Below are 144,179 nucleotides of genomic sequence, written 5' to 3'. Positions count from 1 at the left end.
GCTCGATTTGCAGAAGCCCCATTAGGAGCTGCACCAGGCACCCGCAAACAAGCCATGCCGTGACCCTAATCCCCAGTCTTAACTCTGGATGTGTTAGGTATGTACCGCATCCCAGACACTTCTCTGCAATCCTTGTTTTGGTGGGATCCCTGAGAATGGGAACAGCACTCTTCCCTTTCCCCAGAATGACATCAGTTCTTGGATTCCAGGCAATACCCCAGCATGAAAGAGAATCCCACGTTCCCACGAAGACAACGGTCCGTTCCTTGTGATCCAAGAAACACAATGCAGAGAGAACAGCCTGTGTGACTGCCTCCCAGCTGCCCTAATATCAAATCCCGAGGCACTGACCTCAGCATCTCCAGATCTCATATGCCATGACTTCTCCTCTAACCATAATCCGAACTTGTATTTTTGCAGACTTCTGTCTCAAAAGCCCTGGACACCTGGTCCCAGGATGGGGCCTCTAGCCAAACAATGCAAGGCTGGGCCTACCCTCTCGAAGAAAACTCTGCCCTAAACAGTGGATGAAATATCCACCTGGAGAAAAATACAGGGCCCGTCAGTCCTAACCAATTCCGTGGGCCGCACAGGAGTAAAATACACAGTCTGACTGGCCCTGAGCACCTACCTACAGGCATCACACCAAGGCAGTGGCCCGAGTCTGCAGAATGAACTGGGCATGCGCCTAAAACCCCATCAGAACCCTTGTTTAGTTCTCAGACATCGGTCCCCAGAGATCTGTTCTGGAGTACGAACATGTGGTCCAACATGTGTTCCCTGAGCTGCACAACAGAAACCATCTTGTCCCCGAAGGAAACGTTGCTTTTGGAAGCAAGGTCAGACCATCAGGGTAGGGGAATCCTGCCTGGCTCCTGAACCAACACCACATTGGATGGTCTCCCTAGACATAGGGCAACACTTACCCCTCAATAAGACACGCTGTTATCTCGAAACCCTTGGCCTTTTGCCCCAGATCCTGCAAATCAACCCTGCCGTGTTATTCGGCCTCAATGATAACCCGAGGTGGGCTTTGCAGGCATCCACTCATAGGGCGCTGCTCTGATCGTCCCATTCGAAATCCTCTAGAGCCAAATAATAGAAGGACTTCCCCTTGTTCGGCAGAAGGACAACTTGCTGTTTGGAGGAGCTCACAAGCCCGAGAGTGGGAAACCTCCATGGTCTCCTGAGGCCACCCCTGCATTCTTCGGGCATCCTGGACAACATTCCAGTGTGATCAAGCATCGGACCCTGACCCTTCCTCAGGGCCTGTAGATCTCATCTCTGCCTCTACACATAGGGACTGCCATGCACTTGAACTGCAGCTCTAGTTTTCGGGCTCCCGGGCTCTCATTCCTGGTCCGCAAGTATTCCAGTTTGTGAATCTGGAGCCACAAGGCAGAGTTCTGTCTGCCCACCAGAGAGGAGAAGGGAAGTATGGACCTGAGCAAATCCCCACATAAGGATCATCGTATAGCGCCTGCTCGACCGCACCCAATATCCCCTGAAGCCCTATGCTCTAATGCTCTGTCTGACACATCCAGAACCCAGATCTCCTGACAGCCACACAGTGAGAAGGCCTCATACCCGCAGGTGGGATCTGCTGTGGCCTGAGGACGTCATCTGTATCCAGCCTGTGTATTCAGGCATTTGTCCCCAGACTGTACCTCAAACCCTGCCTAGAGGTGAACCTGAAGCACAACAGTCTTCTCCTTTTACCAGATGGCCAGAAAGCTTGACGTAGGGATGGGTGACCAACACTCAGAGCAGGACCCAATTGTATGGCCCATGAGAAAACGAAGGCCGGGGAGGGCCATGCTGGAAACCAGCAGACAATGGGACCCTCACCCTGAGCATCTTTCATACAAATCCCCACGGGAACGGGACCCGACACCAGAGAAACAGGCATGCCATGTTCCTAATCCTCAATCTTAACCCTCCTTGTGATTTTCCATGACCCGACCCAGAACCCGTCTCTGCAACCCCTGTTTGGAATGGGTGCCTAGACGGAAAACATTACCCTTCGCTTTCCCCATAAAGACACAAAACTCGTGTGCACCTAGAGAACGCCATTGAGGAAGAATCTCCAACAGCCCCGTGAGGACACACCTCCATTCCCAAACATTCAACACACACAATGCAGACTGAAATGCCTGCGCTACCACCTCCCACCCGCTCTAATTTCAAATCCCGAGGCACTGTCCTCGGCCTCTTCTAATCGCATCTGCCATCACCTAGCACCTTAGCTTACTCTGAGTTTATGTTTGTGGACTTCAATCTCCAAAGCCCTGGTTCACATTGCCCTGCATCATTGCGTCTCCGGGCCTACACTCCAGGACTGGGACTGCCTTTCCGAGGAAAACTCCACCCGAACCGTGGCTTAAAACTTCCAGGTCTGGAGAAACCGATAAGGCCCCTGAGCCCTGACCAATTCCGTAGTCCGCACTGGAGAAAAATGCACAGTCTGACACAAACGGAGCACCTACCTCCACTCAGACACCAAGGCCAGTGGCCCCGAGTCAGGAGATTGAGCTGGACCTGTGCGCAGGACTTCATTAGCACCCTAGTTTAGGTTGTCAGGCATCTGTCCCCAGAGACATGTACTGTAATCTCAACATTTGGATCAACATGTGTTTCCTGAGCCACACAACAAAACCCATCCTGTCCCCAGATGGAAAGGCTGCCCTTGGGTGTAGAGGAATCCTACCTATCTCCTGAACTACCACCACACCTGAAGATCTCCGTGGATACAGACAAGCACTGTGACTCGCCAGCATAAGATACCCTGTCTTAAGATACCCATGGTCCCCTTGGCAGGTGGCCCCAGAGCCAGCAGATCGAACGTGCCATGTTCCTCGGCTGCAATGGTAACACGAGGTGGGTTTTCAGGCATCCATTTGGGGAGCTCTGCTATCTTATCGTTCCATAAGGGGGACCATGGGGTCATCTAACCGTACTCCCGCTTCACCCGCCAAGGGACACCTTGCTGTTGGGAACAGCTCACATGACCGAGAGTTGGAAAACAACCATGGACTCATGAGGCCACCCCTGAATCCTTCGGCCATATCATGGATACACATTCCAGCGTGAGAACACATAGGACCCTCCCATACTCAGGGCCTAGATTTTTCGAATCCGCCGCGGTATATTTAAACTAGCATGCACTCGGCACTGAACTGAACCGTGCTCGTCCTTAGGGTTTCCGGACTCTCACTCCTGGCCGACAAAACACCAGATTGCGATTCTGGAGTCACAAGACAATCTTCTGCCTATGGAGCAGGAAACAGACGAGGTGTACGGGCCTGCAAAAGATCCACACATGAGGATCAACTTACAAGGCGCTTGACAACGACCCCCCACTGCCCCGATATCATAGGCAACTTGGTGCTCTATTGTTCTGTCAACACATCCGGAACCTGATCACCTATCAGGCACTCAGACATGGGCCGCATACCAGGCAGGTGTCCCCTGTTGTGGCCCGAGGCCAGAATCTCCCTCCAAACTTTGTATTCAGCATTAACCCCAGACCGCAGCTCAAATCCCTGCCTGTGGGTCAAACTGAAGCACCACATTCTACTCCTGCTTCCATATGTCTGGAAAACTTGCTTTGGGGATGGGTGTCCAACCGACATGTGGGAGGCAGTGGCATGCCCCAAGAAAATGCGCCCACTCATTAGAGCCATCAGGCATTGTGATCCTCAGTCTGAGCTCGCTTTGCAGATGCCCCATTAGGAGCTGCACCAGGCACCCGCAAACAAGCCATGCCGTGACCCTAATACCCAGTCTTAACCCTGGATGTGTTAGGTATGTACCGCATCCCAGACACTTCTCTGATATCCTTGTTTTGGTGGGATCCCTGAGAATGGGAATAGCACTCTTCCCTTTCCCCAGAATGACAGCAGTTCTTGGATTCCAGGCAAGACCCCAGCATGATAGAGAATCCCACGTCCCCACGAAGACAACGGTCCGTTTCTTGTGATCCAAGAAACACAATGCAGAGAGAACAGCCTGTGTGACTGCCTCCCAGCTGCCCTAATATCAAATCCCGAGGCACTGACCTCAGCATCTCCAGATCTCATATGCCATGACTTCTCCCCTAACCATAATCCGAACTTGTATTTTTGCAGACTTCTGTCTCAAAAGCCCTGGACACCTGGTCGCAGGATGGGGCCTCTAGCCAAACACTGCAAGGCTGGGCCTACCCTCTCGAAGAAAACTCTGCCCTAAACAGTGGATGAAATATCCACCTGGAGAAAAATACAGGGCCCGTCAGTCCTAACCAATTCCGTGGGCCGCACAGGAGAAAAATACACAGTCTGACTGGCTGAGCACCTACCTACAGGCATCACACCAAGGCAGTGGCCCGAGTTTGCAGAATGAACTGGGCATGCGCCTAAAACCCCATCAGAACCCTTGTTTAGGTTCTCAGACATAGGTCCCCAGAGACCTGTTCTGGAGTACGAACATGTGGTCCAACATGTGTTCCCTGAGCTGCACAACAGAAATCATCTTGTCCCCGAAGGAAACGTTGCTCTTGGAAGCAAGGTCAGACCGTCAGGTTAGGGGAACCTGCCTGGCTCCTGAACCAACACCACATTGGATGGTCTCCCTAGACATAGGGCAACACTTACCCCTCAATAAGACACGCTGTCATCTCGAAACCCTTGGCCTTTTGCCCCAGAGCCTGCAAATCAACCCTGCCGCGTTATTCGGCCTCAATGATAACCCGAGGTGGGCTTTGCAGGCATCCACTCATAGGGCGCTGCTCTGATCGTTCCATTCGAAATCCTCTAGAGCCAAATAATAGAAGGACTCCCCCTTGTTCTGCAGAAGGACAACTTGCTGTTTGGAGCAGCTCACAAGCCCGAGAGTGGGAAACCTCCATGGTCTCATGAGGCCACCCCTGCATTCTTCGGGCATCCTGGACAACGTTCCAGTGTGATCAAGCATCGGACCCTGACCCTTCCTCAGGGCCTGGAGATCTCGACTCTGCCTCTGCACATAGGAACTGCCATGCACTTGAACTGCTGCTCTAGTTTTCGGGCTCCCGGGCTCTCATTCCTGGTCCGCAAGTATTCCAGTTTGTGAATCTGGAGCCACAAGGCAGAGTTCTGTCTGCCCACCAGAGAGGAGAAGGGAAGTATGGACCTGAGCAAATCCCCACATAAGGATCATCGTATAGCGCCTGCTCGACGGCACCCAATATCCCCTGAAGCCCTATGCTCTAATGCTCTGTCTGACACATCCAGAACCCCGAACTCCTGTCAGACACACAGTGAGAAGGCCTCATACCCGCAGGTGGGATCTGCCGTGGCCTGAGGACGTCATCTGTATCCAGCCTGTGTATTCAGGCATTTGTCCCCAGACTGTACCTCAAACCCTGCCTAGAGGTGAACCTGAAGCACAACAGTCTTCTCCTTTTACCAGATGGCCAGAAAGCTTGACGTAGGGATGGGTGACCAACACTCAGAGCAGGACCCAATTGTATGGCCCAAGAGAACACGAAGACCGGGGAGGGCCATGCTGGACACAAGCAGACAATGGGACCCTCACCCTGAGCACCTTTCATACAAATCCCCACGGGAACGGGACCCGACAACAGAGAAACAGGCATGCCATGTTCCAAATTCTCAATCTTAACCCTCCATGTGATTTTTCAGGACCCGACCCAAAACCCGTCTCTGCAACCCCTGTTTGGAATGGGTGCCTAGACGGAAAACATTACCCTTCGCTTTCCCCATAAAGACACAAAACTCATGTGCACCTAGAGAACGCCTTGAGGAGGAATCTCCAACGGCCCCGTGAGGACACACCTCCATTCCCAAACATTCAACACACACAATGCAGACAGAAATGCCTGGGCTACCACCTCCCACCCGCCCTAATTTCAAATCCCGAGGCACAGTCCTCGGCCTCTCCTAATCGCATCTGCCATCACCTAGCACCTTAGCTTAATCTGAGTTTATGTTTGTGGACTTCGATCTCCGAAGCCCTGGTTCACATTGCCCTGCATCATTGGATCTCCGGGCCTACACTCCAGGACTGGGACTGCCTTTCCGAGGAAAACTCCACCCGAACCGTGGCTTAAAACTTCCAGGTCTGGAGAAACCGACAAGGCCCCTGAGCCCTGACCAATTCCGTAGTCCGCACTGGAGAAAAATGAACAGTCTGACACAAACGGAGCACCTATCTCCACTCAGACACCAAGGCCAGTGGCCCCGAGTCAGGAGATTGAGCTGGACCAGCACGCAGGACTTCATTAGCACCCTAGTTTAGGTTGTCAGGCATCTGTCCCCAGAGACATGTTCTGTAATTTCAACATTTGGTTCAACATGTGTTCCCTGAGACACACAAGATAACCGATCCTGTCCCCAGATGGAAAGGCTGCCCTTGGGTGTAGAGGAATCCTACCTATCTCCTGAACTACCACCACACCTGAAGATCTCCGTGGACACAGACAAGCACTGTTACAAGCCAGCATAAGATACCATGTCATAAGATACCCATGGTCCCCTTGGCAGGTGGCCCCAGAGCCAGCAGATCGAACGTGCCATGTTCCTCGGCTGCAATGGTAACAGGAGGTGGGTTTTCAGTCATCCATTTGGGGAGCTCTGCTATCTTATCGTTCCATAAGGGGGACCCTAGGGTCATCTAACGTACTCACGCTTCACCCGCCAAGGGACACCTTGCTGTTGGGACCAGCTCACATGACCGAGAGTTGGAAAACAACCATGGACTCATGAGCCCACCCCTGAATTCTTCGGCCATATCATAGACACACATTACAGCGCGAGAACACAGAGGACCCTCCCATACTCAGGGCCTAGATTTTTCGAATCCGCCGCGGCATATATAAACTAGCATGCACTCGGCACTGAACTGAACCGTGCTCGTCCTTAGGGTTTCCGGACTCTCACTCCTGGCCCACAAAACACCAGATTGCGATTTTGGAGTCACAAGACAATCTTCTGCCTATGGAGCAGAATACAGACGAGGTGTACGGGCCTGCAAAAGATCCACACATGAGGATCAACTTACAAGGCGCTTGACAACGACCCCCCACTGCCCCGATATCATAGGCAACCTGGTGCTCTATTGTTCTGTCAACACATCCGGAACCTGATCACCTATCAGGCACTCAGACATGGGCCGCATACCAGGCAGGTGTCACCTGTTGTGGCCCGAGGCCAGAATCTCCCTCCAAACTTTGTATTCAGGCATTACCCCCAGACCGCAGCTCAAATCCCTGCCTGTGGGTCAAACTGAAGCACCACATTCTACTCCTGCTTCCATATGTCTGGAAAGCTTGCTTTGGGGATGGGTGTCCAACATACATGTGGGAGGCAGTGGCATGCCCCAAGAGAATGCGCCCACTCATTAGAGCCATCAGGCATTGTGATCCTCAGTCTGAGCTCGATTTGCAGAAGCCCCATTAGGAGCTGCACCAGGCACCCGCAAACAAGCCATGCCGTGACCCTAATCCCCAGTCTTAACTCTGGATGTGTTAGGTATGTACCGCATCCCAGACACTTCTCTGCAATCCTTGTTTTGGTGGGATCCCTGAGAATGGGAACAGCACTCTTCCCTTTCCCCAGAATGACATCAGTTCTTGGATTCCAGGCAATACCCCAGCATGAAAGAGAATCCCACGTTCCCACGAAGACAACGGTCCGTTCCTTGTGATCCAAGAAACACAATGCAGAGAGAACAGCCTGTGTGACTGCCTCCCAGCTGCCCTAATATCAAATCCCGAGGCACTGACCTCAGCATCTCCAGATCTCATATGCCATGACTTCTCCTCTAACCATAATCCGAACTTGTATTTTTGCAGACTTCTGTCTCAAAAGCCCTGGACACCTGGTCCCAGGATGGGGCCTCTAGCCAAACAATGCAAGGCTGGGCCTACCCTCTCGAAGAAAACTCTGCCCTAAACAGTGGATGAAATATCCACCTGGAGAAAAATACAGGGCCCGTCAGTCCTAACCAATTCCGTGGGCCGCACAGGAGTAAAATACACAGTCTGACTGGCCCTGAGCACCTACCTACAGGCATCACACCAAGGCAGTGGCCCGAGTCTGCAGAATGAACTGGGCATGCGCCTAAAACCCCATCAGAACCCTTGTTTAGTTCTCAGACATCGGTCCCCAGAGATCTGTTCTGGAGTACGAACATGTGGTCCAACATGTGTTCCCTGAGCTGCACAACAGAAACCATCTTGTCCCCGAAGGAAACGTTGCTTTTGGAAGCAAGGTCAGACCATCAGGGTAGGGGAATCCTGCCTGGCTCCTGAACCAACACCACATTGGATGGTCTCCCTAGACATAGGGCAACACTTACCCCTCAATAAGACACGCTGTTATCTCGAAACCCTTGGCCTTTTGCCCCAGATCCTGCAAATCAACCCTGCCGTGTTATTCGGCCTCAATGATAACCCGAGGTGGGCTTTGCAGGCATCCACTCATAGGGCGCTGCTCTGATCGTCCCATTCGAAATCCTCTAGAGCCAAATAATAGAAGGACTTCCCCTTGTTCGGCAGAAGGACAACTTGCTGTTTGGAGGAGCTCACAAGCCCGAGAGTGGGAAACCTCCATGGTCTCCTGAGGCCACCCCTGCATTCTTCGGGCATCCTGGACAACATTCCATTGTGATCAAGCATCGGACCCTGACCCTTTCAGGGCCTGTAGATCTCATCTCTGCCTCTACACATAGGAACTGCCATGCACTTGAACTGCAGCTCTAGTTTTCGGGCTCCCGGGCTCTCATTCCTGGTCCGCAAGTATTCCAGTTTGTGAATCTGGAGCCACAAGGCAGAGTTCTGTCTGCCCACCAGAGAGGAGAAGGGAAGTATGGACCTGAGCAAATCCCCACATAAGGATCATCGTATAGCGCCTGCTCGACCGCACCCAATATCCCCTGAAGCCCTATGCTCTAATGCTCTGTCTGACACATCCAGAACCCAGATCTCCTGACAGCCACACAGTGAGAAGGCCTCATACCCGCAGTTGGGATCTGCTGTGGCCTGAGGACGTCATCTGTATCCAGCCTGTGTATTCAGGCATTTGTCCCCAGACTGTACCTCAAACCCTGCCTAGAGGTGAACCTGAAGCACAACAGTCTTCTCCTTTTACCAGATGGCCAGAAAGCTTGACGTAGGGATGGGTGACCAACACTCAGAGCAGGACCCAATTGTATGGCCCATGAGAAAACGAAGGCCGGGGAGGGCCATGCTGGAAACCAGCAGACAATGGGACCCTCACCCTGAGCATCTTTCATACAAATCCCCACGGGAACGGGACCCGACACCAGAGAAACAGGCATGCCATGTTCCTAATCCTCAATCTTAACCCTCCTTGTGATTTTCCATGACCCGACCCAGAACCCGTCTCTGCAACCCCTGTTTGGAATGGGTGCCTAGACGGAAAACATTACCCTTCGCTTTCCCCATAAAGACACAAAACTCGTGTGCACCTAGAGAACGCCATTGAGGAAGAATCTCCAACAGCCCCGTGAGGACACACCTCCATTCCCAAACATTCAACACACACAATGCAGACTGAAATGCCTGCGCTACCACCTCCCACCCGCTCTAATTTCAAATCCCGAGGCACAGTCCTCGGCCTCTTCTAATCGCATCTGCCATCACCTAGCACCTTAGCTTACTCTGAGTTTATGTTTGTGGACTTCAATCTCCAAAGCCCTGGTTCACATTGCCCTGCATCATTGCGTCTCCGGGCCTACACTCCAGGACTGGGACTGCCTTTCCGAGGAAAACTCCACCCGAACCGTGGCTTAAAACTTCCAGGTCTGGAGAAACCGATAAGGCCCCTGAGCCCTGACCAATTCCGTAGTCCGCACTGGAGAAAAATGCACAGTCTGACACAAACGGAGCACCTACCTCCACTCAGACACCAAGGTCAGTGGCCCCGAGTCAGGAGATTGAGCTGGACCTGCGCGCAGGACTTCATTAGCACCCTAGTTTAGGTTGTCAGGCATCTGTCCCCAGAGACATGTACTGTAATCTCAACATTTGGATCAACATGTGTTTCCTGAGCCACACAACAAAACCCATCCTGTCCCCAGATGGAAAGGCTGCCCTTGGGTGTAGAGGAATCCTACCTATCTCCTGAACTACCACCACACCTGAAGATCTCCGTGGATACAGACAAGCACTGTGACTCGCCAGCATAAGATACCCTGTCTTAAGATACCCATGGTCCCCTTGGCAGGTGGCCCCAGAGCCAGCAGATCGAACGTGCCATGTTCCTCGGCTGCAATGGTAACACGAGGTGGGTTTTCAGGCATCCATTTGGGGAGCTCTGCTATCTTATCGTTCCATAAGGGGGACCATGGGGTCATCTAACCGTACTCCCGCTTCACCCGCCAAGGGACACCTTGCTGTTGGGAACAGCTCACATGACCGAGAGTTGGAAAACAACCATGGACTCATGAGGCCACCCCTGAATCCTTCGGCCATATCATGGATACACATTCCAGCGTGAGAACACATAGGACCCTCCCATACTCAGGGCCTAGATTTTTCGAATCCGCCGCGGTATATTTAAACTAGCATGCACTCGGCACTGAACTGAACCGTGCTCGTCCTTAGGGTTTCCGGACTCTCACTCCTGGCCGACAAAACACCAGATTGCGATTCTGGAGTCACAAGACAATCTTCTGCCTATGGAGCAGGAAACAGACGAGGTGTACGGGCCTGCAAAAGATCCACACATGAGGATCAACTTACAAGGCGCTTGACAACGACCCCCCACTGCCCCGATATCATAGGCAACTTGGTGCTCTATTGTTCTGTCAACACATCCGGAACCTGATCACCTATCAGGCACTCAGACATGGGCCGCATACCAGGCAGGTGTCCCCTGTTGTGGCCCGAGGCCAGAATCTCCCTCCAAACTTTGTATTCAGCATTAACCCCAGACCGCAGCTCAAATCCCTGCCTGTGGGTCAAACTGAAGCACCACATTCTACTCCTGCTTCCATATGTCTGGAAAACTTGCTTTGGGGATGGGTGTCCAACCGACATGTGGGAGGCAGTGGCATGCCCCAAGAAAATGCGCCCACTCATTAGAGCCATCAGGCATTGTGATCCTCAGTCTGAGCTCGCTTTGCAGATGCCCCATTAGGAGCTGCACCAGGCACCCGCAAACAAGCCATGCCGTGACCCTAATACCCAGTCTTAACCCTGGATGTGTTAGGTATGTACCGCATCCCAGACACTTCTCTGATATCCTTGTTTTGGTGGGATCCCTGAGAATGGGAATAGCACTCTTCCCTTTCCCCAGAATGACAGCAGTTCTTGGATTCCAGGCAAGACCCCAGCATGATAGAGAATCCCACGTCCCCACGAAGACAACGGTCCGTTTCTTGTGATCCAAGAAACACAATGCAGAGAGAACAGCCTGTGTGACTGCCTCCCAGCTGCCCTAATATCAAATCCCGAGGCACTGACCTCAGCATCTCCAGATCTCATATGCCATGACTTCTCCCCTAACCATAATCCGAACTTGTATTTTTGCAGACTTCTGTCTCAAAAGACCTGGACACCTGGTCCCAGGATGGGGCCTCTAGCCAAACACTGCAAGGCTGGGCCTACCCTCTCGAAGAAAACTCTGCCCTAAACAGTGGATGAAATATCCACCTGGAGAAAAATACAGGGCCCGTCAGTCCTAACCAATTCCGTGGGCCGCACAGGAGAAAAATACACAGTTGACTGGCTGAGCACCTACCTACAGGCATCACACCAAGGCAGTGGCCCGAGTCTGCAGAATGAACTGGGCATGCGCCTAAAACCCCATCAGAACCCTTGTTTAGGTTCTCAGACATAGGTCCCCAGAGACCTGTTCTGGAGTACGAACATGTGGTCCAACATGTGTTCCCTGAGCTGCACAACAGAAATCATCTTGTCCCCAAAGGAAACGTTGCTCTTGGAAGCAAGGTCAGACCGTCAGGTTAGGGGAACCTGCCTGGCTCCTGAACCAACACCACATTGGATGGTCTCCCTAGACATAGGGCAACACTTACCCCTCAATAAGACACGCTGTCATCTCGAAACCCTTGGCCTTTTGACCCAGAGCCTGCAAATCAACCCTGCCGCGTTATTCGGCCTCAATGATAACCCGAGGTGGGCTTTGCAGGCATCCACTCATAGGGCGCTGCTCTGATCGTTCCATTCGAAATCTTCTAGAGCCAAATAATAGAAGGACTCCCCCTTGTTCTGCAGAAGGACAACTTGCTGTTTGGAGCAGCTCACAAGCCCGAGAGTGGGAAACCTCCATGGTCTCATGAGGCCACCCCTGCATTCTTCGGGCATCCTGGACAACGTTCCAGTGTGATCAAGCATCGGACCCTGACCCTTCCTCAGGGCCTGGAGATCTCGACTCTGCCTCTGCACATAGGAACTGCCATGCACTTGAACTGCTGCTCTAGTTTTCGGGCTCCCGGGCTCTCATTCCTGGTCCACAAGTATTCCAGTTTGTGAATCTGGAGCCACAAGGCAGAGTTCTGTCTGCCCACCAGAGAGGAGAAGGGAAGTATGGACCTGAGCAAATCCCCACATAAGGATCATCGTATAGCGCCTGCTCGACGGCACCCAATATCCCCTGAAGCCCTATGCTCTAATGCTCTGTCTGACACATCCAGAACCCCGAACTCCTGTCAGACACACAGTGAGAAGGCCTCATACCCGCAGGTGGGATCTGCCGTGGCCTGAGGACGTCATCTGTATCCAGCCTGTGTATTCAGGCATTTGTCCCCAGACTGTACCTCAAACCCTGCCTAGAGGTGAACCTGAAGCACAACAGTCTTCTCCTTTTACCAGATGGCCAGAAAGCTTGACGTAGGGATGGGTGACCAACACTCAGAGCAGGACCCAATTGTATGGCCCAAGAGAACACGAAGACCGGGGAGGGCCATGCTGGACACAAGCAGACAATGGGACCCTCACCCTGAGCACCTTTCATACAAATCCCCACGGGAACGGGACCCGACAACAGAGAAACAGGCATGCCATGTTCCAAATTCTCAATCTTAACCCTCCATGTGATTTTTCAGGACCCGACCCAAAACCCGTCTCTGCAACCCCTGTTTGGAATGGGTGCCTAGACGGAAAACATTACCCTTCGCTTTCCCCATAAAGACACAAAACTCGTGTGCACCTAGAGAACGCCTTGAGGAGGAATCTCCAACGGCCCCGTGAGGACACAACTCCATTCCCAAACATTCAACACACACAATGCAGACAGAAATGCCTGGGCTACCACCTCCCACCCGCCCTAATTTCAAATCCCGAGGCACAGTCCTCGGCCTCTCCTAATCGCATCTGCCATCACCTAGCACCTTAGCTTAATCTGAGTTTATGTTTGTGGACTTCGATCTCCGAAGCCCTGGTTCACATTGCCCTGCATCATTGGATCTCCGGGCCTACACTCCAGGACTGGGACTGCCTTTCCGAGGAAAACTCCACCCGAACCGTGGCTTAAAACTTCCAGGTCTGGAGAAACCGACAAGGCCCCTGAGCCCTGACCAATTCCGTAGTCCGCACTGGAGAAAAATGAACAGTCTGACACAAACGGAGCACCTACCTCCACTCAGACACCAAGGCCAGTGGCCCCGAGTCAGGAGATTGAGCTGGACCAGCACGCAGGACTTCATTAGCACCCTAGTTTAGGTTGTCAGGCATCTGTCCCCAGAGACATGTTCTGTAATTTCAACATTTGGTTCAACATGTGTTCCCTGAGACACACAAGATAACCGATCCTGTCCCCAGATGGAAAGGCTGCCCTTGGGTGTAGAGGAATCCTACCTATCTCCTGAACTACCACCACACCTGAAGATCTCCGTGGACACAGACAAGCACTGTGACAAGCCAGCATAAGATACCATGTCATAAGATACCCATGGTCCCCTTGGCATGTGGCCCCAGAGCCAGCAGATCGAACGTGCCATGTTCCTCGGCTGCAATGGTAACAGGAGGTGGGTTTTCAGTCATCCATTTGGGGAGCTCTGCTATCTTATTGTTCCATAAGGGGGACCCTGGGGTCATCTAACGTACTCACGCTTCACCCGCCAAGGGACACCTTGCTGTTGGGACCAGCTCACATGACCGAGAGTTGGAAAACAACCATGGACTCATGAGCCCACCCCTGAATTCTTCGGCCATATCATAGACACACATTACAGCGCGAGAACACAGAGGACCCTCCCATACTCAGGGCCTAGATTTTTCGAATCCGCCGCGGCATATATAAACTAGCATGCACTCGGCACTGAACTGAACCGTGCTCGTCCTTAGGGTTTCCGGACTCTCACTCCTGGCCGACAAAACACCAGATTGCGATTCTGGAGTCACAAGACAATCTTCTGCCTATGGAGCAGAAAACAGACGAGGTGTACGGGCCTGCAAAAGATCCACACATGAGGATCAACTTACAAGGCGCTTGACAACGACCCCCCACTGCCCCGATATCATAGGCAACCTGGTGCTCTATTGTTCTGTCAACACATCCGGAACCTGATCACCTATCAGGCACTCAGACATGGGCCGCATACCAGGCAGGTGTCACCTGTTGTGGCCCGAGGCCAGAATCTCCCTCCAAACTTTGTATTCAGGCATTACCCCCAGACCGCAGCTCAAATCCCTGCCTGTGGGTCAAACTGAAGCACCACATTCTACTCCTGCTTCCATATGTCTGGAAAGCTTGCTTTGGGGATGGGTGTCCAACATACATGTGGGAGGCAGTGGCATGCCCCAAGAGAATGCGCCCACTCATTAGAGCCATCAGGCATTGTGATCCTCAGTCTGAGCTCGATTTGCAGAAGCCCCATTAGGAGCTGCAGCAGGCACCCGCCAACAAGCCATGCCGTGACCCTAATCCCCTGTCTTAACTCTGGATGTGTTAGGTATGTACCGCATCCCAGACACTTCTCTGCAATCCTTGTTTTGGTGGGATCCCTGTTTATGGGAACAGCACTCTTCCCTTTCCCCAGAATGACATCAGTTCTTGGATTCCAGGCAATACCCCAGCATGAAAGAGAATCCCACGTTCCCACGAAGACAACGGTCCGTTCCTTGTGATCCAAGAAACACAATGCAGAGAGAACAGCCTGTGTGACTGCCTCCCAGCTGCCCTAATATCAAATCCCGAGGCACTGACCTCAGCATCTCCAGATCTCATATGCCATGACTTCTCCTCTAACCATAATCCGAACTTGTATTTTTGCAGACTTCTGTCTCAAAAGCCCTGGACACCTGGTCCCAGGATGGGGCCTCTAGCCAAACAATGCAAGGCTGGGACTACCCTCTCGAAGAAAACTCTGCCCTAAACAGTGGATGAAATATCCACCTGGAGAAAAATACAGGGCCCGTCAGTCCTAACCAATTCCGTGGGCTGCACAGGAGTAAAATACACAGTCTGACTGGCCCTGAGCACCTACCTACAGGCATCACACCAAGGCAGTGGCCCGAGTCTGCAGAATGAACTGGGCATGCGCCTAAAACCCCATCAGAACCCTTGTTTAGTTCTCAGACATCGGTCCCCAGAGATCTGTTCTGGAGTACGAACATGTGGTCCAACATGTGTTCCCTGAGCTGCACAACAGAAACCATCTTGTCCCCGAAGGAAACGTTGCTTTTGGAAGCAAGGTCAGACCATCAGGGTAGGGGAATCCTGCCTGGCTCCTGAACCAACACCACATTGGATGGTCTCCCTAGACATAGGGCAACACTTACCCCTCAATAAGACACGCTGTTATCTCGAAACCCTTGGCCTTTTGCCCCAGATCCTGCAAATCAACCCTGCCGTGTTATTCGGCCTCAATGATAACCCGAGGTGGGCTTTGCAGGCATCCACTCATAGGGCGCTGCTCTGATCGTCCCATTCGAAATCCTCTAGAGCCAAATAATAGAAGGACTTCCCCTTGTTCGGCAGAAGGACAACTTGCTGTTTGGAGGAGCTCACAAGCCCGAGAGTGGGAAACCTCCATGGTCTCCTGAGGCCACCCCTGCATTCTTCGGGCATCCTGGACAACATTCCAGTGTGATCAAGCATCGGACCCTGACCCTTCCTCAGGGCCTGTAGATCTCATCTCTGCCTCTACACATAGGAACTGCCATGCACTTGAACTGCAGCTCTAGTTTTCGGGCTCCCGGGCTCTCATTCCTGGTCCGCAAGTATTCCAGTTTGTGAATCTAAGCCACAAGGCAGAGTTCTGTCTGCCCACCAGAGAGGAGAAGGGAAGTATGGACCTGAGCAAATCCCCACATAAGGATCATCGTATAGCGCCTGCTCGACCGCACCCAATATCCCCTGAAGCCCTATGCTCTAATGCTCTGTCTGACACATCCAGAACCCAGATCTCCTGACAGCCACACAGTGAGAAGGCCTCATACCCGCAGTTGGGATCTGCTGTGGCCTGAGGACGTCATCTGTATCCAGCCTGTGTATTCAGGCATTTGTCCCCAGACTGTTCCTCAAACCCTGCCTAGAGGTGAACCTGAAGCACAACAGTCTTCTCCTTTTACCAGATGGCCAGAAAGCTTGACGTAGGGATGGGTGACCAACACTCAGAGCAGGACCCAATTGTATGGCCCATGAGAAAACGAAGGCCGGGGAGGGCCATGCTGGAAACCAGCAGACAATGGGACCCTCACCCTGAGCATCTTTCATACAAATCCCCACGGGAACGGGACCCGACACCAGAGAAACAGGCATGCCATGTTCCTAATCCTCAATCTTAACCCTCCTTGTGATTTTCCATGACCCGACCCAGAACCCGTCTCTGCAACCCCTGTTTGGAATGGGTGCCTAGACGGAAAACATTACCCTTCGCTTTCCCCATAAAGACACAAAACTCGTGTGCACCTAGAGAACGCCATTGAGGAAGAATCTCCAACAGCCCCGTGAGGACACACCTCCATTCCCAAACATTCAACACACACAATGCAGACTGAAATGCCTGCGCTACCACCTCCCACCCGCTCTAATTTCAAATCCCGAAGCACAGTCCTCGGCCTCTTCTAATCGCATCTGCCATCACCTAGCACCTTAGCTTACTCTGAGTTTATGTTTGTGGACTTCAATCTCCAAAGCTCTGGTTCACATTGCCCTGCATCATTGCGTCTCCGGGCCTACACTCCAGGACTGGGACTGCCTTTCCGAGGAAAACTCCACCCGAACCGTGGCTTAAAACTTCCAGGTCTGGAGAAACCGATAAGGCCCCTGAGCCCTGACCAATTCCGTAGTCCGCACTGGAGAAAAATGCACAGTCTGACACAAACGGAGCACCTACCTCCACTCAGACACCAAGGCCAGTGGCCCCGAGTCAGGAGATTGAGCTGGACCTGCGCGCAGGACTTCATTAGCACCCTAGTTTAGGTTGTCAGGCATCTGTCCCCAGAGACATGTACTGTAATCTCAACATTTGGATCAACATGTGTTTCCTGAGCCACACAACAAAACCCATCCTGTCCCCAGATGGAAAGGCTGCCCTTGGGTGTAGAGGAATCCTACCTATCTCCTGAACTACCACCACACCTGAAGATCTCCGTGGATACAGACAAGCACTGTGACTCGCCAGCATAAGATACCCTGTCTTAAGATACCCATGGTCCCCTTGGCAGGTGGCCCCAGAGCCAGCAGATCGAACGTGCCATGTTCCTCGGCTGCAATGGTAACACGAGTTGGGTTTTCAGGCATCCATTTGGGGAGCTCTGCTATCTTATCGTTCCATAAGGGGGACCATGGGGTCATCTAACCGTACTCCCGCTTCACCCGCCAAGGGACACCTTGCTGTTGGGAACAGCTCACATGACCGAGAGTTGGAAAACAACCATGGACTCATGAGGCCACCCCTGAATCCTTCGGCCATATCATGGATACACATTCCAGCGTGAGAACACATAGGACCCTCCCATACTCAGGGCCTAGATTTTTCGAATCCGCCGCGGTATATTTAAACTAGCATGCACTCGGCACTGAACTGAACCGTGCTCGTCCTTAGGGTTTCCGGACTCTCACTCCTGGCCGACAAAACACCAGATTGCGATTCTGGAGTCACAAGACAATCTTCTGCCTATGGAGCAGGAAACAGACGAGGTGTACGGGCCTGCAAAAGATCCACACATGAGGATCAACTTACAAGGCGCTTGACAACGACCCCCCACTGCCCCGATATCATAGGCAACTTGGTTCTCTATTGTTCTGTCAACACATCCGGAACCTGATCACCTATCAGGCACTCAGACATGGGCCGCATACCAGGCAGGTGTCCCCTGTTGTGGCCCGAGGCCAGAATCTCCCTCCAAACTTTGTATTCAGCATTAACCCCAGACCGCAGCTCAAATCCCTGCCTGTGGGTCAAACTGAAGCACCACATTCTACTCCTGCTTCCATATGTCTGGAAAACTTGCTTTGGGGATGGGTGTCCAACCGACATGTGGGAGGCAGTGGCATGCCCCAAGAAAATGCGCCCACTCATTAGAGCCATCAGGCATTGTGATCCTCAGTCTGAGCTCGCTTTGCAGATGCCCCATTAGGAGCTGCACCAGGCACCCGCAAACAAGCCATGCCGTGACCCTAATACCCAGTCTTAACCCTGGATGTGTTAGGTATGTACCGCATCCCAGACACTTCTCTGATATCCTTGTTTTGGTGGGATCCCTGAGAATGGGAATAGCACTCTTCCCTTTCCCCAGAATGACAGCAGTTCTTGGATTCCAGGCAAGACCCCAGCATGATAGAGAATCCCACGTCCCCACGAAGACAACGGTCCGTTTCTTGTGATCCAAGAAACACAATGCAGAGAGAACAGCCTGTGTGACTGCCTCCCAGCTGCCCTAATATCAAATCCCGAGGCACTGACCTCAGCATCTCCAGATCTCATATGCCATGACTTCTCCCCTAACCATAATCCGAACTTGTATTTTTGCAGACTTCTGTCTCAAAAGACCTGGACACCTGGTCCCAGGATGGGGCCTCTAGCCAAACACTGCAAGGCTGGGCCTACCCTCTCGAAGAAAACTCTGCCCTAAACAGTGGATGAAATATCCACCTGGAGAAAAATACAGGGCCCGTCAGTCCTAACCAATTCCGTGGGCCGCACAGGAGAAAAATACACAGTCTGACTGGCTGAGCACCTACCTACAGGCATCACACCAAGGCAGTGGCCCGAGTTTGCAGAATGAACTGGGCATGCGCCTAAAACCCCATCAGAACCCTTGTTTAGGTTCTCAGACATAGGTCCCCAGAGACCTGTTCTGGAGTATGAACATGTGGTCCAACATGTGTTCCCTGAGCTGCACAACAGAAATCATCTTGTCCCCGAAGGAAACGTTGCTCTTGGAAGCAAGGTCAGACCGTCAGGTTAGGGGAACCTGCCTGGCTCCTGAACCAACACCACATTGGATGGTCTCCCTAGACATAGGGCAACACTTACCCCTCAATAAGACACGCTGTCATCTCGAAACCCTTGGCCTTTTGCCCCAGAGCCTGCAAATCAACCCTGCCGCGTTATTCGGCCTCAATGATAACCCGAGGTGGGCTTTGCAGGCATCCACTCATAGGGCGCTGCTCTGATCGTTCCATTCGAAATCCTCTAGAGCCAAATAATAGAAGGACTTCCCCTTGTTCGGCAGAAGGACAACTTGCTGTTTGGAGGAGCTCACAAGCCCGAGAGTGGGAAACCTCCATGGTCTCCTGAGGCCACCCCTGCATTCTTCGGGCATCCTGGACAACATTCCAGTGTGATCAAGCATCGGACCCTGACCCTTCCTCAGGGCCTGTAGATCTCATCTCTGCCTCTACACATAGGAACTGCCATGCACTTGAACTGCAGCTCTAGTTTTCGGGCTCCCGGGCTCTCATTCCTGGTCCGCAAGTATTCCAGTTTGTGAATCTAAGCCACAAGGCAGAGTTCTGTCTGCCCACCAGAGAGGAGAAGGGAAGTATGGACCTGAGCAAATCCCCACATAAGGATCATCGTATAGCGCCTGCTCGACCGCACCCAATATCCCCTGAAGCCCTATGCTCTAATGCTCTGTCTGACACATCCAGAACCCAGATCTCCTGACAGCCACACAGTGAGAAGGCCTCATACCCGCAGTTGGGATCTGCTGTGGCCTGAGGACGTCATCTGTATCCAGCCTGTGTATTCAGGCATTTGTCCCCAGACTGTTCCTCAAACCCTGCCTAGAGGTGAACCTGAAGCACAACAGTCTTCTCCTTTTACCAGATGGCCAGAAAGCTTGACGTAGGGATGGGTGACCAACACTCAGAGCAGGACCCAATTGTATGGCCCATGAGAAAACGAAGGCCGGGGAGGGCCATGCTGGAAACCAGCAGACAATGGGACCCTCACCCTGAGCATCTTTCATACAAATCCCCACGGGAACGGGACCCGACACCAGAGAAACAGGCATGCCATGTTCCTAATCCTCAATCTTAACCCTCCTTGTGATTTTCCATGACCCGACCCAGAACCCGTCTCTGCAACCCCTGTTTGGAATGGGTGCCTAGACGGAAAACATTACCCTTCGCTTTCCCCATAAAGACACAAAACTCGTGTGCACCTAGAGAACGCCATTGAGGAAGAATCTCCAACAGCCCCGTGAGGACACACCTCCATTCCCAAACATTCAACACACACAATGCAGACTGAAATGCCTGCGCTACCACCTCCCACCCGCTCTAATTTCAAATCCCGAAGCACAGTCCTCGGCCTCTTCTAATCGCATCTGCCATCACCTAGCACCTTAGCTTACTCTGAGTTTATGTTTGTGGACTTCAATCTCCAAAGCTCTGGTTCACATTGCCCTGCATCATTGCGTCTCCGGGCCTACACTCCAGGACTGGGACTGCCTTTCCGAGGAAAACTCCACCCGAACCGTGGCTTAAAACTTCCAGGTCTGGAGAAACCGATAAGGCCCCTGAGCCCTGACCAATTCCGTAGTCCGCACTGGAGAAAAATGCACAGTCTGACACAAACGGAGCACCTACCTCCACTCAGACACCAAGGCCAGTGGCCCCGAGTCAGGAGATTGAGCTGGACCTGCGCGCAGGACTTCATTAGCACCCTAGTTTAGGTTGTCAGGCATCTGTCCCCAGAGACATGTACTGTAATCTCAACATTTGGATCAACATGTGTTTCCTGAGCCACACAACAAAACCCATCCTGTCCCCAGATGGAAAGGCTGCCCTTGGGTGTAGAGGAATCCTACCTATCTCCTGAACTACCACCACACCTGAAGATCTCCGTGGATACAGACAAGCACTGTGACTCGCCAGCATAAGATACCCTGTCTTAAGATACCCATGGTCCCCTTGGCAGGTGGCCCCAGAGCCAGCAGATCGAACGTGCCATGTTCCTCGGCTGCAATGGTAACACGAGTTGGGTTTTCAGGCATCCATTTGGGGAGCTCTGCTATCTTATCGTTCCATAAGGGGGACCATGGGGTCATCTAACCGTACTCCCGCTTCACCCGCCAAGGGACACCTTGCTGTTGGGAACAGCTCACATGACCGAGAGTTGGAAAACAACCATGGACTCATGAGGCCACCCCTGAATCCTTCGGCCATATCATGGATACACATTCCAGCGTGAGAACACATAGGACCCTCCCATACTCAGGGCCTAGATTTTTCGAATCCGCCGCGGTATATTTAAACTAGCATGCACTCGGCACTGAACTGAACCGTGCTCGTCCTTAGGGTTTCCGGACTCTCACTCCTGGCCGACAAAACACCAGATTGCGATTCTGGAGTCACAAGACAATCTTCTGCCTATGGAGCAGGAAACAGACGAGGTGTACGGGCCTGCAAAAGATCCACACATGAGGATCAACTTACAAGGCGCTTGACAACGACCCCCCACTGCCCCGATATCATAGGCAACTTGGTTCTCTATTGTTCTGTCAACACATCCGGAACCTGATCACCTATCAGGCACTCAGACATGGGCCGCATACCAGGCAGGTGTCCCCTGTTGTGGCCCGAGGCCAGAATCTCCCTCCAAACTTTGTATTCAGCATTAACCCCAGACCGCAGCTCAAATCCCTGCCTGTGGGTCAAACTGAAGCACCACATTCTACTCCTGCTTCCATATGTCTGGAAAACTTGCTTTGGGGATGGGTGTCCAACCGACATGTGGGAGGCAGTGGCATGCCCCAAGAAAATGCGCCCACTCATTAGAGCCATCAGGCATTGTGATCCTCAGTCTGAGCTCGCTTTGCAGATGCCCCATTAGGAGCTGCACCAGGCACCCGCAAACAAGCCATGCCGTGACCCTAATACCCAGTCTTAACCCTGGATGTGTTAGGTATGTACCGCATCCCAGACACTTCTCTGATATCCTTGTTTTGGTGGGATCCCTGAGAATGGGAATAGCACTCTTCCCTTTCCCCAGAATGACAGCAGTTCTTGGATTCCAGGCAAGACCCCAGCATGATAGAGAATCCCACGTCCCCACGAAGACAACGGTCCGTTTCTTGTGATCCAAGAAACACAATGCAGAGAGAACAGCCTGTGTGACTGCCTCCCAGCTGCCCTAATATCAAATCCCGAGGCACTGACCTCAGCATCTCCAGATCTCATATGCCATGACTTCTCCCCTAACCATAATCCGAACTTGTATTTTTGCAGACTTCTGTCTCAAAAGACCTGGACACCTGGTCCCAGGATGGGGCCTCTAGCCAAACACTGCAAGGCTGGGCCTACCCTCTCGAAGAAAACTCTGCCCTAAACAGTGGATGAAATATCCACCTGGAGAAAAATACAGGGCCCGTCAGTCCTAACCAATTCCGTGGGCCGCACAGGAGAAAAATACACAGTCTGACTGGCTGAGCACCTACCTACAGGCATCACACCAAGGCAGTGGCCCGAGTTTGCAGAATGAACTGGGCATGCGCCTAAAACCCCATCAGAACCCTTGTTTAGGTTCTCAGACATAGGTCCCCAGAGACCTGTTCTGGAGTATGAACATGTGGTCCAACATGTGTTCCCTGAGCTGCACAACAGAAATCATCTTGTCCCCAAAGGAAACGTTGCTCTTGGAAGCAAGGTCAGACCGTCAGGTTAGGGGAACCTGCCTGGCTCCTGAACCAACACCACATTGGATGGTCTCCCTAGACATAGGGCAACACTTACCCCTCAATAAGACACGCTGTCATCTCGAAACCCTTGGCCTTTTGCCCCAGAGCCTGCAAATCAACCCTGCCGCGTTATTCGGCCTCAATGATAACCCGAGGTGGGCTTTGCAGGCATCCACTCATAGGGCGCTGCTCTGATCGTTCCATTCGAAATCCTCTAGAGCCAAATAATAGAAGGACTCCCCCTTGTTCTGCAGAAGGACAACTTGCTGTTTGGAGCAGCTCACAAGCCCGAGAGTGGGAAACCTCCATGGTCTCATGAGGCCACCCCTGCATTCTTCGGGCATCCTGGACAACGTTCCAGTGTGATCAAGCATCGGACCCTGACCCTTCCTCAGGGCCTGGAGATCTCGACTCTGCCTCTGCACATAGGAACTGCCATGCACTTGAACTGCTGCTCTAGTTTTCGGGCTCCCGGGCTCTCATTCCTGGTCCGCAAGTATTCCAGTTTGTGAATCTGGAGCCACAAGGCAGAGTTCTGTCTGCCCACCAGAGAGGAGAAGGGAAGTATGGACCTGAGCAAATCCCCACATAAGGATCATCGTATAGCGCCTGCTCGACGGCACCCAATATCCCCTGAAGCCCTATGCTCTAATGCTCTGTCTGACACATCCAGAACCCCGAACTCCTGTCAGACACACAGTGAGAAGGCCTCATACCCGCAGGTGGGATCTGCCGTGGCCTGAGGACGTCATCTGTATCCAGCCTGTGTATTCAGGCATTTGTCCCCAGACTGTACCTCAAACCCTGCCTAGAGGTGAACCTGAAGCACAACAGTCTTCTCCTTTTACCAGATGGCCAGAAAGCTTGACGTAGGGATGGGTGACCAACACTCAGAGCAGGACCCAATTGTATGGCCCAAGAGAACACGAAGACCGGGGAGGGCCATGATGGACACAAGCAGACAATGGGACCCTCACCCTGAGCACCTTTCATACAAATCCCCACGGGAACGGGACCCGACAACAGAGAAACAGGCATGCCATGTTCCAAATTCTCAATCTTAACCCTCCATGTGATTTTTCAGGACCCGACCCAAAACCCGTCTCTGCAACCCCTGTTTGGAATGGGTGCCTAGACGGAAAACATTACCCTTCGCTTTTTCCATAAAGACACAAAACTCGTGTGCACCTAGAGAACGCCTTGAGGAGGAATCTCCAATGGCCCCGTGAGGACACAACTCCATTCCCAAACATTCAACACACACAATGCAGACAGAAATGCCTGGGCTACCACCTCCCACCCGCCCTAATTTCAAATCCCGAGGCACAGTCCTCGGCCTCTCCTAATCGCATCTGCCATCACCTAGCACCTTAGCTTAATCTGAGTTTATGTTTGTGGACTTCGATCTCCGAAGCCCTGGTTCACATTGCCCTGCATCATTGGATCTCCGGGCCTACACTCCAGGACTGGGACTGCCTTTCCGAGGAAAACTCCACCCGAACCGTGGCTTAAAACTTCCAGGTCTGGAGAAACCGACAAGGCCCCTGAGCCCTGACCAATTCCGTAGTCCGCACTGGAGAAAAATGAACAGTCTGACACAAACGGAGCACCTACCTCCACTCAGACACCAAGGCCAGTGGCCCCGAGTCAGGAGATTGAGCTGGACCAGCACGCAGGACTTCATTAGCACCCTAGTTTAGGTTGTCAGGCATCTGTCCCCAGAGACATGTTCTGTAATTTCAACATTTGGTTCAACATGTGTTCCCTGAGACACACAAGATAACCGATCCTGTCCCCAGATGGAAAGGCTGCCCTTGGGTGTAGAGGAATCCTACCTATCTCCTGAACTACCACCACACCTGAAGATCTCCGTGGACACAGACAAGCACTGTGACAAGCCAGCATAAGATACCATGTCATAAGATACCCATGGTCCCCTTGGCATGTGGCCCCAGAGCCAGCAGATCGAACGTGCCATGTTCCTCAGCTGCAATGTTAACAGGAGGTGGGTTTTCAGTCATCCATTTGGGGAGCTCTGCTATCTTATCGTTCCATAAGGGGGACCCTGGCGTCATCTAACGTACTCACGCTTCACCCGCCAAGGGACACCTTGCTGTTGGGAACAGCTCACATGACCGAGAGTTGGAAAACAACCATGGACTCATGAGCCCACCCCTGAATTCTTCGGCCATATCATAGACACACATTACAGCGCGAGAACACAGAGGACCCTCCCATACTCAGGGCCTAGATTTTTCGAATCCGCCGCGGCATATATAAACTAGCATGCACTCGGCACTGAACTGAACCGTGCTCGTCCTTAGGGTTTCCGGACTCTCACTCCTGGCCGACAAAACACCAGATTGCGATTTTGGAGTCACAAGACAATCTTCTGCCTATGGAGCAGAAAACAGACGAGGTGTACGGGCCTGCAAAGATCCACACATGAGGATCAACTTACAAGGCGCTTGACAACGACCCCCCACTGCCCCGATATCATAGGCAACCTGGTGCTCTATTGTTCTGTCAACACATCCGGAACCTGATCACCTATCAGGCACTCAGACATGGGCCGCATACCAGGCAGGTGTCCCCTGTTGTGGCCCGAGGCCAGAATCTCCCTCCAAACTTTGTATTCAGCATTAACCCCAGACCGCAGCTCAAATCCCTGCCTGTGGGTCAAACTGAAGCACCACATTCTACTCCTGCTTCCATATGTCTGGAAAACTTGCTTTGGGGATGGGTGTCCAACCGACATGTGGGAGGCAGTGGCATGCCCCAAGAAAATGCGCCCACTCATTAGAGCCATCAGGCATTGTGATCCTCAGTCTGAGCTCGCTTTGCAGATGCCCCATTAGGAGCTGCACCAGGCACCCGCAAACAAGCCATGCCGTGACCCTAATACCCAGTCTTAACCCTGGATGTGTTAGGTATGTACCGCATCCCAGACACTTCTCTGATATCCTTGTTTTGGTGGGATCCCTGAGAATGGGAATAGCACTCTTCCCTTTCCCCAGAATGACAGCAGTTCTTGGATTCCAGGCAAGACCCCAGCATGATAGAGAATCCCACGTCCCCACGAAGACAACGGTCCGTTTCTTGTGATCCAAGAAACACAATGCAGAGAGAACAGCCTGTGTGACTGCCTCCCAGCTGCCCTAATATCAAATCCCGAGGCACTGACCTCAGCATCTCCAGATCTCATATGCCATGACTTCTCCCCTAACCATAATCCGAACTTGTATTTTTGCAGACTTCTGTCTCAAAAGACCTGGACACCTGGTCCCAGGATGGGGCCTCTAGCCAAACACTGCAAGGCTGGGCCTACCCTCTCGAAGAAAACTCTGCCCTAAACAGTGGATGAAATATCCACCTGGAGAAAAATACAGGGCCCGTCAGTCCTAACCAATTCCGTGGGCCGCACAGGAGAAAAATACACAGTCTGACTGGCTGAGCACCTACCTACAGGCATCACACCAAGGCAGTGGCCCGAGTTTGCAGAATGAACTGGGCATGCGCCTAAAACCCCATCAGAACCCTTGTTTAGGTTCTCAGACATAGGTCCCCAGAGACCTGTTCTGGAGTATGAACATGTGGTCCAACATGTGTTCCCTGAGCTGCACAACAGAAATCATCTTGTCCCCAAAGGAAACGTTGCTCTTGGAAGCAAGGTCAGACCGTCAGGTTAGGGGAACCTGCCTGGCTCCTGAACCAACACCACATTGGATGGTCTCCCTAGACATAGGGCAACACTTACCCCTCAATAAGACACGCTGTCATCTCGAAACCCTTGGCCTTTTGCCCCAGAGCCTGCAAATCAACCCTGCCGCGTTATTCGGCCTCAATGATAACCCGAGGTGGGCTTTGCAGGCATCCACTCATAGGGCGCTGCTCTGATCGTTCCATTCGAAATCCTCTAGAGCCAAATAATAGAAGGACTCCCCCTTGTTCTGCAGAAGGACAACTTGCTGTTTGGAGCAGCTCACAAGCCCGAGAGTGGGAAACCTCCATGGTCTCATGAGGCCACCCCTGCATTCTTCGGGCATCCTGGACAACGTTCCAGTGTGATCAAGCATCGGACCCTGACCCTTCCTCAGGGCCTGGAGATCTCGACTCTGCCTCTGCACATAGGAACTGCCATGCACTTGAACTGCTGCTCTAGTTTTCGGGCTCCCGGGCTCTCATTCCTGGTCCGCAAGTATTCCAGTTTGTGAATCTGGAGCCACAAGGCAGAGTTCTGTCTGCCCACCAGAGAGGAGAAGGGAAGTATGGACCTGAGCAAATCCCCACATAAGGATCATCGTATAGCGCCTGCTCGACGGCACCCAATATCCCCTGAAGCCCTATGCTCTAATGCTCTGTCTGACACATCCAGAACCCCGAACTCCTGTCAGACACACAGTGAGAAGGCCTCATACCCGCAGGTGGGATCTGCCGTGGCCTGAGGACGTCATCTGTATCCAGCCTGTGTATTCAGGCATTTGTCCCCAGACTGTACCTCAAACCCTGCCTAGAGGTGAACCTGAAGCACAACAGTCTTCTCCTTTTACCAGATGGCCAGAAAGCTTGACGTAGGGATGGGTGACCAACACTCAGAGCAGGACCCAATTGTATGGCCCAAGAGAACACGAAGACCGGGGAGGGCCATGATGGACACAAGCAGACAATGGGACCCTCACCCTGAGCACCTTTCATACAAATCCCCACGGGAACGGGACCCGACAACAGAGAAACAGGCATGCCATGTTCCAAATTCTCAATCTTAACCCTCCATGTGATTTTTCAGGACCCGACCCAAAACCCGTCTCTGCAACCCCTGTTTGGAATGGGTGCCTAGACGGAAAACATTACCCTTCGCTTTTTCCATAAAGACACAAAACTCGTGTGCACCTAGAGAACGCCTTGAGGAGGAATCTCCAATGGCCCCGTGAGGACACAACTCCATTCCCAAACATTCAACACACACAATGCAGACAGAAATGCCTGGGCTACCACCTCCCACCCGCCCTAATTTCAAATCCCGAGGCACAGTCCTCGGCCTCTCCTAATCGCATCTGCCATCACCTAGCACCTTAGCTTAATCTGAGTTTATGTTTGTGGACTTCGATCTCCGAAGCCCTGGTTCACATTGCCCTGCATCATTGGATCTCCGGGCCTACACTCCAGGACTGGGACTGCCTTTCCGAGGAAAACTCCACCCGAACCGTGGCTTAAAACTTCCAGGTCTGGAGAAACCGACAAGGCCCCTGAGCCCTGACCAATTCCGTAGTCCGCACTGGAGAAAAATGAACAGTCTGACACAAACGGAGCACCTACCTCCACTCAGACACCAAGGCCAGTGGCCCCGAGTCAGGAGATTGAGCTGGACCAGCACGCAGGACTTCATTAGCACCCTAGTTTAGGTTGTCAGGCATCTGTCCCCAGAGACATGTTCTGTAATTTCAACATTTGGTTCAACATGTGTTCCCTGAGACACACAAGATAACCGATCCTGTCCCCAGATGGAAAGGCTGCCCTTGGGTGTAGAGGAATCCTACCTATCTCCTGAACTACCACCACACCTGAAGATCTCCGTGGACACAGACAAGCACTGTGACAAGCCAGCATAAGATACCATGTCATAAGATACCCATGGTCCCCTTGGCATGTGGCCCCAGAGCCAGCAGATCGAACGTGCCATGTTCCTCAGCTGCAATGTTAACAGGAGGTGGGTTTTCAGTCATCCATTTGGGGAGCTCTGCTATCTTATCGTTCCATAAGGGGGACCCTGGCGTCATCTAACGTACTCACGCTTCACCCGCCAAGGGACACCTTGCTGTTGGGAACAGCTCACATGACCGAGAGTTGGAAAACAACCATGGACTCATGAGCCCACCCCTGAATTCTTCGGCCATATCATAGACACACATTACAGCGCGAGAACACAGAGGACCCTCCCATACTCAGGGCCTAGATTTTTCGAATCCGCCGCGGCATATATAAACTAGCATGCACTCGGCACTGAACTGAACCGTGCTCGTCCTTAGGGTTTCCGGACTCTCACTCCTGGCCGACAAAACACCAGATTGCGATTCTGGAGTCACAAGACAATCTTCTGCCTATGGAGCAGAAAACAGACGAGGTGTACGGGCCTGCAAAGATCCACACATGAGGATCAACTTACAAGGCGCTTGACAACGACCCCCCACTGCCCCGATATCATAGGCAACCTGGTGCTCTATTGTTCTGTCAACACATCCGGAACCTGATCACCTATCAGGCACTCAGACATGGGCCGCATACCAGGCAGGTGTCACCTGTTGTGGCCCGAGGCCAGAATCTCACTCCAAACTTTGTATTCAGGCATTACCCCCAGACCGCAGCTCAAATCCCTGCCTGTGGGTCAAACTGAAGCACCACATTCTACTCCTGCTTCCATATGTCTGGAAAGCTTGCTTTGGGGATGGGTGTCCAACATACATGTGGGAGGCAGTGGCATGCCCCAAGAGAATGCGCCCACTCATTAGAGCCATCAGGCATTGTGATCCTCAGTCTGAGCTCGATTTGCAGAAGCCCCATTAGGAGCTGCAGCAGGCACCCGCCAACAAGCCATGCCGTGACCCTAATCCCCAGTCTTAACTCTGGATGTGTTAGGTATGTACCGCATCCCAGACACTTCTCTGCAATCCTTGTTTTGGTGGGATCCCTGAGAATGGGAACAGCACTCTTCCCTTTCCCCAGAATGACATCAGTTCTTGGATTCCAGGCAATACCCCAGCATGAAAGAGAATCCCACGTTCCCACGAAGACAACGGTCCGTTCCTTGTGATCCAAGAAACACAATGCAGAGAGAACAGCCTGTGTGACTGCCTCCCAGCTGCCCTAATATCAAATCCCGAGGCACTGACCTCAGCATCTCCAGATCTCATATGCCATGACTTCTCCTCTAACCATAATCCGAACTTGTATTTTTGCAGACTTCTGTCTCAAAAGCCCTGGACACCTGGTCCCAGGATGGGGCCTCTAGCCAAACAATGCAAGGCTGGGCCTACCCTCTCGAAGAAAACTCTGCCCTAAACAGTGGATGAAATATCCACCTGGAGAAAAATACAGGGCCCGTCAGTCCTAACCAATTCCGTGGGCCGCACAGGAGTAAAATACACAGTCTGACTGGCCCTGAGCACCTACCTACAGGCATCACACCAAGGCAGTGGCCCGAGTCTGCAGAATGAACTGGGCATGCGCCTAAAACCCCATCAGAACCCTTGTTTAGTTCTCAGACATCGGTCCCCAGAGATCTGTTCTGGAGTACGAACATGTGGTCCAACATGTGTTCCCTGAGCTGCACAACAGAAACCATCTTGTCCCCGAAGGAAACGTTGCTTTTGGAAGCAAGGTCAGACCATCAGGTTAGGGGAATCCTGCCTGGCTCCTGAACCAACACCACATTGGATGGTCTCCCTAGACATAGGGCAACACTTACCCCTCAATAAGACACGCTGTCATCTCGAAACCCTTGGCCTTTTGCCCCAGATCCTGCAAATCAACCCTGCCGTGTTATTCGGCCTCAATGATAACCCGAGGTGGGCTTTGCAGGCATCCACTCATAGGGCGCTGCTCTGATCGTCCCATTCGAAATCCTCTAGAGCCAAATAATAGAAGGACTTCCCCTTGTTCGGCAGAAGGACAACTTGCTGTTTGGAGGAGCTCACAAGCCCGAGAGTGGGAAACCACCATGGTCTCCTGAGGCCACCCCTGCATTCTTCGGGCATCCTGGACAACATTCCAGTGTGATCAAGCATCGGACCCTGACCCTTCCTCAGGGCCTGTAGATCTCATCTCTGCCTCTACACATAGGAACTGCCATGCACTTGAACTGCAGCTCTAGTTTTCGGGCTCCCGGGCTCTCATTCCTGGTCCGCAAGTATTCCAGTTTGTGAATCTGGAGCCACAAGGCAGAGTTCTGTCTGCCCACCAGAGAGGAGAAGGGAAGTATGGACCTGAGCAAATCCCCACATAAGGATCATCGTATAGCGCCTGCTCGACCGCACCCAATATCCCCTGAAGCCCTATGCTCTAATGCTCTGTCTGACACATCCAGAACCCAGATCTCCTGACAGCCACACAGTGAGAAGGCCTCATACCCGCAGTTGGGATCTGCTGTGGCCTGAGGACGTCATCTGTATCCAGCCTGTGTATTCAGGCATTTGTCCCCAGACTGTTCCTCAAACCCTGCCTAGAGGTGAACCTGAAGCACAACAGTCTTCTCCTTTTACCAGATGGCCAGAAAGCTTGACGTAGGGATGGGTGACCAACACTCAGAGCAGGACCCAATTGTATGGCCCATGAGAAAACGAAGGCCGGGGAGGGCCATGCTGGAAACCAGCAGACAATGGGACCCTCACCCTGAGCATCTTTCATACAAATCCCCACGGGAACGGGACCCGACACCAGAGAAACAGGCATGCCATGTTCCTAATCCTCAATCTTAACCCTCCTTGTGATTTTCCATGACCCGACCCAGAACCCGTCTCTGCAATCCCTGTTTGGAATGGGTGCCTAGACGGAAAACATTACCCTTCGCTTTCCCCATAAAGACACAAAACTCGTGTGCACCTAGAGAACGCCATTGAGGAAGAATCTCCAACAGCCCCGTGAGGACACACCTCCATTCCCAAACATTCAACACACACAATGCAGACTGAAATGCCTGCGCTACCACCTCCCACCCGCTCTAATTTCAAATCCCGAGGCACAGTCCTCGGCCTCTTCTAATCGCATCTGCCATCACCTAGCACCTTAGCTTACTCTGAGTTTATGTTTGTGGACTTCAATCTCCAAAGCCCTGGTTCACATTGCCCTGCATCATTGCGTCTCCGGGCCTACACTCCAGGACTGGGACTGCCTTTCCGAGGAAAACTCCACCCGAACCGTGGCTTAAAACTTCCAGGTCTGGAGAAACCGACAAGGCCCCTGAGCCCTGACCAATTCCGTAGTCCGCACTGGAGAAAAATGCACAATCTGACACAAACGGAGCACCTACCTCCACTCAGACACCAAGGCCAGTGGCCCCGAGTCAGGAGATTGAGCTGGACCTGCGCGCAGGACTTCATTAGCACCCTAGTTTAGGTTGTCAGGCATCTGTCCCCAGAGACATGTACTGTAATCTCAACATTTGGATCAACATGTGTTTCCTGAGCCACACAACAAAACCCATCCTGTCCCCAGATGGAAAGGCTGCCCTTGGGTGTAGAGGAATCCTACCTATCTCCTGAACTACCACCACACCTGAAGATCTCCGTGGATACAGACAAGCACTGTGACTCGCCAGCATAAGATACCCTGTCTTAAGATACCCATGGTCCCCTTGGCAGGTGGCCCCAGAGCCAGCAGATCGAACGTGCCATGTTCCTCGGCTGCAATGGTAACACGAGGTGGGTTTTCAGGCATCCATTTGGGGAGCTCTGCTATCTTATCGTTCCATAAGGGGGACCATGGGGTCATCTAACCGTACTCCCGCTTCACCCGCCAAGGGACACCTTGCTGTTGGGAACAGCTCACATGACCGAGAGTTGGAAAACATCCATGGACTCATGAGGCCACCCCTGAATCCTTCGGCCATATCATGGATACACATTCCAGCGTGAGAACACATAGGACCCTCCCATACTCAGGGCCTAGATTTTTCGAATCCGCCGCGGCATATTTAAACTAGCATGCACTCGGCACTGAACTGAACCGTGCTCGTCCTTAGGGTTTCCGGACTCTCACTCCTGGCCGACAAAACACCAGATTGCGATTCTGGAGTCACAAGACAATCTTCTGCCTATGGAGCAGGAAACAGACGAGGTGTACGGGCCTGCAAAAGATCCACATATGAGGATCAACTTACAAGGCGCTTGACAACGACCCCCCACTGCCCCGATATCATAGGCAACTTGGTGCTCTATTGTTCTGTCAACACATCCGGAACCTGATCACCTATCAGGCACTCAGACATGGGCCGCATACCAGGCAGGTGTCCCCTGTTGTGGCCCGAGGCCAGAATCTCCCTCCAAACTTTGTATCAGGCATTAACCCCAGACCGCAGCTCAAATCCCTGCCTGTGGGTCAAACTGAAGCACCACATTCTACTCCTGCTTCCATATGTCTGGAAAACTTGCTTTGGGGATGGGTGTCCAACCGACATGTGGGAGGCAGTGGCATGCCCCAAGAAAATGCGCCCACTCATTAGAGCCATCAGGCATTGTGATCCTCAGTCTGAGCTCGCTTTGCAGATGCCCCATTAGGAGCTGCACCAGGCACCCGCAAACAAGCCATGCCGTGACCCTAATCCCCAGTCTTAACCCTGGATGTGTTAGGTATGTACCGCATCCCAGACACTTCTCTGCAATCCTTGTTTTGGTGGGATCCCTGAGAATGGGAATAGCACCCTTCCCTTTCCCCAGAATGACAGCAGTTCTTGGATTCCAGGCAAGACCCCAGCATGATAGAGAATCCCACGTCCCCACGAAGACAACGGTCCGTTTCTTGTGATCCAAGAAACACAATGCAGAGAGAACAGCCTGTGTACTGCCTCCCAGCTGCCCTAATATCAAATCCCGAGGCACTGACCTCAGCATCTCCAGATCTCATATGCCATGACTTCTCCCCTAACCATAATCCGAACTTGTATTTTTGCAGACTTCTGTCTCAAAAGCCCTGGACACCTGGTCCCAGGATGGGGCCTCTAGCCAAACACTGCAAGGCTGGGCCTACCCTCTCGAAGAAAACTCTGCCCTAAACAGTGGATGAAATATCCACCTGGAGAAAAATACAGGGCCCGTCAGTCCTAACCAATTCCGTGGGCCGCACAGGAGAAAAATACACAGTCTGACTGGCTGAGCACCTACCTACAGGCATCACACCAAGGCAGTGGCCCGAGTTTGCAGAATGAACTGGGCATGCGCCTAAAACCCCATCAGAACCCTTGTTTAGGTTCTCAGACATAGGTCCCCAGAGACCTGTTCTGGAGTACGAACATGTGGTCCAACATGTGTTCCCTGAGCTGCACAACAGAAATCATCTTGTCCCCGAAGGAAACGTTGCTCTTGGAAGCAAGGTCAGACCGTCAGGTTAGGGGAACCTGCCTGGCTCCTGAACCAACACCACATTGGATGGTCTCCCTAGACATAGGGCAACACTTACCCCTCAATAAGACACGCTGTCATCTCGAAACCCTTGGCCTTTTGACCCAGAGCCTGCAAATCAACCCTGCCGCGTTATTCGGCCTCAATGATAACCCGAGGTGGGCTTTGCAGGCATCCACTCATAGGGCGCTGCTCTGATCGTTCCATTCGAAATCCTCTAGAGCCAAATAATAGAAGGACTCCCCCTTGTTCTGCAGAAGGACAACTTGCTGTTTGGAGCAGCTCACAAGCCCGAGAGTGGGAAACCTCCATGGTCTCATGAGGCCACCCCTGCATTCTTCGGGCATCCTGGACAACGTTCCAGTGTGATCAAGCATCGGACCCTGACCCTTCCTCAGGGCCTGGAGATCTCGACTCTGCCTCTGCACATAGGAACTGCCATGCACTTGAACTGCTGCTCTAGTTTTCGGGCTCCCGGGCTCTCATTCCTGGTCCGCAAGTATTCCAGTTTGTGAATCTGGAGCCACAAGGCAGAGTTCTGTCTGCCCACCAGAGAGGAGAAGGGAAGTATGGACCTGAGCAAATCCCCACATAAGGATCATCGTATAGCGCCTGCTCGACCGCACCCAATATCCCCTGAAGCCCTATGCTCTAATGCTCTGTCTGACACATCCAGAACCCAGATCTCCTGACAGCCACACAGTGAGAAGGCCTCATACCCGCAGTTGGGATCTGCTGTGGCCTGAGGACGTCATCTGTATCCAGCCTGTGTATTCAGGCATTTGTCCCCAGACTGTACCTCAAACCCTGCCTAGAGGTGAACCTGAAGCACAACAGTCTTCTCCTTTTACCAGATGGCCAGAAAGCTTGACGTAGGGATGGGTGACCAACACTCAGAGCAGGACCCAATTGTATGGCCCATGAGAAAACGAAGGCCGGGGAGGGCCATGCTGGAAACCAGCAGACAATGGGACCCTCACCCTGAGCATCTTTCATACAAATCCCCACGGGAACGGGACCCGACACCAGAGAAACAGGCATGCCATGTTCCTAATCCTCAATCTTAACCCTCCTTGTGATTTTCCATGACCCGACCCAGAACCCGTCTCTGCAATCCCTGTTTGGAATGGGTGCCTAGACGGAAAACATTACCCTTCGCTTTCCCCATAAAGACACAAAACTCGTGTGCACCTAGAGAACGCCATTGAGGAAGAATCTCCAACAGCCCCGTGAGGACACACCTCCATTCCCAAACATTCAACACACACAATGCAGACTGAAATGCCTGCGCTACCACCTCCCACCCGCTCTAATTTCAAATCCCGAGGCACAGTCCTCGGCCTCTTCTAATCGCATCTGCCATCACCTAGCACCTTAGCTTACTCTGAGTTTATGTTTGTGGACTTCAATCTCCAAAGCCCTGGTTCACATTGCCCTGCATCATTGCGTCTCCGGGCCTACACTCCAGGACTGGGACTGCCTTTCCGAGGAAAACTCCACCCGAACCGTGGCTTAAAACTTCCAGGTCTGGAGAAACCGACAAGGCCCCTGAGCCCTGACCAATTCCGTAGTCCGCACTGGAGAAAAATGCACAATCTGACACAAACGGAGCACCTACCTCCACTCAGACACCAAGGCCAGTGGCCCCGAGTCAGGAGATTGAGCTGGACCTGCGCGCAGGACTTCATTAGCACCCTAGTTTAGGTTGTCAGGCATCTGTCCCCAGAGACATGTACTGTAATCTCAACATTTGGATCAACATGTGTTTCCTGAGCCACACAACAAAACCCATCCTGTCCCCAGATGGAAAGGCTGCCCTTGGGTGTAGAGGAATCCTACCTATCTCCTGAACTACCACCACACCTGAAGATCTCCGTGGATACAGACAAGCACTGTGACTCGCCAGCATAAGATACCCTGTCTTAAGATACCCATGGTCCCCTTGGCAGGTGGCCCCAGAGCCAGCAGATCGAACGTGCCATGTTCCTCGGCTGCAATGGTAACACGAGGTGGGTTTTCAGGCATCCATTTGGGGAGCTCTGCTATCTTATCGTTCCATAAGGGGGACCATGGGGTCATCTAACCGTACTCCCGCTTCACCCGCCAAGGGACACCTTGCTGTTGGGAACAGCTCACATGACCGAGAGTTGGAAAACATCCATGGACTCATGAGGCCACCCCTGAATCCTTCGGCCATATCATGGATACACATTCCAGCGTGAGAACACATAGGACCCTCCCATACTCAGGGCCTAGATTTTTCGAATCCGCCGCGGCATATTTAAACTAGCATGCACTCGGCACTGAACTGAACCGTGCTCGTCCTTAGGGTTTCCGGACTCTCACTCCTGGCCGACAAAACACCAGATTGCGATTCTGGAGTCACAAGACAATCTTCTGCCTATGGAGCAGGAAACAGACGAGGTGTACGGGCCTGCAAAAGATCCACATATGAGGATCAACTTACAAGGCGCTTGACAACGACCCCCCACTGCCCCGATATCATAGGCAACTTGGTGCTCTATTGTTCTGTCAACACATCCGGAACCTGATCACCTATCAGGCACTCAGACATGGGCCGCATACCAGGCAGGTGTCCCCTGTTGTGGCCCGAGGCCAGAATCTCCCTCCAAACTTTGTATCAGGCATTAACCCCAGACCGCAGCTCAAATCCCTGCCTGTGGGTCAAACTGAAGCACCACATTCTACTCCTGCTTCCATATGTCTGGAAAACTTGCTTTGGGGATGGGTGTCCAACCGACATGTGGGAGGCAGTGGCATGCCCCAAGAAAATGCGCCCACTCATTAGAGCCATCAGGCATTGTGATCCTCAGTCTGAGCTCGCTTTGCAGATGCCCCATTAGGAGCTGCACCAGGCACCCGCAAACAAGCCATGCCGTGACCCTAATCCCCAGTCTTAACCCTGGATGTGTTAGGTATGTACCGCATCCCAGACACTTCTCTGCAATCCTTGTTTTGGTGGGATCCCTGAGAATGGGAATAGCACCCTTCCCTTTCCCCAGAATGACAGCAGTTCTTGGATTCCAGGCAAGACCCCAGCATGATAGAGAATCCCACGTCCCCACGAAGACAACGGTCCGTTTCTTGTGATCCAAGAAACACAATGCAGAGAGAACAGCCTGTGTACTGCCTCCCAGCTGCCCTAATATCAAATCCCGAGGCACTGACCTCAGCATCTCCAGATCTCATATGCCATGACTTCTCCCCTAACCATAATCCGAACTTGTATTTTTGCAGACTTCTGTCTCAAAAGCCCTGGACACCTGGTCCCAGGATGGGGCCTCTAGCCAAACACTGCAAGGCTGGGCCTACCCTCTCGAAGAAAACTCTGCCCTAAACAGTGGATGAAATATCCACCTGGAGAAAAATACAGGGCCCGTCAGTCCTAACCAATTCCGTGGGCCGCACAGGAGAAAAATACACAGTCTGACTGGCTGAGCACCTACCTACAGGCATCACACCAAGGCAGTGGCCCGAGTTTGCAGAATGAACTGGGCATGCGCCTAAAACCCCATCAGAACCCTTGTTTAGGTTCTCAGACATAGGTCCCCAGAGACCTGTTCTGGAGTACGAACATGTGGTCCAACATGTGTTCCCTGAGCTGCACAACAGAAATCATCTTGTCCCCGAAGGAAACGTTGCTCTTGGAAGCAAGGTCAGACCGTCAGGTTAGGGGAACCTGCCTGGCTCCTGAACCAACACCACATTGGATGGTCTCCCTAGACATAGGGCAACACTTACCCCTCAATAAGACACGCTGTCATCTCGAAACCCTTGGCCTTTTGCCCCAGAGCCTGCAAATCAACCCTGCCGCGTTATTCGGCCTCAATGATAACCCGAGGTGGGCTTTGCAGGCATCCACTCATAGGGCGCTGCTCTGATCGTTCCATTCGAAATCCTCTAGAGCCAAATAATAGAAGGACTCCCCCTTGTTCTGCAGAAGGACAACTTGCTGTTTGGAGCAGCTCACAAGCCCGAGAGTGGGAAACCTCCATGGTCTCATGAGGCCACCCCTGCATTCTTCGGGCATCCTGGACAACGTTCCAGTGTGATCAAGCATCGGACCCTGACCCTTCCTCAGGGCCTGGAGATCTCGACTCTGCCTCTGCACATAGGAACTGCCATGCACTTGAACTGCTGCTCTAGTTTTCGGGCTCCCGGGCTCTCATTCCTGGTCCGCAAGTATTCCAGTTTGTGAATCTGGAGCCACAAGGCAGAGTTCTGTCTGCCCACCAGAGAGGAGAAGGGAAGTATGGACCTGAGCAAATCCCCACATAAGGATCATCGTATAGCGCCTGCTCGACCGCACCCAATATCCCCTGAAGCCCTATGCTCTAATGCTCTGTCTGACACATCCAGAACCCAGATCTCCTGACAGCCACACAGTGAGAAGGCCTCATACCCGCAGTTGGGATCTGCTGTGGCCTGAGGACGTCATCTGTATCCAGCCTGTGTATTCAGGCATTTGTCCCCAGACTGTACCTCAAACCCTGCCTAGAGGTGAACCTGAAGCACAACAGTCTTCTCCTTTTACCAGATGGCCAGAAAGCTTGACGTAGGGATGGGTGACCAACACTCAGAGCAGGACCCAATTGTATGGCCCATGAGAAAACGAAGGCCGGGGAGGGCCATGCTGGAAACCAGCAGACAATGGGACCCTCACCCTGAGCATCTTTCATACAAATCCCCACGGGAACGGGACCCGACACCAGAGAAACAGGCATGCCATGTTCCTAATCCTCAATCTTAACCCTCCTTGTGATTTTCCATGACCCGACCCAGAACCCGTCTCTGCAATCCCTGTTTGGAATGGGTGCCTAGACGGAAAACATTACCCTTCGCTTTCCCCATAAAGACACAAAACTCGTGTGCACCTAGAGAACGCCATTGAGGAAGAATCTCCAACAGCCCCGTGAGGACACACCTCCATTCCCAAACATTCAACACACACAATGCAGACTGAAATGCCTGCGCTACCACCTCCCACCCGCTCTAATTTCAAATCCCGAGGCACAGTCCTCGGCCTCTTCTAATCGCATCTGCCATCACCTAGCACCTTAGCTTACTCTGAGTTTATGTTTGTGGACTTCAATCTCCAAAGCCCTGGTTCACATTGCCCTGCATCATTGCGTCTCCGGGCCTACACTCCAGGACTGGGACTGCCTTTCCGAGGAAAACTCCACCCGAACCGTGGCTTAAAACTTCCAGGTCTGGAGAAACCGACAAGGCCCCTGAGCCCTGACCAATTCCGTAGTCCGCACTGGAGAAAAATGCACAATCTGACACAAACGGAGCACCTACCTCCACTCAGACACCAAGGCCAGTGGCCCCGAGTCAGGAGATTGAGCTGGACCTGCGCGCAGGACTTCATTAGCACCCTAGTTTAGGTTGTCAGGCATCTGTCCCCAGAGACATGTACTGTAATCTCAACATTTGGATCAACATGTGTTTCCTGAGCCACACAACAAAACCCATCCTGTCCCCAGATGGAAAGGCTGCCCTTGGGTGTAGAGGAATCCTACCTATCTCCTGAACTACCACCACACCTGAAGATCTCCGTGGATACAGACAAGCACTGTGACTCGCCAGCATAAGATACCCTGTCTTAAGATACCCATGGTCCCCTTGGCAGGTGGCCCCAGAGCCAGCAGATCGAACGTGCCATGTTCCTCGGCTGCAATGGTAACACGAGGTGGGTTTTCAGGCATCCATTTGGGGAGCTCTGCTATCTTATCGTTCCATAAGGGGGACCATGGGGTCATCTAACCGTACTCCCGCTTCACCCGCCAAGGGACACCTTGCTGTTGGGAACAGCTCACATGACCGAGAGTTGGAAAACATCCATGGACTCATGAGGCCACCCCTGAATCCTTCGGCCATATCATGGATACACATTCCAGCGTGAGAACACATAGGACCCTCCCATACTCAGGGCCTAGATTTTTCGAATCCGCCGCGGCATATTTAAACTAGCATGCACTCGGCACTGAACTGAACCGTGCTCGTCCTTAGGGTTTCCGGACTCTCACTCCTGGCCGACAAAACACCAGATTGCGATTCTGGAGTCACAAGACAATCTTCTGCCTATGGAGCAGGAAACAGACGAGGTGTACGGGCCTGCAAAAGATCCACACATGAGGATCAACTTACAAGGCGCTTGACAACGACCCCCCACTGCCCCGATATCATAGGCAACTTGGTGCTCTATTGTTCTGTCAACACATCCGGAACCTGATCACCTATCAGGCACTCAGACATGGGCCGCATACCAGGCAGGTGTCCCCTGTTGTGGCCCGAGGCCAGAATCTCCCTCCAAACTTTGTATTCAGGCATTAACCCCAGACCGCAGCTCAAATCCCTGCCTGTGGGTCAAACTGAAGCACCACATTCTACTCCTGCTTCCATATGTCTGGAAAACTTGCTTTGGGGATGGGTGTCCAACCGACATGTGGGAGGCAGTGGCATGCCCCAAGAGAATGCGCCCACTCATTAGAGCCATCAGGCATTGTGATCCTCAGTCTGAGCTCGCTTTGCAGATGCCCCATTAGGAGCTGCACCAGGCACCCGCAAACAAGCCATGCCGTGACCCTAATACCCAGTCTTAACCCTGGATGTGTTAGGTATGTACCGCATCCCAGACACTTCTCTGATATCCTTGTTTTGGTGGGATCCCTGAGAATGGGAATAGCACTCTTCCCTTTCCCCAGAATGACAGCAGTTCTTGGATTCCAGGCAAGACCCCAGCATGATAGAGAATCCCACGTCCCCACGAAGACAACGGTCCGTTTCTTGTGATCCAAGAAACACAATGCAGAGAGAACAGCCTGTGTGACTGCCTCCCAGCTGCCCTAATATCAAATCCCGAGGCACTGACCTCAGCATCTCCAGATCTCATATGCCATGACTTCTCCCCTAACCATAATCCGAACTTGTATTTTTGAAGACTTCTGTCTCAAAAGCCCTGGACACCTGGTCGCAGGATGGGGCCTCTAGCCAAACACTGCAAGGCTGGGCCTACCCTCTCGAAGAAAACTCTGCCCTAAACAGTGGATGAAATATCCACCTGGAGAAAAATACAGGGCCCGTCAGTCCTAACCAATTCCGTGGGCCGCACAGGAGAAACATACACAGTCTGACTGGCTGAGCACCTACCTACAGGCATCACACCAAGGCAGTGGCCCGAGTTTGCAGAATGAACTGGGCATGCGCCTAAAACCCCATCAGAACCCTTGTTTAGGTTCTCAGACATAGGTCCCCAGAGACCTGTTCTGGAGTACGAACATGTGGTCCAACATGTGTTCCCTGAGCTGCACAACAGAAATCATCTTGTCCCCGAAGGAAACGTTGCTCTTGGAAGCAAGGTCAGACCGTCAGGTTAGGGGAACCTGCCTGGCTCCTGAACCAACACCACATTGGATGGTCTCCCTAGACATAGGGCAACACTTACCCCTCAATAAGACACGCTGTCATCTCGAAACCCTTGGCCTTTTGCCCCAGAGCCTGCAAATCAACCCTGCCGCGTTATTCGGCCTCAATGATAACCCGAGGTGGGCTTTGCAGGCATCCACTCATAGGGCGCTGCTCTGATCGTTCCATTCGAAATCCTCTAGAGCCAAATAATAGAAGGACTCCCCCTTGTTCTGCAGAAGGACAACTTTCTGTTTGGAGCAGCTCACAAGCCCGAGAGTGGGAAACCTCCATGGTCTCATGAGGCCACCCCTGCATTCTTCGGGCATCCTGGACAACGTTCCAGTGTGATCAAGCATCGGACCCTGACCCTTCCTCAGGGCCTGGAGATCTCGACTCTGCCTCTGCACATAGGAACTGCCATGCACTTGAACTGCTGCTCTAGTTTTCGGGCTCCCGGGCTCTCATTCCTGGTCTGCAAGTATTCCAGTTTGTGAATCTGGAGCCACAAGGCAGAGTTCTGTCTGCCCACCAGAGAGGAGAAGGGAAGTATGGACCTGAGCAAATCCCCACATAAGGATCATCGTATAGCGCCTGCTCGACGGCACCCAATATCCCCTGAAGCCCTATGCTCTAATGCTCTGTCTGACACATCCAGAACCCCGAACTCCTGTCAGACACACAGTGAGAAGGCCTCATACCCGCAGGTGGGATCTGCCGTGGCCTGAGGACGTCATCTGTATCCAGCCTGTGTATTCAGGCATTTGTCCCCAGACTGTACCTCAAACCCTGCCTAGAGGTGAACCTGAAGCACAACAGTCTTCTCCTTTTACCAGATGGCCAGAAAGCTTGACGTAGGGATGGGTGACCAACACTCAGAGCAGGACCCAATTGTATGGCCCAAGAGAACACGAAGACCGGGGAGGGCCATGCTGGACACAAGCAGACAATGGGACCCTCACCCTGAGCACCTTTCATACAAATCCCCACGGGAACGGGACCCGACAACAGAGAAACAGGCATGCCATGTTCCAAATTCTCAATCTTAACCCTCCATGTGATTTTTCAGGACCCGACCCAAAACCCGTCTCTGCCACCCCTGTTTGGAATGGGTGCCTAGACGGAAAACATTACCCTTCGCTTTCCCCATAAAGACACAAAACTCGTGTGCACCTAGAGAACGCCTTGAGGAGGAATCTCCAACGGCCCCGTGAGGACACACCTCCATTCCCAAACATTCAACACACACAATGCAGACAGAAATGCCTGGGCTACCACCTCCCACCCGCCCTAATTTCAAATCCCGAGGCACAGTCCTCGGCCTCTCCTAATCGCATCTGCCATCACCTAGCACCTTAGCTTAATCTGAGTTTATGTTTGTGGACTTCGATCTCCAAAGCCCTGGTTCACATTACCCTGCATCTTTGGGTCTCCGGGCCTACACTCCAGGACTGGGACTGCCTTTCCGAGGAAAACTCCACCCGAACCGTGGCTTAAAACTTCCAGGTCTGGAGAAACCGACAAGGCCCCTGAGCCCTGACCAATTCCGTAGTCCGCACTGGAGAAAAATGAACAGTCTGACACAAACGGAGCACCTACCTCCACTCAGACACCAAGGCCAGTGGCCCCGAGTCAGGAGATTGAGCTGGACCAGCACGCAGGACTTCATTAGCACCCTAGTTTAGGTTGTCAGGCATCTGTCCCCAGAGACATGTTCTGTAATTTCAACATTTGGTTCAACATGTGTTCCCTGAGACACACAAGATAACCGATCCTGTCCCCAGATGGAAAGGCTGCCCTTGGGTGTAGAGGAATCCTACCTATCTCCTGAACTACCACCACACCTGAAGATCTCCGTGGACACAGACAAGCACTGTGACAAGCCAGCATAAGATACCATGTCATAAGATACCCATGGTCCCCTTGGCAGGTGGCCCCAGAGCCAGCAGATCGAACGTGCCATGTTCCTCGGCTGCAATGGTAACAGGAGGTGGGTTTTCAGTCATCCATTTGGGGAGCTCTGCTATCTTATCGTTCCATAAGGGGTCCCTGGGGTCATCTAACGTACTCACGCTTCACCCGCCAAGGGACACCTTGCTGTTGGGAACAGCTCACATGACCGAGAGTTGGAAAACAACCATGGACTCATGAGCCCACCCCTGAATTCTTCGGCCATATCATAGACACACATTACAGCGCGAGAACACAGAGGACCCTCCCATACTCAGGGCCTAGATTTTTCGAATCCGCCGCGGCATATATAAACTAGCATGCACTCGGCACTGAACTGAACCGTGCTCGTCCTTAGGGTTTCCAGACTCTCACTCCTGGCCGACAAAACACCAGATTGCGATTCTGGAGTCACAAGACAATCTTCTGCCTATGGAGCAGAAAACAGACGAGGTGTACGGGCCTGCAAAAGATCCACACATGAGGATCAACTTACAAGGCGCTTGACAACGACCCCCCACTGCCCCGATATCATAGGCAACCTGGTGCTCTATTGTTCTGTCAACACATCCGGAACCTGATCACCTATCAGGCACTCAGACATGGGCCGCATACCAGGCAGGTGTCACCTGTTGTGGCCCGAGGCCAGAATCTCCCTCCAAACTTTGTATTCAGGCATTACCCCCAGACCGCAGCTCAAATCCCTGCCTGTGGGTCAAACTGAAGCACCACATTCTACTCCTGCTTCCATATGTCTGGAAAGCTTGCTTTGGGGATGGGTGTCCAACATACATGTGGGAGGCAGTGGCATGCCCCAAGAGAATGCGCCCACTCATTAGAGCCATCAGGCATTGTGATCCTCAGTCTGAGCTCGATTTGCAGAAGCCCCATTAGGAGCTGCAGCAGGCACCCGCCAACAAGCCATGCCGTGACCCTAATCCCCAGTCTTAACCCTGGATGTGGTAGGTAGTTACCGCATCCCAGACACTTCTCTGCAATCCTTGTTTTGGTGGGATCCCTGAGAATGGGAACAGCACTCTTCCCTTTCCCCAGAATGACATCAGTTCTTGGATTCCAGGCAATACCCCAGCATGAAAGAGAATCCCACGTTCCCACGAAGACAACGGTCCGTTCCTTGTGATCCAAGAAACACAATGCAGAGAGAACAGCCTGTGTGACTGCCTCCCAGCTGCCCTAATATCAAATCCCGAGGCACTGACCTCAGCATCTCCAGATCTCATATGCCATGACTTCTCCTCTAACCATAATCCGAACTTGTATTTTTGCAGACTTCTGTCTCAAAAGCCCTGGACACCTGGTCCCAGGATGGGGCCTCTAGCCAAACACTGCAAGGCTGGGCCTACCCTCTCGAAGAAAACTCTGCCCTAAACAGTGGATGAAATATCCACCTGGAGAAAAATACAGGGCCCGTCAGTCCTAACCAATTCCGTGGGCCGCACAGGAGTAAAATACACAGTCTGACTGGCCCTGAGCACCTACCTACAGGCATCACACCAAGGCAGTGGCCCGAGTCTGCAGAATGAACTGGGCATGCGCCTAAAACCCCATCAGAACCCTTGTTTAGTTCTCAGACATCGGTCCCCAGAGATCTGTTCTGGAGTACGAACATGTGGTCCAACATGTGTTCCCTGAGCTGCACAACAGAAACCATCTTGTCCCCGAAGGAAACGTTGCTTTTGGAAGCAAGGTCAGACCATCAGGGTAGGGGAATCCTGCCTGGCTCCTGAACCAACACCACATTGGATGGTCTCCCTAGACATAGGGCAACACTTACACCTCAATAAGACACGCTGTCATCTCGAAACCCTTGGCCTTTTGCCCCAGATCCTGCAAATCAACCCTGCCGTGTTATTCGGCCTCAATGATAACCCGAGGTGGGCTTTGCAGGCATCCACTCATAGGGCGCTGCTCTGATCGTCCCATTCGAAATCCTCTAGAGCCAAATAATAGAAGGACTTCCCCTTGTTCGGCAGAAGGACAACTTGCTGTTTGGAGGAGCTCACAAGCCCGAGAGTGGGAAACCTCCATGGTCTCCTGAGGCCACCCCTGCATTCTTCGGGCATCCTGGACAACATTCCAGTGTGATCAAGCATCGGACCCTGACCCTTCCTCAGGGCCTGTAGATCTCATCTCTGCCTCTACACATAGGAACTGCCATGCACTTGAACTGCAGCTCTAGTTTTCGGGCTCCCGGGCTCTCATTCCTGGTCCGCAAGTATTCCAGTTTGTGAATCTAAGCCACAAGGCAGAGTTCTGTCTGCCCACCAGAGAGGAGAAGGGAAGTATGGACCTGAGCAAATCCCCACATAAGGATCATCGTATAGCGCCTGCTCGACCGCACCCAATATCCCCTGAAGCCCTATGCTCTAATGCTCTGTCTGACACATCCAGAACCCAGATCTCCTGACAGCCACACAGTGAGAAGGCCTCATACCCGCAGTTGGGATCTGCTGTGGCCTGAGGACGTCATCTGTATCCAGCCTGTGTATTCAGGCATTTGTCCCCAGACTGTACCTCAAACCCTGCCTAGAGGTGAACCTGAAGCACAACAGTCTTCTCCTTTTACCAGATGGCCAGAAAGCTTGACGTAGGGATGGGTGACCAACACTCAGAGCAGGACCCAATTGTATGGCCCATGAGAAAACGAAGGCCGGGGAGGGCCATGCTGGAAACCAGCAGACAATGGGACCCTCACCCTGAGCATCTTTCATACAAATCCCCACGGGAACGGGACCCGACACCAGAGAAACAGGCATGCCATGTTCCTAATCCTCAATCTTAACCCTCCTTGTGATTTTCCATGACCCGACCCAGAACCCGTCTCTGCAATCCCTGTTTGGAATGGGTGCCTAGACGGAAAACATTACCCTTCGCTTTCCCCATGAAGACACAAAACTCGTGTGCACCTAGAGAACGCCATTGAGGAAGAATCTCCAACAGCCCCGTGAGGACACACTTCCATTCCCAAACATTCAACACACACAATGCAGACTGAAATGCCTGCGCTACCACCTCCCACCCGCTCTAATTTCAAATCCCGAGGCACAGTCCTCGGCCTCTTCTAATCGCATCTGCCATCACCTAGCACCTTAGCTTACTCTGAGTTTATGTTTGTGGACTTCAATCTCCAAAGCCCTGGTTCACATTGCCCTGCATCATTGCGTCTCCCGGCCTACACTCCAGGACTGGGACTGCCTTTCCGAGGAAAACTCCACCCGAACCGTGGCTTAAAACTTCCAGGTCTGGAGAAACCGATAAGGCCCCTGAGCCCTGACCAATTCCGTAGTCCGCACTGGAGAAAAATGCACAGTCTGACACAAACGGAGCACCTACCTCCACTCAGACACCAAGGCCAGTGGCCCCGAGTCAGGAGATTGAGCTGGACCTGCGCGCAGGACTTCATTAGCACCCTAGTTTAGGTTGTCAGGCATCTGTCCCCAGAGACATGTACTGTAATCTCAACATTTGGATCAACATGTGTTTCCTGAGCCACACAACAAAACCCATCCTGTCCCCAGATGGAAAGGCTGCCCTTGGGTGTAGAGGAATCCTACCTATCTCCTGAACTACCACCACACCTGAAGATCTCCGTGGATACAGACAAGCACTGTGACTCGCCAGCATAAGATACCCTGTCTTAAGATACCCATGGTCCCCTTGGCAGGTGGCCCCAGAGCCAGCAGATCGAACGTGCCATGTTCCTCGGCTGCAATGGTAACACGAGGTGGGTTTTCAGGCATCCATTTGGGGAGCTCTGCTATCTTATCGTTCCATAAGGGGGACCATGGGGTCATCTAACCATACTCCCGCTTCACCCGCCAAGGGACACCTTGCAGTTGGGAACAGCTCACATGACCGAGAGTTGGAAAACAACCATGGACTCATGAGGCTACCCCTGAATCCTTCGGCCATATCATGGATACACATTCCAGCGTGAGAACACATAGGACCCTCCCATACTCAGGGCCTAGATTTTTCGAATCCGCCGCGACATATTTAACTAGCATGCACTCGGCACTGAACTGAACCGTGCTCGTCCTTAGGGTTTCCGGACTCTCACTCCTGGCCGACAAAACACCAGATTGCGATTCTGGAGTCACAAGACAATCTTCTGCCTATGGAGCAGGAAACAGACGAGGTGTACGGGCCTGCAAAAGATCCACACATGAGGATCAACTTACAAGGCGCTTGACAACGACCCCCCACTGCCCCGATATCATAGGCAACTTGGTGCTCTATTGTTCTGTCAACACATCCGGAACCTGATCACCTATCAGGCACTCAGACATGGGCCGCATACCAGGCAGGTGTCCCCTGTTGTGGCCCGAGGCCAGAATCTCCCTCCAAACTTTGTATTCAGGCATTAACCCCAGACCGCAGCTCAAATCCCTGCCTGTGGGTCAAACTGAAGCACCACATTCTACTCCTGCTTCCATATGTCTGGAAAACTTGCTTTGGGGATGGGTGTCCAACCGACATGTGGGAGGCAGTGGCATGCCCCAAGAAAATGCGCCCACTCATTAGAGCCATCAGGCATTGTGATCCTCAGTCTGAGCTCGCTTTGCAGATGCCCCATTAGGAGCTGCACCAGGCACCCGCAAACAAGCCATGCCGTGACCCTAATCCCCAGTCTTAACCCTGGATGTGTTAGGTATGTACCGCATCCCAGACACTTCTCTGCAATCCTTGTTTTGGTGGGATCCCTGAGAATGGGAATAGCACTCTTCCCTTTCCCCAGAATGACAGCAGTTCTTGGATTCCAGGCAAGACCCCAGCATGATAGAGAATCCCACGTCCCCATGAAGACAACGGTCCGTTTCTTGTGATCCAAGAAACACAATGCAGAGAGAACAGCCTGTGTGACTGCCTCCCAGCTGCCCTAATATCAAATCCCGAGGCACTGACCTCAGCATCTCCAGATCTCATATGCCATGACTTCTCCCCTAACCATAATCCGAACTTGTATTTTTGCAGACTTCTGTCTCAAAAGCCCTGGACACCTGGTCCCAGGATGGGGCCTCTAGCCAAACACTGCAAGGCTGGGCCTACCCTCTCGAAGAAAACTCTGCCCTAAACAGTGGATGAAATATCCACCTGGAGAAAAATACAGGGCCCGTCAGTCCTAACCAATTCCGTGGGCCGCACAGGAGAAAAATACACAGTCTGACTGGCTGAGCACCTACCTACAGGCATCACACCAAGGCAGTGGCCCGAGTTTGCAGAATGAACTGGGCATGCGCCTAAAACCCCATCAGAACCCTTGTTTAGGTTCTCAGACATAGGTCCCCAGAGACCTGTTCTGGAGTACGAACATGTGGTCCAACATGTGTTCCCTGAGCTGCACAACAGAAATCATCTTGTCCCCGAAGGAAACGTTGCTCTTGGAAGCAAGGTCAGACCGTCAGGTTAGGGGAATCCTGCCTGGCTCCTGAACCAACACCACATTGGATGGTCTCCCTAGACATAGGGCAACACTTACCCCTCAATAAGACACGCTGTCATCTCGAAACCCTTGGCCTTTTGCCCCAGAGCCTGCAAATCAACCCTGCCGCGTTATTCGGCCTCAATGATAACCCGAGGTGGGCTTTGCAGGCATCCACTCATAGGGCGCTGCTCTGATCGTTCCATTCGAAATCCTCTAGAGCCAAATAATAGAAGGACTCCCCCTTGTTCTGCAGAAGGACAACTTGCTGTTTGGAGCAGCTCACAAGCCCGAGAGTGGGAAACCTCCATGGTCTCATGAGGCCACCCCTGCATTCTTCGGGCATCCTGGACAACGTTCCAGTGTGATCAAGCATCGGACCCTGACCCTTCCTCAGGGCCTGGAGATCTCGACTCTGCCTCTGCACATAGGAACTGCCAAGCACTTGAACTGCTGCTCTAGTTTTTGGGCTCCCGGGCTCTCATTCCTGGTCCGCAAGTATTCCAGTTTGTGAATCTGGAGCCACAAGGCCGAGTTCTGTCTGCCCACCAGAGAGGAGAAGGGAAGTATGGACCTGAGCAAATCCCCACATAAGGATCATCGTATAGCGCCTGCTCGACGGCACCCAATATCCCCTGAAGCCCTATGCTCTAATGCTCTGTCTGACACATCCAGAACCCCGAACTCCTGTCAGACACACAGTGAGAAGGCCTCATACCCGCAGGTGGGATCTGCCGTGGCCTGAGGACGTCATCTGTATCCAGCCTGTGTATTCAGGCATTTGTCCCCAGACTGTACCTCAAACCCTGCCTAGAGGTGAACCTGAAGCACAACAGTCTTCTCCTTTTACCAGATGGCCAGAAAGCTTGACGTAGGGATGGGTGACCAACACTCAGAGCAGGACCCAATTGTATGGCCCAAGAGAACACGAAGACCGGGGAGGGCCATGCTGGACACAAGCAGACAATGGGACCCTCACCCTGAGCACCTTTCATACAAATCCCCACGGGGACGGGACCCGACAACAGAGAAACAGGCATGCCATGTTCCAAATTCTCAATCTTAACCCTCCATGTGATTTTTCAGGACCCGACCCAAAACCCGTCTCTGCAACCCCTGTTTGGAATGGGTGCCTAGACGGAAAACATTACCCTTCGCTTTCCCCATAAAGACACAAAACTCGTGTGCACCTAGAGAACGCCTTTAGGAGGAATCTCCAACGGCCCCGTGAGGACACACCTCCATTCCCAAACATTCAACACACACAATGCAGACAGAAATGCCTGGGCTACCACCTCCCACCCGCCCTAATTTCAAATCCCGAGGCACAGTCCTCGGCCTCTCCTAATCGCATCTGCCATCACCTAGCACCGTAGCTTAATCTGAGTTTATGTTTGTGGACTTCGATCTCCAAAGCTCTGGTTCACATTGCCCTGCATCATTGGGTCTCCGGGCCTACACTCCAGGACTGGGACTGCCTTTTCGAGGAAAACTCCACCCGAAACCGTGGCCTAAAACTTCCAGTTTTGGAGAAACCGACAAGGCCCCTGAGCCCTGACCAATTCCGTAGTCCGCACTGGAGAAAAATGAACAGTCTGACACAAACGGAGCACCTACCTCCACTCAAGACACCAAGGCCAGTGGCCCCGAGTCAGGAGATTGAGCTGGACCTGCGGCCAGGACTTCATTAGCACCCTAGTTTAGGTTGTCAGGCATCTGTCCCCAGAGACATGTTCTGTAATTTCAACATTTGGTTCAACATGTGTTCCCTGAGCCACACAACAAAACCCATCCTGTCCCCAGATGGAAAGGCCGCCCTTGGGTGTAGAGGAATTTTACCTATCTCCTGAACTACCACCACACTGGAAGATCTCCGTGGACACAGACAAGCACTGTGACTCGCCAGCATAAGATACCATGTCATAAGATACCCATGGTCCCCTTGGCAGGTGGCCCCAGAGCCAGCAGATCGAACGTGCCATGTTCCTCAGCTGCAATGGTAACAGGAGGTGGGTTTTCAGGCATCCATTTGGGGAGCTCTGCTATCTTATCATTCCATAAGGGGGACCCTGGAGTCATCTAACATACTCCCGCTTCACCCGCCAAGGGACACCTTGCTGTTGGGAACAGCTCACATGACCGAGAGTTGGAAAACAAACATGGACTCATGAGCCCACCCCTGAATTCTTCGGCCATATCATAGACACACATTACAGCGCGAGAACACAGAGGACCCTCCCATACTCAGGGCCTAGATTTTTCGAATCCGCCGCGGCATATTTAAACTAGCATGCACTCGGCACTGAACTGAACCGTGCTCGTCCTTAGGGTTTCCGGACTCTCACTCCTGGCCGACAAAACACCAGATTGCGATTCTGGAGTCACAAGACAATCTTCTGCCTATGGAGCAGAAAACAGACGATGTGTACGGGCCTGCAAAAGATCCACACATGAGGATCAACTTACAAGGCGCTTGACAACGACACCCCACTGCCCCGATATCATAGGCAACCTGGTGCTCTATTGTTCTGTCAACACATCCGGAACCTGATCACCTATCAGGCACTCAGACATGGGCCGCATACCAGGCAGGTGTCACCTGTTGTGGCCCGAGGCCAGAATCTCCCTCCAAACTTTGTATTCAGGCATTACCCCCAGACCGCAGCTCAAATCCCTGCCTGTGGGTCAAACTGAAGCACCACATTCTACTCCTGCTTCCATATGTCTGGAAAACTTGCTTTGGGGATGGGTGTACAACCGACATGTGGGAGGCAGTGGCATGCCCCAAGAGAATGCGCCCACTCATTAGAGCCATCAGGCATTGTGATCCTCAGTCTGAGCTCGATTTGCAGAAGCCCCATTAGGAGCTGCAGCAGGCACCCGCCAACAAGCCATGCCGTGACCCTAATCCCCAGGCTAACCCTGGATGTGTTAGGTAGGCACCGCATCCCAGACACTTCTCTGCAATCCTTGTTTTGGTGGGATCCCTGAGAATGGGAACAGCACTCTTCCCTTTCCCCAGAATGACAGCAGTTCTTGGATTCCAGGCAAGACCCCAGCATGATAGAGAATCCCACGTCCCCACGAAGACAACGGTCCGTTCCTTGTGATCCAAGAAACACAATGCAGAGAGAACAGCCTGTGTGACTGCCTCCCAGCTACCCTAATATCAAATCCCGAGGCGCTGACCTCAGCATCTCCAGATCTCATATGCCATGACTTCTCCCCTAACCATAATCCGAACTTGTATTTTTGTAGACTTCTGTCTCAAAAGCCCTGGACACCTGGTCCCAGGATGGGGCCTCTAGCCAAACAATGCAAGGCTGGGCCTACCCTCTCGAAGAAAACTCTGCCCTAAACAGTGGATGAAATATCCACCTGGAGAAAAATACAGGGCCCGTCAGTCCTAACCAATTCCGTGGGCCGCACAGGAGTAAAATACACAGTCTGACTGGCCCTGAGCAACTACCTACAGGCATCACACCAAGGCAGTGGCCCGAGTCTGCAGAATGAACTGGGCATGCGCCTAAAACCCCATCAGAACCCTTGTTTAGTTCTCAGACATAGGTCCCCAGAGACCTGTTCTGGAGTACGAACATGTGGTCCAACATGTGTTCCCTGAGCTGCACAACAGAAACCATCTTGTTCCCGAAGGAAACGTTGCTTTTGGAAGCAAGGTCAGACCGTCAGGGTAGGGGAATCCTGCCTGGCTCTTGAACCAACACCACATTGGATGGTCTCCCTAGACATAGGGCAACACTTACCCCTCAATAAGACACGCTGTCATCTCGAAACCCTTGGCCTTTTGCCCCAGAGCCTGGAAATCAACCCTGCCGCGTTATTCGGCCTCAATGATAACCCGAGGTGGGCTTTGCAGGCATCCACTCATAGGGCGCTGCTCTGATCGTTCCATTCGAAATCCTCTAGAGCCAAATAATAGAAGGACTCCCCCTTGTTCTGCAGAAGGACAACTTTCTGTTTGGAGCAGCTCACAAGCCCGAGAGTGGGAAACCTCCAAGGTCTCATGAGGCCACCCCTGCATTCTTCGGCTGAATTGCAACACCTTATACTCTCCCGTGGTGCCCCTTTTTATATTGGACATCTTAGAGCACATTCAGACCTTCCAGGACCTATGGCTGAGGGAAACCGAATGGCTGATGCAGCTTCGCGCTTTTATGTTTGCAGTGCTCTAGAAGATGCTAAAAGATATCATGAAAAATGGCATGTGAATGCCCAAACATTAAAGGCACCTTTCATATCTCCAGAGCTGACGCACGAGATATCGTAAAGTCTTGTGGCAATTGTGTGGTACACTTGCCCATGCCCTCCTTCCTGGTAAACCCTAAAGGGCTATTGCCCAACCATCTGTGGCAAATGGATGTAACACATATACCTTCCTTTGGGCAACAAAAATACGTTCATGTGAGTGTGGATACCTGCTCAGGGGTCGTTAGTACAACCCCCCTGCGAGGAGAAAATGTTAAAAACGTGATATCTCATTGCCTGTGCAGCTTTGCCTGCTGGGGAGTGCCTAAACAGTTAAAAACAGACAATGCTCCTGCTTATACTTCTGAAAGCTTTTCAAACTTTCTAGCCTGTTATAATATTCACCATGTTACAGGCATTCCTTATAACCCTCGAGGCCAAGGTGTCATAGAGTGCACTCACCTGACCTTTAAAACTACCTTGCAAAAAATACAAAAAGGGGGAATTGGAGAGGAGCATCACATGCCTACAGACCTTACCAACTTGACCACTTTTATTTTAAAATTTCTTACGCTTGACAAAGATGGCGTTTCGGCCGCGGAGCGCCATTGGGGCCAACAGAAAACGCAGCAATCTATGGTGAAGTGGAAGGATGTCCTTACTGGTTCATGGAAGGGCCCTGACCCGGTGCTCCGGTGGCACCGAGGTTCCCTTTGTGTTTTCCCACAGGATGCGCCCACTCCACTCTGGGTACCGGAACGTCTCACCAGGCTGGTGGCTGTGGAACCTTTGGAAGATGCTGCTACTGCGGATGACAGTGACGACGATCGTCCTGCAGCCTGCCCCCGTGAATCCGGAACCAATCCAACTGTGGCCGAGACAAGAGACTACCCAGATTCAAGCTCTTCTTCAAATGACTCAGCATAGAGTGCATTTTTCTCTTCTGGACTCATGTCTGTCACTACTGCTTGTTTGTATGCAAATATTGTCAGCTCAAGGTTCTGTATATTGGGCATACGTGCCTGATCCGCCTTTGTTACAACCTGTGAGTTGGGATATGAGCTCTGTCCCTGTTTATGTTAATGACACTGCCCTGTTAGGACCGCCTTCCTCGGTACATCTTCAGCCGCAGCAGGCAAGCATTTCTTATAAGGGCTATTCTGATATGTATCCTATGTGTTTCACCATGAATGGTAGACGACCACATTGCTTGTGGGTGTTTACACTAGTTCAATATAATGATGTAACTATAGCAGGGTTAACTTCTGGCCGTGCAACATCAATAGGTACGATTCCCCGGGATATCCCATTATGTGCAGCTCAGTTGGGAATATCTAAAGGAATAGACATTCCCTGGAGGTTATGTATGGAAAAGAAGGCCACTGCTTACACCCTTGAGGAGGGATTTACACTTTTAGATTGGGGACCTGGGGCACCTACCCGGTTTTTTAAGCCAAAAGTACCTTCTATACTTGCTCCGCCAAGAGGGTATCCAGTACAAACGGAATTATGGAAGCTTTTATCTGCTTTTAGTAAAGCAGTTTGTTGGAACAAGGGGCCCCAGGATCCAGAGGATAGATACCCTCAAGCGTGTGTGCCTAGATTTTTTATGCTGCTAGTAGGGAATCTTACTATTAAAAAAGATAAAGCTACATATCACCTGCTCTGTCAGAATTGTACTTTAACTAACTGCATTCAGGGTGTCTCGGTAGATGATGGTGTATTAGTAGTTCGACAACCCCCCTTTATCATGCTTCCTGTTAATATATCTAAGCCATGGTACTCTAACCCTGGGTTAGAATTGTGGGATCGGGTACAGAATGCCCTTAGTCGGCCTAGACGAGAATTAGGTTTGTTGATCTTAGGTATAGTTTCTCTTATAACAATAATTGCTACAACTGTTACTGCATCTATTTCTTTAACTCAAGCAGTGCAAGCTGCAGATACTGTAGATCATCTGGCACATAATAATTCTATGGCCTTGGGAACACAAGAGGATATAGACAAAAGGGTTGAAACCAGACTAAATGCCTTATATGACGCTGTGAAGTTTCTGGGGGACGAACTTCAAAGTTTGAAATTGCGAACTAGGATCCAATGCCATAGTGACTACCATTGGATCTGTGTCACCCCCAAGCGCTATAATGTCACAGAAACTTCCTGGGGTCGAGTGTTGTACCACATTGAAGGGGTATGGTCTAACTCTAATGTGTCCTTTGACTTGCTGCAGTTACATCAAGAGATTTTAGATATTGCAGAAGCGCCACATGCCAAGCTGCCTGTGGCTCAGCTTGCTGACAATTTTGTAAATTCGCTATTTTCTCATATTCCTTCACTATCACGTACTTGGTATGCTATAGGCTCTATTGTAGGAGTGTTAATACTTATGCTTTTATTCATGTGCCTCTTTCCCTGTGTGGTGAAATTCATGCTTGTGGAATTATATAAAGTGCGAGCTATTGTGCGTAATCAGCAATGGGCTGCTCGTGACAAAACTGCATGGCAACACTGATTACGGGGTGCTCCCACCATAGCTAGTACCCTGCTGCCTCAAGCGTCTCAAAATTGGCTTTGCTGCCTAAAAGGAGCTAGTAATTGATGCCTCCCCTGAATATGGCTCTGTATGCTGGATCGGTAGTCAAAGACGGGTAAGACTGATCCCTCACCTTAGCAACCTAAGACAGGGGCTCCTCAGTGAAGGGGAGTACCCGATGACGGGTAAGCATGTGTGTTGAGGATTGGCAACCTAAGACAGGCACGATCCCTGCCATATAAAAATACAAAAAGGGGGAGCTGTGGAGAGCCATGCAGCAGAAGCTAGGAGTCACGTACTAGGCGAGGCTTGAGGAGAAAGGCAGGTGAATGTTTATGTGGGGGCGCTCAAGGGGAACGCACAACCTGTACTAAAGTATTGGGACTAGTATAAGATTAACCAGGGACCATGGGAAAAGGCACAGGAGTAAGTGAACAATAAGTTTCGAGAGCTCACGTCATTACACACGAGCACCCTGCATGCTCTGGACTGAAGTCATCTGTATCCCTTCTGATTGGGTGTTATACTAGTCGTGTTATGTGGTGATTGGTTGCTTTCTATCCGCTGTGTTCTATAACTTGGGGCTATAATCGTTGTACGGGGTCCCGGGGCTGAAGATTGTCAATAAAGAAGTTTGCCACTCACCTTGTCTGCGGGTCGTTCTTGCGGGTCGAGCAAGACAATGGACACAAACTCCAATGACAGCGAACATCTGACACTCCCGCATATTCAGGTGCTAGACATGCTGAAACAGTCGCTCCACACTGGAATTGCTATGCCCTCGACTTGACCCTAAGCCTAGCTTGTGTTTTCAGGCTTCCATCTTCACATTCCTGGCACCATGCCCTAGAGATTGGGAATTCTGGAGTCACCAGGCAGCTTTCTGTCTGCCCAACGGAGAGAAGGAGTGCCCTATGGGAACGCCGCCCAGAAACCCCACATGATGTTCACTTGCACCGCTTTGAGGGCACTCAATATCATAAAATGACCTTCGCACTAATGCTCTGTCTGACACAGTGTGAGCCAGGACCTCCTGACAGCCATCCAGATAGTGGTCGTTTTATTCAGCACATGGGACATGACGCTGCCATCTCAACCCAACTTGGTATTCAGGCTTCTGTCCCTAGTCCTGTGCTCAAATACCTGCCTAGTGAGGAACCTGAGGCACAAAAGTGTACTCCTCCTTCCCCATGGCAAGAAAACTTGCGGATATTTGTTAGACATGTTAAAGCCTCGGAGTGGGAGCCCGGGCACGGCACATGAGAGTACCCTCACTCAGAGGAAATGCTGGGTACAAACATTTGTTGCCCATCAGCTTCTGTATGTTTAAAAAATAAGCCTCCTAGTAGCTGGCATAGTATTCCTCATAATGAAACTTTCATGCCTTTAGGCCCCAAAACTAATACTCAGTGAGGAAATCAGAAAGACCAGACCAAAGCCTGTCCTGGAATTCCTGTTTTAGGGGGACCACAGGGATAGAATCCAGGATCTTCCCTTTTCGCAGAATCGCACTAAACAATGGGGAGTCAGGCAGAATATCAGAGAGGGAGAAGAGGCTAACATAGACCCACAATCCAGAGAGAAAATCCTGAACTACTTCCTCTTCTCCCCCTGAGTTCAGATCCCAAGAAACGGCCATCTGGGTCTGCAGATCGGGCTGGCTATCCGCTCGGCCTTGCCGTAACTCAAGTTTGTGTTTTCACACTTCTGTCCCCAAAGCCCTGACCCACATAGCCTCCAAAGTGGGGCCTCTGGAGGCACACCGCAACATGGTGATTGCCATCCCTAAGGAAACTTGATCTGTCTCAGTTGACCAAATCCTCGAGTTTAGGAGAAGTAGACAAGGCCCCTGAACACACCACGATTACTAGGCCTCTGTGCATAAAAAAAAAAAAAAAAAAAAAAAAAAAAAAAACCCACAAACAAGCAAGAAAGCAAACAAACAAACACACAAAAAAACCCTTCAGTCTGCACATGCTAGGCAACTATGTCCAGGCAGACACCCAGGTAAACAGATTTAGAGTTGGAATTTTAACTTGACAAGCCCCTCAGCCCTCATCAAAACTCTAGCTTCGATTTTAAGGCATCTGCCGTCAGAGGCATCTTCTGGTAAAAAACATACTGTCCAAACGTGGTCCCTGAGTCACAAAACAGCAAACCTCCTGCCCCAACGTAATCTTGCTCTGGCAGCTGTGTCAAACTATCACGGTAGCAGACTCCTGCATGAACTCTGAGCAGCCGCCACGTGCAGAGATCTCCTTGCCCACAAGCCAGTATTGTGACTTGTTAGCAAGAGATTCCATATCAACTCAGCCCCCTAGATACCTTGCCCAAGAGCCAGCAGATGAAAAATGCATGTTCCTTCCCAGCAACGGTCACACGAGGAGGGCATTCCAGACATCCATGCATAGAGCTCTACTCTAAATCTTTCCATATGGGGGACTATGGAGCCTCCAAGCAGACGCCTGCTGTCCCGCAGAAGAATGCCATGCTGTTTGGAGCAGCTCACATACCCCCGTGTCTGAAAGCCTCCATGGCATCATAAGGCCACCCTTCCTATTGTTGGACATCATGAACAAAAACGGCAGCCACAACGAACATCTGACACTCCCGCATAATCAGGTGCAGCAGATGTTGAATCATCCGACAAACATTGGAACTGCAATGCCCTCAGCCTTGGCCTGAAGCCTAGCTTGTGTTTTCAAACTCCATCCTCACACTCCTGACACCGAAGCCATAGATTTTGGGAATTCTGGAGCCACAAGACAGCATTCTGCCTGCCCAACAGAGACAGGAAATGCCCAATGGGATTGCCCCGGAATCCCACAGGAAGATCAACGTGCACCGTGCTAGAGGGCACGCAATATCATAGAATGTCCTGAGCACTAATGCTCTGTCTGACACAGCCTGAGTCTGGACCTCCTGATAGCCAACCACATAGCGAGCAGCAGCTACATCACAAGGGATTTGAACTGGCCATCTGTACACAACCTGGCTATTCAGGCATCTATCATCCCCAGAACAGAGCTAGAATTTTTGCCTGGGGGGAAACTGATGCACAAAAACGTACTCTGCCTTACCCATGGCAGGAAACCTTGCTGGCATTAGTGGGGCATATCAAACCCTCAGAGCGGATCAAGTTGCACGGCCCACGAGAGCATGTACTCCAGAAGGAACCTTGGGCACAAACACGGCTTGGGACACACGAACTGAGCACATTTTCCAAAAGTCCCGTCAGTAGATGGACCACGAGTCCGCCTTCTGAACCTGCCTTTCTAGGAGCCAGGACCTAAAGCCTGTTTCTTGAACCCCCATTAGGGGTGACCCCTGAGACAGAAAACAGAACTTTTCCCTTCTGGCAGAATGACACAAAACTATGGGGAACCATGCAAAATGCCCAGAGAGGCTGGATCTTCCATGGGCCAATTAGGCCTTACTTATATATTAAGCGGCAATCATAGACATACAAGCAGGTGGAAAAGCCTGAGTTATTGCTGCCCACTCACCCTAATTTCACAACATAATTTCAGGATCTGCAGATTGCGGCAGCCAACTCCTCGGCCCTAACCCTCACCCGATTTTGTGTTTTCAGACTTCGGCCCCCAAAGCCCTGACCCACACGACCTTCAGATGGGGCCACTGGATCCACACCGGAACAAGGTGCCTGCCCTCCCCAAGGAAACTCCAACCGTCTCAGTGGCCCTTGCCCTCCAGATTAGGAAATATGCAAGGCCTTTGAACCCATCCCCATGTCTTGGCCGCTCGTACAAAAGTGTGCACCGTGACACATGCTGAGCACCTACCTCTAGGCAGACTACAAGATAAATGGCCTTCGAGTTCGAAGCTTGTATGTGACATGCCCCTTGCCCTATTAAGAATCCTAGCTTGGACTTTAGGCATTGGCCCCCAGAAGCCTCTTCTGGAATACCAACATATGATATACCATTTGGTCACTGAGCCACAAACAGAACACCTCCATTGACAGAAGGATACCATGCTCCTGGGAAGAGTATCAAACACCCATTGAAGCAGAGGCCTGTATGACCTCTGAGGAGCAGCTACTACCTAGGTCTCCCCGACAACAAACCAGCACTGTATTCCATAAGCATGAGACTCTGTGTCAACTCAGTCCTTTGAATACTTTGCCCCATAGCCACCAGTTGGAAAGTCTATGTCCCTAGGCTGCAACTGTCCCATGATAAAGGCGTTCTAGACATTCATGCATAGATCTCTACGCTACAATATTTCCATATACAGGACTATGATCCATTAACCTAGTCCCCTACTGTCTCAAAGAAGAACACCATGCTGTCTGGGGCAGCCAACAAAACCCAGCGTCTGAAAGTCTACATGCAACTTAAGGCCATGTAGACAGCATGGACACAAACTCCTTTTGTGGACAGCATGGACACAAACTCCAATGGAAGCGAACGTCTGACACTCCCGCTTAGACAGGTGCTAGAGATGCTGAAACTGTCGCTCCACATTGGAACTGTTATGCCCTCGACCTTGACCCTAGGCCGAGCTTCCGTTTGCAGGCTTCCATCTTCACAATCCTGGCACCAAAGCCCTAGAGATTTGCAGCTTTCTGTCTTCCAACCAGAGAGAAGGAGCACCATATGGGAACGACCCCACGAAATCCCACATGAGGTTCAACTTGCACCGCTTTGAGGGCACCCAATATCATAGGATGACCTTCGCACTAATGCTCTGTCTGACACAGCCTGAGTCTGGACCTCCTGATAGCCAACCACATAGCGAGCAGCAGCTACATCACAAGGGACTTGAACTGGCAATCTGTACACAACCTGGCTATTCAGGCATCTATCATCCCCAGAACAGAGCTCGATTTTTTGCCTGGGGGGAAACTGTTGCACAAAAACGTACTCTGCCTTACCCATGGCAGGAAACCTTGCTGGCATTTGTGGGACATATCAAACCCTTAGAGCGGATCAAGGTGCACGGCCCACGAGAGCATGTACTCCAGAAGGAACCTTGGGCACAAACACGGCTTGGGACACACGAACTGATCACATTTTCCACAAGTGCCGTCAGTAAAGGGACCACGAGTCCGCCTTCTGAACCTGCCTTTCTAGGCGACAGGACCTAAAGCCTGTTTCTTGAACCCCCATTAGGGGTGACCCCTGAGACAGAAAACAGAACTTTTCCCTTCTGGAAGAATGACACAAAACTAAGGGGAACCATGCAAAATGCCCAGAGAGGCTGGATCTTCCATGGGCGAATTAGGCCTTACTTATATATTAAGCGGCAATCATAGACACACAAGGAGGTAGAAAAGCCTGAGTTATTGCTGCCCACTCACCCTAATTTCACAACGTAATTTCAGGATCTGCAGATTGCGGCAGCCAACTCCTCAGCCCTGACCCTCACCCGATTTTGTGTTTTCAGACTTCGTCCCCCAAAGCCCTGACCCACACGACCTTCAGATGGGGCCACTGGATCCACACCGGAACAAGGTGCCTGCCCTCCCCAAGGAAACTCCGAACGTCTCAGTGGCCCTTGCCCTCCAGATTAGGAAATATGCAAGGCCTTTGAACCCATCCCAATGTCTTGGCCGCTCGTACAAAAGTGTGCACCGTGACACATGCTGAGCACCTACATCTAGGCAGACTACAAGATAAATGGCCTTCGAGTTCGAAGCTTGTATGTGACATGCCCCTTGCCCTATTAAGAATCCTAGCTTTGATATTCAGGCATTGGCCCCCAGAAGCCTCTTCTGGAATACCAACATATGGTATACCATTTGGTCACTGAGCCACAAACAGAACACCTCCTGGTGACAGAAGGATACCTTGCTCCTGGGAACAGTATCAAACCCCCATTGAAGCAGAGGCCTGTATGACCTCTGAGGAGCAGCTACTACCTAGGTCTCTTCGACCACAAGCCAGCACTGTGTTCCATAATCATAAGACTCTGTGTCAACTCAGTCCTTTGAATACTTCGCCCCATAGCCACCAGTTGGAAATTCTATGTCCCTAGGCTACAACTGTCCCATGATAAAGGCGTTCTAGACATTCATGCATAGATCTCTACGCTACAGTCTTTCCATATACAGGACTTTGATCCATTAACCTATTCCCCTGCTGTCTCAAAGAAGAACACCATGCTGACTGGGGCAGCCAACAAAAACCAGCGTCTGAAAGCCTACATGCAACTTAAGGCCATCCCTCCATTTGTTGGACATCATGGACACAAACTCCAATGGCAGCGAACGTCTGACACTCCCGCATAGTCAGGTGCTAGACATGCTGAAACAGTCGCTCCACACTGGAACTGCTATGCCCTCGAACTTGACCCTAAGCCTAGCTTGTGTTTCAGGCTTCCATCTTCACATTCCTGGCTCCATGCCCTAGAGATTGGGAATTCTGGAGACACCAGGCTGCTTTCTGTCTGCCCAACGGAGAGAAGGAGTGCCCTATGGGAACGCCTCGTAGAAACCCCACATGAGGTTCACTTGCACCGCTTTGAGGGCACTCAATATCATAAAATGACCTTCGCACTAATGCTCTGTCTGACACAGTGTGAGCCAGGACCTCCTGACAGCCATCCAGATAGTGGTCGTTTTATCCAGCACATGGGACATGACGCTGCCATCTCAACCCAACTTGGTATTCAGGCTTCTGTCCCTAGTCCTGTGCTCAAATACCTGCCTAGTGAGGAACCTGAGGCACAAAAGTGTACTCCTCCTTCCCCATGGCAAGAAAACTTGCGGATATTTGTTAGACATGTTAAAGCCTCGGAGTGGGAGCCCGGGCACGGCACATGAGAGTACCCTCACTCAGAGGAAATGCTGGGTACAAACATTTGTTGCCCATCAGCTTCTGTATGTTTAAAAAATAAGCCTCCTAGTAGCTGGCATAGTATTCCTCATAATGAAACTTTCATGCCTTTAGGCCCCAAAACTAATACTCAGTGAGGAAATCAGAAAGACCAGACCAAAGCCTGTCCTGGAATTCCTGTTTTAGGGGGACCACAGGGATAGAATCCAGGATCTTCCCTTTTCGCAAAATCGCACTAAACAATGGGGAGTCAGGCAGAATATCAGAGAGGAAGAAGAGGCTAACATAGACCCACAATCCAGAGAGAAAATCCTGAACTACTTCCTCTTCTCCCCCTGAGTTCAGATCCCAAGAAATGGCCATCTGGGTCTGCAGATCGGGCTGGCTATCCGCTCGGCCTTGCCGTAACTCAAGTTTGTGTTTTCACACTTCTGTCCCCAAAGCCCTGACCCACATAGCCTCCAAAGTGGGGCCCCTGGAGGCACACTGCAACATGGTGATTGCCATCCTTAAGGAAACTTGATCTGTCTCAGTTGACCAAATCCTCGAGTTTAGGAGAAGTAGACAAGGCCCCTGAACACACCACGATTACTAGGCCTCTGTGCATAAAAAAAAAAAAAAAAAAAACACAAACAAGCAAGAAAGCAAACAAACAAACACACAAAAAAACCCTTCAGTCTGCACATGCTAGGCAACTATGTCCAGGCAGACACCCAGGTAAACAGATTTAGAGTTGGAATTTTAACTTGACAAGCCCCTCAGCCCTCGTCAAAACTCTAGCTTCGATTTTAAGGCATCTGCCGTCAGAGGCATCTTCTGGTAAAAAACATACTGTCCAAACGTGGTCCCTGAGTCACAAAACAGCAAACCCCCTGCCCCAACGTACACTTGCTCTGGCAGCTCTGTCAAACTATCACGGTAGCAGACTCCTGCATGAACACTGAGCAGCCACCACGTTCAGAGATCTCCTTGCCCACAAGCCAGTATTGTGACTTGTTAGCAAGAGATTCCATATCAACTCAGCCCCCTAGATACCTTGCCCAAGAGCCAGCAGATGAAAAATGCATGTTCCTTCCCAGCAACGGTCACACGAGGAGGGCATTTCAGACATCCATGCATCGAGCTCTACTCTAAATCTTTCCATATGGGGGACTATGGAGCCTCCAAGCAGACGCCTGCTGTCCCGGAGAAGAATGCCATGCTGTTTGGAACAGCTCACATACCCCCGTGTCTGAAAGCCTCCATGGCATCATAAGGCCACCCTTCCTATTGTTGGAAATCATGAACAAAAACGGCAGCCACAACGAACATGTGACACTCCCGCATAATCAGGTGCAGCAGATGTTGAAACATCCTACAACCATTGGAACTGCTATGCCCTCAGCCTTGGCCCGAAGCCTAGCTTGTGTTTTCAAACTCCATCCTCACACTCCCGACACCAAAGCCATAGAGATTGGGAATTCTGGAGCCACAAGACAGCATTCTGCCTGCCCAACAGAGACAGGAAATGCCCAATGGGATTGCCCCGGAATCCAACAGGAAGATCAACGTGCACCGGGCTAGAGGGCACGCAATATCATAGAATGTCCTGAGCACTAATGCTCTGTCTGACACAGCCTGAGTCTGGACCTCCTGATAGCCAACCACATAGCGAGCAGCAGCTACATCACAAGGGACTTGAACTGGCCATCTGTACACAACCTGGCTATTCAGGCATCTATCATCCCCAGAACAGAGCTCGAATTTTTGCCTGGGGGAAACTGATGCACAAAAACGTACTCTGCCTTACCCATGGCAGGAAACCTTGCTGGCATTTGTGGGGCATATCAAACCCTCAGAGCGGATCAAGGTGCACGGCCCACGAGAGCAAGTACTCCAGAAGGAACCTTGGGCACAAACACGGCTTGGGACACACGAACTGAGCACATTTTCCACAAGTCCCGTCAGTAGAGGGACCACGAGTCCGCCTTCTGAACCTGCCTTTCTAGGAGCCAGGACCTAAAGCCTGTTTCTTGAACCCCCATTAGGGGTGACCCCTGAGACAGAAAACAGAACTTTTCCCTTCTGGAAGAATGACACAAAACTATGGGGAACCATGCAAAATGCCCAGAGAGGCTGGATCTTCCATGGGCCAATTAGGCCTTACTTATATATTAAGCGGCAATCATAGACATACAAGCAGGTGGAAAAGCCTGAGTTATTGCTGCCCACTCACCCTAATTTCACAACGTAATTTCAGGATCTGCAGATTGCGGCAGCCAACTCCTCGGCCCTGATCCTCACCCGATTTTGTATTTTCAGACTTCTGCCCCCAAAGCCCTGACCCACACGACCTTCAGATGGGGCCACTGGATCCACACCGGAACAAGGTGCCTGCCCTCCCCAAGGAAACTCCGACCGTCTCCGTGGCCCTTGCCCTCCAGATTAGGAAATATGCAAGGCCTTTGAACCCATCCCAATGTCTTGGCCGCTCGTACAAAAGTGTGCACCGTGACACATGCTGAGCACCTACATCTAGGCAGACTACAAGATAAATGGCCTTCGAGTTCGAAGCTTGTATGTGACATGCCCCTTGCCCTATTAAGAATCCTAGCTTTGATATTCAGGCATTGGCCCCCAGAAGCCTCTTCTGGAATACCAACATATGGTATACCATTTGGTCACTGAGCCACAAACAGAACACCTCCTGGTGATAGAAGGATACCTTGCTCCTGGGAACAGTATCAAACCCCCATTGAAGCAGAGGCCTGTATGACCTCTGAGGAGCAGCTACTACCTAGGTCTCTTCGACCACAAGCCAGCACTGTGTTCCATAATCATAAGACTCTGTGTCAACTCAGTCCTTTGAATACTTCGCCCCATAGCCACCAGTTGGAAATTCTATGTCCCTAGGCTACAACTGTCCCATGATAAAGGCGTTCTAGACATTCATGCATAGATCTCTACGCTACAGTCTTTCCATATACAGGACTTTGATCCATTAACCTATTCCCCTGCTGTCTCAAAGAAGAACACCATGCTGACTGGGGCAGCCAACAAAAACCAGCGTCTGAAAGCCTACATGCAACTTAAGGCCATCCCTCCATTTGTTGGACATCATGGACACAAACTCCAATGGCAGCGAACGTCTGACACTCCCGCATAGTCAGGTGCTAGACATGCTGAAACAGTCGCTCCACACTGGAACTGCTATGCCCTCGAACTTGACCCTAAGCCTAGCTTGTGTTTCAGGCTTCCATCTTCACATTCCTGGCTCCATGCCCTAGAGATTGGGAATTCTGGAGACACCAGGCTGCTTTCTGTCTGCCCAACGGAGAGAAGGAGTGCCCTATGGGAACGCCTCGTAGAAACCCCACATGAGGTTCACTTGCACCGCTTTGAGGGCACTCAATATCATAAAATGACCTTCGCACTAATGCTCTGTCTGACACAGTGTGAGCCAGGACCTCCTGACAGCCATCCAGATAGTGGTCGTTTTATCCAGCACATGGGACATGACGCTGCCATCTCAACCCAACTTGGTATTCAGGCTTCTGTCCCTAGTCCTGTGCTCAAATACCTGCCTAGTGAGGAACCTGAGGCACAAAAGTGTACTCCTCCTTCCCCATGGCAAGAAAACTTGCGGATATTTGTTAGACATGTTAAAGCCTCGGAGTGGGAGCCCGGGCACGGCACATGAGAGTACCCTCACTCAGAGGAAATGCTGGGTACAAACATTTGTTGCCCATCAGCTTCTGTATGTTTAAAAAATAAGCCTCCTAGTAGCTGGCATAGTATTCCTCATAATGAAACTTTCATGCCTTTAGGCCCCAAAACTAATACTCAGTGAGGAAATCAGAAAGACCAGACCAAAGCCTGTCCTGGAATTCCTGTTTTAGGGGGACCACAGGGATAGAATCCAGGATCTTCCCTTTTCGCAAAATCGCACTAAACAATGGGGAGTCAGGCAGAATATCAGAGAGGAAGAAGAGGCTAACATAGACCCACAATCCAGAGAGAAAATCCTGAACTACTTCCTCTTCTCCCCCTGAGTTCAGATCCCAAGAAACGGCCATCTGGGTCTGCAGATCGGGCTGGCTATCCGCTCGGCCTTGCCGTAACTCAAGTTTGTGTTTTCACACTTCTGTCCCCAAAGCCCTGACCCACATAGCCTCCAAAGTGGGGCCCCTGGAGGCACACTGCAACATGGTGATTGCCATCCTTAAGGAAACTTGATCTGTCTCAGTTGACCAAATCCTCGAGTTTAGGAGAAGTAGACAAGGCCCCTGAACACACCACGATTACTAGGCCTCTGTGCATAAAAAAAAAAAAAAAAAAACACAAACAAGCAAGAAAGCAAACAAACAAACACACAAAAAAACCCTTCAGTCTGCACATGCTAGGCAACTATGTCCAGGCAGACACCCAGGTAAACAGATTTAGAGTTGGAATTTTAACTTGACAAGCCCCTCAGCCCTCGTCAAAACTCTAGCTTCGATTTTAAGGCATCTGCCGTCAGAGGCATCTTCTGGTAAAAAACATACTGTCCAAACGTGGTCCCTGAGTCACAAAACAGCAAACCCCCTGCCCCAACGTACACTTGCTCTGGCAGCTCTGTCAAACTATCACGGTAGCAGACTCCTGCATGAACACTGAGCAGCCACCACGTTCAGAGATCTCCTTGCCCACAAGCCAGTATTGTGACTTGTTAGCAAGAGATTCCATATCAACTCAGCCCCCTAGATACCTTGCCCAAGAGCCAGCAGATGAAAAATGCATGTTCCTTCCCAGCAACGGTCACACGAGGAGGGCATTTCAGACATCCATGCATCGAGCTCTACTCTAAATCTTTCCATATGGGGGACTATGGAGCCTCCAAGCAGACGCCTGCTGTCCCGGAGAAGAATGCCATGCTGTTTGGAGCAGCTCACATACCCCCGTGTCTGAAAGCCTCCATGGCATCATAAGGCCACCCTTCCTATTGTTGGAAATCATGAACAAAAACGGCAGCCACAACGAACATGTGACACTCCCGCATAATCAGGTGCAGCAGATGTTGAAACATCCTACAACCATTGGAACTGCTATGCCCTCAGCCTTGGCCCGAAGCCTAGCTTGTGTTTTCAAACTCCATCCTCACACTCCCGACACCAAAGCCATAGAGATTGGGAATTCTGGAGCCACAAGACAGCATTCTGCCTGCCCAACAGAGACAGGAAATGCCCAATGGGATTGCCCCGGAATCCCACAGGAAGATCAACGTGCACCGGGCTAGAGGGCACGCAATATCATAGAATGTCCTGAGCACTAATGCTCTGTCTGACACAGCCTGAGTCTGGACCTCCTGATAGCCAACCACATAGCGAGCAGCAGCTACATCACAAGGGACTTGAACTGGCCATCTGTACACAACCTGGCTATTCAGGCATCTATCATCCCCAGAACAGAGCTCGAATTTTTGCCTGGGGGAAACTGATGCACAAAAACGTACTCTGCCTTACCCATGGCAGGAAACCTTGCTGGCATTTGTGGGGCATATCAAACCCTCAGAGCGGATCAAGGTGCACGGCCCACGAGAGCAAGTACTCCAGAAGGAACCTTGGGCACAAACACGGCTTGGGACACACGAACTGAGCACATTTTCCACAAGTCCCGTCAGTAGAGGGACCACGAGTCCGCCTTCTGAACCTGCCTTTCTAGGAGCCAGGACCTAAAGCCTGTTTCTTGAACCCCCATTAGGGGTGACCCCTGAGACAGAAAACAGAACTTTTCCCTTCTGGAAGAATGACACAAAACTATGGGGAACCATGCAAAATGCCCAGAGAGGCTGGATCTTCCATGGGCCAATTAGGCCTTACTTATATATTAAGCGGCAATCATAGACATACAAGCAGGTGGAAAAGCCTGAGTTATTGCTGCCCACTCACCCTAATTTCACAACGTAATTTCAGGATCTGCAGATTGCGGCAGCCAACTCCTCGGCCCTGATCCTCACCCGATTTTGTATTTTCAGACTTCTGCCCCCAAAGCCCTGACCCACACGACCTTCAGATGGGGCCACTGGATCCACACCGGAACAAGGTGCCTGCCCTCCCCAAGGAAACTCCGACCGTCTCCGTGGCCCTTGCCCTCCAGATTAGGAAATATGCAAGGCCTTTGAACCCATCCCAATGTCTTGGCCGCTCGTACAAAAGTGTGCACCGTGACACATGCTGAGCACCTACCTCTAGGCAGACTACAAGATAAATGGCCTTCGAGTTTGAAGCTTGTAACTGACATGCCCCTTGCCCTATTATGTATCCTAGCTTCGATTTTCAGGCATTGGTCCCCAGAAGCCTCTTCTGGAATACCAACATATGGTATACCATTTGGTCACTGAGCCACAAACAGAACAACTCCGTTGACAGAAGGATACCATGCTCTGGGAAGAGTATCAAACACCCATTGAAGCAGAGGCCTGTATGACCTCTGAGGAGCAGCTACTACCTAGGTCTCCCCGACCACAAACCAGCACTGTGTTCCATAAGCATGAGACTCTGTGTCAACTCAGTCCTTTGAATACTTTGCCCCATAGCCACCAGTTGGAAATTCTATGTCCCTAGGCTGCAACTGTCCCATGATAAAGGCGTTCTAGACATTCATGCATAGATCTCTACGCTACAGTCTTTCCATATACAGGACTTTGATCCATTAACCTATTCCCCTGCTGTCTCAAAGAAGAACACCATGCTGTCTGGGGCAGCCAACAAAAACCAGCGTCTGAAAGCCTACATGCAACTTAAGGCCATCCCTCCATTTGTGGACAGCATGGACACAAACTCCAATGGAAGCTAACGTCTGACACTCCCGCATAGACAGGTGCTAGAGATGCTGAAACTGTCGCTCCACATTGGAACTGTTATGCCCTCGACCTTGACCCTAGGCCTAGCTTGCGTTTGCAGGCTTCCATCTTCACAATCCTGGCACCAAAGCACTAGAGATTGGCAGCTTACTGTCTTCCAACCAGAGAGAAGGAGTACCATATGGGAACGACCCCAAGAAATCCCACATGAGGTTCAACTTGCACCGCTTTAGGGCACCCAATACCATAGGATGACCTTCGCACTAATGTTCTGTCTGACACAGTGTGAGCCAGGACCTCCTGACAGCCATCCAGATAGTGGTCGTTTTATCCAGCACATGGGACCTGAAGCTGCCATCTCAACCCAACTTGGTATTCAGGCCTCTGTCCCTAGTCCTATGCTCAAATACCTGCCTAGTGAGGAACCTGAGGCACAAAAGTGTACTCCTCCTTCCCCATGGCAAGAAAACTTGCGGATATTTGTTAGACATGTTAAAGCCTCAGAGTGGGAGCCCGGACACCGAACATGAGAGTACCCTCACTCAAGATGAAATGCTAGGTACAAACATTTGTTGCCCATCAGCTTCTGTATATTGAAAAATAAGCCTCCTAGTAGCTGGCATAGTATTCCACATAATGAAACTACAATGCCGTTAGGCCCAAATCCTAAAACTCAGTGAGGAAAACAGAAAGCCCAGACCCAAAGCCTGTCCCGGTATCCCTGTTTTAGGGGGACCACAGGGATAGAATCCAGAACTCTTCCCTTTTCGCAGAATGGGACCAAACAATGGGGAGTCTGTCAGAATAACCAGAGAGTGATAATCCTCAAAAGTTCCATTAGTCCATCTATACATGAAGAGGCTAACATAGACCCTCAAACCAGAGAGAAAATCCTGAACTACTCCCTCTTCTCCCCCTGAGTTCAGATCCCTTTTTATGGCCATCAGGGTCCGCAGATCGGGCTGGCTATCCCCTCAGCCTTGCCGTAACTCAAGTTTGTGTTTTCACACTTCTGTCCCCAAAGCCCAGACCCACACAGCCTCCAAGTGGGGCTACTGAAGGACACCGCAACATGGTGACTGCCATCCTTAAGGAAACTCGATTTGTCTCCGTTGACCAAATCCTCCAGATTAGGAGTAATAGACAAGGCCCCTGAACACACCACGATTGCTAGGCATCTGTGCATAAAAAACACAAACAAATAAACAAACAAACAAAAAACTATTCAGTCTGCACATGCTGAGCAACTATAACCCCTCAGACACCCAGGCAAACAGATTAAGAATTAGAATTTGAACTTGACCAATCCCTCGGCCCACGTCAAAACTCTAGCTTCGATTTTCAGGCATCTGCCTTCAGAGGCATCTTCTGGAATAAAAACATACGGTCCAACACGTGGTCCCTGAGCCACAAAACAGCAAACCTCCTGCCCCAACGTAACCTTCTCTGGGAGCTGTGTCAAACTCTCACGGTAGCAGACTCCTGCATGGACCCTGAGCAGCAGCCACGTTCAAAGATCTCCCTGCCCACAAGCCAGTATTGTGACTTGTTAGCATGAGATTCCCTATCAACTCAGCCCCCTAGATACTTTGCCCAAGAGCCAGCAGATGGAAAATGCATGTTCCTTCCCGGCAACGGTCACACGAGGAGGGCATTCCAGACATCCATGCATAGAGCTCTACTCTAAATCTTTCCATATGGGGGACTATGGAGCCTCCAAGCAGACGCCTGCTGTCCCGCAGAAGAATGCCATGCTGTTTAAAGCAGCTCACATACCCCCATGTCTGAAAGCCTCCCTGGCATCATAAGGCCACCCTTCCTATTGTTGGACATCATGAACAAAAACGGCAGCTACAACGAACATCTGACACTCCCGCATAATCAGGTGCAGCAGATGTTGAGTCATCCGACAAACATTGGAACTGCTATGCCCTCAGCCTTGGCCCGAGCCCAGCTTGTGTTTTCAAACTCCATCCTCACACTCCTGACACCAAAGCCATAGAGATTGGGAATTCTGGAGCCACAAGACAGCATTCTGCCTGCCCAACAGAGACAGGAAATGCCCAATGGGATTGGCCCGGAATCCCACAGGAAGATCAACGTGCACCTTGCTAGAGGGCATGCTATATCATAGAATGTCCTGTGCACTAATGCTCTGTCTGACACAGCCTGAGTCTGGACCTCCTGATAGCCAACCACATAGCGAGCAGCAGCTTGAACCGGCCATCTGTACACAACCTGGCTATTCAGGCATTTATCATCCCCAGAACAGAGCTCGAATTTTTGCCTGGGTGGAAACTGATGCACAAAAACGTACTCTGCCTTACCCATGGCAGGAAACCTTGCTGGCATTTGTGGGACATATCAAACCCTAAGAGCGGATCAAGGTGCACGTCCCACGAGAGCATGTACTCCAGAAGGAACCTTGGGCACAAACACGGCTTGGGACACACGAACTGAGCACATTTTCGACAGGTCCGGTCAGTAGAGGGACCACGAGTCCGCCTTCTGAACCTGTCTTTCTAGGAGCCAGGACCTAAAGCCTGTTTCTTGAACCCCCATTAGGGGTGACCCCTGAGACAGAAAACAGAACTTTTCCCTTCTGGAAGAATGACACAAAACTATGGGGAACCATGCAAAATGCCCAGAGAGGTGCGATCTTCCATGGGCCAATTAGGCCTTACTTATATATTAAGCGGGAATCATAGATACACAACCAGGTAGAAAAAAATGATTTATTGCTGCCCACTCACCCTAATTTCAGAACGTAATTCCAGGATCTGCAGATTGCGGCAGCCAACTCCTCGGCCCTGACCCTCACCTGATTTTGTGTTTTCAGACTTCTGCCCCCAAAGCCCTGACCCACACGACCTTCAGGTGGGGCCACAGGATCCACACCGGAACAAGGTGCCTGCCCCTCCCCAAGGAAACTCCGACCGTCTCAGTGGCCCTTACCCTCCAGATTAGGAAATAGGCAAGGCCTTTGAACCCATCCCAATGTCTTGGCCGCTCGTACAAAGGTGTGCACCGTGACACATGCTGAGCACCTACCTCTGGGCAGACTACAAGATAAATGGCCTTCGAGTTCGAAGCTTGTAACTGACATGCCCCTTGCCCTATTAAGAATCCTAGCTTCTATATTCAGGCATTGGCCCCCAGAAGCCTCTTCTGGAATACCAACATATGGTATACCATTTGGTCACTGAGCCACAAACAGAACACCTCCTGGTGACAGAAGGATACCTTGCTCCTGGGAACAGTATCAAACCCCCATTGAAGCAGAGGCCTGTATGACCTCTGAGGAGCAGCTTCTACCTAGGTCTCCCCGACCACATTCCAGCACTGTGTTCCATAAGCATGAGACTCTGTGTCAACTCAGTCCTTTGAATACTTCGCCCCATAGCCACCAGCTGGAAATTCTATGTCCCTAGGCTACAACTGTCCCTTGATAAAGGCGTTCTAGACATTCATGCATAGATCTCTACGCTACAGTCTTTCCATATACAGGACCTTGATCCATTAACCTATTCCCCTGCTGTCTCAAAGAAGAACACCATGCTGTCTGTGGCAGCCAACAAAACCCAGCGTCTGAAAGCCTACATGCAACTTAAGGCCATCCCCCCATTTGGTGGACATCATGGACACAAACTCCAATGGCAGCGAACGTCTGACACTCCCGCATAGTCAGGTGCTAGACATGCTGAAACTGTCGCTCCACATTGGAACTGTTATGCCCTCGACCTTGACCCTGGCCGAGCTACCGTTTGCAGGCTTCCATCTTCACAATCCTGGCACTAAAGCCCTCGAGATTGGGAATTCTGGAGTCACCAGGCAGCTTTCTGTCTTCCAACCAGAGAGAATGACTACCATATGGGAACGCCGACCAGAAATCCCACATGAGGTTCAACTTGCACCACTTTGAGGGCACCAATTATCATAGGATGACCTTCGCACTAATGCTCTGTCTGACACAGTGTGAGCCAGGACCTCCTGACAGCCATCCAGATAGTGTTCGTTTATCCAGCACATGGGACATGAAGCTGCCATCTCAACCCAACTTGGTATTCAGGCCTCTGTCCCTAGTCCTATGCTCAAATACCTGCCTAGTGAGGAAGCTGAGGCACAAAAGTGTACTCCTCCTTCCCCATGGCAAGGAAACTTTTGGATATTTGTTAGACATGTTAAAGCCTCAGAGTGGGAGCCCGGGCACGGAACATGAGAGTACCCTCACTCAAGAGGAAATGCTGGGTACAAACATTTGTTGCTCATCAGCTTCTGTATATTGAAAAATAAGCCTCCTAGTAGCTGGCATAGTATTCCACATAATGAAACTACAATGCCGTTAGGCCCAAATCCTAATACTCAGTGAGGAAATCAGAAAGCCCAGACCCAAAGCCTGTCCCGGAATCCCTGTTTTAGGGGGCCCACAGAGATAGAATCCAGGACTCTTCCCTTTTCGCGGAATGGGACCTAACAATGGGGAGTCAGGCAGAATAACCAGAGAGTGAGAATCCTCAAAAGGTCCATTAGTCCATCCCTACATGAAGAGGCTAACATAGACCCTCAATCTAGAGACAAAATCCTGAACTTCTCCCTCTTCTCCCCCTGAGTTCAGATCCCGTGAAACGGCCATCAGGGACCACAGATCGTCCTGGCTATCCCCTCGGCCTTGCCGTAACTCAAGTTTGAGTTGTCACACTTCTGTCCCCAAAGACCTGACCCACACAGCCTCCAAAGTGGGGCTACTGAAAAACACTGCAACACGGTGACTGAGATCCTTAAAGAAACTCGATCTGTCTCCATTGACCAAATCCTCCATTAGGATAAATATACAAGGCACCTGAACCCACAATGATTGCTAGCCTTCTGTGCATAAAAATCACAAACAAACAAACAAACAAACAAACAAAAAACCCTGCAGTCTACACATGCTGAGCAACTATGTCCCGGCAGACACCCAGGTAAACAGATTAAGAATTAGAATTTGAACTTGACCAATCCCTCGGCCCGCGTCAAATCTCTAGCTTCGATTTTCCGGAATATGCCGTCAGAGGCATCTTCTGGAATAAAAACATACGGTCCAACACGTGGTCCCTGAGCCACAAAACAGCAAACCTCCTGCCCCAACGTAACCTTCTCTGGGAGCTGTGTCAAACTCTCACGGTAGCAGACTCCTGCATGGACCCTGAGCAGCAGCCACGTTCAAAGATCTCCCTGCCCACAAGCCAGTATTGTGACTTGTTAGCATGAGATTCCATATCAACTCAGCCCCCTAGATACTTTGCCCAAGAGCCAGCAGATGGAAAATGCATGTTCCTTCCCGGCAACGGTCACACGAGGAGGGCATTCCAGACATCCATGCATAGAGCTCTACTCTAAATCTTTCCATATGGGGGACTATGGAGCCTCCAAGCAGACGCCTGCTGTCCCGCAGAAGAATGCCATGCTGTTTGGAGCAGCTCACATACCCCCGTGTCTGAAAGCCTCCATGGCATCATAAGGCCACCCTTCCTATTGTTGGACATCATGAACAAAAACGGCAGCCACAACGAACATCTGACACTCCCGCATAATCATGTGCAGCAGATGTTGAATCATTCAACAAACATTGGAACTGCTATGCCCTCAGCCTTGGCCCGAGGCCTAGATTGTGTTGTCAAACTCCATCCTCATACTCCTGACACCAAAGCCATACAGATTGGGAATTCTGGAGCCACAAGACAGCATTCTGCCTGCCCAACAGAGACAGGAAATGCCAATTGGGATTGGCCCGGAATCCCACAGGAAGATCAACGTGCACCGTGCTAGAGGGCACGCAATATCATGGAATATCCTGTGCACTAATGCTCTGTCTGACGCAGCCTGAGTCTGGACCTCCTGATAGCCAACCACATAGCGAACACCGGCTACATCACATGGGACTTGAACTGGCCATCTGTACACAACCTGGCTATTCAGGCATCTATCATCCCCAGAACAGAGCTCGAATTTTTGCCTGGGGGGAAACTGATGCACAAAAACGTACTCTGCCTTACCCATGGCAGGAAACCTTGCTGGCTTTTGTGGGACATATCAAGCCCTCAGAGCGGATCAAGGTGCACGGCCCACGAGAGCATGTACTCCAGAAGGAACCTTGGGCACAAACACGGCTTGGGACACACGAACTGAGCACATTTTCCACAAGTCCCGTCAGTAGAGGGACCACGAGTCCGCCTTCTGAACCTGCCTTTCTAGGCGCCAGGACCTAAAGCCTGTTTCTTGAACCCCCATTAGGGGTGACCCCTGAGACATAAAACAGAACTTTTCCCTTCTGGAAGAATGACACAAAACTAAGGGGAACCATGCAAAATGCCCAGAGAGGCTGGATCATCCATGGGCCAATTAGGCCTTATTTATATATTAAGTGGCAATCATAGACACACAAGCAGGTAGAAAAGCCTGAGTTATTGCTGCCCACTCACCCTAATTTCACAACGTAATTTCAGGATCTGCAGATTGCGACAGCCAACTCTTCGGCCCTGACCCTCACCCGATTTTGCGTTTTCAGACTTCGGCACCCAAAGCCCTGACCCACACGACCTTCAGATAGGGCCACTGGATCCACACCGGAACAAGGTGCCTGCCCTCCCCAAGGAAACTCCGAACGTCTCAGTGGCCCTTGCCCTCCAGATTAGGAAATATGCAAGGCCTTTGAACCCATCCCAATGTCTTGGCCGCTCGTACAAAAGTGTGCACCGTGACACATGCTGAGCACCTACCTCTAGGCAGACTACAAGATAAATGGCCTTCGAGTTCGAAGCTTGTAACTGACATGCCCCTTGCCCTATTAAGAATCCTAGCTTCTATATTCAGGCATTGGCCCCCAGAAGCCTCTTCTGGAATACCAACATATGGTATACCATTTGGTCACTGAGCCACAAACAGAACACTTCCTGGTGACAGAAGGATACCTTGCTCCTGGGAACAGTATCAAACCCCCATTGAAGGAGAGGCCTGTATGACCTCTGAGGAGCAACTACTACCTAGGTCTCCCCGACCACAAGCCAGCCCTGTGTTCCATAATCATGAGACTCTGTGTCAACTCAGTCCTTTGAATACTTCGCCCCATAGCCACCAGCTGGAAATTCTATGTCCCTAGGTTACAACTGTCCCATGATAAAGGCGTTCTAGACATTCATGCATAGATCTCTACGCTACAGTCTTTCCATATACAGGACTTTGATCCATTAACCTATTCCCCTGCTGTCTCAAAGAAGAACACCATGCTGTCTGGGGCAGCCAAAAAAAACCAGCGTCTGAAAGCCTACATGCAACTTAAGGCCATCCCTCCATTTGTTGGACATCATGGACACAAACTCCAATGGCAGCGAACGTCTGACACTCCCGCATAGTCAGGTGCTAGACATGCTGAAACAGTCGCTCCACACTGGAACTGCTATGCCCTCACTCTTGACCCTAAGCCTAGCTTGTGTTTCAGGCTTCCATCTTCACATTCCTGGCTCCATGCCCTAGAGATTGGGAATTCTGGAGACACCAGGCTGCTTTCTGTCTGCCCAACGGAGAGAAGGAGTGCCCTATGGGAACGCCTCGTAGAAACCCCACATGAGGTACACTTGCACCGCTTTGAGGGCACTCAATATCATAAAATGACCTTCGCACTAATGCTCTGTCTGACACAGTGTGAGCCAGGACCTCCTGACAGCCATCCAGATAGTGGTCGTTTTATCCAGCACATGGGACATGACGCTGCCATCTCAACCCAACTTGGTATTCAGGCTTCTGTCCCTAGTCCTGTGCTCAAATACCTGCCTAGTGAGGAACCTGAGGCACAAAAGTGTACTCCTCCTTCCCCATGGCAAGAAAACTTGCGGATATTTGTTAGACATGTTAAAGCCTCGGAGTGGGAGCCCGGGCACGGCACATGAGAGTACCCTCACTCAGAAGAAATGCTGGGTACAAACATTTGTTGCCCATCAGCTTCTGTATGTTTAAAAAATAAGCCTCCTAGTAGCTGGCATAGTATTCCTCATAATGAAACTTTCATGCCTTTAGGCCCCAAACTTAATACTCAGTGAGGAAATCAGAAAGACCAGACCAAAGCCTGTCCTGGAATTCCTGTTTTAGGGGGACCATAGGGATAGAATCCAGGAAATTCCATTTTCGCAAAATCGCACTAAACAATGGGGAGTCAGGCAGAATATCAGAGAGGGAGAAGAGGCTAACATAGACCCACAATCCAGAGAGAAATTCCTGAACTACTTCCTCTTCTCCCCCTGAGTTCAGATCCCAAGAAACGGCCATCTGGGTCTGCAGATCGGGCTGGCTATCCGTTCGGCCTTGCCGTAACACAAGTTTGTGTTTTCACACTTCTGTCCCCAAAGCCCTGACCCACATAGCCTCCAAAGTGGGGCCTCTGGAGGCACACCGCAACATGGTGATTGCCATCCTTAAGGAAACTTGATCTGTCTCAGTTGACCAAATCCTCGAGTTTAGGAGAAGTAGACAAGGCCCCTGAACACACCACGATTACTAGGCCTCTGTGCATAAAAAAAAAAAAACACAAACAAGCAAGAAAGCAAACAAACAAACACACAAAAAAAACCTTCAGTCTGCACATGCTAGGCAACTATGTCCAGGCAGACACCCAGGTAAACAGATTTAGAGTTGGAATTTTAACTTGACAAGCCCCTCAGCCCTCGTCAAACTCTAGCTTCAATTTTCTGGCATCTGCCGTCAGAGGCATCTTCTGGTAAAAAACATACTGTCCAAACGTGGTCCCTGAGTCACAAAACAGCAAACCTCCTGCCCCAACGTAATCTTGTTCTTGGGAGCTGAGTCAAACTATCACGGTAGCAGACTCCTGCATGAACACTGAGCAGCCACCACGTTTAGAGATCTCCTTGCCCACAAGCCAGTATTGTGACTTGTTAGCAAGAGATTCCATAATAACTCAGCCCCCTAGATACCTTGCCCAAGAGCCAGCAGATGAAAAATGCATGTTCCTTCCCAGCAACGGTCACACGAGGAGGGCATTCCAGACATCCATGCATAGAGCTCTACTCTAAATCTTTCCATATGGGGGACTATGGAGCCTCCAAGCAGACGCCTGCTGTCCCGCAGAAGAATGCCATGCTGTTTGGAGCAGCTCACATACCCCCGTGTCTGAAAGCCTCCATGGCATCATAAGGCCACCCTTCCTATTGTTGGACATCATGAACAAAAACGGCAGCCACAACGAACATCTGACACTCCCGCATAATCAGGTGTAGCAGATGTTGAATCATCCGACAAACATTGGAACTGCTATGCCCTCAGCCTTGGCCCGAAGCCCAGCTTGTGTTTTCAAACTCCATCCTCACACTCCTGGCACCAAAGCCATAGAGATTGGGAATTCTGGAGCCACAAGACAGCATTCTGCCTGCACAACAGAGAGAGGAAATGCCCAATGGGATTGCCCCGGAATCCCACAGGAAGATCAACGTGCACCGTGCTAGAGGGCACGCAATATCATAGAATGTCCTGAGCACTAATGCTCTGTCTGACACAGCCTGAGTCTGGACCTCCTGATAGCCAACCACATAGCGAGCAGCAGCTACATCACAAGGGACTTGAACTGGCCAACTGTACACAACCTGGCTCTTCAGGCATCTATCATCCCCAGAACAGAGCTCGAATTTTTGCCTGGGGGGAAACTGATGCACAAAAACGTACTCTGCCTTACCCATGGCAGGAAACCTTGCTGGCATTTGTGGGACATATCAAACCCTCAGAGCGGATAAAGGTGCACGGCCCACGAGAGCATGTACTCCAGAAGGAACCTTGGGCACAAACACGGCTTGGGACACACGAACTGAGCACATTTTCCACAAGTGCCGTCAGTAGAGGGACCACGAGTCCGCCTTCTGAACCTGCCTTTCTAGGCGCCAGGACCTAAAGCCTGTTTCTTGAACCCCCATTAGGGGTGACCCCTGAGACAGAAAACAGAACTTTTCCCTTCTGGAAGAATGACACAAAACTATGGGGAACCATGCAAAATGCCCAGAGAGGCTGGATCTTCCATGGGCCAATTAGGCCTTACTTATATATTAAGCGGCAATCATAGACATACAAGCAGGTGGAAAAGCCTGAGTTATTGCTGCCCACTCACCCTAATTTCACAACGTAATTTCAGGATCTGCAGATTGCGGCAGCCAACTCCTCGGCCCTGACCCTCACCCGATTTTGTGTTTTCAGACTTCTGCCCCCAAAGCCCTGAACCACACGAACTTCAGATGGGGCCACTGGATCCACACCGGAACAAGGTGCCTGCCCTCCCCAAGAAAACTCCGACGTCTCAGTGGCCCTTGCTCTCCAGATTAGGAAATATGCAAGGCCTTTGAACCCATCCCCATGTCTTGGCCGCTCGTACAAAAGTGTGCACCGTGACACATGCTGAGCACCGACCTCTAGGCAGACTACAAGATAAATGGCCTTCGAGTTCGAAGCTTGTAACTGACATGCCCCTTGCCCTATTAAGAATCCTAGCTTCGATTTTCAGGCTTTGGCCCCCAGAAGCCTCTTCTGGTATACCAACATATGGTATACCATTTGGTCACTGAGCCACAAACAGAACACCTCCGTTGACAGAAGGATACCATGCTCCTGGGAAGAGTATCAAACACCCATTGAAGCAGAGGCCTGTATGACCTCTGAGGAGCAGCTACTACCTAGGTCTCCCCGACCACAAGCCAGCACTGTGTTCCATAAGCATGAGACTCTGTGTCAACTCAGTCCTTTGAATACTTTGCCACATAGCCACCAGATGGAAATTCTATGTCCCTAGGCTGCAACTGTCCCATGATAAAGGCGTTCTAGACATTAATGCATAGATCTCTACGCTACAATATTTCCATATACAGGACTATGATCCATTAACCTAGTCCCCTGCTGTCTCAAAGAAGAACACCATGCTGTCTGGGGCAGCCAAGAAAACCCAGCGTCTGAAAGCCTACATGCAACTTAAGGCCATCCCTCCATTTGTGGACAGCATGGACACAAACTCCAATAGAAGCGAACGTCTGACACTCCCGCATAGACAGGTGCTAGAGATGCTGAAACTTTCGCTCCACATTGGAACTGTTATGCCCTCGACCTTGACCCTAGGCCGAGCTTCCGTTTGCAGGCTTCCATCTTCACAATCCTGGCACAAAGCCCTAGAGATTGGCAGCTTTCTGTCTTCCAACCAGAGAGAAGGAGTACCATATGGGAACGACCCCAAGAAATCCCACATGAGGTTCAACTTGCACCGCTTTGAGGGCACCCAATATCATAGGATGCCCTTCGCACTAATGTTCTGTCTGACACAGTGTGAGCCAGGACCTCCTGACAGCCATCCAGATAGTGGTCGTTTTATCCAGCACATGGGACATGACGCTGCCATCTCAACCCAACTTGGTATTCAGGCCTCTGTCCCTAGTCCTGTGCTCAAATTCCTGCCTTGAGGAACCTGAGGCACAAAAGTGTACTCCTCCTTCCCCATGGCAAGAAAACTTGCGGATATTTGTTAGACATGTTAAAGCCTCGGAGTGGGAGCCCGGGCACGGCACATGAGAGTACCCTCACTCAGAGGAAATGCTGGGTACAAACATTTGTTGCCCATCAGCTTCTGTATGTTTAAAAAATAAGCCTCCTAGTAGCTGGCAATGTATTCCTGATATTGAAACTTTCATGCCTTTAGGCCCCAAACCTAATACTCAGTAAGGAAATCAGAAAGACCAGACCAAAGCCTGTCCTGGAATTCCTGTTTTAGGGGGACCACAGGGATAGAATCCAGGATCTTCCCTTTTTGCAGAATCGCACTAAACAATGGGGAGTCAGGCAGAATATCAGAGAGGGAGAAGAGGCTAACATAGACCCACAATCCAGAGAGAAAATCCTGAACTACTTCCTCCTCTCCCCCTGAGTTCAGATCCCAAGAAACGGCCATCTTGGTCTGCAGATCGGGCTGGCTATCTGCTCGGCCTTGCCGTAACTCAAGTTTGTGTTTTCACACTTCTGTCCCCAAAGCCCTGACCCACATAGCCTCCAAAGTGGGGCCTCTGGAGGCACACCGCAACATGGTGATTGCCATCCTTAAGGAAACTTGATCTGTCTCAGTTGACCAAATCCTCGAGTTTAGGAGAAGTAGACAAGGCCCCTGAACACACCACGATTACTAGGCCTCTGTGCATAAAAAAAAAAAAAAAACACAAACAAGCAAGAAAGCAAACAAACAAACACACAAAAAAACCCTTCAGTCTGCACATTCTAGGCAACTATGTCCAGGCAGACACCCAAGTAAACAGATTTAGAGTTGGAATTTTAACTTGACAAGCCCCTCAGCCCTCGTCAAAACTCTAGCTTCGATTTTCAGGCATCTGCCGTCAGAGGCATCTTCTGGTAAAAAACATACAGTGTAAACGTGGTCCCTGAGTCACAAAACAGCAAACCTCCTGCCCCAACGTAATTTTGTTCTTGGGAGCTGAGTCAAACTATCACGGTAGCAGATCCTGCATGAACTCTGAGCAGCCACCACGTTCAGAGATCTCCTTGCCCACAAGCCAGTATTGTGACTTGTTAGCAAGAGATTCCATATCAACTCAGCCCCCTAGATACCTTGCCCAAGAGCCAGCAGATGAAAAATGCATGTTCCTTCCCAGCAACGGTCACACGAGGAGGGCATTCCAGACATCCATGCATAGAGCTCTACTCTAAATCTTTCCATATGGGGGACTATGGAGCCTCCAAGCAGACGCCTGCTGTCCCGCAGAAGAATGCCATGCTGTTTGGAGCAGCTCACATACCCCCGTGTCTGAAAGCCTCCATGGCATCATAAGGCCACCCTTCCTATTGTTGGACATCATGAACAAAAACGGCAGCCACAACGAACATCTGACACTCCGGCATAATCAGGTGCAGCAGATGTTGAATCATCCGACAAACATTGGAACTGCTATGCCCTCAGCCTTGGCCCGAAGCCCAGCTTGTGTTTTCAAACTCCATCCTCACACTCCAGACACCAAAGCCATAGAGATTGGGAATTCTGGAGCCACAAGACAGCATTCTGCCTGCACAACAGAGACAGGAAATGCCCAATGGGATTGCCCCGGAATCCCACAGGAAGATCAACGTGCACCGTGCTAGAGGGCACGCAATATCATAGAATGTCCTGAGCACTAATGCTCTGTCTGACACAGCCTGAGTCTGGATCTCCTGATAGCCAACCACATAGCGAGCAGCAGCTACATCACAAGGGACTTGAACTGGCCAACTGTACACAACCTGGCTCTTCAGGCATCTATCATCCCCAGAACAGAGCTCGAATTTTTGCCTGGGGGGAAACTGATGCACAAAAACGTACTCTGCCTTACCCATGGCAGGAAACCTTGCTGGCATTTGTGGGACATATCAAACCCTCAGAGCGGATCAAGGTGCACGGCCCACGAGAGCATGTACTCCAGAAGGAACCTTGGGCACAAACACGGCTTGGCACACACGAACTGAGCACATTTTCCACAAGTGCCGTCAGTAGAGGGACCACGAGTCTGCCTTCTGAACCTGCCTTTCTAGGCGCCAGGACCTAAAGCCTGTTTCTTGAACCCCCATTAGGGTGACCCTTGAGAGAGAAAACAGAACATTTCCCTCTGGCAGAATGACACAAAACTATGGGAACCATGCAAAATGCCCAGAGAGGCTGGATCGTCCATGGGGCAATTAGGCCTTACTTATATATTAAGTGGCAATCATAGACATACAAGCAGGTGGAAAAGCCTGAGTTATTGCTGCCCACTCACCCTAATTTCACAACGTAATTTCAGGATCTGCAGATTGCGGCAGCCAACTCCTCGGCCCTGACCCTCACCCGATTTTGTGTTTTCAGACTTCTGCCCCCAAAGCCCTGAACCACACGACCTTCAGATGGGGCCACTGGATCCACACAGGAACAAGGTGCCTGCCCTTCCCAAGGAAACTCCGACCGTCTCAGTGGCCCTTGCCCTCCAGATTAGGAAATATGCAACGCCTTTGAACCCATCCCCATGTCTTGGCCGCTCGTACAAAAGTGTGCACCGTGACACATGCTGAGCACCTACATCTAGGCAGACTACAAGATAAATGGCCTTCGAGTTTGAAGCTTGTAACTGACATGCCCCTTGCCCTATTAAGAATCCTAGCTTCGATTTTCAGTCTTTGGCCCCCAGAAGCCTCTTCTGGGATACCAACATATGGTATACCATTTGGTCACTGAGCCACAAACAGAACAACTCCGTGACAGAAGGATACCTTGCTCCTGGGAAGAGTATCAAACACCCATTGAAGCAGAGGCCTGTATGACCTCTGAGGAGCAGCTACTACCTAGGTCTCCCCGACCACAAGCCAGCACTGTGTTCCATAAGCATGAGACTCTGTGTCAACTCAATCCTTTGAATACTTTGCCCCATAGCCACCAGTTGGAAATTCTATGTCCCTAGGCTGCAACTGTCCCATGATAAAGGCGTTCTAGACATTCATGCATAGATCTCTACGCTACAATATTTCCATATACAGGACTATGATCCATTAACCTAGTCCCCTGCTGTCTCAAAGAAGAACACCATGCTGTCTGGGGCAGCCAACAAAACCCAGCGTCTGAAAGCCTAAAGGAACTTAAGGCCATCCCTCCATTTGTGGACAGCATGGACACAAACTCCAATGGAAGCGAACGTCTGACACTCCCGCATAGACAGGTGCTAGAGATGCTGAAACTGTCGCTCCACATTGGAACTGTTATGCCCTCGACCTTGTCCCTAGGCCGAGCTTCCGTTTGCAGGCTTCCATCTTCACAATCCTGGCACAAAGCCCTAGAGATTGGCAGCTTTCTGTCTTCCAAACAGAGAGAAGGAGTACCATATGGGAACGACCCCAAGAAATCCCACATGTGGTTCAACTTGCACCGCTTTGAGGGCACCCAATATCATAGGATGACCTTCGCACTAATGTTCTGTCTGACACAGTGTGAGCCAGGACCTCCTGACAGCCATCCAGATAGTGGTCGTTTTATCCAGCACTTGGGACATGAAGCTGCCATCTCAACCCAACTTGGTATTCAGGCCTCTGTCCCTAGTCCTATGCTCAAAGACCTGCCTAGTGAGGACCCTCAGGCACAAAAGTGTACTCCTCCTTCCCCATGGCAAGAAAACTTGCGGATATTTGTAAGACATGTTAAAGCCTCAGAGTGGGAGCCCGGGCACCGATCATGAGAGTACCCTCACTCAAGAGGAAATGCTAGGTACAAACATTAGTTGCCCATCAGCTTCTGTATATTGAAAATAAGCATCCTAGTAGCTGGCATAGTATTCCACATAATGAAACTACAATGCCGTTAGGCCCAAATCCTAAAACTCAGTGAGGAAAACAGAAAGCCCAGACCCAAAGCCTTTCCCGGAATCCCTGTTTTAGGGGGACCACAGGGATAGAATCCAGGACTCTTCCCTTTTCGCAGAATGGGACCAAACAATGTGGAGTCAGGCAGAATAACCAGAGAGTGAGAATCCTCAAAAGTTCCATTAGTCCATCCATACATGAAGAGGCTAACATAGACCCTCAAACCAGAGAGAAAATCCTGAACTACTCCGTCTTCTCCCCCTGAGCTCAGATCCCGTGAAACGGCCATCAGGGTCCGCAGATCGGGCTGGCTATCCCCTCAGCCTTGCCGTAACTCAAGTTTGTGTTTTCACACTTCTGTCCCAAAAGCCCAGACCCACACATCCTCCAAAGTGGGGCTACTGAAGGACACCGCAACATGGTGACTGCCATCCTTAAGGAAACTCGATCTGTCTCCGTTGACCAAATCCTCCAGATTAGGAGAAATAGACAAGGCCCCTGAACACACCACGATTGCTAGGCATCTGTGCATAAAAACAAACAAACAAACAAACAAACAAACAAAAAACTATTCAGTCTGCACATGCTGAGCAACTATGTCCCGTCAGACACCCAGGTAAACAGATTAAGAATTAGAATTTGAACTTGACAAGCCCCTCGGCCCACGTCAACACTCTAGCTTCGATTTTCAGGCATCTGCCGTCAGAGGCATCTTCTGGAATAAAAACATACGGTCCAACAAGTGGTCCCTGAGCCACAAAACAGCAAACCTCCTGCCCCAACGTAATCTTGCTCTGGGAGCTGTGTCAAACTCTCACGGTAGCAGACTCCTGCATGGACCCTGAGCAGCAGCCACGTTCAAAGATCTCCCTGCCCACAAGCCAGTATTGTGACTTGTTAGCATGAGATTCCATATCAACTCAGCCCCCTAGATACTTTGCCCAAGAGCCAGCAGATGGAAAATGCATGTTCCTTCCCGGCAACGGTCACACGAGGAGGGCATTCCAGACATCCATGCATAGAGCTCTACTCTAAATCTTTCCATATGGGGGACTATGGAGCCACCAAGCAGACGCCTGCTGTCCCGCAGAAGAATGCTTTGCTGTTTAAAGCAGCTCACATACCCCCGTGTCTGAAAGCCTCCATGGCATCATAAGCCACCCTTCCTATTGTTGGACATCATGAACAAATACGGCAGCCGCAACGAACATGTGACACTCCAGCATCATGTGCAGCAGATGTTGAGTCATCCGACAAACATTGGAACTGCTATGCCCTCAGCCTTGGCCCGAAGCCCAACTTGTGTTTTCAAACTCCATCCTCACACACCCTGACACCAAAGCCATAGAGATTGGGAATTCTGAAGCCACAAGACAGCATTCTGCCTGCCCAAGAGAGACAGGAAATGCCCAATGGGATTGGCCCGGAATCCCACAGGAAGATCAACGTGCACCGTGCTAGAGGGCACGCTATATCATAGAATGTCCTGTGCACTAATGCTCTGTCTGACCCAGCCTGAGTCTGGACCTCCTGATAGCCAACCAGATAGCGAGCAGCAGCTTGAACCGGCCATCTGTACACAACCTGGCTATTCAGGCATTTATCATTCCCAGAACAGAGCTCGAATTTTTGCCTGGGTGGAAACTGATGCACAAAAACTTACTCTGCCTTACCCATGGCAGGAAACCTCGCTGGCATTTGTGGGACATATCAAACCCTCAGAGCGGATCAAGGTGCACGGCCCACGAGAGCATGTACTCCAGAAGGAACCTTGGGCACAAACACGGCTTGGGACACACGAACTGATCACATTTTCCACAAGTGCCGTCAGTAGAGGGACCACGAGTCCGCCTTCTGAACCTGCCTTTCTAGGCGCCAGGACCTAAAGCCTGTTTCTTGAACCCCCATTAGGGGTGACCCCTGAGACAGAAAACAGAACTTTTTCCTTCTGGCAGAATGACACAAAACTATGGGGAACCATGCAAAATGCCCAGAGAGGCTGGATCGTCCATGGGCCAATTAGGCCTTACTTATATATTAAGCGGCAATCATAGACATACAAGCAGGTGGAAAAGCCTGAGTTATTGCTGCCCACTCACCCTAATTTCACAACGTAATTTCAGGATCTGCAGATTGCGGCAGCCCACTCCTCGGCCCTGACCCTCACCCGATTTTGTGTTTTCAGACTTTTGCCCCCAAAGCCCTGAACCACACGACCTTTAGATGGGGCCACTGGATCCACACCGGAACAAGGTGCCTGCCCTCCCCAAGGAAACTCCGACCGTCTCAGTGGCCCTTGCCCTCCAGATTAGGAAATATGCAAGGCCTTTGAACCCATCCCAATGTCTTGGCCGCTCGTGCAAAAGTGTGCACCGTGACTCATGCTGAGCACCTACCTCTAGGCAGACTACAAGATAAATGGCCTTCGAGTTCGAAGCTTGTAACTGACATGCCCCTTGCCCTATTAAGAATCCTAGCTTCGATTTTCAAGCATTGGCCCCCAGAAGCCTCTTCTGGAATACCAACATATGGTATACCATTTGGTCACTGAGCCACAAACAGAACACCTCCATGGACAGAAGGATACCATGCTCCTGGGAAGAGTATCAAACACTCATTGAAGCAGAGGCCTGTATGACCTCTGAGGAGCAGCTACTACCTAGGTCTCCCCGACAACAAACCAGCACTGTGTTCAATAAGCATGAGACTCTGTGTCAACTCAGTCCTTTGAATACTTCGCCCCATAGCCACCAGTTGGAAATTCTATGTCCCTAGGCGACAACTGTCCCATGATAAAGGCGTTCTAGACATTCATGCATAGATCTCTACGCTACAGTCTTTCCATATACAGGACTTTGATCCATTAACCTATTCCCCTGCTGTCTCAAAGAAGAACACCATGCTGTCTGGGGCAGCCAACAAAACCCAGCGTCTGAAAGCCTACATGCAACTTAAGGCCATCCCTCCATTTGGTGGACATCATGGACACAAACTCCAATGGCAGCGAACGTCTGACACTCCCGCATAGTCAGGTGCTAGAGATGCTGAAACTGTCGCTCCACATTGGAACTGTTATGCCGTCGACCTTGACCCTAGGCCTATCTTGCTTTTGCAGGCTTGCATCTTCACAATCCTGGCACCAAAGCCCTCGAGATTGGGAATTCTGGAGTCACCAGGCAGCTTTCTGTCTTCCAACCAGAGAGAATGACTACCATATGGGAACGCCGCCCAGATCCCACATGAGGTTCAACTTGCACCACTTTGAGGGCACCCAATATCATAGAATGACCTTCGCACTAATGTTCTGTCTGACACAGTGTGAGCCAGGACCTCCTGACAGCCATCCAGATAGTGGTCGTTTTATCCAGCACATGGGACATGAAGCTGCCATCTCAACCCAACTTGGTATTCAGGCCTCTGTCCCTAGTCCTATGCTCAAATACCTGCCTAGTGAGAAACCTGAGGCACAAAAGTGTACTCCTCCTTCCCCATGGCAAGGAAACTTGTGGATATTTGTTAGACATGTTAAAGCCTCGGAGTGGGAGCCCGGGCACGGAACATGAGAGTACCCTCACTCAAGAGGAAATGCTGGGTACAAACATTTGTTGCCCATCAGCTTCTGTATATTGAAAAATAAGCCTCCTAGTAGCTGGCATAGTATTCCACATAATGAAACTACAATGCCGTTAGGCCCAAATCCTAATACTCAGTGAGGAAATCAGAAAGCCCAGAAACAAAGCCTGTCCCGGAATCCCTGTTTTAGGGGGCCCAAAGGGATAGAATCCAGGACTCTTCCCTTTTTGCAGAATGGGACCAAACAATGGGGAGTCAGGCAGAATAACCAGAGAGGGAGAATCCTCCCAAGGTCCATTAGTCCATCCCTACATGAAGAGGCTAACATAGACCCTCAATCCAGAGAGAAAATCCTGAACTACTCCCTCTTCTCCCCCTGAGTTCAGATCCCGTGAAACGGCCATCAGGTCCACAGATCGTGCTGGCTATCCCCTCGGCCTTGCCGTAACTCAAGTTTGAGTTGTCACACTTCTGTCCCCAAACCTCACCCACACAGACTCCAAAGTGGGGCTACTGAAGGACACCGCAACACGGTGACTGCCATCCTTAAGGAAACTCGATCTGTCTCCATTGGCCAAATCCTCCAGATTAGGAGAAATAGACAAGGCCCCTGAACCCACCACGATTGCTAGGCTTCTGTGCATAAAAATCACAAACAAACAAACAAACAAACAAACAAACAAACAAAAAACCCTGCAGTCTGCACATGCTGAGCAACTATGTCCCGGCAGACACCCAGGTAAACAGATTAAGAATTAGAATTTGAACTTGACCAGCCCCTCGGCCCGCGTCAAAACTCTAGCTTCGATTTTCCGGAAGCTGCCGTCAGAGGCATCTTCTGGATAAAAACATATGGTCCAACACGTGGTCCCTGAGCCACAAAACAGCAAACCTCCTGCCCCAACATAATCTTGCTCTTGGGAACTGTGTCAAACTCTCACGGTAGCAGACTCCTGCATGGACCCTGAGCAGCAGCCACGTTCAAAGATCTCCCTGCCCACAAGCCAGTATTGTGACTTGTTAACATGAGATTCCATATCAACTCAGCCCCCTAGATACTTTGCCCAAGAGCCAGCAGATGGAAAATGCATGTTCCTTCCCGGCAACGGTCACACGAGGAGGGCATTCCAGACATCCATGCATAGAGCTCTACTCTAAATCTTTCCATATGGGGGACTATGGAGCCTCCAAGCAGACGCCTGCTGTCCCGCAGAAGAATGCCATGCTGTTTGGAGCAGCTCACATACCCAGTGTCTGAAAGCCTCCATGGCATCATAAGGCCACCCTTCCTATTGTTGGACATCATGAACAAAAACGGCAGACACAACGAACATCTGACACTCCCGCATAATCATGTGCAGCAGATGTTGAATCATCCGACAAACATTGGAACTGCTATGCCCTCAGTCTTGGCCCGAGGCCTAGCTTGTGTTGTCAAACTCCATCCTCATACTCCTACTCCAAAGCCATAGAGATTGGGAATTCTGGAGCCACAAGACAGCATTCTGCCTGCCCAACAGAGATAGGAAAAGCCCAATGGGATTGCCCTGAATCCCACAGGAAGATCAACGTGCACCGTGCTAGAGGGCACGCAATATCATGGAATATCCTGTGAACTAATGCTCTGTCTGACCCAGCCTGAGTCTGGATCTCCTGAAAGCCAACCACATAGCGAGCAGCGGCTACATCACATGGGACTTGAACTGGCCATCTGTACACAACCTGGCTATTCAGGCATCTATCATCCCCAGAACAGAGCTCGAATTTTTGCCTGGGGGGAAACTGATGCACAAAAACGTACTCTGCCTTACCCATGGCAGGAAACCTTGCTGGCATTTGTGGGACATATCAAACCCTCAGAGCGGATCAAGGTGCACGGCCCACGAGAGCATGTACTCCAGAAGGAACCTTGGGCACAAACACGGCTTGGGACACACGAACTGAGCACATTTTCCACAAGTGCCGTCAGTAGAGGGACCACGAGTCCGCCTTCTGAACCTGCCTTTCTAGGCGCCAGGACCTAAAGCCTGTTTCTTGAACCCCCATTAGGGGTGACCCTTGAGACAGAAAACAGAACTTTTCCCTTCTGGAAGAATGACACAAAACTAAGGGGAACCATGCAAAGTGCCCAGAGAGGCTGGATCTTCCATGGGCCAATTAGGCCTTACTTATATATTAAGCGGCAATCATAGACACACAAGCAGGTAGAAAAGCCTGAGTTATTGCTGCCCACTCACCCTAATTTCACAACGTAATTTCAGGATCTGCAGATTGCGGCAGCCAACTCCTCGGCCCTGACCCTCACCCGATTTTGCATTTTCAGACTTCGGCCCCCAAAGCCCTGACCCACACGACCTTCAGATGGGGCCACTGGATCCACACCGGAACAAGGTGCCTGCCCTCCCCAAGGAAACTCTGACCGTCTCAGTGGCCCTTGCCGTCCAGATTAGGAAATATGCAAGGCCTTTGAACCCATCCCAATGTCTTGGCCGCTCGTACAAAAGTGTGCACCGTGACACATGCTGAGCACCTACATCTAGGCAGACTACAAGATAAATGGCCTTCGAGTTCGAAGCTTGTATGTGACATGCCCCTTGCCCTATTAAGAATCCTAGCTTCGATATTCAGGCATTGGCCCCCAGAAGCCTCTTCTGGAATACCAACATATGGTATACCATTTGGTCACTGAGCCACAAACAGAACACCTCCTGTTGACAGAAGGATACCTTGCTCCTAGGAACAGTATCAAACCCCCATTGAATCAGAGGCCTGTATGACCTCTGAGGAGCAGCTACTACCTAGGTCACCCCGACCACAAGCCAGCACTGTGTTCCATAATCATGAGACTCTGTGTCAACTCAGTCCTTTGAATACTTCGCCCCATAGCCACCAGTTGGAAATTCTATGTCCCTAGGCTACAACTGTCCCATGATAAAGGCGTTCTAGAAATTCATGCATAGATCTCTACGCTACAGTCTTTCCATATACAGGACTTTGATCCATTAACCTATTCCCCTGCTGTCTCAAACAAGAACACCATGCTGTCTGGGGCAGCCAACAAAAACCAGCGTCTTAAAGCCTACATGCAACTTAAGGCCATCCCTCCATTTTTGGACATCATGGACACAAACTCCAATGGCAGCGAACGTCTGACACTCCCGCATAGTCAGGTGCTAGACATGCTGAAACTGTCGCTCCACACTGGAACTGCTATGCCCTCGAACTTGACCCTAAGCCTAGCTTGTGTTTTCAGGCTTCCATCTTCACATTCCTGGCACCATGCCCTAGTGATTGGGAATTCTGGAGTCACCAGGCAGCTTTCTGTCTGCCCAACGGAGAGAAGGAGTGCCCTATGGGAACGCCGCCCAGAAACCCCACATGAGGTTCACTTGCACCGCTTTGAGGGCACTCAATATCATAAAATGACCTTCGCACTAATGCTCTGTCTGACACAGTGTGAGCCAGGACCTCCTGACAGCCATCCAGATAGTGGTCGTTTTATCCAGCACATGGGACATGACGCTGCCATCTCAACCCAACTTGGTATTCAGGCTTCTGTCCCTAGTCCTGTGCTCAAATACCTGCCTAGTGAGGAACCTGAGGCACAAAAGTGTACTCCTCCTTCCCCATGGCAAGAAAACTTGTGGATATTTGTTAGACATGTTAAAGCCTCGGAGTGGGAGCCCGGGCACGGCACATGAGAGTACCCTCACTCAGAAGAAATGCTGGGTACAAACATTTGTTGCCCATCAGCTTCTGTATGTTTAAAAAATAAGCCTCCTAGTAGCTGGCATAGTATTCCTCATAATGAAACTTTCATGCCTTTAGGCCCCAAACCTAATACTCAGTGAGGAAATCAGAAAGACCAGACCAAAGCCTGTCCTGGAATTCCTGTTTTAGGGGGACCACAGGGATAGAATCCAGGATCTTCCCTTTTCGCAGAATCGCACTAAACAATGGGGAGTCAGGCAGAATATCAGAGAGGGAGAAGAGGCTAACATAGACCCACAATCCAGAGAGAAAATCCTGAACTACTTCCTCTTCTCCCCCTGAGTTCAGATCCCAAGAAAGGGCCATCTGTGTCTGCAGTTCGGGCTGGCTATCCGCTCGGCCTTGCCGTAACTCAAGTTTGTGTTTCACACTTCTGTCCCCAAAGCCCTGACCCACATAGCCTCCAAAGTGGGGCCTCTGGAGGCACACCGCAACATGGTGATTGCCATCCTTAAGGAAACTTGATCTGTCTCAGTTGACCAAATCCTCGAGTTTAGGAGAAGTAGACAAGGCCCCTGAACACACCACGATTACTAGGCCTCTGTGCATAAAAAAAAACACAAACAAGCAAGAAAGCAAACAAACAAACACACAAAAAAACCCTTCAGTCTGCACATGCTAGGCAACTATGTCCAGGCAGACACCCAGATAAACAGATTTAGAGTTAGAATTTTAACTTGACAAGCCCCTCTGCCCTCGTCAAAACTCTAGCTTCGATTTTCAGGCATCTGCCGTCAGAGGCATCTTCTGGTAAAAAACATACTGTCCAAACGTGGTAACTGAGTCACAAAACAGCAAAACTCCTGCCCCAACGTAATCTTGCTCTGGCAGCTGTGTCAAACTCTCACGGTAGCAGACTCCTGCATGAACTCTGAGCAGCCACCACGTTCAGAGATCTCCTTGCCCACAAGCCAGTATTGTGACTTGTTAGCATGAGATTCCATATCAACTCAGCCCCCTAGATACCTTGTCCAAGAGCCAGCAGATGAAAAATGCATGTTCCTTCCCAGCAACGGTCACACGAGGAGGGCATTCCAGACATCCATGCATAGAGCTCTACTCTAAATCTTTCCATATGGGGGACTATGGAGCCTCCAAGCAGACGCCTGCTGTCCCGCAGAAGAATGCCATGCTGTTTGGAGCAGCTCACATACCCCCGTGTCTGAAATCCTCCATGGCATCATAAGGCCACCCTTCCTATTGTTGGACATCATGAACAAAAACGGCAGCCACAACGAACATCTGACACTCCCGCATAATCAGGTGCAGCAGATGTTGAATCATCCGACAAACATTGAACTGCTATGCCATCAGCCTTGGCCCCAGCCTAGCTTGTGTTTTCAAACTCCATCCTCACACTCCTGACACCAAAGCCATAGAGATTGGGAATTCTGGAGCCACAAGACAGCATTCTGCCTGCCCAACAGAGACAGGAAATGCCCAATGGGATTGCCCCGGAATCCCACAGGAAGATCAACGTGCACCGTGCTAGAGGGCACGCAATATCATAGAATGTCCTGAGCACTAATGCTCTGTCTGACACAGCCTGAGTCTGGACCTCCTGATAGCCAACCACATAGCGAGCAGCAGCTACATCACAAGGGACTTGAACTGGCAATCTGTACACAACCTGGCTCTTCAGGCATCTATCATCCCCAGAACAGAGCTCGAATTCTTGCCTGGGGGGAAACTGATGCACAAAAACGTACTCTGCCTTACCCATGGCAGGAAACCTTGCTGGCATTAGTGGGACATATCAAACCCTCAGAGCGGATCAAGGTGCACGGCCCACGAGAGCATGTACTCCAGAAGGAACCTTGGGCACAAACACGGCTTGGGACACACGAACTGAGCACATTTTCCACAAGTGCCGTCAGTAGAGGGACCACGAGTCCGCCTTCTGAACCTGCCTTTCTAGGCGCCAGGACCTAAAGCCTGTTTCTTGAACCCCCATTAGGGGTGACCCCTGAGACAGAAAACAGAACTTTTCCCTTCTGGCAGAATGACACAAAACTATGGGGAACCATGCAAAATGCCCAGAGAGGCTGGATCGTCCATGGGCCAATTAGGCCTTACTTATATATTAAGCGGCAATCATAGACATACAAGCAGGTGGAAAAGCCTGAGTTATTGCTGCCCACTCACCCTAATTTCACAACGTAATTTCAGGATCTGCAGATTGCGGCAGCCCACTCCTCGGCCCTGACCCTCACCCCATTTTGTGTTTTCAGACTTCTGCCCCCAAAGCCCTGAACCACACGACCTTTAGATGGGGCCACTGGATCCACACCGGAACAAGGTGCCTGCCCTCCCCAAGGAAACTCGACCGTCTCAGTGGCCCTTGCCCTCCAGATTAGGAAATATGCAAGGCCTTTGAACCCATCCCAATGTCTTGGCCGCTCGTGCAAAAGTGTGCACCGTGACTCATGCTGAGCACCTACCTCTAGGCAGACTACAAGATAAATGGCCTTCGAGTTCGAAGCTTGTAACTGACATGCCCCTTGCCCTATTAAGAATCCTAGCTTCGATTTTCAGGCATTGGCCCCCAGAAGCCTCTTCTGGAATACCAACATATGGTATACCATTTGGTCACTGAGCCACAAACAGAACACCTCCATGGACAGAAGGATACCATGCTTCTGGGAAGAGTATCAAACACTCATTGAAGCAGAGGCCTGTATGACCTCTGAGGAGCAGCTACTACCTAAATCTCCCCGACAACAAACAAGCACTGTGTTCCATAAGCAGGAGACTCTGTGTCAACTCAGTCCTTTGAATACTTTGCCCCATAGCCACCAGTTGGAAATTCTATGTCCCTAGGCTGCAACTGTCCCATGATAAAGGCGTTCTAGACATTCATGCATAGATCTCTACGCTACAATATTTCCATATACAGGACTATGATCCATTAACCTAGTCCCCTGCTGTCTCAAAGAAGAACACCATGCTGTCTGGGGCAGCCAACAAAACCCAGCGTCTGAAAGCCAACATGCAACTTAAGGCCATCCCCCCATTTGTGGACAGCATGGACACAAACTCCAATGGAAGCGAACGTCTGACACTCCCGCATAGACAGATGCTAGAGATGCTGAAACAGTCACTCCACATTGGAACTGTTATGCCCTAGACCTTGACCCTAGGCCGAGCTTCCGTTTGCAGGCTTCCATCTTCACAATCCTGGCACCAAAGCCCTAGAGATTGGCAGCTTTCTGTCTTCCAACCAGAGAGAAGGAGTACCATATGGGAACGACCCCAAGAAATCCCACATGAGGTTCAACTTGCACCGCTTTAGGGCACCCAATATCATAGGATGACCTTCGCACTAATGTTCTGTCTGACACAGTGTGAGCCAGGACCTCCTGATAGCCATCCAGATAGTGGTCGTTTTATCCAGCACATGGGACATGAAGCTGCCATCTCAACCCAACTTGGTATTCAGGCCTCTGTCCCTAGTCCTATGCTCAAATACCTGCCTAGTGAGGAACCTGAGGCACAAAAGTGTACTCCTCCTTCCCCATGGCAAGAAAACTTGCGGATATTTGTTAGACATGTTAAAGCCTCAGAGTGGGAGCCCGGGCACCGAACATGAGAGTACCCTCACTCAAGAGGAAATGCTGGGTACAAACATTTGTTGCCCATCAGCTTCTGTATATTGAAAAATAAGCCTCCTAGTAGCTGGCATAGTATTCCACATAATGAAACTACAATGCCGTTAGGCCCAAATCCTAAAACTCAGTGTGGAAAACAGAAAGCCCAGACCCAAAGCCTGTCCCGGAATCCCTGTTTTAGGGGGACCACAGGGATAGAATCCAGGATCTTCCCTTTTCGCAGAATCGCACTAAACAATGGGGAGTCAGGCAGAATATCAGAGAGGGAGAAGAGGCTAACATAGACCCACAATCCAGAGAGAAAATCCTGAACTACTTCCTCTTCTCCCCCTGAGTTCAGATCCCAAGAAACGGCCATCTGGGTCTGCAGATCGGGCTGGCTATCCGCTCGGCCTTGCCGTAACTCAAGTTTGTGTTTTCACACTTCTGTCCCCAAAGCCCTGACCCACATAGCCTCCAAAGTGGGGCCTCTGGAGGCACACCGCAACATGGTGATTGCCATCCTTAAGGAAACTTGATCTGTCTCAGTTGACCAAATCCTCGAGTTTAGGAGAAGTAGACAAGGCCCCTGAACACACCACGATTACTAGGCCTCTGTGCATAAAAAAAAACACAAACAAGCAAGAAAGCAAACAAACAAACACACAAAAAAACCCCTCAGTCTGCACATGCTAGGCAACTATGTCCAGGCAGACACCCAGATAAACAGATTTAGAGTTAGAATTTTAACTTGACAAGCCCCTCTGCCCTCGTCAAAACTCTAGCTTCGATTTTCAGGCATCTGCCGTCAGAGGCATCTTCTGGTAAAAAACATACTGTCCAAACGTGGTAACTGAGTCACAAAACAGCAAAACTCCTGCCCCAACGTAATCTTGCTCTGGCATCTGTGTCAAACTCTTACGGTAGCAGACTCCTGCATGAACTCTGAGCAGCCGCCACGTTCAGAGATCTCCTTGCCCACAAGCCAGTATTGTGACTTGTTAGCATGAGATTCCATATCAACTCAGCCCCCTAGATACCTTGTCCAAGAGCCAGCAGATGAAAAATGCATGTTCCTTCCCAGCAACGGTCACACGAGTAGGGCATTCCAGACATCCATGCATAGAGCTCTACTCTAAATCTTTCCATATGGGGGATTATGGAGCCTCCAAGCAGACGCCTGCTGTCCCGCAGAAGAATGCCATGCTATTTGGAGCAGCTCACATACCCCCATGTCTGAAAGCCTCCATGGCATCATAAGGCCACCCTTCCTATTGTTGGACATCATGAACAAAAACGGCAGCCACAACGAACATCTGACACTCCCGCATAATCAGGTGCAGCAGATGTTGAATCATCCGACAAACATTGAACTGCTATGCCCTCAGCCTTGGCCCGAAGCCTAGCTTGTGTTTTCAAACTCCATCCTCACACTCCTGACACCAAAGCCATAGAGATTGGGAATTCTGGAGCCACAAGACAGCATTCTGCCTGCCCAACAGAGACAAGAAATGCCCAATGGGATTGCCCCGGAATCCCACAGGAAGATCAACGTGCACCGTGCTAGAGGGCACGCAATATCATGGAATGTCCTGAGCACTAATGCTCTGTCTGACACAGCCTGAGTCTGGACCTCCTGATAGCCAACCACATAGCGAGCAGCAGCTACATCACAAGGGACTTGAACTGGCCATCTGTACACAACCTGGCTCTTCAGGCATCTATCATCCCCAGAACAGAGCTCGAATTCTTGCCTGGGGGGAAACTGATGCACAAAAACGTACTCTGCCTTACCCATGGCAGGAAACCTTGCTGGCATTAGTGGGACATATCAAACCCTCAGAGCGGATCAAGGTGCACGGCCCACGAGAGCATGTACTCCAGAAGGAACCTTGGGCACAAACACGGCTTGGGACACACGAACTGAGCACATTTTCCACAAGTGCCGTCAGTAGAGGGACCACGAGTCCGCCTTCTGAACCTGCCTTTCTAGGCGCCAGGACCTAAAGCCTGTTTCTTGAACCCCCATTAGGGGTGACCCCTGAGACAGAAAACAGAACTTTTCCCTTCTGGCAGAATGACACAAAACTATGGGGAACCATGCAAAATGCCCAGAGAGGCTGGATCGTCCATGGGCCAATTAGGCCTTACTTATATATTAAGCGGCAATCATAGACATACAAGCAGGTGGAAAAGCCTGAGTTATTGCTGCCCACTCACCCTAATTTCACAACGTAATTTCAGGATCTGCAGATTGCGGCAGCCCACTCCTCGGCCCTGACCCTCACCCGATTTTGTGTTTTCAGACTTCGGCCCCCAAAGCCCTGAACCACACGACCTTCAGATGGGGCCACTGGATCCACACCGGAACAAGGTGCCTGCCCTCCCCTAGGAAACTCCGATCGTCTCAGTGGCCCTTGCCCTCCAGATTAGGAAATATGCAAGGCCTTTGAACCCATCCCCATGTCTTGGCCGCTCGTACAAAAGTGTGCACCGTGACACATGCTGAGCACCTACCTCTAGGCAGACTACAAGATAAATGGCCTTCGAGTTCGAAGCTTGTAACTGACATGCCCCTTGCCCTATTAAGAACCCTAGCTTCGATTTTCAAGCATTGGCCCCCAGAGGCCTCTTCTGGAATACCAACATATGGTATACCATTTGGTCACTGAGCCACAAACAGAACACCTCCGTTGACAGAAGGATACCATGCTCATGGGAAGAGTATCAAACACCCATTGAAGCAGAGGCCTGTATAACCTCTGAGGAGCAGCTACTACCTAGGTCTCCCCAACAACAAACCAGCACTGTGTTCCATAAGCATGAGACTCTGTGTCAACTCAGTCCTTTGAATACTTTGCCCCATAGCCACCAGTTGGAAATTCTATGTCCCTAGGCTGCAACTGTCCCATGATAAAGGCGTTCTAGACATTCATGCATAATCTCTACGCTACAATATATCCATATACAGGACTATGATCCATTAACCTAGTCCCCTGCTGTCTCAAAGAAGAACACCATGCTGTCTGGGGCAGCCAACAAAACCCAGCGTCTGAAAGCCTACATGCAACTTAAGGCCATCCCTCCATTTGTGGACAGCATGGACACTAACTCCAATGGAAGCGAACGTCTGACACTCCCGCATAGACAGGTGCTAGAGATGCTGAAACTGTCGCTCCACATTGGAACTGTTATGCCCTCGACCTTGACCCTAAGACTAGCTTGCGTTTGCAGGCTTCCATCTTCACAATCCTGGCACCAAAGCCCTAGAGATTTGGAATTCTGGAGTCACCAGGCAGCTTTCTGTATTTCAACCAGAGAAGGAGTACCATATGGGAACGCCGCCTAGAAATCCCTCATGAGGTGTAACTTGCTCCGCTTTGAGGGCATCCAATATCATAGGATGACCTTCTCACTAATGCTCTGTCTGACACAGTGTGAGCCAGGACCTCCTGACAGCCATCCAGATAGTGGTCGTTTTAGCCAGCACATGGGACATAACGCTGCCATCTCAACCCTGGTATTCAGGCCTCTGTCCCTAGTCCTGTGCTCAAATACCTGCCTACTGAGGAACCTGAGGCACAAAGTGTACTCCTCCTTCCCCATGGCAAGAAAACTTGCGGATATTTGTTAGACATGTTAAAGCCTCGGTGTGGGAGCCCGGGCACCGAACATGAGAGTACCCTCACTCAGAGGAAATGCTGGGTACAAACATTTGTTGCCCATCAGCTTCTGTATATTGAAAAATAAGCCTCCTAGTAGCTGGCATAGTATTCCACATAATGAAACTACAATGCCGTTAGGCCCAAATCCTAATTCTCAGTGAGGAAATCAGAAAGCCCAGACCCAAAGCCTGTCCCGGAATCGCTGTTTTAGGGGGCCCACAGGGATAGAATCCAGGACTCTTCCCTTTTCGCAGAATGGGACCAAACAATGGGGAGTCAGGTAGAATAACCAGAGAGGGAGAATCCTCCAAAGGTCCATTAGTCCATCCCTACATGAAGAGGCTATCATAGACCCTCAATCCAGAGAGAAAATCCTGAACTACTCCCTCTTCTCCGCCTGAGTTCAGATCCCGTGAAACGGCCATCAGGGTTCGCAGATCGGGCTGGCTAATCCCTCGGCCTTGCCGTAACTCAAGTTTGTGTTTTCACACTTCTGTCCCCAAAGCCCTGAACCACACAGCCTCCAAAGTAGGGCTACTGAAGGACACCGCAACACGGTGACTGCCATCCTGAAGGAAACTCGATCTGTCTCCGTTGACCAAATCCTCCAGATTAGGAGAAATAGACAAGGCCCCTGAACCCACCACGATTGCTAGGCTTCTGTCTTAAAAACACAAACAAACAAACAAACAAACAAACAAAAAACCCTGCATCTGCACATGCTGAGCAACTGTGTCCCAGCAGACAACCAGGTAAACAGATTAAGAATTAGAATTTGAACTTGACCAGCCCCTCGGCCCGCATAAAACTCTAGCTTTGATTTTCAGTAATCTGCCGTCAGAGGCATCCTCTGGAATAAAAACATACGGACCAACACGTGGTCCCTGAACCACAAAACAGCAAACCTCCTGCCCCAACGTAATCTTGCTCTTGGGAACTGTGTCAAACTCTCACGGTAGCAGACTCCTGCATGGACCCTGAGCAGCAGCCACGTTCAAAGTTCTCCCTGCCCACAAGCCAGTATTGTGACTTGTTAGCATGAGATTCCATATCAACTCAGCCCCCTAGATACTTTGCCAAAGAGCCAGCAGATGGAAAATGCATGTTCCTTCCCAGCAACGGTCCCACGAAGAGGGCATTCCAGACATCCATGCATAGAGCTCTACTCTAAATCTTTCCATATGGGGGACTATGGAGCCTCCAAGCAGACGCCTGCTGTCCCGCAGAAGAATGCCATGCTGTTTGGAGCAGCTCACATACCCCCGTGTCTGAAAGCCTCCATGGCATCATAAGGCCACCCTTCCTATTGTTGGACATCATGAACAAAAACGGCAGACACAACGAACATCTGACACTCCCGCATAATCAGGTGCAGCAGATGTTGAATCATCCGACAAACATTGGAACTGCTATGCCCTCAGCCTTGGCCCGAAGCCTAGCTTGTGTTTTCAAACTCCATCCTCACACTCCTGACACCAAAGCCATAGAGATTGGGAATTCTGGAGCCACAAGACAGCATTCTGCCTGCCCAACAGAGACAGAAAATGCCCAATGGGATTGGCCCGGAATCCGACAGGAAGATCAACCTGCACCGTGCTAGAGGGCACGCAATATCATGGAATGTCCTGTGCACTAATGCTCTCTCTGAAGCAGCCTGAGTCTGGACCTCCTGATTGCCAACCACATAGCGAGCAGCGGCTACATCACATGGGACTTGAACTGGCCAACTGTACACAACCTGGCTATTCAGGCATCTATCATCCCCAGAACAGAGCTCGAATTTTTGCCTGGAGGGAAACTGATGCACAAAAACGTACTCTGCCTTACCCATGGCAGGAAACCTTGCTGGCATTTGTGGGACATATCAAACGCTCAGAGCGGATCAAGGTGCACGGCCCATGAGAGCATGTACTCCAGAAGGAACCTTGGGCACAAACACGGCTTGGGACACACGAACTGAGCACATTTTCCACAAGTGCCGTCAGTAGAGGGACCACGAGTCCGCCTTCTGAACCTGCCTTTCTAGGCGCCAGGACCTAAAGCCTGTTTCTTGAACCCCCATTAGGGGTGACCACTGAGACAGAAAACAGAACTTTTCCCTTCTGGTAGAATGACACAAAACTATGGGGAACCATGCAAAATGCCCAGAGAGGCTGGATCTTCCATGGGCCAATTAGGCCTTACTTATATATTAAGCGGCAGTCACAGACACACAAGCAGGTAGAAAAGCCTGAGATATTGCTGCCCACTCACCCTAGTTTCACAACGTAATTTCAGAATCTGCAGATTGCGGCAGCCAACTCCTTGGCCCTGACCCTCACCCGATTTTGCGATTTCAGACTTCGGCCCCCAAAGCCCTGACCCACACGACCTTCAGATGCGGTCACTGGATCCACACCGGAACAAGGTGCCGCTCTCCCCAAGGAAACTCCGACAGTCTCAGTGGCCCTTGCCCTCCAGAATAGGAAATATGCAAGGCCTTGAACCCATCCCAATGTCTTGGCCGCTCGTACAAAAGTGTGCACCGTGACACATGCTGAGCACCTACCTATAGGCAGACTACAAGAAAAATGGCCTCGAGTTCGAAGCTTGTAAGTGACATGCCCCTTGCCTTATTAAGAATCCTAGCTTCGATTTTCAGGCATTGGACCTCAGAAGCCTCTTCTGGAATACCAACATATGGTATACCATTTGGTCACTGAGCCACAAATAGAACACCGCCTGGTGACAGAAGGATACCTTGCTCCTGGGAACAGTATCATACCCCCATTGAAGCAGAGGCCTGTATGACCTCTGAGGAGCAGCTACTACCTAGGTCTCCCCGACCACAAGCCAGTACTGTGTTCCATAAGCATGATACTCTGTGTCAACTCAGTCCTTTGAATACTTTGCCCCATAGCCACAAGTTGGAAATTCTATGTCCCAAGGCTACAACTGTCCCATGATAAATGCGTTCTAAACATTCATGCATAATCTCTACGCTACAGTCTTTCCATATACAGGACTTTGATCCATTAACCTTGTCCCCTGCTGTTTCAAAGAAGAAGACCTTTTTGTCTGGGGCGGCCAACAAAAACCAGCGTCTGAAAGCCTACATGCAACTTAAGGCCATCCCTCCATTTGTTGGACATCATGGACACAAACTCCAATGGCAGCGAACGTCTGACACTCCCGCATAGTCAGGTGCTAGAGATGCTGAAACTGTCGCTCCACATTGGAACTGTTATGCCCTCGACCTTGACCCTAGGCCTAGCTTGCGTTTGCAGGCTTCCATCTTCACAATCCTGGCACCAAAGCCCTAGAGATTGGGAATTCTGGAGTCACCAGGCAGCTTTCATGTCTTCCAACCAGAGAGAAGGAGTACCATATGGGTACGTCGCCAGAAATCCACATGAGGTGTAACTTGCACCGCTTTGAGGGCACCCAATATCATAGGATGACTTTCGCACTAATGCTCTGTCTGACACAGTGTGAGCCAGGACCTCCTGACAGCCATCCAGATAGTGGTCCTTTTATCCAGCACATGGGACATGAAGCTGCCATCTCAACCCAACTTGGTATTCAGGCCTCTGTCCCTAGTCCTATGCTCAAATACCTGCCTAGTGAGGAACCGAGGCACAAAAGTATACTGTTCCTTCCCCGCGGCAAGGAAACTTGTTGATATTTGTTAGACATGTTAAAGCCTCGGAGTGGGAGCCCTGGCATGGAACAAGAGAGTACACTCACTCAAGAGGAAATGCTGGGTACAAACATTTGTTGCCCATCAGCTTCTGTATATTGAAAAATAAGCCTCCTAGTAGCTGGCATTGTATTCCACATAATGAAACTACAATGCCGTTAGGCCCAAATCCTAATACTCAGTGAGGAAATCAGAAAGCCCAGACCCAAAGCCTGTCCCGGAATCCCTGTTTTAGGGGACCCACAGGGATAGAATCCAGGACTCTTCCCTTTTCGCAGAATGGGACCAAACAATGGGGAGTCAGGAAGAATAACCAGAGAGGGAGAATCCTCCAAAGGTCCATTAGTCGAACCCTACATGAAGAGGCTAACATAGACCCTCAATCCAGAGAGATAACCTGAACTACTCCCTCTTCTCCCCCTGAGTTCAGATCCCGTGATTCGGCCATCAGGGTCCACAGATCGGGTTGGCTATACCCTCAGCCTTGCCTTAACTCAAGTTTGTGTTTTCACACTTCTGTCCCCAAAGCCCTGACCCACACAGCCTCCAAAGTAGGGCTCCTGAAGGACACCGCAACACGGTGACTGCCATCCTTAAGGAAACTCGATCTGTCTCCGTTGACAAAATCCACAGATTAGGAGAAATAGACAAGGCCCCTGAACCCACCACGATTGCTAGGCTTCTGTGCATAAAAAACACAAAAAAACAAACAAACAAACAAACAAACAAAAAACCCTGCAGTCTGCACATGCTGAGCAACTGTGTCCAGCAGACAAACAGGTAAACAGATTAAGAATTAGAATTTGAACTTGACCAGCCCCTCGGCCAGCGTCAAAACCCTAGCTTCGATTTTCAGGATCTGCCGTCAGAGGCATCACTGGAATAAAAACATACGGTCCAACACGTGGACCCTGAGCCACAAAACAGCAAACCTCCTGCCCAACGTAATCTTGCTCTTGGGAACTGTGTCAAACTCTCACGGTAGCAGACTCCTGCATGGACCCTGAGCAGCAGCTACGTTCAAAGTTCTCCCTTCCCACAAGCCAGTATTGTGACTTGGTAGCATGAGATTCCATATCAACTCAGCCCCCTAACTACTTTGCCCAAGAGCCAGCAGATGGAAAATGCATGTTCCTTCCCAGCAACGGTCACACGAAGAGGGCATTCCAGACATCCATGCATAGAGCTCTACTCCAAATCTTTCCATATGGGGGACTATGGAGCCTCCAAGCAGACGCCTGCTGTCCCGCAGAAGAATGCCATGCTGTTTGGAGCAGCTCACATACCCCCATGTCTGAAAGCCTCCATGGCATCATAAGGCCACCCTTCCTATTGTTGGACATCATGAACAAAAACGGCAGCCACAACGAACATCTGACACTCCCGCATAATCAGGTGCAGCAGATGTTGAATCATCCGACAAACATTGGAATTGCTATGCCCTCAGCCTTGGCCCGAAGCCTAGCTTGTGTTTTCAAACTCCATCCTCACACTCCTGACACCAAAGCCATAGAGATTGGGAATTCTGGAGCCACAAGACAACATTCTGCCTGCCCAACAGAGACAGGAAATGCCCAATGGGGTTGGCCCGGAATCCAACAGGAAGATCAACCTGCACCTTGCTAGAGGGCACACAATATCATAGAATGTCCTGTGCACTAATGCTCTGTCTGACCCAGCCTGAGTCTGGACCTCCTGATAGCCAACCACATAGCGAGCAGCGGCTACATCACATGGGACTTGAACTGGCCATCTGTACACAACCTGGCTATTCAGGCATCTATCATCCCCAGAACAGAGCTCGAATTTTTGCCTGGGGGGAAACTGATGCACAAAAACGTACTCTGCCTTACCCATGGCAGGAAACCTTGCTGGCATTTGTGGGACATATCAAACCCTCAGAGCGGATCAAGGTGCACGGCCCACGAGAGCATGTACTCCCGAAGGAACCTTGGGCACAAACACGGCTTGGGACACACGAACTGAGCACATTTTCCACAAGTGCCGTCAGTAGAGGGACCACTAATCCGCCTTCTGAACCTGCCTTTCTAGGCGCCAGGACCAAAAGCCTGTTTCTTGAACCCCCATTAGGGGTGACCACTGAGACAGAAAACAGAACTTTTCCCTTCTGGTAGAATGACACAAAACTATGGGGAACAATGCAAAATGCCCAGAGAGGCTGGATCTTCCATGGGCCAATTAGGCCTTACTTATATATTAAGCGGCAGTCATAGACACACAAGCAGGTAGAAAAGCCTGAGTTATTGCGGCACACACACCCTAATTTCAGAACGTAATTTCTGGATCTGCAGATTGCGGAAGCCAACTCCTCGGCCCTGACCCAACCCGATTTTGCCTTTTCAGACTTCGGCCCCCAAAGCCCTGACCCACACGACCTTCAGATGCGGCCACTGGATCACACCGGAACAAGGTGCCTGCCCTCCCCAAGGAAACTCCGACCGTCTCAGTGGCCCTTGCCCTCCAGATTAAGAAATATTCAAGGCCTTTGAACCCATCCCAATGTCTTGGCCGCTCGTACAAAAGTGTGCACCGTGACACATGCTGAACACCTACCTCTAGGCAGACTACAAGAAAAATGGCCTTCGAATTCGAAGCTTGTAACTGACATGCCCCTTGCCCTATTAAGAATCCTAGCTTCGATTTTCAGGCATTGGCCCCCAGAGCCTCTTTTGGAATACCAACATATGGTATACCATTTGGTCACTGAGCCACAAACGAAACACCTCCTGGTGACAGAAGGATACCTTGCTCCTGGGAACCTTATCAAACCCCCATTGAAGCAGAGGCCTGTATGACCTCTGAGGAGCAGCTACTACCTAGGTCTCCCCGACCACAAGCCAGCACTGTGTTCCATAAGCATGAGACTCTGTGTCAACTCAGTCCTTTGAATACTTCGCCCCATAGCCACCAGTTGGAAATTCTATGTCCCTAGGCTACAAATGTCCCATGATAAAGGCGTTCTAAACATTCATGCATAGATCTCTACGCTACAGTCTTTCCATATACAGGACTTTGATCCATTACCTTTGTCCCCTGCTGTCTCAAAGAAGAACACCTTGCTGTCTGGGGCAGCCAACAAAACCCAGCGTCTGAAAGCCTACATGCAACTTAAGGCCATCCCTCCATTTGTTGGACATCATGGACACAAACTCCAATGGCAGCGAACGTCTGACACTCCCGCATAGTCAGGTGCTAGAGATGCTGAAACTGTCGCTCCACATTGGAACTGTTATACCCTTGACCTTGACCCTAGGCCTAGCTTGCTTTTGCAGGCTTCCATCTTCACAATCCTGGCACCAAAGCCCTAGAGATTGGGAATTCTGGAGTCACCAGGCAGGTTTCTGTCTTCCAACCAGAGAGAAGGAGTACCATATGGGAACGCCACCTAGAAATTCCACATGAGGTGTAACTTGCACCGCTTTGAGGTCACCCAATATCATAGGATGACCTTCGCACTAATGCTCTGTCTGACACAGTGTGAGCCAGGACCTCCCGACAGCCATCCAGATAGTGGTCGTTTTATCCAGCACATGGCACATGACGCTGCCATCTCAACCCAACTTGGTATTCAGGCCTCTGTCCCTAGTCCTATGCTCAAATACCTGCATAGTGAGGAACCTGAGGCACAAAAGTGTACTCCTCCTTCCCCATGACAAGGAAACTTGTGGATATTTGTTAGACATGTTAAAGCCTCGGTGTGGGAGCCCGGGCACCGAACATGAGAGTACCCTCACTCAAGAGGAAATGCTGGGTACAAACATTTGTTGCCCATCAGCTTCTGTATATTGAAAAATAAGCCTCCTAGTAGCTGGCATAGTATTCCACATAATGAAACTACAATGCCGTTAGGCCCAAATCCTAATTCTCAGTGAGGAAATCAGAAAGCCCAGACCCAAATCCTGTCCCGAAATCCCTGTTTTAGGGGGCCCACAGGGATAGAATCCAGGACTCTTCCCTTTTCGCAGAATGGGACCAAACAATGGGGAGTCAGGTAGAATAACCAGAGAGGGAGAATCCTCCAAAGGTCCATTAGTCCATCCCTACATGAAGAGGCTATCATAGACCCTCAATCCAGAGAGCAAATCCTGAACTACTCCCTCTTCTCCCCCTGAGTTCAGATCCCGTGAAACGGCCATCAGGGTTCGCAGATCGGGCTCGCTAATCCCTCGGCCTTGCCTTAACTCAAGTTTGTGTTTTCACACTTCTTTCCCCAAAGCCCTGACCCACACAGCCTCCAAAGTAGGGCTACTGAAGGACACCGCAACACGGTGACTGCCATCCTGAAGGAAACTCGATCTGTCTCCGTTGACCAAATCCTCCAGATTAGGAGAAATAGACAAGGCCCCTGAACCCACCATGATTGCTAGGCTTCTGTCTTAAAAACACAAACAAACAAACAAACAAACAAACAAACAAACAAACAAAAACCCCTGCATCTGCACATGCTGAGCAACTGTGTCCCAGCAGACAACCAGGAAAACAGATTAAGAATTAGAATTTTAACTTGACCAGCCCCTCGGCCCGCGTCAAAACCCTGCTTTGATTTTCAGGAATCTGCCGTCAGAGGCATCCTCTGGAATAAAAACATACGGTCCAAAACATCGTCCCTAAACCACAAAACAGCAGACCTCCTGCCCCAACGTAATCTTGCTCTTGGGAACTGTGTCAAACTCTCACGGTAGCAGACTCCTGCATGGACCCTGAGCAGCAGCCACGTTCAAAGTTCTCCCTGCCCAAAAGCCAGTATTGTGACTTGTTAGCATGAGATTCCATATCAACTCAGCCCCCTAGATACTTTGCCCAAGAGCCAGCAGATGGAAAATGCATGTTCCTTCCCGGCAACGGTCCCACGAATAGGGAATTCCAGACATCCATGCATAGAGCTCTACTCTAAATCTTTCCATATGGGGGACTATGGAGCCTCCAAGCAGACGCCTGCTGTCCCGCAGAAGAATGCCATGCTGTTTGGAGCAGCTCACATACCCCCGTGTCTGAAAGCCGCCATGGCATCATAAGGCCACCCTTCCTATTGTTGGACATCATGAACAAAAACGGCAGACACAACGAACATCTGACACTCCCGCATAATCAGGTGCAGCAGATGTTGAATCATCAGACAAACATTGGAACTGCTATGCCCTCAGCCTTGGCCCGAAGCCTAGCTTGTGTTTTTAAACTCCATCCTCACACTCCTGACACCAAAGCCATAGAGATTGGGAATTCTGGAGCCACAAGACAGCATTCTGCCTGCCCAACAGAGACAGGAAATGCCCAATGGGATTGGCCCGGAATCCCACAGGAAGATCAACATGCACCCTGCTAGAGGGCACGCAATATCATAGAATGTCCTGTGCACTAATGCTCTGTCTGACCCAGCCTGAGTCTGGACCTCCTGACAGCCAACCACATAGCGAGCAGCGGCTACATCACATGGGACTTGAACTGGCCAACTGTACACAACCTGGCTCTTCAGGCATCTATCATCCCCAGAACAGAGCTCGAAATTTTGCTTGGGAGGAAACTGATGCACAAAAACGTACTCTGCCTTACCCATGGCAGGAAATCTTGCTGGCATCTGTGGGACATATCAAACCCTCAGAGCGGATCAAGGTGCACAGCCCACGAGAGCATGTACTCCAGAAGGAACCTTGGGCACAAACATGGCTTGGGACACACGAACTGAGCACATTTTCCACAAGTGCGGTCAGTAGAGGGACCACGAGTCCGCCTTCTGACCTGCCTTTCTAGGCGCCAGGACCTAAAGCCTGTTTCTTGAACCCCCATTAGGGGTGACCCCTGAGACAGAAAACAGAACTTTTCCCTCTGGCAGAATGACACAAAACTATGGGGAACCATGCAAAATGCCCAGAGAGGCTGGACTTCCATGGGCCAATTAGGCCTTACTTATATATTAAGCGGCAGTCATAGACACACAAGCAGGTAGAAAAGCCTGAGTTATTGCTGCCCACTCACACTAATTTCAGAACGTAATTTCAGGATCTGCAGATTGCGGCAGCCAACTCCTCGGCCCTGACCCTCACCCGATTTTGCGTTTTCAGACTTCGGCTCCCAAAGCCCTGACCCACACGACCTTCAGATGGGGCCACTGGATCCACAGCGGAAAAAGGTGCCTGCCTCCCCGAGGAAACTCCGACCGTCTCAGTAGCCCTTGCCTCCAGATTAGGAAATATGCAAGGCCTTTGAACCCATCCCAATGTCTTGGCCGCTCGTACAAAAGTGTGCACCGTGACACATGCTGAGCACCAACCTCTAGGCAGACTACAAGATAAATGGCCTTCGAGTTTGAAGCTTGTAACTGACATGCCCCTTGCCCTATTAAGAATCCTAGCTTTGATTTTCAGGAATTGACCCCCAGAAGCCTCTTCTGGAATGCCAACATATGGTATACCATTTGGTCACTGAGCCACAAACAGAACACCTCCTGGTGACAGAAGGATACCTTGCTCCTGGGAACAGTATCAAACCCCCATTGAAGCAGAGGCCTGTATGACCTCTGAGGAGCAGCTACTACCTAGGTCTCCCCGACCACAAGCCAGCACTGTGTTCCATAAGCATGAGACTCTGTGTCAACTCAGTCCTTTGAATACTTCTCCCCATAGCCACCAGTTGGAAATTCTGTGTCCCTAGGCTACAACTGTCCCAAGATAAAGGCGTTCTAAACATTCATGCATAGATCTCTACGCTACAGTCTTTCCATATACAGGACTTTGATCCATTAACTTTGTCCCCTGCTGTCTCAAAGAAGAACACCTTGCTGTCTGGGGCAGCCAACAAAACCCAGCGTCTGAAAGCCTACATGCAACTTAAAGCCATCCCTCCATTTGTTGGACATCATGGACACAAACTCCAATGGCAGCGAACGTCTGACACTCCCGCATAGTCAGGTGCTAGAGATGCTGAAACTGTCGCTCCACATTGGAACTGTTATACCCTCGCCCTGACCCTAGGCCTATCTTGCTTTTGCAGGCTTGCATCTTCACAATCCTGGCACCAAAGTCCTAGAGATTGGGAATTCTGGAGTCACCAGGCAGCTTTCTGTCTTCCAACCAGAGAGAAGGAGTACCATATGGGTACGTCGCGCAGAAATCCCACATGAGGTTCAACTTGGACCGCTTTGAGGGCACCCAATATCATAGGATGACCTTCGCACTAATGCTCTGTCTGACACAGTGTGAGCCAGGACCTCCTGACAGCCATCCAGATAGTGGTCGTTTTATCCAGCACATGGGACATGAAGCTGCCATCTCAACCCAACTTGGTATTCAGACCTCTGTCCCTAGTCCTATGCTCAAATACCTGCCTAGTGAGGAACCTGAGGCACAAAAGTGTACTCCTCTTTCCCCATGGCAAGGAAACTTGTGGATATTTGTTAGACATGTTAAAGCCTCGGTGTGGGAGCCCGGGCACGGAACATGAGTACCCTCACTCAAGAGGAAATGCTGGGTACAAACATTTGTTGCCCATCAGCTTCTGTATATTGAAAAATAAGCCTCCTAGTAGCTGGCATAGTATTCCACATAATGAAACTACAATGCCGTTAGGTCAAATCCTAATACTCAGTGAGGAAATCAGAAAGCCCAGACCCAAAGCCTGTCCCGGAATCCCTGTTTTAGGGGGCCCACAGGGATAGAATCCAGGACTCTTCCCTTTTCGCAGAATGGGACCAAACAATGGGGAGTCAGGCAGAATAACCAGAGAGGGAGAATCCTCCAAAGGTCCATTAGTCCATCCTTACATGAAGAGGCTAACATAGACCCTCAATCCAGAGAGAAAATCCTGAACTACGCCCTCTTCTCCCCCTGAGTTCAGATCCCGTGAAACGGCCATCAGAGTTCGCAGATCGGGCTGGCTAATCCCTCGGCCTTGCCGTAACTCAAGTTTGTGTTTTCACACTTCTGTCCCCAAAGCCCTGACCCACACAGCCTCCAAAGTAGGGCTACTGAAGGACACCGCAACACGGTGACTGCGTTCCTTAAGGAAACTCGATCTGTCTCCGTTGACCAGATCCTCCAGATTAGGAGAAATAGACAAGGCCCCTGAACCCACCACGATTGCTAGGCTTCTGTGCATAAAAAACACAAACAAACAAACAGACAAAAAAACAAAAAACCCTGCAGTCTGCACATGTTGAGCAACTGTGTCCCAGCAGACAACCAGGTAAACAGATTAAGAATTAGAATTTGAACTTGACCAGCCCCTCGGCCCCCTCAAATCCCTAGCTTCGATTTACAGGAATCTGCCGTCAGAGGCATCCTCTGGAATAAAAACATACGGTCCAACACGTGGTCCCTGAGCGACAAAACAGCAAACCTCCTGCCCCAACGTAATCTTGCTCTTGGGAACTGTGTCAAACTCTCACGGTAGCAGACTCCTGCATGGACCCTGAGCAGCAGCCACGTTCAAAGTTCTCCCTGCCCACAAGCCAGTATTGTGATTTGTTAGCATGAGATTCCATATCAACTCAGCCCCCTCGATACTTTGCCCAAGAGCCAGCAGATGGAAAATGCATGTTCCTTCCCAGCAACGGTCACACGAAGTGGGCATTCCAGACATCCATGCATAGAGCTCTACTCTAAATCTTTCCATATGGGGGACTATGGAGCCTCCAAGCAGACGCCTGCTGTCCCGCACAAGAATGCCATGCTGTTTGGAGCAGCTCACATACCCCCGTGTCTGAAAGCCTCCATGGCATCATAAGGCCACCCTTCCTATTGTTGGACATCATGAACAAAAACGGCAGACACAACGAACATCTGACACTCCCGCATAATCAGGTGCAGCAGATGTTGAATCATCCGACAAACATTGGAACTGCTATGCCCTCAGCCTTGGCCCGAAGCCTAGCTTGTGTTTTTAAACTCCATCCTCACACTCCTGACACCAAAGCCATAGAGATTGGGAATTCTGGAGCCACAAGACAGCATTCTGCCTGCCCAACAGAGACAGGAAATGCCCAATGGGATTGGCCCGGAATCCCACAGGAAGATCAACGTGCACACTGCTAGAGGGCACGCAATATCATAGAATGTCCTGTGCACTAATGCTCTGTCTGACCCAGCCTGAGTCTGGACCTCCTGATAGCCAACCACATAGCGAGCAGTGGCTACATCACATGGGACTTGAACTGGCCAACTGTACACAACCTGGCTCTTCAGGCTTCTATCATCCCCAGAACAGAGCTCGAATTTTTGCTTGGGAGAAAACTGATGCACAAAAACGTACTCTGCCTTACCCATGGCAGGAAACCTTGCTGACATTTGTGGGACATATCAAACCCTCAGAGTGGATCAAGGTGCACGGCCCACAAGAGCATGTACTCCAGAAGGAACCTTGGGCACAAACACGGCTTGGGACACACGAACTGACACATTTTCCACAAGTCCCGTCAGTAGAGGGACCACGAGTCCGCCTTCTGAACCTGCCTTTCTAGGCGCCAGGACCTAAAGCCTGTTTCTTGAACCCCCATTAGGGGTGACCCCTGAGACAGAAAACAGAACTTTTCCCTTCTGGCAGAATGACACAAAACTATGGGGAACCATGCAAAATGCCCAGAGAGGCTGGACTTCCATGGGCCAATTAGGCCTTACTTATATATTAAGCGGCAATCATAGACACACAAGCAGGTAGAAAAGCCTGAGTTATTGCTGCCCACTCACACTAATTTCAGAACGTAATTTCAGGATCTGCAGATTGCGGCAGACAACTCCTCGGCCCTGACCCTCACCCGATTTTGCGTTTTCAGACTTCGGCCCCCAAAGCCCTGACCCACACGACCTTCATATGGGGCCACTGGATCCACAGCGGAAAAAGGTGCCTGCCCTCCCCAAGGAAAATCCGATCGTCTCAGTAGCCCTTGCCCCCCAGATTAGGAAATATGCAAGGCCTTTGAACCCATCCCAATGTCTTGGCCGCTCGTACAAAAGTGTGCACCGTGACACATGCTGAGCACCAACCTCTAGGCAGACTATAAGATAAATGGCCTTCGAATTCGAAGCTTGTAACTGACATGCCCCTTGCCCTATTAAGAATCCTAGCTTCAATTTTCAGGCATTGGCCCCCAGAGCCTCTTCTGGAATACCAACATATGGTATACCATTTGGTCCCTGAGCCACAAAAGGAACCCCTCCTGTTGACAGAAGGATAACTTGCTCCTGGGAACAGTATAAAAACCCTCATTTGAGCAGAGGCCTGTATGACCTCTGAGGAGCAGCTACTACCTAGGTCTCCCCGAAAACAAGCCAGCACTGTGTTCCATAAACATGAGACTCTGTGTCAACTCTGTCCTTTGAATACTTCGCCCCAAATCCACAAGTTGTAAATACTATGTCCCTAGGCTGCAACTGTCCCATGATAAAGGCATTCTAGACATTCATGCATATATCTCTATGCTACAATCTTTCCATACACAGGACTTTGATCCATTAACCTAGACCCTGATGTCCCAAAGAAGAACACCGTGCTGTCTTGGCCAGCCCACAAAACGCATTATCTGAAAGCCTACATGCAACTTAAGGCCATCCCTCCATTTGTTGGACATCATGGACACAAACTCCAATGGCAGCGAGCGTCTGACACTCCCGCATAGTCAGGTGCTAGAGATGCTGTAACAGTCGCTCCACACTGGAACTGCTATGCCCTCGACCATGACCCTAACACAAGCTGTGTTTTCAGGCTTCCATCTTCACATTTCTGGCACAAAAGCCCTAGAGATTGGGAATTCTGGAGTTACCAGGCAGCTTTCTGTCTGCCCACCATAGAGAAGATGTGCCCTATGGGATCGCCGCCCAGAAACCCCACATGAGGTTCAACTTGCACCGCTTTGAGGGCACCCAATATCATAGGATGACCTGCACACTAATGCTCTGTCTGACACAGTGTGAGCCAGGACCTCCTGACAGCCATCCAGATAGTGGTCGTTGTATCCAGCGCATGGGACATGAAGCTGCCATCTTAACCCAACTTGGTATTCAGGCCTCTGTCCCTAGTCCTATGCTCAAATACCTGCCTAGTGAGGAACCTGAGGCACAAAAGTGTACTCCTCGTTCCTCATCGCAAGAAAACTTGTCGATATTTGTTAGACATGTTAAAGCCTCGGAGTGGGAGCTTGGGAAACGGCACATGAGAAGAGCCTCTCTCAAGAGGAAAAGCTGGGTACAAACATTTGTTGCCCATCAGCTTCTGTATATTTAAAAGTAAGCCTCCTAGTAGCTGGCATAGTATTCCACATAATGAAACTGCCATTTTTTTAGTCCCAAAACCTAATACTCAGTGAGGAAATCAGAAATTCCAGACCCAAAGCTTGTCCTGATATCCCTGTTTTAAGAGGACCAGAGGGACAGAAACAAGAACTCTTCCTTTTAAGGAATGGGACCAAAGAATGGGGAGTCAGGCAGAATAATCAGAAAGGTAAATCCTCCAAAGGTCCATTAGTCCATCCCTACATGAAGAGGCTAACATAGACACACAATCCAGAGAGAAAGTCCTGAATTACTCCCTCTTCTCCCCTTAGTTCAGATCCCGAGAAAAGGCCATCAGTGTCTGCAGTTCGGGCAGGCTATCCCCTCGGCCTTGCCCTAACACAAGTTTGTGCTTTTAAATTCTGTCCCCAAAGCCCTGACCCACAGAGCCTCCAAAGTGGGGCCACTGGAGGTACCACGCAACACGGTGACTGCCATCCTTAAGGAAACTCGATCTGTCTCCGTGGACCATATCCTACAGATTAGGAGAAGTAGACAAGGCCCCTGAACCCACCACGATTGCTAGGCCTCTGTGCATAAAATACACAAACAAACAAACAAACAAAAAAATAAAAACACTGCAGTCTGCACATGCTGAGCAACTATGTCCAGGCAGACACCCAGGTAAACAGATTTAGAGTTAGAATTTTAACTTGACAAGCCCTCGGCCCTAGTCAAAACTCTAGCTTCGATTTTCAGGCATCTGTTCAGTACCATTTTCTGGAATAAAAACATACAGTCCAATACGTGGTCCCTGAGCCACAAAACAGGAAATCTCCTGCCTCAAAGAAATCTTGCTCTTAGGAGCAGTGTCAAACTCTCACGGTAGCAGAATCCTGCATGGACCCTGAGCAGCAGCCACGTTCAAAGATCTCCCTGCCCACAAGCCAGTATTGTGACTTGTTAGTATGAGACTCATATCAACTCAGCCCCCTGGATACTTTGCCCAAGAGCCAGCAGATGGAAAATACATGTTCCTTCCCGGCAACGGTCACACGAGGAGGGCAACCCAGACATACATGCATAGAGCTCTACTCTAAATCCTTCCAATGGGGGACTCTGGAACCTCAAAGCAGACGCCTGCTGTCCCGCAGAAGAATGCCATGCTGTTTGGAGCAGCTCACAACCCCCCGTGTCTGAAAGCCACCAAGGCATCATAAGGCCACCCTTCCATTTGTTGGATATCATGAAGAGGAACTGCAGCCACAGCGAACATCGGACACTCAAGCATTGTCAGGTGCAGCAGATGTTGAATCATCCGACAAACATTGGAACTGCTATGCCCTCAGCCTTGGCCCGAAGCCTAGCTTGTGTTTTCAAACTCCATCCTCACACTCCTGACACCAAAGCCATAGGGATTGGGAATTCTGGAGCCACAAGACAGCATTCTGCCTGCCCAACAGAGACAGGAAATGCCCAATGGGATTGGCCCAGAATCCCACAGGAAGATCAACGTGCACCGTGCTAGAGGGCACGCAATATCATGGAATGTCCTGTGCACTAATGCTCTGTCTGACACAGCCTCAGTCTGGACCACCTGATAGACACCCACATAGCGAGCAGCAGCTCCATCACATGGGTCTTGAGGTGGCCATTTGTACACAACCTGGCTATTCAGGCATCTATCCCCAGAACAGAGCTCGAATTTCTGCATGGGGGGAAACTGATGCACAAAAACGTACTCTGCCTTACCCATGGCAGGAAACCTTGCTGGCATTTGTGGGACATATCAAACCCTCAGAGCGGATCAAGGTGCACGGCCCACGAGAACATGTACTAGAGAAGGAACATTGGGCACAAATACGCCTTGGGACACAAAATCTGAGCACATTTTTCACAAAGTCCCGTCAGTAGAGGGACCAAGAGTCCGCCTTCTGAACCTGCCTTTCTAGGTGGGAGTCCCTAAAGCCTGTTTCTGGAACCCCCATTAGTGGGGACCCCTGAGACAGAAAGCAGAACTTTTCCCTTCCGGCAAATGACACAGAACTATGGGGAACCATGCAAAATGCCCAGAGAGGCTGGATCTTCCATGGGCCAATGAGGCCATACTTATATTAAGCGGCATTCATAGACACACAACTAGGAAGAAAAGCCTGAGATATTGCTGCCCACTCACCCTAATTTCAGAACGTAATTTCAGGATCTGCAGATTGCGTCAGCCACTCCTAGCCCAGACCCTATCCCGATTTTGCGTTTTCAGACTTCGGCCCCCAAAGCCCTGACCCACACGACCTTCAGATGGGGCCACTGGATCCACACCGGAACAAGGTGCCTGCCCTCCCCAAGGAAACTCCGATCGTCCAGTGGCCCTTGCCAACCAGATTAGGAGAAATATGCAAGGCCTTTGAACCCACCACAATGTCTTGGCCGCTCGTAGAAAAGAGTCCACCGTGACACATGCTGAGCACCTACCTCCAGGCGGACTACAAGATAAATGGCCTTCGAATTCGAAGCTTGTACCTGACATGCCCCTTGCCCTATTAGGAAATCTAGCTTCGAATTTCAGGCATTGGAGCCCAAAAGCCTCTTCTGGAATACCAAAATATGGTATACCATTTGGTCCCTGAGACACAAACAGAACACCTCCTGTTGACAAAAGAATACCTTGCTCCTGGGAACAGTATCAAACCCTCATTGGAGCAAACGCCTATGACCTCTGAGGAGCAGCTACTACCTAGGTCTCCCCGACAACAAACCAGTTCCATAAGCATGAGACTCTGTGTCAACTCAGCCCTTTGCATACTTCGCCCAGAGCCACCAGTTTGAAATTCTATGTCCATAGGCTGCAACTGTTCCATGATAAAGGCATTCTAGACATTCATGCATAGAGCTCTACGCTACAATCTTTCCATAGGCAAGCCTTTGGTCCTTTAACGAGACCCCTGCTGTCCCAAAGAAGAACAAACACCATGCTGTCTGGGGCAGCTCACAAACACCTAGACTGAAAGCCTATATGCAACTTAAGGCCTTCCCTTCATTTGTTGGATATCATGGATACAACTCCAATGGCAGCGAGCGTCTGACACTCCCGCATAGTTAGGTGCTAGATATGCTGTAACAGGCGCTCCACACACACTGGAACTTCTATGCCCTCGACCTTGATCCTAGGCCTAGCTTGTGTTATCAGGCTTCCATCTTCACAATCCTGGCACCAAAGCCCTAGAGATTGGGAATTCTGGAGTCACCAGGCAGCTTTCTGTCTTCCAACCAGAGAGAAGGAGTACCATATGGGAACGCCGCCCAGAAATCCCCATGAGGTTCAACTTGCACCGCTTTGAGGGCACCCAATATCATAGGATGACTTTCACACTAATGCTCTGTCTGACACAGTGTGAGCCAGGACCTCCTGACAGCCATCCAGATAGTGGTCGTTTTATCCAGCACATGGGACATGAAGCTGCCATCTCAACCCAACTTGGTATTCAGGCCTCTGTCCCTAGTCCTATGCTCAAATACCTGCCTAGTGAGGAACCTGAGGCACAAAAGTGTACTCCTCCTTCCCCATGGCAAGGAAACTTGTGGATATTTGTTAGACATGTTAAAGCCTCGGAGTGGGAGCCCAGGCACGGAACATGAGAGTACCCTCACTCAAGAGGAAATGCTGGGTAAAACATTTGTTGCCCATCAGCTTCTGTATATTGAAAAATAAGCCTCCTAGTAGCTGGCCTAGTATTCCACATAATGAAACTGCCATGCCTTTAGGCCCAAAACTAATACTCAGTGAGGAAATCAGAAAGCCCAGACCCAAAGCCTGTCCTGGAATCCCTGTTTTAGGGGGACCACAGGACAGAAACAAGGACTCTTCCCTTTTCGCAGAAGGCACCGAACAATGGCGAGCCAGGCAGAATAACCAGAATGGGAAAATCCTCCAAAGGTCCATTAGTCCATCCCTACATGAAGAGGCTACCATAGACCCACAATCCAGAGAGAAAATCCTGAACTACTCCCTCTTCTCCCCCTGAGTTCAGATCCCGTGAAACGGCCATCAGGGTCCGCAGATCGGGCTGGCTATCCCCTCGGCCTTGCCGTAACTCAAGTTTGTGTTTTTAGACTTCTGTCCCCAAAGCCCTGACCACACAACCTCCAAAGTGGGGCCACTGGAGGCACACTGCAACACGGTGACTGCCATCCTTAAAGAAACTCGATCTGTCCAGTTGACCAAATCTTCCATATTAGGAGAAATAGACAAGGCCCCTGAAACCACCAAGATTCCTAGGTCTCTGTGCATAAAAAACAAAAACAAACAAACAAACAAACAAACAAACAAACAAAAAACCCTGCAGTCTGCACATGCTGAGCAACTATGTCCCGGCAGACACCCAGGTAAATAGATTTAGAGTTAGAACTCTAACTTGACAAGCCCCTCGGCCCGTGTCAGAACTCTAGCTTCGATTTTCAGGCATCTGCCCTCAGAGGAATCTTCTGGAATAAAACATACGGTCCAATATGTGGTTCCTGAGCCACAAAACAGCAAACCTCTGGTCCTGAAAGAAATCTTGCTACTGGGAGCTGTGTCAAACTCTCAGAGTAGCAGGTTCCTGCATGGACCCTGAGCAGCAGCCACGTTCAAAGATCTCCCTGCCCACAAGCCAGTATTGTGACTAGTTAGCATGAGACTGCATATCAATTCAGCCCCCTGGATACTTTGCCCAAGAGCCAGCAGATGGAAAATGCATGTTCCTTCCTGGAAACGGTCACACGAGGGGCATTCCAGACATCCATGAATAGAGCTCTACTCTAAAATCTTTCTATATGCGGGACTCTGGAGCCTCAAAGCAGACTCCTGCTGTCCCGCAGAAGAAAGCCATGCTGTTTGGAGCAGCTCACATACCCCCGTGTCTGAAAGCCTCCATGGCATCATAAGGCCACCCTTCCATTTGTTGGACATTATGAACAGAAAAGGCAGGCACAGCGAACATCTGACACTCCTGCATAGTCAGGTGCAGCTGATGTTGAATCATCCGATCAACATTGGAACTGCTATGCCCTCAGCCTTGGCCCGAAGCCTAGCTTGTGTTTTCAAACTCCATCCTCACACTCCTGACACCAAAGCCATAGGGATTGGGAATTCTTTAGCCACAAGACAGCATTCTGCCTGCCCAACAGAGACAGGAAATGCCCAATGGGATTGGCCAGGAATCCCACAGGAAAATCAACGTGCACCGTGCTAGAGCTCACACAATATCAGAATGTCCTGTGCACTAATGTTCTGTCTGCCACCGCCTGAGTCTGGACCTCCTGATAGCCACCCACATAGAGAGCAGCAGCTCCATCATTGGGTCTTGAGGTGGCCATCTGTACACAACCTGGCTATTCAGGCATCTATTTCCAGAACAGAGCTCGAATTTTTGCCTGGTGGTAAACTGATGCACAAAAACTTACTCAACCTTCCCCATGGCAGGAAACCTTGCGGGCATTTGTTGGACATATCAAACCTCAGAGCCTGTGCCTGCTGCATGGCCCATGAGAGCATAACCATTCCCAAAGGAACCTTGGGCACAAACATGCCTTTGGACCCACGGATTGGGCACATTTTTCCAAAAGCCCCATCGGAAAAAAGACCAAGAGCCCGCTTTTGGAACCTACCATGCCCCTAGTCCCAAATCCTAACCTCTGTGGGGATTTCCAGGCACTGGAACCCAATACCTTTTTCTGGAATCCCTCTTTGTGGGGACCCCTGAGACAGAAAACAGAAATCTTCCTTTCCAGCAGAATAACTCTAAAGTATAGGGAGCCATGCAGAACGCAGAGAGGCTGGATCTTCCCTGGGCCCATTAGGCCATAACTATATTAAGCGGCCACCATAGACACACAATGCAGGGAGAGAAGCCTGAGCTACAGCTGCCCACTCACCCTAATTTCAGATCCCATGGAGCAGCCATCAAGATCAGCAGATTGTGCCAGCCAACCCCTCGGCCCTGATTCTAACCATATTTTGTATTTTCAGACTTCTGTCCCCAAAGTCCTGACCCACACAAACTCCAAGGTAGGGCCACTGAAGCCATACTGCAACACGGTGACTGCCATTCTTAAAGAAACTTGATCTATCTTAGTTGGCCAAAACCTCTAGATTAGGAGAAATATGCAAGGCCCCTGATTCCACGCCAATTTCTAAGCCACTCTGCAAAAATAAATAATAAATAAATAAATAAATAAATAAATAAATAAATAAATAAATAAGCTTGCAGTATGCTCACGCTGAGCAACTATGTCCAGGCAGACACCCAGGTAAACAGATTTAGAGTTAGAACTCTAACTTGACAAGCCCCTCGGCCCTAGTCAAAACTCTATCTTCGATTTTCAGGCATCTGCCCTCAGAAGCATCTTCTGGAATAAAAGCATACGGTCCAATATGTGGTTATGGAGCCACAAAACAGCAAACCTCTGGTCCTCAAAGAAATCTTGCTCCTGGGAGCTGTGTCAAACTCTCATGGTAGCAGAATCCTGCATGGACCCTGAGCAGCAGGCACGTTCAAAGATCTCCCTGCCAACAAACCAGCATTGTGAACTGTTAGCATGAAACTCCATATCAACTCAGCCCCCTGGATACTTTGCCCAAGAGCCAGCAGATGGAAAATGCATGTTCCTATTCAGCAATGGTCACACGAGGAGGGCATTCCAGACATCCATGCATAGAGCTCTACTCTAAAATCTTTCCATATGGGGGCCATCATAGCGGATTCCTGTTGTCCTGCAGAAGAAAAACATGTTGTTTGGAGCAGCTCATAACTCCAGTGTTTGAAAGCCTCCATGGCATCCTAAGGCCACATCTCCTTTTGATGGACATCATGGCTAAGAGGGAATGACCTTTAAATTCCAGAATAGTCGGGTAACTGTGATGTTGAATCATTCACTCCTCAATGGAACTGCTATGCCCTCGGCCTTGGTCCTATGCCTAGCTTGTATTTTTAGGCATTCGTCTCACACTCCTTGCACCAAAGCCTTCAGCACTGGCAATTCTGGAGCCACATTCTGGAGGCAGCATTCTGCCTGCCCACCAGAGAGAAGAAGTGGCCGATGGGACTGCCCAGAAACCCCACATGAGGTAAACCTACACCCCGCTTGAATGCACCCATATTTTAGGATGCACTGAGAACTAATTCTCTGTCTGACACAGCCTGAGCTCGTTCCTCCTGACAGCCACCCAGAAAGCAGGCAGCATATCCATCACTTGGAATCTGAAGCTGCCATATCTACCAACTTGGGTATTCAGGCATCTATCCCCAGACCTTAGTTCAAATTCCTGCCTACGGGGGAACCTGATGCACTGAAGAGGACTCCTCTTTCCACATGGCAAGAACCTTGCTAACATTTGTTGTAAATTTCAAACCCTTAGAGGGGGATCCAACTGCACAGCCTATGAGAGCACGCCCACTCAAGAGTGAACCCTGGGTATAAACACACATTGTGACCCTCAGCCTGGGCCCATTTTCCAAGAACCCCAACCTGTAGCTGGACCAGTAGGTCGCATACTTAACATACCATGCCCTATTCCCAAATCCTAACCCTCAGTTGAGATTTCCAGGTGACCTGACCCAAAGCTTGTCTTTGGAATCCCTGTTTTGAGGGGACCACTGAGTCCTGCAAACAGGACACTTTCCTTCCACAGAATTACACTAATTTATGTTTAGCCAGGCAGAACGTCTAAAGAGGCTGAATCTTCCATGGGCCCATTAGGCTATCCCTACATTAAGCAGCCATGATTGACAAATAATCCAGAGAGAAAAACCTTAGCTACCGCCTCCCACTCACCCTAATTTCAGATCTCGAGGAGCTGTCATCAGGGTCGGTAGATCAGCCCGGCCATCCCCTCAACTCTGACCTTATCCCAAATTTTTGTTTTCTGACTTCAGTTCCCAAAGCCCAGACTTACATGACCTCCAAATTGGGGCCACTGGATCCACATCTATACACGGTGCCTGCCCTCCTGAACGAAACTCAGCCTGTCCCAGTTGCCCAAACCCTCCAGATAATATGCAATGCCCCTGAACCCACCTTAAAGTCTAGGACACTCTGGACAAAAACAAGCAGTCTGATACATGCTGAGCACCTCCGTCTAGGCAGACACCAAGGTAAATGGCCCTAGAGTCAGAAGCTTGAACCAGACATGCCCATCAGACTGATCTGAAACGTAGTTTTGATTTTCAGGCATCTGCTCCAAGAGACCTCTTCAGGAATACCAACATATGGTCCAACATGTAGTGCCTGAGCAAAAAAAAAAAAAAAAAAAAAAAAAAAAACACCAAATCTCCTGTACCGAGGAAATCCTGCTCTTGGGAGCTGTGTCAAACCCTTACGGTAACAGAATCCTGCATGGCCCCTGAGCCACGGCCATGTTCTAAGGTCTCCCTGACAGCAACACTGCATTGCAACCTGTTAGCATGAGACTGCATGTCAACTCAGCCCCCTGGATACTTCGCCTGAGAGCCACCAGTGAGAAAATGCCATGTTTCTATGCAGCAATGGTTACGCGAGGTGGGCATTCCAGACATTCATGCATAGACCTCTGCTACAAAATCGTTCCATATGGGGGACTCTGGAGCCTTCAAATCAGACTCCTGATGTCCTGCAGAAGAAAGACATGCTGTTTGGAACAGCTTACAAACCCCAGCATATGAAGCCTCCATGGCATCATAAGGCCACCCCTCCATTTGATGGACATCATGGACACAAACTCCAGCCAGAGCGAACATCTAACACTCCCTATGCTCAGGTGCTGGAGATGTTGAATCAGTTGCTCCACAATGGAACTTCTATGTCTTCAGCCTCGGCCCTGTGCCTAGCTTGTGTTTTCAGGCCTCTGTCCTCACACTCATGGCATTAAAGCCCCAGAGATTGGGAATTATGGAGCCACCAGGCAGCATTCTGCCTGCCCACCAGAGAGAATAATGCCCAATTTGTGCCCAGAAATCCCAAATGAGGATCAACCTGCACCGTCATTGAGGGCACCCAATATCATAGGACACCCTGTACACTAATGTTCTGTCTGACAGAGCCTGAGCCCGGACCTCCTTACACCCACCCAGATAGTGACCAGCACATCCATCATATGGTCCCTGAGGCTGCCATCTCTCCACATCCTGGGTATTGGGACATCTATCCCCAGACCTTAGCTCAAATTCCTGCCCATGAGGAACCTGATGCAAAAAAGAGGACTCCACCTGCCCCATGGCAGGAAACCTTGCTGGTAGAGTTGGACATTTCAAACCCACACAATGGGAGGCAGCTGCATGGCCCAATAGAGCCCACTCACTCAAGAAGTAACGCTGGGCACAAACACGCATTATGACCCTCAGCATGGGCCCATTTTCTAACAAGCCTCCTCAGTAGCTGGACCAGGAGCCCGCATACTGAATCTACCATGACCCTAGCCCCAAATCCTAACCCTCAGTGGGGATTTCCAGGTGCCCTCATTAAAGCTTGTCTCTGGAATCCCTGTTTTGGGGGGACCACTGAGACAGAAATAAGAACTCTTCCCTTCCCACAAAATGACACCAAACTATGAGGAGCTGGGAAAATGCCCAGAGAGGAAGAATATTCCATGGGCCCATTAGGCCATCCCTACATTAAGCGACCATCATAGACAAACATTACAGAGAGAGAAATCCAAGTTACCACTTCCAACTCACCCTAATTTCAGATCCCAATAGCTGACATAAGGGTCTGCAGATTGGGCATTCCATCCTCTCAGCTCTGAACGTCATGTGAGTTTGTGTTTTTAGACTTCTCCCTGAAGCCTTGACCCACATAACCTCCAAGATGTGGCCACTGGAGCCACACTGCAACATGCTGCCTGCCCTCCCAAAGGAAACTTGGCCCATTCCAGTTGGCCGAAACTTCCAGATTAGGAGAAATATGCAAGGCCCCTGTACCCACCCCAATTTCTAGGCTACCCTGTACAAAAACACAAAGTCGGACACTTGCTGAGCACCTACTTCCAGGGAGATACCAAGGTAAATGGCCCTAGAGTCAGAAGCTTGAACCTGACATGTCCATTGAACTTTATCAAAACCATAGTTTTGATTTTCAGGCATCTGCTCCCAGAGGCCTCTTCTGGAATAACAACTAATGTCCAACATGTAGGCCCTGAGCCAAAAAAACAAAACAAAACAAAACAAAAAAAACAGCACACATCCTGTCCCCCAGAAGGAAACCTTGCTCTTGGAAGCTGTTTCAAATCCTCAGGGTAGGGAATCCCTCATGGGCTCTGGTCCATTGCCATGTCTCAGGTGTCCCTGACAACAAACCAGCATTGTGACCTGTCAGTACGAGATGCCGTGTCAACTCACACCCTCTATCCTTTGCCACAGAGCCAACAGATGGAAAATGCTATGTTTCTAGGCTGCAACAGTCACACGAGGAGGGTGTTCCAGACATCCATGTGTAGAGTTCTGCTATAAAATCTTTGCATATGGGGGAGGGGAGTTGGGAACCATCAAAGCGGACTCCTGCTCTCCCGCAGAAGAAATCCATGCTGTTTGGAGCAGCTCACAAACCCCAGCAACTGAAAGCCTCCATGGCATCATAAGGCCACCCTTCCATTTGTTGGACATCATGGACACAAATTCCAGCTGCAGCGATCGTGGACACTCCCACATAGTCAGGTGCTGGTGATGTTGAATCAGCCGCTCCACACTGAAACTGCTTTGCCCTCGGCCTTGGCCGTAAACCTAGCTTGTGTTTCCAGGCTTCCATCCTCACACTCCTGGCACCAAAGCCTTCCACACTCGTAATTCTGGAGCCACAGGACAGCATTCTGCCTGCCTACTAGAGAGAAGAAATTCCCTATGGGCCTGCCCAGAAACCCCACATGAGGATCAACCTGCACCACGCTCGAAGGCACCCATATCATAGGACACCCTGTGCACTAATGCTCTGTCTGACACAGCCTGAGCCAGTTCCTCCTGACAGCCACCCAGAGAGCAGGAAGCATATCCAGCTCATGGGACCTGAAGTTGCCATCTCTACACAACCTGGGTCTTCAGGCATCTATCCCAGACCTTAGCTCAAATCCCTGCCTTGGGGGGAACCTGATGCACAAAAGAGTACTCCTCCTTCCTCATTGCAGGAAACCTTGCTGACATTTGTTGGAAATTTCAAATCCTCAGAGTGGAATCTAGCTGCACAGCCCATGAGAGCACTCCCTCTCTCGTGGGAAATCTGGGCACAAACATACATTTTGACTCTCAGCATGGGCCCATTTTCCAGCAAAACCCCTCAGTAGCTGGATCATGAGCCCGCATACTAAACCTACCATGCCCTTAGGTCAAATCCTAAATCTTAGATGGATTTCCAGGTGCCAGACCCAAGGCATGTCTCTAGAATCCCTGTTTTGGGGGGACCACTGAGACTGAAAACAGGACTCTTCCCTTCCTGCAGAATTACACTAAACTATGGGGATTCAGGCAGTCTGTCCAGAGAGGGAGAATCTTCCATGGGTCCATTAGGCCATCCTTCCATAAAGCGGCCATCATAGACACACAGTCCAGAAAGAAAAGCCTGAGCTACTGCCTCCCACTTACCCTAAATCAGATCCCGAGGAGCTGCCATCAGGGTCTACAGATCAGGCCGGCCATACCCTCGACTCTGACCCTAACCCAACTTTTTGTTTACTAACTTCTGTTCCCAAAGCGACCCACACGACCTCAAAGATGGGGCCACTGGAACGCACTGCAACACTGTGCCTGCCCTCCTGAAGAAACTTGGCCCATCCCAGTTGCCCAAACCCTCCCGATATGGAGAAATATGCAAGGCCCCTGGACCCACCCAGATGTCTAGGCCACACTGGACAAAAACGTGCAGTCTGACACATGCTGCGCATCTCCCTCCAAGCAGACACCAAGGTAAATGGCCCTAGAGTCAGAAGCTTGAACCTTACATGCCCCTCAGACCGAATCATAACCCTAGTATTGATTTTCAGGCATCCACCCCCAGAGACCTCTTCCGGAATACCAACATATTGTCCTTCTGGGTCCGTAATCTAAGGAGTGTGACTGATACAAAGTGAAGGTCAAGCAAAGGTTTATTTCACACCAAGCATCTAGAATCAAACTGATTGGTCAGTGCCGTCTCTTGCAAAGAGGTGACCACACCCAGCCTCACACAGTAACTTTTATTTTATTTTATTTTATTTTAATTTTTAATTCTTTTAAAGATTTGATTTATTTTACAGACAGAGATTGCAAGTAGTCAGAAAGGCAGGCAGAGAGAGGGAGGAAGCTGACTTCCTTCCAAGCTGAGAGCCTGTTGGGCTCGATCCCAGTACCCTGAGACCATGGCCTGAGCAGAAGGCAGAGGCTAAATCCACTGAGCCACCCAGGCGCCCCACAGACTAACCTTTATAGAGGTAGTTTTGCCGGAGTATACACAGGTGGCCAATGAGATTGCAATACACAGAGAATACTGCTTAGTCATGCTAAGTCTGCAACACACAGAAAAAAACTGCTAGGTAACACACAGGTGGCCAAATGAATTTCAATTTACCCTAGTAGATATGTGTGCCCCACTGATTAGATGTCTTCACCTGGCCTGACCCGCCCTTGTATCTAGGCCTTGTAAGTTAGTTCCTATGGGAGGGTAGGGTCAATCTAAGTTCACTACATAACCACAATGAATCCAGGCCCTGAATCCAGGCCCTGATGCCTTCTACTTTTATCTCTGTGGGGGTGGTCAGAATGACACTAAACTGTCTCTTTCAGTGAGGCTCCAAGTTTCCCTCTTGGTGGTGCCGTATCCACACCAAAACTCCAAGTTGGTAAAGATGTGGTTCCATCTCCATCTCTATCCCAGTGTGGGCAGTCCATATCCCTGCATGGGAGATATATATATACCCTCCCATAGGAACTAACTTCAGATATATATATATATATATATATATATATATATATATATATATATATATATATATATATCTGTAATGCCTGTAGTGACTGGAGTACAAACTGATCAGTCATTTCTTCTAGGGCAAACTCTTGTAGCCGGACAGAGTGGGATGGGGGGGTCTCCTAAACATTATTTCAAATTAGGTCACCTTGTTTAAATAGGGTGTATATTGTGCCCTGAGGAGGGCAAAGGGAAGGAGATCCACCCATCCACTGCTAGTCTCCAGAATTAGCTTTTCAAAGTCTCTTTAAAAGTCTGGTTCATTCTCACTACTTGTCCGGAACTCTGGGCCAATAAGCACAATGTAGTTTCCAGTTAGTGCCCATGGCCTTGGACAAAGCCTGTGAGACTGAACTCACAAATGCAGGGCCATTGTCTCACCCAATCACAAGAGGTAGCCCAAACCTAGGAATTATTTCTTCTAGTAGCTTTTTGGCTACTACTCCTGCCATCTCATGTTTGGTGGAAAAAGCCTCTACTCAGCCTGAAAAGGCATCTGCAAATAGTAACATGTACTTGTGCCCATATTTTCTAGGATTCATTTCTGAAAAATCTATTTCCCAATAAATTCCTGGTTCCTTACCTCTTTCTCTTTTCCCTCTTCCCATTCTAGTTCCTCCCACATTAACTGCCTGGCATTGAACACATCTATCAACTACACCCTGAACCATATGCCCAAATTTAGAAACCTGGAACTACTTTTCTTTAAGTTCCTTGAGTTTGCGTGAGTCCAAATGAGTACCCTGATTTATATGGTCTACTAACTTCTTACCTAGTCCTTGAGGAAGAATTAATTTTTCTCTTTTAGTCTAAGCCCAGTCCCCTTCATAGTCTAATTTAGCCCATTTTTGTAAATAATTTAAATCTTCCTCTGAATAGTCCAGTTTTTCTGGTAGGGCTAGATGCGGGAGTGTAACCAGTTCATGTAATCTTTCTTGGGTTGCTTGCTTTGTGGCTAGATATGCTAATTGGTTTCCTTTTGAAATCAGATCAGTCCCCTTTGGATGTCCTGAGCAGTGTATAACAGCCACCTCTTTTGGGTCCCAAATATCCTGGAGGAGAGCCAATATTTCTCCTCTGTTTTTAATTCCTTTTTCTTCTGCTGTTAATAGGCCTCTTTCTTTATAAATAGCCCCATGTATATGGAGAATAGCAAAAGCATACCTGCTGTTCATATAGATGTTGGCGGTTTTACCTTTGGCCATCTGCAGTGCCTTAGTGAGTGCAATCAGTTCCGCTTTTTGTGCCAAAGTTTCATGTTGCAGGGCTGCTGTCCTGAGTTCCTGCTCAGGAGAAACCACTGCAGTTCCCACATACCTCTTTCCATTGACCTGTAGCTACTCCCATCTGTGAACAGAGTCATCTTGGCATTCGGGAGGGAATGTCTCTGAGATCCATCCTTATTCCTGTGACTTGGGTTAGGACATCCCCACAGTTGTGTGGATGGTCAGCCAGCTCCTCTGGCAGCAGTGTGGCCAGATTTAGTACTGCCAGGGACCAGAAGTTCACTCTTGGTTCATTGAGGAGAAGGGTCTGATACCCCGTCACTTGGGCGTTCGTCATCCATCGGTCTGGTGGAGTCCAGAGAAGGCCCTCAATAGTGTGTGTGGTGGTTATGATGAGATTTTGACCCAAAGTAATTTACTTGCATCCTTGACCAGGAGGGCCATGGCATCAATGATGAGGAGGCAAGGGGGGGCACCCAGCTGCTACTGGATCTAGTTTCTTCACAATATAAGATTCTGGTCTTCACCAAGACCCCAGAGTCTGAGTTAAAACTCCTTTGGCCACCCATGCTTTTTCATGCACATACAAGTGGAAGGGCTTGGTAACATCTGGGATGGCCAATGCTGAAGCACTTAGTAAGGCTGTTTGTAATTCCCGAAATGCTCCTTCTGCCTCAGCTGTCCACTCTATCATAGTGGGCCTTCCTTTTGCCAGTTCGTAGAGAGTTCAGGCAATCTCCACAAACCATGGTATCCACAACCTGCAGTAGGCCACCATCCCAAGAAACTCCCTCACTTGTCAGGACGTGGTGGGGCGGGGATATCAGGTGATCACCTTTTTCCTGGACTCAGACAGTGAACACACTCCCTCGTGGAGATCAAAGCTTAGATACGTGGCATGGCTCTGACAGATCTGTGCTTTCTTCACTGACACCCAATACCCTTTTTCCTGCAGAGTCTGTAAGAGAGCTCTCGTCCCCCGCAAACATGACTCATAGTCCTCAGCAGCTACTAGCAAGTCATTAATGTACTGTAACAGAGTGACTCCTGTGTTGGAGGTTCTGTACTCACGCAAATCCTCAATTAGGGCCTCATAGAAGATAGTGGGTGGATTCTTGAACCCTTGGGGAAGACTCGTCCAGGTGAGCTGACCTTGGAATACTTCCTGTGGGTCAGACCACTCAAAAACAAAAAGATGCTGAGAATTCCCTTGCTAAAGACATGCAGAAAAAAGGCATCCTTGAGATATAAGATCGTATACACCATTCTTTTGGGGCCCCAGGAGGGAGTGTAGGGTATAGGGGTTAGGCACTGTCGGGTGGATATCTTCAATCCATTTATTAACTTCCTGCAAGTCCTGGATGGTTCGGTACTCCCCAGTCTCAGCCTTTGTTATGGGCAGCAAAGGTGTGTTCCATGGAGATTTTCAAGGAACTAGGATCCTGTCTCCTCGGAGGTGGTTAATGTGTTTTCTGATCCCTTACTTTGCTTCCCAGGGAAGGGGATACTGCCAAACATGAAGAGCCGTTGCTGTCCCCTTTAATTGTACCACCACTGGAGGTTGTTCCTTGGCCAAGCCAGGGGGCTTCCCTTCTGCCCAGACCTCGGGAAACTCGTCCTGTAGGATTTGGAGAAGGCTCCCCCCACTTTGTCTCCTCTGGTTTTGAGACTGCCTTGTAAGGGAGGTATTCATCTACTGCTGCCATAAGCACTTGTACAGTGGGTTTGCTCAAGGTTACTATCATGCCAGAATTGAATGCCAGCTCTTAACTTGTGGAGGAGATCTCTTCCCATCAAGTTATATGGGGCATTAGGGAGAACCTAAAATCTATGTTTAACTACTCCTGAGTCTAAATTTAAAGTCCTTTCTGTTGTCCATTTATATCTCTTTGTGCCATTTGCTCCTTGTACCCAAAATTCATCTCCAGATAGTTTCCCCATAGGTTTAAGTGACGATAAAAATTGGGCTCCTGTGTCCACCCAAAAATAAACTGTTTTCCCCTCCACTTCAATTTTTACCCACGGTCCAGTGAGGTGATATGGACCATGGCCCCTCAGTCTCTGGTGGCAAGCATTGCTGTCTTCCTTTTAGGGCACGGCCTGGCCCAATGTCCTTTTTCCTTACAGTAAGTGCACTGATCTGAATCTAAGTCTTCCTGCTTGCCTTCTTTGTTCTTGGGCTTTTCCTTCCATTTTACTATCCCCTACAGGTCTCCTCCCCACCTCATGTAATGCCAAAACCTTAAGCAGTTATTTTCTTTGTCTTTTTTCCATTGTCTTGTGCATCCCTGTTAAACACCTTTTATGCTTTTTCCACTAACTCAGTCAGATTCTTACCTTCAAATCCTTCAATTTTCTGAAGTTTCCTATATCTGGGGTGACTGACTGACAAAGGAAAATCGTCTAAATGAGCTATCGTGCAATTTTCCTGAAGTTTACCTCAAGATGTCTAGCTTAAGTAAGCAAATATTTAAAGACAATCAAATCTAGAATTTAACATCCATAAAGGTGTGTTATTAAAACACAATTTTTCTCTCTAAAATCATCCTCGTGTTCATAGATAGCCAAATCAGGACTAATTTATTTAAAAAACAAGTCCAGTTTTAATAAGGTTGGCCTAATTATTTACATAAGCTCAGCAAGAACAGTGGGGGGTCATATTAATCTTTTAGAATCTGCTCTGCTGGATCTTCTTGTAAGGAATCTCTAGGTTGAACTTATGATAGCCTATCTAGGCCAGAAGCCAAGCTACGTACTTGCCATCTATACCTGCAATACCTGTCGATTTGGGCGTATTCCTCTTCCTGAGGTCTCTAACGAATCCTGAGGTTCCTTAACCTTCCAGGAAATAACATCCTTTACTCAACTAATGAGGCTGCTGGGAACTCTGTAAGCAAGGTATCAGGCCAACAGTTCTAAAGGGCTTTACAGCTCCAGGTTTTATAAAGTCAACCTTAGTTACTTTAAGCTGTCTAGTCATATCTGAGTCTTTCCAAATATGATATTCCAGTCAAAGTCATGATAAAATAACCAGTGTTTCCAATGGTGTCCTGTTACAAGGAGAACAGATTCTTATTGAACTTATGCAAATGACTGATTGCCATGGGAAAAAAAAAATACTTGCTGAGACCTTTTAGTTTCAGAAGGTTCAGATAGAAAGAGTTGAAAACCTTGATTTGTTTACAAATGACTGAATTTTTATTACTGTAAGTTACAGGTAACTTAATAAAAAGTTTCCCTAGTCTGGAAGAGCAAACATAAGAGAAAACATCAAGAGGTACAACATTACAATCTTTCAGTTCACCTAGTCCCATGTTAATAATTCTGGTTTAGTCCCAATGCAGCTTTTACTTCTATAAATTCTTACCCATTTCAGTTCCACGATTTCAACATATCAAATACCTGTATTTGTCCTGAAAGTCTTTCCATATGAATTTCCTTTAAGGCAGAAGTAATTTTACAAGAGAATTCTTAGAAGGCAAATTTATCAATCAGTTAAGCACAGAACATGTTCACCAGCAGATTTAAAAAGCACAAACCCAGTTTCAACAGCCAACGCTCTAGCATTTTATCCCATTTGGTTAAGACCCAGATGTCCAACAAATGTAATTTCATTTGTCATTCAAGCAACCCTTCAGAGTTTCAGGTTACCAAAGAGTTCGGAAGCCACTTTAACAATTACCCATTAAAACCTTGAGACAGGCAAATAACCATCTCTACCTCAGATGCCATGCTATTCTTCCAGCAAGGAGGAGGGGTTAGGCAGTCCACGTCGGGCCAAAGAAGGCAAGGAATTCTCTGAAACAAAGGGAGTTTCTGCTGCTTCTTGTGAATATTCCTTAAAGTCTCTGTCTCGAGGCCAGTTCATCCCACAGTGCCAGTTCTGCTTACCAAAAGTGGCCTACTAGGCATTCATACTCCATTCCCGGCCCCAATGAGCATCAGTATTGGGCACCTTAACCCAGCATTAGAATAACCCCAGTTGGCTCCAGTCATAGCCCTTAACACACAAAGTGAGTAGGCGAGAAACCTCACATCTATTATGAAGAATGGAGAGATAAAAGTCAGAGTCCCCTTACTCTCTGCTTGCCCCATTCCTTCAATCATAACAAACAACACAACAAACAAAAGGACAAGGCAAAGACAACCATAGGCCCAATGACTCTCACCTAGAACCTGTCACTGGTAGGGGCTTTCTTTATCCCCTGACCTACTAGGGAGACTCGAACCCCTCAACCATCCACAGGGACTTGAACCCCCGACAGCCCAGGGGGACACTAAACCCCCATAATTCTACAAGCAGAGGGAAGGGGCATCCCCCATCCACTCCAGCCTGGGTGCATCTAGCTTCTCCCCGGTGGGCCATACCTTTGAGCTCTAACCAGGCAGACAGATAGGATTCCGTGATCTTACCTCTGGAGGCTTTTCCCCAAAATTCCGATGCTGGATCAGTTCTCATTATTTGAATCTGGTGCACCCTCCAATGTTAGGGCTTGTAATCAAAGGAGCGAGACTGATACAAAGCAAAGATCAAGAAAAGCTTTATTTTGCAAGCATGGAGAATCAATCTGACTGGTCAGGGCCATGTCTTTCAAAGAGGCAACCCCTGCCAGCCTCACAGACTAACGTTTATAGAGGTAGTATACACAGGTGGCCAATGAGATTGCAATAGATAGAACACTGCACAGTCATGCTAAGTCTGCCACACACAGAAAAAAAAAAAAAACCTGCTAGGTAACACATGGATGGCCAATAGAATTTCAATTTACCCAAGTAGATATATGCATGCCCCACTGATGGAGGTCTTCACCTGGCCTGACCCTCCCTTGTATCTAGGCTTCGCAAGTAAGTTCTTCTGGGAAGGGCGGGGTCAATCTAAATTCACTACATAAACACAAAATGACTCCCTCTGGCCAGACAGGCCCTTACAGGTCCAACATATGGACCCTTAGCGACAAAACAGCACACCTCCTGTCCCCAGAGGAAATCTTGCTCTTGGGAGCTGTGCCAAACCCTCAGGGAAGCAGAATCCTGCATGGCCCCTGAGATGCAGCCACATTCTAAGATGTCCCTGACAAAAAACTGTCATTGTGACCCGTTAGCATGAGACTCCATGTCAAATAAGCCCCTTGGATGCTTTGCCTCAGAACCAGGAGATGGAAAATGCCATGTTCCTAGGATGCAATGGTCATGCAGGGAAGGTGTTCCAGACATCCATGTGTAGAGCTCTGTTATAAAACCTTTGCATATGGGGGAGTCTGGAGCCTTCAAAGCAGACTCCAGATTTCCCACAGAAGAAAATCATGCTGTTTGGAGCAGCTCACCAATCATAGCGTCAGAAAGCCTCCATGATATCATAAGGCCACCCCTGCATTTTTTGGACATCATGGACTCAGACTCCAGCCACAGCGAACATCTGAATTCCCGCATTGTCAGGTGCTGGAGATGTTGAATCAGTCACTCCACCATGGAACAGCTATGCTCTTGGCTTTGGCCCTAAGCCTAGCTTGTATTTTCAGGATTTCATCCTCACACTTCTGGCAGCAAAGCCCTAGAGATTGGGAATGCTGGAGTCACAAGGCAGCATTCTGTCTGCCCACCGGAGAGAAAAAGTGCCCTATGGGAGTCCCAGAAATCCCACATGAGGATCAACCTGCACGGCGCTCAAAGGCACCCAATATCATAGGACGCCCAGTGCATTAGTACACTGTCTGACATAGTCTGAGCCTGGACATCCTGACAACCACCCAGATAGTGAGCAGCATATCCAGCACATGGAACCTGAGATACCATCTCTACCAAAATTCGGTATTCAGGCATCTATCCCCAGACCTTAGCTCAAATCCCTGCTTATGGGGGATCCTGATGCACAAAAGAATACTCCTCCTTCCCCATGACAGGAAACCTTGCTGGCATTTGTTTGAACTCACAAAGGGGGAGCCAGCTGCACAGCCCATGAGAGCACACCCAATCAAGAGGGAACCCTGGACACAAACACACATTGGAACCTCAGCCTTGGACCATATTTCTAAAATCCCCCTTAGTAGCTGGACCAGGATCCCGCATAATGACCTACCATATCACTAGGCCAAATCCTAACCCTTAGTGTGGATTTCCACGTGCCCAGACCCAAAGCCTGTCTCTGTAATCCCTGTTTTGTGGGGACGACTGAGACTGAAAACAGGACTCTTCCCCTTCCACAGAATGACACCAAAATATGGGGAGTCAGGCAGAATGCCCATAGAGGGAGAATCTTCCATGTGTCCGTTAGGCCTTCCCTACATGAAGCAGCCATCAGAGACACACAATCCCAAAAGAAAAGCCTGAGCTTCTGCCTCCCACTCACTCTAATTTCTGAGCTGCCATCAAGGTCTGCAGATCAGGCTGGCCATACCATCGACTATGACCCTAACCCAACTTTTTGTTTTCTGACTTCTGTCCCTAAAGACCGAACCCAAACGACCTCCAAGATGGGGCCACGGGAGCCACATCACAACATGATGCCTGCCCTCCCAAAGGAAACTTGGCCCATTCCAGTTACCCAAACTCTCCAGATAAGGAGAAATATATAACGCCCCTGAACACACCAATATATCTAGGCCACATTGGACAAAACGTGCAGTCTGACACATGCTGAGCACCTCCGTCGAGGCAGACACCAAGGTAAGTGGCACTAAGGTCAGAAGCCTGACCTGCGATGCCTGTCGAACTGAATCAGTATCCTAGCTTTGATTTTCTGGCATCTGTGCCCAGAGGCCTCTTCTGAAACAACAACATATGTTCCAACATGTGGTCCCTGATCCAGAAAACAGCACACCTCCTGTCCCCAGAGGAAATCTTGCTCTTGGGAGCTGTGTCTAACCCTCAGAGTAGCATAATACTGGATGGCCTCTCAGCCAAAGCCATGTTCTAAGGTCTCCCTGACAACAAACCAGCACTGTGACCAGTTAGCATGAGACTCCATGTCAACTCAGCCACCTGGGTACTTTGTCTCAGAGACACCAAATGGAAAATGCCATGTTCCTAGGCTACAATTGTCACATGAGGAGGGCATTCCAGACATCCACGCATAGAGCTCTCCTATAAAATCTTTTCATATGAGGGACTCTGGAACCATCAAAGCAAACTCCTACTGTCCTGAAGACGAAAACCATGCTGTTTGGGGCAGCTCACAAACACCAGCGTATGAAAGCCTCCATGGCATGATAAAGCCTCCATTTGTTGGACATTATGGACAGAAACTCCAGCCGGGGCGAACACCTGACGCTCCCGAATAGTCAGGTGCTTGAGATATTGAATCAGCCTCTCCACATTGAAAGTGTTATGCCTTCGGTCTTGGCTCTAAAGCTGGCTTCTGTTTTCAGGCTTCTGTTTTCACTCTCCTGACACCAAAGCCTTAGAGATTAGGAATTCTGGATCCACAGGGCAGCATTTTGCCTGCACACTAGAGAGATGAAGTGTCCTATGGGAGTGCCCAGAAATCCCACATGAGAATCAGCCTGCACTGCGCTCGAAGGCACACAATATCATAGGAAGCCCTGTGCACTAATGGTCTGTCTGGTACAGCCTAAGCACGGACCTCCTGAGAACAAAACACAGATAGCAAGTGGCAAATCCATCACATGGGCCCTGAGGCTGCCATCTCTACAAAATCTGGGTTTTCGGCATCTATCTCCAGATCTTAGCTAAAATGCCTGCCTAAGAGGAACCTGATGGACAAGAGAGTACACCTCCATCCCCATAGCAGGAAAGTTTTCTGGCATTTATTGGATATATCAAACCATCAGAGTATGAGCCAGCTTCACGGCACATGAGAGCACGCCCACTCTAGAGGTTAACATGGGCACACATTGTGAACCTCAGCCTGGGCCCATTTTCCTACAAGCCCTCTCAGTATTAGGACCAGGAGGCCGCATACTGAACCTACCATGGCCCTAGGCCCAAAAATTAACTCTCAGTGGGGATTTCCAGGTGCTTGAACCCAAAGCCTGTCTCTGGTATCCCTGTTTGGGGGTACAACTGAGACAGAAAATAGGAGTCTTACCTTCCTGCAGAATATCACCAAACTAAGGGAAGCCAGGCAGAATTCCCAGAGAGAATGGGCCCAATGGGCCCAATATGACATCCTTGCATTAAGCGGCCATCATAGACACAAAATCGAGAGAGAAAAACCTGAGTTGCCGCCTCCCACTTACCCTAATTTCAGATCCCAAAGAGTTGCCATCAAGGTCTGCAGATTGGGCCCTCCACCCTTTTCTCCCTGAACCTCACATGAGTTTGTGTTTTCAGACTTCTCCCCAACGACCTGACCCACACGACCTCCAAAATGGGGTCATTGGAGCCACACTGCAACATGGGGCCGGCCTTCCCGAAGGAAACTCGGCCCATCCTAGTTGCCCAAACCCTCCAGATAAGGAGAAATATGCAAAGACCCTGAACCCATCCCAATTTCTAGACCTCTCTGGACAAAAACGCGAGGTCGGATGCATGCTGAGCACCTACTTCAAGGCAGATACCACGGTAAATGGCCCTAGAGTCAGAAGCTTGAACCTGACATGTGCCTCAGACCTTATATGAACACTAGCTTCGATTATCAGACATCTGCCCCTAGAGGCCTCTTCTGGAATACCAACTATGATCCAAGATATGGGCCTTGAGGCAAAAAACAGCACACCTCCTGTCCCCAGAAGGAAACCTTACTCTTGGGAGCTATATCAAACCCTTAGGGTAGGAAATCTTGCATGGGCCTTGATCCACCCCCACATTCTAAGATGTACCTGACAACAAACCAGCATTGTGACCCATCAGCATGAGACTCCATTTCAACTCAACTCACTGAATACACTGGATACTGGTGGCCCCAGAGCCATTAGATGGAAAATTCCATGTTCCTTGGCTACAATGATCACATGAAGAGGGTGTTCTAGACATCCATGTGTAGAGTTCTGCTATAAATCTTTACATATGCGGGAGTCTGGAGCCATCAAAGCAGACTCCTGCTGTCCCACAGAAGAAAACCATGCTCTTTGAAACAGCTCACAAAACCCAGAATCTGAATGCCTCCATGGCATCATAATGCCACCCCTCCATTTGCTGGACATCATGGACACAAATTCTAGCCACAGTGAACGTCTGACACTCCGGCAGAGTCAGGTGCTGCAGATGTTGATTCAGCTGCTCCACTTTGGAACTGCTATGTCCTCGGCCTTGGTCCTAAACCTAGCTTGTGTTTTCAGGATTCCGTCCTCACACTCCTGGCACAAAATCCAACCACACTGGGAATTTTGGAGCCACAAGGCAGCATTCTGCCTGCCCACCAGACAGAAGAAGAGCCTTATAGGACTTCCCAGAAACACCACATGAGACCAACATGCACCACGCTAGAAGGCACCCATATCTTAGGACGCCCAATGCACTAATGCTCTGTCTGACACAACTTGAGTCCATTCCCTTTAACAGCCACCCAGAGAGCAAGCGGCTTATCAAGGACATGGAACCTGAGGCTGCTATCTCTACCCAACCTGAGTATTCAGGCATCTATCCCCAGACCTTAGCTCAAATCCCTGCCTACAGGGAAACCTGATGCTCAAAATAGTACTCCTCTTTTCCCATTGCAAGAAACCTTACTGACATTTGTTGGAAATTTAAAACCCTCAGAGTGGGAGCCAACTGCACAGCCCATGAGACCAAGCCCACTCAAGAGAGAACACTGGGCACAAAGACACCTTGTAACCCTCAGCCTGGGTGCATTTTCCAACAATCCCCTTCAGAAACTGAACTAGGTGCCTGCATACTGAACCTACCATGCCCTTAGGCCAAATATTAACCCTCAGTGTGGATTTACAGGCCTCTGGACCCAAAACATGTCTCTAGAATCCATGTTTTATGGGAGCTAATAAGACTGAAAACAGGACTCTCCCCTTTCTGAGAATTGCACTAAACAATGGGGAGCCAGGAAGAATTAACAGAGAGGGAGAATCTAGCATGGACCCATTAGGTCATTCCTATATTATCGGCCATCATAGACACACAATCCAGAGAGAAAAGCCTGAAATACCGCCTCCCAAAAACAATAATTTCATACCCTGAGGAGCTGCCATCAGGGTCTACAGATAAGGCCTGCCATCCACTCGACTCTGACCCTAACCCAAATTTTGTTTTCTGACTTCTGTCCCCAAAGCCCTGACCCACACGACCTCCAAGACAGGGTCACTGGAGCCACACCGCAACATGGTGCCTGCCTTCCTGAAGGAAACTCGGCCCTCCCTCCAGGCAAACATAAAGTGAAATGGCCCTAGAGTCAAAAGCTTGAATCTGACATGGCCCTTGGACTGAATCGGAACACTTTGATTTTCAGGCATCTGCCCCGAGGGGCCTCTTCTGGAACACAAACATATGGTCCAACGTGTGGTACCTGAGTCACAAAACAGCACACCTCTTAGCCCCAGAGGAAATCTTGCTCTTGGGAACTGTGTCAAACCCTCTAGTTAGCAGAATCCTGTATGGCCCCTGAGACGCAGCCATGTTCTAAGGTGTCCCTAACAACACACTAGCATTGGGACCCTTCAGCATTAGACTCCATGTCAACTCAGACCCCTGGATACTTCGCCCCAGAGCCACCAGATGAAAAATGCCATGTTCCCAGGATGCAACGGTCACAGGATGAGGGCGTTCCAGACATCCACGCCTAGAGCTCTAAAATATTCTCAGGCTTCCGTCCTCATGCTCCTGGCACAAAAGCCCTGAGATTGGGAATTATTGAGCCACAAGGCAGAATTCTGCCTGCCCACCATATAGAGGTGCCCTATGCGAGTGCCCAGAAATCCCAAATGAGGATAAACCTGCACCGTCCTTGAGGGCATTCAATAACAAAGAACGCCGTGTGTACCAAGCTCTTTCTGACAGAGCCTGAAACTGGACCATCTGACAGCCAACCAGATAACGGGGGGCACATAAATCACATGGGCCCTGAGGTTGCCGTCTCTACACAAACTGGGTATACGGGCATCTATCCCTAGACTTTATCTCAAATTCCTGCCTCGGTGAAACCTGAAGGACAAGAGTACTCCTCCTTCCCCATGGTAGGAACACTTGCTGGCATTTATTGGACATAACACACTCTTATAGAGGAAGACAGCTGCATGGCCCATGAGAGCACGCCCACTCAAGAGGGAAACATGGGCACAAACACACATTGTGACCCAAAGCCTGGGCCCATTTTCCAATAAGCCCCCTCTATAGCTGAACCAGGATCCTGCTTACCTACACCTACCATAACCCTAGGACCAAATCCCAACTCTCAGTGGGGAATTCCAGGCGCCCTGACCCAAAGCCTGTCTCAGGAATCCCTATTTTGGGGGGAACACCTAGAAGAAAACAGGACTATTTCCTTCCCACAGAATGATACCAAAGTATGGGATATAGGTAGAATGCCCAGAGAGGATGAATCTTCACTGGGCTCACAATGCCATCCCGACATGAAGAGGCTATGATAGACACACAATCCAGAGAGAAAAGCCTGTATTACCTGCACCCACTCATCCTAAGATAGGATCCAGAAGAGCTGACAGTAAGGTCTACAGATAGATCCTGCCATCCATAGGGCCCTGAACCTCATGTGAGGTTGTGTTTTCAGTTTTCTCTACAAAGCCCTGACCCACACGACCATCATGATGAGGTCACTGGAGCCAAATCCCAACATGGTGCCTGTCCTATGAAGGAAATACAGCCCGTACCAGTTGCCCAAACACTCCATTATTAGGAGAAATATGCAAGGCCCCTAAACCCACCTGAATTGGTAGGCCGCTCTGGGCATATCTAGCACATGGAATTTGAGGCTGCCAATTCTACCCAATCTGGGTATTCAGGCATCTATACCCAGACATTAGCAAGGCACCAAAACCCACCCAAATTTCAAGACTGTTCTAGGCATATCCAGCACATGAAACATGAGGCTGCCATCACTACCCAATGTGGGTTTTCGGGCATCGATCTCAATTAGCTCAATTTCCTGTCTCAGGGGACATGATGCACAAAAGAGTAATCCTCCTTCCCCATGGCAGGAAACCTTGCTAACATTTTTGGAAATTTCAAACCCTGAGAGAGGGAGTCAACTGCACAGCCCATGAGAGCACACCCACTCAAGAGGGAAATGTGGACAAAACATGCATTGTGACCCTCAGCCTGGGCCATTTTCCAACAAGCCCCCTCAGCATTTGGACCAGAAGCCCACATATGAAGTCAGAACATGCTGAGCACCTAATTCCAGGCAGACACCAAGGTAAATGGCCCTAGGGTCAGAAGCTTGAAATTGACATACTCCTCGGACCGAATCGGAACCCTAGCTATGATTTTCAAGCATCTATCCCTAGAGTCTTCTTTTGGTATACCATCATATGGTCCAACATGTGGACACTGATCCACAAAACAGCAAACCTCCTGTTCCCAGAGGAAATCTTGCTCTTGGAAGCTGTGCCAAACCCTCTAGTTAGCAGAATCCTGCATGGCCCCTGAGATGCAGCCACATTCTAAGGTGTCCCTGACAACATACTAGCATTCGGACCTGTTAGCATGAGACACTATGTCAACTCAGCCTCCGGGATACTTTGCCCCAGAGCCACCAGATGGAAAAAGCCATGTTCCTAGGCTGCAACAGTCATGCGAATAGTGCATTCCACACATCCACGCCTAAAACTCTGCTATAAAATATTTTCAAGCTTCTGTCCTCACACTCCTGGCAACAAGGCCTTAGAAATTGGGAATTCTGAAGCTACAAGGCTGCATTTGGCCTGACGACCAGAGAGAAGAAGTCCCCTATGGGAATGCCCAGGTGAGGATCACCTGCACCGCTCTTCAGGGCAAACAATATCATATTACACGCTGTGCAGTAATGCTCTCTCTGACACAGCCTGAGCCTGGACCTTCTGACAGCCACCCAGATAGCGAGTGGCACACCCATCACCCAGGCCCTGAGGCTGCCATCTCTACACACTGGGTATTTGGGCTTCTATCCCCAGAACTTAGCTCTAATTCCTGCATTGGGGGAACCTGATGCACAAAAGAGTACTCCTCCTTCCCCATGGCAGGAAACCTTGCTGGCATTTGTTGGACATATCAAACTCTCACAGTGCGAGCCAGCTGCACAGCCCATGAAAGCACACCCACTCAAAAGGGAAACGTGGGCACAAACACGCATTGTGATACTCAGCCTGGGCCCATTTTACAACAAGCCCCCTCAGTAGTTGAACCAGAAATCCGCATACTGAACGTACCATACCCCTAGGCACAAATCCTAACCCTCAGTGGTGATGTCCAGGTGCCCTGACCAATAGCCTGTCTCTGGAATCTTTGTTTTTTGGGGAACCATCTAGAAGAAAACAGAAAGGTTCCCTTCCCGCAGAATGACACCAAAGTACGGAAACTAGGTAGAATGCTCAGACAGAATGTATCTGCCATCCCGATATGAAGTGGCCATTCTAGACACACAATCCAGAGAGAAAAGCCTGTGTTACCGCCTCCCACTCATCCTAAGATAGGATCCTGAAAAGTTGCTATTATGGTCTGCAGATCGGTCCCGCCAATCATAGGGCCCTGAATTTCACGTGAGGTTGTGTTTTCAGTTTTCTCCCCAAATCCCTGCCCCATACAACCACTTAGATGAAGCCACTGGAGCCACACTGCAACATGGTGCCTGTCCTCCAAATGAAATATGTCCTCCATCCCAGTTGCCCAAACCCTCCAGATTAGAAGAAATATACAGGGCCCCTAAACCCACTCAAATTTATAGGCCGCTCTAGGCATATCTAGCACATGGAACTTGAAGCTGCCAATTCTACCCAATCTGGGGATTCAGGCATCTATCCCCAGGCCTTAGCAAGGCCCCTAAACCCACCCAAATATCAAGACTGTTCTCGTTATATCCAGCATATGAAACATGAGGCTGACATCACTACCCAATCTGGGTTTTAGGGCTCGATTCCCACACCTTATGTTAAATTCTTGCCCCAAGGGAAACTGATGCACAAAAAGAGTACCTCATTCCCCATGGCAGGAAACCTTGCTGACATTTTTTGGAAATTTCAAACCTTCAGAGGGGGAGCCAACTGCCCAGCCCCTGAGAACACGCTCTCTCAATATGGATACATGGGCACAAACATGCATTGTGACACTCAGCCTGGCTCATTTTCCAACAAGCCCTGAAAGTAGCTGAACCAAGAGTCCGCATACTGAACCTACCATGCCCCGAGGCCAAAATATGAACACTTATTGGGGTTTTCCAGCGCCCTGACCCAAAGCCTATCTCTAGAATCCATGTTTTAGGGGGATTACCGAGATAGAAAACAGGACATTCCTTTCTCACAGAATGACATAAAGTATGGGGTGCCAGGCAGAATGGCCAGAGAGGGAGAACCTTAGCTTCCTAAGGATACTCGGCTGTCCCAGTTGCCAAAACCTTCCAGATTAGGAGAAATATGCAATGCCCCTAAACCCACCCCAATTTCAAGGCCGCTTTAGGCATATCCAGCACATTGAACTTGAGGCTGCCATCTCTACCCAGTTGGGCATCTATAACCAGACCTTAAATCAAATCCCTGCCTAAGGTGGAACCTGATGCACAAAATAGTACACCTCCTTCCCCATGGTAAGAAACCTTGCTGACATTTGTTGGAAATTTCAAACCCTCAGAGGGGGAGCCAGCTGCACAGCCCATGAGAGCATGCCCTTTCAAGAGGGAACCCTGGGCACAAACACACATAATGACCTTAAGCCTGGGCCCATTTCCCACAAGCCTCCTCAGTAACTGGACCAGGAGCCCGCATACAAAGTCTGAACATGCTAACCACCTACTTCTAGGCAGATACCAAGGTAAATTGCCCTAGATTCAGAAGCTTAAAATTGACATGCCCCTCAGACCTTATCACAATCCTAGCTTCAACTTTCAGGCATCTGCTCACAGAGGCCTCCTCTAGAATACCAACATATGAACCAAGATGTGGACACTTACCCACAAAACAGCACACCTCCTGTCCCCAGAATGAAACCTTGCTCCTGGGAGCTGTGTCAAACCCTCTGTTGTAGGAAATCCCTCATGGAACCTGATCCACTGCCATGTTCTAAGGAGTCCCAGACCTGTCAGCATAAGACTCCGTTTCCACTCAGTCCACTGGATACCTCGCCCCAGAGCAAACATATGTAACAAGCCATGTTCCTTGGCTGCAACAGTCACTCAAGGAGGGTGTTTCAGACATCCATGCATACAACGCTGCTATAAAATCTTTGCATGTGGGGGAGTCTGGAGCCTTCCAAGCAGATTCCTGCTGTCCCACAGAAGAAAACCAATTTGTTTGGATCAGCTCACAAACCACAGCGTCTGAAAGTCTCCATGGCATCAAAAGGCCACCCCTCCATTTGTTGGACACAAACTCCAGCTGGAGAGAACCTGGACACTCCCTCATAGTCAGGTGCTGGAGATGTTGAATCAGTTTCTATGGCCTCAGACTTGGCCTTAAACCTAGTTTTTGATTCAGGCTTCCGTCCTCACACTCCTGGAATAAAATCCTTCCACACTGGAAATTCTAGAGCCATGGGGCAACATTATGCCTGCCCACCAGAGAGAAGATGTGCCCTATGGGACTGCCAGAAACCCCACATTAGGATCTACCTGCACCACACTTGAATGCATCCATATCTTAGGACACCCTGTGCCCTAATGCTCTGTCTGACACAGCCTGAGCCCCTTCCTCTTAAGAGCCA

The sequence above is a fragment of the Mustela nivalis genome (assembly GCF_964662115.1).
Source record: "Mustela nivalis genome assembly, chromosome: Y".
NCBI classification, from domain to species: Eukaryota; Metazoa; Chordata; class Mammalia; order Carnivora; family Mustelidae; genus Mustela; species Mustela nivalis.
Note: the sequence above shows the minus strand (reverse complement) of the source record.